General features: G+C 32.9%; 16 protein-coding genes and 1 long non-coding RNA gene across 27 annotated transcripts; 10 read left to right on the forward strand and 7 right to left on the reverse strand.

Annotated features, from left to right (window-relative positions):
- Window positions 1-949: 949 nt before the first annotated feature.
- Window positions 950-6,411, reverse strand: LOC133674806 (alpha,alpha-trehalose-phosphate synthase [UDP-forming] 5-like). 2 transcript variants are annotated; one of them, XM_062096066.1, is made up of 4 exons: window positions 6,143-6,411; window positions 3,272-5,313; window positions 2,070-2,343; window positions 950-1,512 (listed from the first exon to the last, which is right to left on the reverse strand). In XM_062096066.1, exons 2-4 carry the CDS (start codon window positions 5,257-5,259, stop codon window positions 1,186-1,188), a joined length of 2,589 nt encoding a protein of 862 aa, XP_061952050.1. In that variant the 5' UTR covers window positions 5,260-5,313; window positions 6,143-6,411; the 3' UTR covers window positions 950-1,185. The 2 variants fall into 2 exon arrangements, with proteins under 2 accessions (XP_061952050.1, XP_061952058.1); XM_062096074.1 differs by lacking the exon at window positions 6,143-6,411 and adding an exon at window positions 5,828-6,103.
- Window positions 6,412-13,484: 7,073 nt separating this feature from the next.
- LOC133690541 (uncharacterized) lies at window positions 13,485-13,977 on the forward strand. Its single transcript, XR_009841473.1, has 2 exons — window positions 13,485-13,635; window positions 13,705-13,977. It is a non-coding gene; the product is annotated as an uncharacterized LOC133690541 (long non-coding RNA).
- An 8,215-nt stretch (window positions 13,978-22,192) lies between these two features.
- Window positions 22,193-27,512, forward strand: LOC133676542 (uncharacterized). The gene is made up of 7 exons (XM_062098226.1): window positions 22,193-22,720; window positions 23,214-23,288; window positions 23,369-23,885; window positions 24,501-24,886; window positions 25,871-26,097; window positions 26,196-26,343; window positions 27,104-27,512. The coding sequence occupies exons 1-7, from the start codon at window positions 22,262-22,264 to the stop codon at window positions 27,230-27,232; spliced, it is 1,941 nt and encodes a 646-aa protein (XP_061954210.1). The 5' UTR covers window positions 22,193-22,261; the 3' UTR covers window positions 27,233-27,512.
- Window positions 27,513-34,505: 6,993 nt separating this feature from the next.
- LOC133694204 (pentatricopeptide repeat-containing protein At3g22470, mitochondrial-like) lies at window positions 34,506-37,678 on the forward strand. 2 transcript variants are annotated; one of them, XM_062115670.1, is made up of 2 exons: window positions 34,506-34,643; window positions 34,800-37,678. In XM_062115670.1, the coding sequence occupies exon 2, from the start codon at window positions 34,888-34,890 to the stop codon at window positions 37,171-37,173; it is 2,286 nt and encodes a 761-aa protein (XP_061971654.1). In that variant the 5' UTR covers window positions 34,506-34,643; window positions 34,800-34,887; the 3' UTR covers window positions 37,174-37,678. The 2 variants fall into 2 exon arrangements, with proteins under 2 accessions (XP_061971654.1, XP_061971661.1); XM_062115677.1 differs by lacking the exon at window positions 34,506-34,643 and having other exon boundaries at window positions 34,825-34,975; window positions 35,466-37,678.
- A 2,876-nt stretch (window positions 37,679-40,554) lies between these two features.
- LOC133698348 (pentatricopeptide repeat-containing protein At1g52620) lies at window positions 40,555-44,060 on the forward strand. 2 transcript variants are annotated; one of them, XM_062121248.1, is made up of 3 exons: window positions 40,555-43,475; window positions 43,598-43,713; window positions 43,856-44,060. In XM_062121248.1, exon 1 carries the CDS (start codon window positions 40,764-40,766, stop codon window positions 43,242-43,244), a length of 2,481 nt encoding a protein of 826 aa, XP_061977232.1. In that variant the 5' UTR covers window positions 40,555-40,763; the 3' UTR covers window positions 43,245-43,475; window positions 43,598-43,713; window positions 43,856-44,060. The 2 variants fall into 2 exon arrangements, with proteins under 2 accessions (XP_061977232.1, XP_061977223.1); XM_062121239.1 differs by having other exon boundaries at window positions 43,598-44,060.
- Window positions 44,061-47,505: 3,445 nt separating this feature from the next.
- On the reverse strand, window positions 47,506-50,534 carry LOC133698023 (uncharacterized). Of its 2 annotated transcripts, none has more exons than XM_062120886.1 (7): window positions 50,255-50,534; window positions 50,029-50,118; window positions 49,600-49,754; window positions 48,724-48,844; window positions 48,164-48,283; window positions 48,018-48,088; window positions 47,506-47,924 (listed from the first exon to the last, which is right to left on the reverse strand). In XM_062120886.1, the coding sequence occupies exons 1-7, from the start codon at window positions 50,360-50,362 to the stop codon at window positions 47,678-47,680; spliced, it is 912 nt and encodes a 303-aa protein (XP_061976870.1). In that variant the 5' UTR covers window positions 50,363-50,534; the 3' UTR covers window positions 47,506-47,677. The 2 variants fall into 2 exon arrangements, with proteins under 2 accessions (XP_061976870.1, XP_061976880.1); XM_062120896.1 differs by having other exon boundaries at window positions 49,600-49,743; window positions 50,255-50,284.
- A 1,700-nt stretch (window positions 50,535-52,234) lies between these two features.
- LOC133674853 (heat stress transcription factor A-1d-like) lies at window positions 52,235-57,127 on the forward strand. Its single transcript, XM_062096133.1, has 2 exons — window positions 52,235-52,778; window positions 55,722-57,127. The coding sequence occupies exons 1-2, from the start codon at window positions 52,494-52,496 to the stop codon at window positions 56,967-56,969; spliced, it is 1,533 nt and encodes a 510-aa protein (XP_061952117.1). The 5' UTR covers window positions 52,235-52,493; the 3' UTR covers window positions 56,970-57,127.
- A 1,946-nt stretch (window positions 57,128-59,073) lies between these two features.
- LOC133681105 (mitogen-activated protein kinase kinase 10) lies at window positions 59,074-60,441 on the forward strand. The gene has a single exon (XM_062104209.1). It carries the CDS (start codon window positions 59,117-59,119, stop codon window positions 60,113-60,115), a length of 999 nt encoding a protein of 332 aa, XP_061960193.1. The 5' UTR covers window positions 59,074-59,116; the 3' UTR covers window positions 60,116-60,441.
- Window positions 60,442-61,433: 992 nt separating this feature from the next.
- LOC133699201 (protein SAMBA) lies at window positions 61,434-64,613 on the reverse strand. 2 transcript variants are annotated; one of them, XM_062122367.1, is made up of 4 exons: window positions 64,291-64,613; window positions 63,097-63,207; window positions 61,883-61,992; window positions 61,434-61,722 (listed from the first exon to the last, which is right to left on the reverse strand). In XM_062122367.1, exons 1-3 carry the CDS (start codon window positions 64,439-64,441, stop codon window positions 61,931-61,933), a joined length of 324 nt encoding a protein of 107 aa, XP_061978351.1. In that variant the 5' UTR covers window positions 64,442-64,613; the 3' UTR covers window positions 61,434-61,722; window positions 61,883-61,930. The 2 variants fall into 2 exon arrangements, with proteins under 2 accessions (XP_061978351.1, XP_061978343.1); XM_062122359.1 differs by lacking the exon at window positions 61,434-61,722 and having other exon boundaries at window positions 61,837-61,992; window positions 64,291-64,612.
- Window positions 64,614-68,300: 3,687 nt separating this feature from the next.
- On the reverse strand, window positions 68,301-72,615 carry LOC133681158 (syntaxin-22-like). The gene is made up of 7 exons (XM_062104310.1): window positions 72,155-72,615; window positions 70,676-70,769; window positions 70,322-70,461; window positions 70,092-70,166; window positions 69,337-69,494; window positions 69,143-69,243; window positions 68,301-68,683 (listed from the first exon to the last, which is right to left on the reverse strand). The coding sequence occupies exons 1-7, from the start codon at window positions 72,343-72,345 to the stop codon at window positions 68,618-68,620; spliced, it is 825 nt and encodes a 274-aa protein (XP_061960294.1). The 5' UTR covers window positions 72,346-72,615; the 3' UTR covers window positions 68,301-68,617.
- A 6,341-nt stretch (window positions 72,616-78,956) lies between these two features.
- Window positions 78,957-82,747, forward strand: LOC133674861 (binding partner of ACD11 1). The gene is made up of 5 exons (XM_062096145.1): window positions 78,957-79,125; window positions 80,506-80,609; window positions 80,699-80,774; window positions 81,801-81,884; window positions 81,964-82,747. The coding sequence occupies exons 1-5, from the start codon at window positions 79,120-79,122 to the stop codon at window positions 82,534-82,536; spliced, it is 843 nt and encodes a 280-aa protein (XP_061952129.1). The 5' UTR covers window positions 78,957-79,119; the 3' UTR covers window positions 82,537-82,747.
- A 324-nt stretch (window positions 82,748-83,071) lies between these two features.
- LOC133674870 (uncharacterized) lies at window positions 83,072-85,909 on the reverse strand. Of its 3 annotated transcripts, XR_009835280.1 has the most exons (4): window positions 85,505-85,908; window positions 85,380-85,415; window positions 84,658-85,283; window positions 83,072-83,392 (listed from the first exon to the last, which is right to left on the reverse strand). XR_009835280.1 is itself a non-coding variant. In XM_062096162.1 (3 exons), the coding sequence occupies exons 1-3, from the start codon at window positions 85,800-85,802 to the stop codon at window positions 85,135-85,137; spliced, it is 477 nt and encodes a 158-aa protein (XP_061952146.1). In that variant the 5' UTR covers window positions 85,803-85,909; the 3' UTR covers window positions 83,072-85,134. The 3 variants fall into 3 exon arrangements, 2 of the variants coding, with proteins under 2 accessions (XP_061952146.1, XP_061952155.1); XM_062096162.1 differs by having other exon boundaries at window positions 83,072-85,277; window positions 85,505-85,909; XM_062096171.1 differs by lacking the exon at window positions 84,658-85,283 and having other exon boundaries at window positions 85,505-85,907.
- A 7,115-nt stretch (window positions 85,910-93,024) lies between these two features.
- Window positions 93,025-95,282, forward strand: LOC133689630 (uncharacterized). Its single transcript, XM_062109580.1, has 2 exons — window positions 93,025-93,157; window positions 94,486-95,282. The coding sequence occupies exons 1-2, from the start codon at window positions 93,027-93,029 to the stop codon at window positions 94,964-94,966; spliced, it is 612 nt and encodes a 203-aa protein (XP_061965564.1). The 5' UTR covers window positions 93,025-93,026; the 3' UTR covers window positions 94,967-95,282.
- Window positions 95,283-95,898: 616 nt separating this feature from the next.
- LOC133699452 (dolichol-phosphate mannose synthase subunit 2) lies at window positions 95,899-97,795 on the forward strand. 2 transcript variants are annotated; one of them, XM_062122695.1, is made up of 4 exons: window positions 95,938-96,014; window positions 96,359-96,435; window positions 97,154-97,267; window positions 97,352-97,795. In XM_062122695.1, the coding sequence occupies exons 3-4, from the start codon at window positions 97,178-97,180 to the stop codon at window positions 97,502-97,504; spliced, it is 243 nt and encodes an 80-aa protein (XP_061978679.1). In that variant the 5' UTR covers window positions 95,938-96,014; window positions 96,359-96,435; window positions 97,154-97,177; the 3' UTR covers window positions 97,505-97,795. The 2 variants fall into 2 exon arrangements, with proteins under 2 accessions (XP_061978675.1, XP_061978679.1); XM_062122691.1 differs by lacking the exon at window positions 96,359-96,435 and having other exon boundaries at window positions 95,899-96,014.
- Window positions 97,796-100,887: 3,092 nt separating this feature from the next.
- LOC133699823 (probable calcium-binding protein CML11) lies at window positions 100,888-103,041 on the reverse strand. The gene has a single exon (XM_062123304.1). The coding sequence runs from the start codon at window positions 101,579-101,581 to the stop codon at window positions 101,087-101,089; it is 495 nt and encodes a 164-aa protein (XP_061979288.1). The 5' UTR covers window positions 101,582-103,041; the 3' UTR covers window positions 100,888-101,086.
- A 3,463-nt stretch (window positions 103,042-106,504) lies between these two features.
- Window positions 106,505-109,012, reverse strand: LOC133680942 (plastid lipid-associated protein 3, chloroplastic-like). The gene is made up of 3 exons (XM_062103993.1): window positions 108,356-109,012; window positions 107,316-107,511; window positions 106,505-107,062 (listed from the first exon to the last, which is right to left on the reverse strand). Exons 1-3 carry the CDS (start codon window positions 108,955-108,957, stop codon window positions 106,751-106,753), a joined length of 1,110 nt encoding a protein of 369 aa, XP_061959977.1. The 5' UTR covers window positions 108,958-109,012; the 3' UTR covers window positions 106,505-106,750.
- A 16,395-nt stretch (window positions 109,013-125,407) lies between these two features.
- LOC133701076 (homeobox-leucine zipper protein HDG5-like) lies at window positions 125,408-131,453 on the forward strand. 3 transcript variants are annotated; one of them, XM_062124877.1, is made up of 12 exons: window positions 125,408-125,533; window positions 126,134-126,374; window positions 126,492-126,658; window positions 127,039-127,156; window positions 127,587-127,769; window positions 127,936-128,409; window positions 128,610-128,708; window positions 128,860-129,072; window positions 129,245-129,413; window positions 129,703-129,971; window positions 130,103-130,198; window positions 130,406-131,453. In XM_062124877.1, exons 2-12 carry the CDS (start codon window positions 126,231-126,233, stop codon window positions 130,889-130,891), a joined length of 2,418 nt encoding a protein of 805 aa, XP_061980861.1. In that variant the 5' UTR covers window positions 125,408-125,533; window positions 126,134-126,230; the 3' UTR covers window positions 130,892-131,453. The 3 variants fall into 3 exon arrangements, with proteins under 3 accessions (XP_061980861.1, XP_061980845.1, XP_061980853.1); XM_062124861.1 differs by having other exon boundaries at window positions 125,466-125,644; XM_062124869.1 differs by having other exon boundaries at window positions 125,466-125,627.
- The last annotated feature ends 9,905 nt before the right edge of the window (window positions 131,454-141,358 follow it).

Here is a 141,358-nt window from a genome sequence, read left to right on the forward strand (position 1 = left end):
TTAGAGTTGTTGATACCGATACATATTGTATTCTTTTCTTTGTGAAATAAAACAATTCTTTTCATAAACTGATATATGAGAGATACCTAAAACTAATATATAGATATTTGTTAGATGATATGTACACTGAAATGACCACATGTGAACTCTATATGTCATATGACACTGAATTTTATAAATCCTCTTATCAAGTCATTATTCTAGTAAAAGCATTATTTTCTCGTAGAGCGATATAATATTTGATATATTTATATAAGCTTGTGACATGAACTCTGTTTGGCCTTGCAGTTGAACTATGCTTTTGAATTGATTTTAGTTTTAAATAATTTTATTTTGAATAATTTTATTTTGATGTGCTGAAATTAAAAATAAATTTTTTAAAATAAAAAATATATATTATTTTAATATATTTTTAAATAAAAAATAATTTAAATTATTTTCACTTGCTGACATTCAACATCTTGCTGTCAAGTGACGTGACATGAGCACTGCTAAAGCAATTATAAATGATAATCCTTGCTGTCAAATGACATGACTTGAGCACTACTAAGATTGGATGCTAACCCATATTGAAATGTAATTAATACAATTACACAGTTACATAACAACTGAAACTGACACAGTGAACTATGGAGAGTCTCTTTTTTTACAACTGAAGACCTGTTTTTAGTCAAAGCATGACTTCATTGCAAAGTTGGAGAAGGGGATTTTCCCATTAATGGAGGCAGGAGTGCCTCTGCACTCATTCAGAAATAGTTTCATACCAGGAGTTCTGGTGATGGTTAAAATTCGGCAGAACTTACTTTTCAACAGAAAACTGACTCGTCAATTTTATGGTCGCATGTAGAAAATTGTATGCAAATTGTGCAGGCTCGTGCTTAAGCATGATCAGGGATGGTCTAGCATTTTGATAATCGACCATGAGATGAGAGAATCACATAACCGGCACTAAAACAAATGAGCTATACGTTTAGCATAATCTATCTACTCGCGATAAAAATCACAATTACTGTGCAACGAAAGTTGGAAAAGCTATCCATGTAATGGACAGACACAAGATCTAGACCTCCAAACATCGTTCTGAACACCACGTAAATGCCTCAAAGGGGTCGAGGAAATCCTCAAGCATAGAACATTTTCAATATATACTTAGACAAGACACAGTACAAGGAGATAAAGGGATGATTACTCTCTGTCAATAATCACCTGCTGAGAGGATTGGGGGGCACTTCTGGCATCCTGCTCCAAAGCACTGGCAAGGCCTTGTAGCATTCTCAAAATCTCAGAAGTGTCTTCCAAGTAGTACTTGGCCTTGCTGGGCTTTCGGCCAACAGTGCATGCAAACACTTCAGCAACTGGGGAAAGAGAGGGGCCAGATCTTGCACTCAATATCACCTCAAACATGTCCTCATCAGACTGGTCATCCCCAACGCAGAGAACAAAGTCAGGAAGCTTTCCCTTCAGTTTCATTGTATCTAGGAGGCGTTCGGCCACAAGACCTTTTCTAACACCCTGTCAAGTGGGTAACAAACATGAGATACAATAGCAAAGCTGAAACGTATGTTTTGTTCGCACTGCATTTTAGAAGATCTTCTCTAAAAAAGGAAATAAAAGAATGAATATACAAAATTTCCATAGCTAATAGGCATTTATGGAGAATAACTGGTCAAATACTTCAGGATCCATGAGAAAATTAATCAAAGAACTGCGGATGATACATTTTTCTGCAACACTAATTTTCATAACAAGCCTGTTTGAAACAATTAATTGTCCATGGTCCAGAAAAAATAGAGGTAGTTCATTGTTTTTCCATTACAAGAAATGACTGTTCTCAGGATTCGAGCATGCTCTTTTTATGGAAGCATGGTTGAACAAGTTGCCTAACAATCTGTAATTAAAAAGATTTGAAGATAGCATGGTATATTTGTGAGTTAAAGAGGGTACAGCACCCAAATCTGCAGTTGGTTTCTAGGCACCAAGGAACATACATTTTTTTTTCTAATTAAAAAGCAAATATCAATAGAATGTAACAATCACAAGGATAGATACAGGAACGGAGCAGCACTAACCTGGGGTTTAACTTCTACAGTGTGTTGACCGCTCTTGACAGTAACTGGCTCATTGACAAGAACACTTTCCAGGTGATCTAGAAGCTCCTTAGCCTGGCATGAACCAAAATCTGGATCTGCGTACTGGTAATTCCAAGCAAGTGAACTCTCTTTCGTCTCAATGGCAGAACCATCAGTTGTTTCAGTGTATAGTTTCATTACTGGCTCAGCAATACGTTTCCAATCAAAATCTGGTACAGATACACATGTTTCCCATTCTGCATCATGATTGGTCCTGTAGCCAAAAGCTGAGCTCAAATCGGAGAGTGAAGAAAGAACCGGGCTTCTTTTGCATGGATTATTCTAAATTAGAATAATCATAGTAGATACCTCAAATGTACATTGTTGACCTAAAGACAGAATAATTCAAAGGAGAGCAGGGAGCTTTCAAAATGTGGCAAGATTTTGTAAATGCCAACATTAGTTGCCCTTGCTCTGTCTGTTACTCAATTGAGATAGCCCGTCCATGGCTAAACTCACAGGTAATTAAATTTTGTTTTCTTTTTGGTTCGTGATAAATCCACGGTGCAGCAAAGGGGATGTGCCTAATCACCCCTCAAAAAATTAAACATGCACGTCTGTTGAATACTTCGGTCAATATACATTATCTTCCAGTCAAACAGTCACAAATACCTCATTCCTAGGTCGTGATAGATGTTTCTAACAGTCTATCACAATCTAAGAATTGTCGTCACTAACAGAAGCTCACTTATGATAGCAAGGACGGCTAGAGTGGTATAGATACCTACGCCGAATAATATAACATGCATGTCATCTTTTGTATCTCATGCATTATCCTTGGATTAAAACGTCCTATATGAGGGTTTCTAGAATGTGGATAAGTTGTAAATAAACATTACATTTTAGCCATGCTGAAATTCACAGCACAACAACAGTGCTGTTACTTTCAGCAATGTCAAAAGCCATCAAGCTGTTGTTCCATAACGATGGATATAGCACAGAACATTGAGATATCACCCCTCTCACCAAAACAAGGACTACCACTGGTTGAACATGTGGAAAATGTAAGCCACAGTGTCCATTTTTTCTCCTTTACATAACCAAACATCACTAAAAGAACCAAGGGTCCAAGTCAAAAATCACAATTTTAAGTGGGGAGATCAAGATCAAATTGAAATGGAGTTAGAAAAGGCAATTTGTACCTCACGAAATAACCATGTTCTGCAGCAATGCCAAGCTTTTCACAGGAAGAAAACCATTCGGTAAGAGTCTCCCTGTCTCTCCCACTAACAAGGAAAACAACATTCTTAGGGTCTGTACACAAGCTGTTCAAGACTCCAACAGTCTCCATATTTGGAGTCCTAGTTGAACTTGGCAGCGTCATAGTACCATCATAATCCAAAAGAATCACTCGGTTATTGGTCCTCTTATAAGCAGAAACAATATGTTCAACTGAAATTTTTCTGAAATTTGGATCCAAAGCAATGACTCGAAAACCCAAACCAAAACCAAATCCCCAGCACCTCCTCTTCACATGATCCCTACATGCCCTTTCAAGATCCTGCAAGAAACTATGTGCCCAATATGCAACATCATGCGTACTCACATACCTATGGTGCTTCTCATGTCGCATCTGTTTTTCTGGCTCAGGGACTACCAGGGCAGAATTCATAGCTTCAGCCACAGCATCAATATTCCATGGATTTACTCGGATTGCACCACTCAGTGATGGGGAGCATCCAATAAACTCCGAAAGAACCAGCATGCTCTTTCTTGGGGCTGATGGATCCCGTCCTAATGTCTCATCCAGCTTCTCATTTCCTTGTCGACATATGATATATTCATAGGGTATCAGATTCATCCCATCCCTCACTGCTGTAACAAGACAACACTCTGCAATTGCATAATAAGCAATGCGCTCATAAAACTGAAGTGGCCTGTCAATCAAAACCACTGGAGTATATCCTGGACTTCCAAATGTCTCATTGATCCTCCTCACTGCAGCTTTAGTTTCAGACTGGACCTCCTGTACTTCCCTTCCTCGGCCTCTTGCTGGGTTTGCAATTTGAACCAAAACAACTTCACCCCTCTTATTAGGATGTTGTGTGAGTAACTGTTCCATTGCCAAAAGTTTCAAGCTGATTCCTTTAAAGATGTCCATGTCATCAACCCCTAGCATTACAGCTTGACCCCTAAACTGGTCATGTAGCTCTGCAACCTTAGATTCTGTCTCGGGAAGATTGAGCACGGATTGGAGCTGACCAATATGAATCCCAACAGGGAGAATCTTGATGCTGACTGTCCGACCAAAATACTCAAGCCCTATGTAACCTCGCTTGGATTGATAAGAAAGACCGAGCATTCTACTGCAACAAGAGAGGAAATGCCTTGCATAATCAAATGTATGAAAACCAATAAGGTCAGAGTTCAGAAGTGCTCTCAGAAGTTCATCCCTTACAGGAAGTGTTCTATATATTTCAGATGATGGGAATGGACTATGAAGGAAGAACCCAAGCTTCACCCTATTAAATATCTTCCTCAAAAATGTTGGCAAAACCATCAAATGGTAGTCATGAACCCACACATAATCATCCTCAGGGCTAATCACTTCCTTTACTTTGTCTGCAAATATTTTGTTCACAGAAACATAAGCCTGCCAAAGGGACCTATCAAACCGGCCACCAAGATCCGGTGATAAAGGGAGCATGTAGTGAAATAAAGGCCATAGATGTTGTTTACAGAATCCATGATAAAATTTAGTAAAAAGGTCAGGAGGGATAAATGCCGGGACACATTTAAAAGTTTCAAGCAATGTCTGGGCTACATCGTCTTGCTCACTAGGTTCAATCTCTTCTTTAAGAGAACCTACATAGATAACTTCAACACCTTCTCCAAGACCATCTTTGAGTTGTAAGAGAAGTGAGTCCTCATCCCAGCTAAAGCACCACCCTCCACTGCTATCTGGACTTCGATGTGCCCGAAGGGGAAGCTGGTTCCCCACAATAATCATCCGTCCTAGAGAGACAGAAGAGGGGGCATCAGAGCCAACATTGTTTTCACCATCTAGATCAGTCAGTATTCCAGCAACAGTTGCCACTCGAGGAAACCTCTTCCTCTCACGACCAAAACTTGGAATTGGAGCATCACCAGAAGCAAGATCTAAGAGGTTGGAATATGACCTTGAAACCATTGCGAGGACAGATAAAGTAGTGTTGTTCTTCTCAAAGTTATGCAGAAACAAACTCTACAAAAATAAAATAAAAATAATCTATTAACGAAACAGAATCAGCACTAAAACTGCAATATATATAAAAAAAAATTGAAATATAATGCATAGCAATTATTTCAGAAATGTAATCTTTTGCCTTCTTTAGAATTCCTTACTGAAGCATGTTCTACTTAAGGAATTAAACATCTAAGAGATTATATACCCATTACAATCCCAAAATATTCTCCACCAGAATAAGAAATTAAGACTCGCTCTTATTATTGTTTTTGTTGCCCTCTTAAAGACAGATTCCATGCTTTGCCAAAATAAAAAATAAAAATCCAACAAAATGAAGATATACATACTTATATGCACAGGGAAACATATCAAAAATTAAAAAAAAAAAACAAAACTCAACATTGATTGATCAAACTCAGAAAAGACAAAAAAAAAACATCCGAAAACATGAAGAGAAGTTGGATTTACTACAAACATAGGTACCCATATGTTAAAATCTGATAAAATTAACACCCAGTATTAACACAATTACCTCTAATCTCCAATACCAAAAATATCCATCCAAAAATATCCATCAAAATGAAGACAACAAGACTGATCAAATTATATGAACACTCCGAATGCATAAACCAAACCATCAATTGAAGAGCACAACTTCCAAGGGAGTTGGAGATGACCTCTTTGAGCCCATAAAGAGAACATGCATCAAAACTCAAAAACATGCAAACGGGTATGTGAGTAAATGTAACAGAAAGTAGCTGGTAATGGCATGCAACATGAAAGAGCAAAAACGCAAGAAAAGACAGTAACTTTAGTGACAGAGAAGAAGAAGATTAAAAGAACTTACCTTTCAAGCTTCAGATACACTAATAGCAACCAAAAAGATTCTTCTCCTCTCCCTCTATATGTTGCGAGAGAAAGTATGGCATTAACAGACCTTATTTGGCCTTGCTTTTGCAGTTTCCACTGAAAGATTTTTGTTTTGAGATTTTTTTTTCCCCTTCAGATATGAGACTACAATTGGGATGATGTCTCTATAAAAAGCATTTGATTCTCTCAAAATTATTTCCTCTCACTCATTATGTGAGTACTGATGAGTGATAACACGAGGAACAGAGAACAGTGGACTCCAACTTATTGGTTTTCTTAACCATGGTTGGTTTTTCAGTTAATTATTTAATTTAATTAATAATTATTATGTTATTAAGAGCTTAAACCCCTAAGCTTGTGTCTAGCTAACCTAACTCGTTACCTTCATCTCAGGTCACGCCAACTTGAGATGCAACATGCCGCGTGTTAGTCACTCGCTGATGTATCCATTTTACCAATGTTAGGAAATGTAGTGGCAGTATTGATGTTATTGTATTATTTAGCACAAGATTTACGCACATATTCATTATGTAAATGAAACTCCCACTTAAAAAATATAAATTATTTTATTTTCAAAATATTTTTAAAATTTTACATTGTTTTATAAATCTCTCTTTCTGTCGATGAGATATATATGTTTTGGGATGGGAGTGCGAGACACGCACTATGTGTTGAAGTAGGTAATGCAATAATTTGTTTTTATTATTATTGTTATTGATACAGTTGCTCGTGTCGTACTCTGCGTTTCATTCTGTACGTTGCTGCTGTCACCACACAGGATCACCATTTGTACTGTCCCAGATATTTATTACAACCTTTTACCGTAGGAAGCAAGTCGGTATTGCATTTTTATTTTTATTTATTAATATAAATATTCAAACCAGCTTACTTAATTTTGATTAATCTTATGAGTTTTTAATCGCTTATGAACAATTTTTTTTTAAAAAAAAGACTCAGATTCCCTTTATGACAATAATATAGAGCTATAGAATAGATCATGGACCGTAAAAAGACCAGAAAACAGAAGGGAGTGAGAAGGCGGCTAAGGGTTTTTGATAGAAGAAAGGTTTGCTCATGTATGGCCTTAACCAAAAAAAAAGAAGATGTTTATTGAAATTAAATAACTTGATTTTCTTATTAAACAAAGATTAAAATAATAAGATCAGATAGATTAAATCATGATGAGTTGATAAAAATTAATTTATCTAGGTTAAAAAATTATTTTATAATTAAACTAATTACAGGTACGAGCCAAGTATGATTAAAATCCAAAGCTAACATTGTTTATAACCTCTTTCCTCTCAAAGATTTACGATCCTAGAGGTCTAATTTCAACTTTTCAAGTCCCACTGTATAAGATACAGAAACTCATGTAATTTCCCAACATGGAACATGGAATTGAGGTAATTTTTTTTATTTTTTTTTATTTTTTTATTTTTATAACCCGGGGTGTTCGGGTCAGTTTGCGTGCACCACGACTATTCCCCGAGTCTACTGAACATCCTGCAAGCCCAGTAGACAGGTAAGGCACCGCGGGGGTGACAGCCATGCACAAAGAGGATCAAACTCGGGACGTTAGGCAAGGCAAACTTCACCTGTTAACCACTGAACTAGACCCGGAATTGAGATAATTTGAGTTTATAAGAGTTTGTTTTTTTTATATTAGTTTATAAAAGTTTATTAACTCAGGAATTCTTTGATGTAAATTTTCTATTTACCTGCAATTAATTTTTAAATGCGTTGATGTTTCAAAGTTGAAAAATAAATTTTTAATAAATTCTCAAGTCAAATTGTAAATGGACCCATATTTAAATTTGGTCTATCTATTTTTCAACGGCTGCAGATTGCGTAGTCGAAAGGTGGGTGCCTCCTGCTAGGAACTAGCTATTGAATCCTCATCAAGTGTCAGTAAATGGGTCATCAGCACTTCATGATTTGTAACCGATACCTTTTTTTTTCCCCGGTTAGGAGGTTCCACTTGGTACTTCTCCTCCATTGTGGAGGTTTCACTTCTTTCCTTGCCCCTCCTGAGGAGGCTCCGGCACATACATAAGAATTATCAGATATACATAAAAAGGTCACTAAACTAATTTGCTGAAATTGTTGACTGAGAGAATTATATTATGGTTCGTTGTTTAAAAAAATTATATTATGGCTGTAAAATATCAATATAACAGATTAACAGTACAAAACTCATAATAATTAAGCTGTAAAAAAAGAATCCCATTGTACTGTACCGATGGACCGGCCTGAGGCATTGTAAATAATATATTACAGTGGAACCGTACAAGCGGAACACAAAAGGTGTAGCAACGGAAATGCAACTCAAAAGTGTCCCACAAAAATGATTTGCCCAACCCGTAAAAAACCTGCAATATGTTGTATCATCATCATCTCCCATTTTTACATTTCTAAAACGCCGGAATCATTCAATTAAAAAAAAACAAAGGGCTCTTTTAATGGTTAATTAGGTTTTATTTTTGGTTTTTTAGTTTTAAATCTTGAAATTAGTATCTAAAAAGCTATCAAAAATTATTTGAATGCAGTTAAACATACAATGATGTACTTTTAAAATTATGTAGATAGAGATTTAATCTCGGTTAATATATAAACTCACCTAAAAATACCAACCTCGTAGAATAAAAAAGTCAGGTTAGATATGATGGTCAGTGGAGGCTTACATAGTTGTTAACTTCAGGGCTCATGAGATTAGTCGAGGTGCGCGCAAGCTGGCCCAAACACTCATGTTAATAAAAAAAATTTCAAATTAAAAAACAATAGATACTAGCTTTACTTATTGAATTAAATAAATAAAATACTTTCTAGTACTTATGTGAGGAGGAAAAAAAAATAGAAAGCAAAAAATAGCTAATTATTCTAGTGCTTTTTATTTCATGCAACTATTGATTCTCTCTGTTCTTCTTTTTCTTCTTCTTTTTCCTATCCTGTATTGAAGAAAATTAATTAATAAGATACTACATAGGAAGGCTAAATCATTGAGGTCACGCTATTGAGATACTATTCATCAAAATAGTTTTTTTAAAAAAAATTATTATTTAATATTAGGTTATTTTGAGAATTATATTTTATAATGTTTTTTTATTTTTTTTATATTTATACTGGTCTCACGGGTTTAATTTTTTTTTCTCGATTTTAACCTTCAAATTTGTTGTTTTTTAGACAGTTTTTTCTAATCAATTATTTTTCAATTTAATCTTTAACATTAAGTTGGTTGGAAATTAAACTTCATATTTTTTTTTATTTTCTTTTGTAGGAGGTTATCCTAATCTTATTATGACTTGGGTCGCGAATTTAAGACTTATTAGTGTGACAAGTAATGTTATTTTTCCGCAATGGTTTTTTTCCCTACGTCCGGTTATTTCTTATGTAATGTGTTAGCAAGTGATGCTTAATAACTTATACTCTTAAAAAAAAGAGTTATTATTTTTTATGAGTTATTGGAGGGTGAAATTTAAAACAAAAAAAGATTGAGTCAACTTGGATCAACTTGTCAAACCTGCAACCCGGGTCATGAGATTGGAATAACATCATAGAAAGCTAATAAAAAAAATCATGAAGCCTAATTAAAAAATATTCAATTAATAAGGACCTAAATAATAAACAAAGTCAATTTGGGTTAACTTGTTAAACCTGCGACTCTGGTAATGAGATTAGGACAACCCTCATAGAAAAAAATAAAAATAAATTACAAAGTCCAATTTCCAAACATCTTAATGTTGAATGATGAAATTAGAAAAAAATCAATTAAAAAAATAGCTTAAAAAAACAACTCAAGTCAACCCTTGGTTAACTTGTTAAACTCATGACCTGTGTTATAATATCGGGATAAATTAATAGAAAAATTAAAAAAATGAAGCCCCACCTCTAATATATCTAATGTTGAAGGTTGAAATCGAGGAGCAAAAGAAGTTAAATCCATGATACCAGTACATAACTTAATAAAAAGAAAATTAAAAAAACATTATAAAGCACAATTCCTAAAACAATCTAATCTTAAAGGATAAAATTGAAAAAAAAAACTAGATAAATAAAAAGATTGGGTTGTTGAAAAGTAAAATTAAAAAAACAAAAAAAAAGTAAAAAACACAAAATACTGTTATGATTAATAGTTCTTCTGAGTGTGGCTATATCACTTTAATCACATCATTTTAGTAATTTTTTTTTTTAAAGAAGAAGAAGAATGGGCTCACATTCTAAGGCAAAAAGAAAAGGAAAGAAAGAACGAGGCATCAGAGACATATTAAAACTTCGATCAACATAACAAGATCAAAAAGATCTTGATAAGATAAATTCAACAAGACTAAAAAAAGCCATCATCGAATCTAGAGGTAAGCCACATATGCTGCCCAAAGGCAACAAGCGTGCTTCACATGCCAAACATTTTTCTTCTTCTTCTCCATTTCAGTCCCTCATTCTAGTGCAATTCTCCAATTCAGTATCCTAAATTATTTGACCAAAGAACATGCTAAAAAAGAAGGGAAAAAGAAAGGAATAAGGGAGAAAATACTAAGCTCGCGTGCTTTGTAACCATATTTATCAATATAGTAACTACTCAAACATTGGCCCACATCTCAAGATAGAATTGTGACCTTTGATAAATTTGATATGATGTTAGACTAACTAATGCTTACATATGAGTTGTTAATATAGCGCTACCTTTCCTAGCAATAGTTATTTCTCACCCACAAGTTATCTTAAAGGATATATTTACTAACCTTTCCATTAATGACACAACAAGACACAACAATCAATAACAAACATTAACATTTCAACCAATGACACAGCGAGGCACAACAACAAATTACTCAACTTTTCAGGTTATCAACAAAGAAAAACAATTATTTTTCATCATTACTCCACTCTTCACGAGGTAAGCTGATATGAATGAGGTTTGTAAATACTTCGAATCACCATATATAAAGGGATTGAAACCATTAAAGAAATTCACAATAGCTTATCCAACAATACCAAATAATCACACACTCCCTATCTTCTTCTTCTTCTCTCTCTCTCTCTCTCTCTCTCTCTCTCTCTCTCTCTCTCTCTCTCTCTCTCTCTCTCTCTCTACTAACTTAAGTATGTGAGGGTCTTCTATTTTGATAAGGAACTAGTTATATAGGAAAAACCAAGCCTAAAAATAAATGCTCATGTTTAAGCCCAGTCATCTCAACCTCAAAAGAAGTCTTGGAAAGCCCAATCCAGTCTTAAGTTCTTATAATTTCATCAATAATATATATATATATATATATATATATATATAATCATCATCATCATTATCATCATTATATAATATAAGAAAAAAATATCATTTTTTACTGTTCATTACATTGCATTTGTCTAAAATCATTGTGAGCGGCGTTGTTTTGCAAAATCAATCACCTATTCAATGTCAAGAAATTATTTGATACAACAATGAGTACTTAAAAGCATATCAAAACAAATTATCAACAAAAAATCTTAATCACAACAATATAGAATGATAAAAAAACAATAACTAAAGAAAATATAAAAGATGAAGGATTAGACTTGAAAGCACATTTTGTTTTAAAAAAGAAGGGTTGCTCTTTTGTATGTTTTTCAATCTTGCTCCCTTGGTTTTAAATTTTTGCAAAACAACAAAATCATTTTTTTTTAAATCAAGCAGTAATTTGATGTTAGAATTTATTTTTTTAATATTATAATAACCATATAAAAGAAATTAAAATAAATTATCAACTCAAAATACCAACAAAAATGCAATCCAATTATTAAATTGACAATAAAAAAAATCAATAATTGAAAGGAAAAAAAAATCTAAAATATTATAGGTTACTATTGTAATTCAACATAATAAGCTTAGGTGAACGGTGATTTCCCACACTCTTTAGTTTTTGTTTTCTTAATTCTTTTTTTTATTAACGTGGGTGTCTGTACTATAGTTATTAAACCCGGCCCGAGGGTTGACCAGGCCAAGGGGTCGAGTCCTGGGTTGCATGGGTCAACCCGGGTCAACTCGGATTAACCCGGAAAAATTAACAAAAAATTAAAGTTTTAATATTTCATATGAAAAAATCCATGTAAATATAGATTATACATATTATGAAGTTTAAAAGAATATTTTAAAAAGTTTTTTATCCCACATAAAAAGATATTATGTTAAGCTTTTAAGTTAAAGTACTTAAACTAAAAAAGTTTTTTATCCCACATTGAAAAAATATAATTTTTTCCTTGGAAACATAGAGTATATATACTAATGGGTTTCAAATTCCACATTGAAAAAACATAACTTTTTTCATGGGAACATAGAGTATATATATGAAAGGGCTTCAAATCCCACATTGAAAAGATATTATGTTATCCTTTGAAGTTGAAGTATTTAAACCAAAAGGTTTTTTTTATCTCACGTTGAAAAAACAGGGTTTTTTTATGGGAACATAGAGTATATATATGAAAGGACTTCAAATCCCATATTGAAAAGATACTATGTTATCCTTTTAAGTTGAAGTATTTAAACCGAAAGGTTTTTTATTCCACATTGAAAAAACATGACTTTTTTCTTGGGAACATAGAGTATATATACTAATGGGTTTCAAATCTCACATTAGAAAAAAAAAGAAAAAACAAAATCAGGTCTCGTCCGGGTTCGCCCGGGTCTCTCAGGTTTGGCCGGGCTGCTGCCACAACCGGTCTTTTATTAAACCCGAACGGGTCCAGTCACCAGGTCGACCCGCTGGGTCGGGCCGGGTTTAATAACAATGGTCTGTACCAGCTTGCGCACACTTCAACTAATCTCACGGGCCCTAAAGTTGACGATCATGTACGTCTCCAGTAGCCCTGAGGGGACTCAAACTCATGATCATTGGGGAGCAAACTCAATACCTGACCAGTTGAGCTACCCCTTGAGGTTTTTTTATTAACATGGGTGTCTGGGTCAGCTTGTGCGCATCTCGACTAACCCACAGGCCCTAAAGTTAACAATCATGTTAGTCTCTAGTGGCCCTGAGATTTGTAAGACTCGAACTAATTACCTCTAAACAGTAAATTTAAAGTCTGATCAATTAAGTTATATCCCTATGCTTTTTTTTCCCCTTAATTAGTAATCTTAATGGTGATAGCTAGCGTAAGAAAGCATTAAGGGAAATGGGCGGATGTAATGATGACTACTGTAACTAAAGGTGTCTCTACAATCACATTCTTGTCTTGTTATTTTACAATGTGTTTAATTACCGAACCTATCATGATTTCTATCTTGTAATATAAGTGATTAAGTTAGTGACACGTTTTCGTTTTCGTGCTAATTAAGCTGGCAAAATGAGAAAAAAGGCAGTTGATAACAACTGGAAACGCAAACCTTTTTTTCTTTTTTCACTGATTTATCACTTCCTAGTTCCCGTTTCCCACCGGGATGATAATTCTATCTGCCTCAATGAAGGTCTAGCTCTGTTATCTGGATGAAGGCTCGCATGAAAGGTAATTTTGTCTTTATAAAATTTGTATAGTTTTTCTTTCCAAACATTATCTAAATTAACTATCATAAAGGTCAGGAGGAGTTCGCCGAGGAGAAATACCAGAAATCTATATGCAAAAACATGCACTATCATCCCTAATTTCTCATGCTCAAACGCCTCCTTCTAGCTCCAATAATCGTTAAATAAGACGCACAATACCTTCGTTCCTTGTGCATTTCATGCTCTTTTTATTCTATCAAAATTAGACAGCAAAACAAATCTTCTGATCGTGATCTGAGGGAATATCTGATTGTAATTTAAACCAATTAATTAACGGTGTTTTTCCACCATGATTCTTTCTCAAGATTAGTGGGTGTTCCTTAGCGCTTGCTCTTGTTACTCGTGAGTCTACTTCACTTGTCTTGTATCGGTGATGGCAGCTGGATTCTTTTCTCTGTAGATCATGGCGGTCTCCTTTTCTGGTAAAGACAAATTAAGGTGTGAACTTGTCAACAAACTCAAGGACTCAGCTCCCTCGATCGACTCATTCTATGAACCAAAAAACCCTAGTTGATGTCAGCTCGCCCACATCAATTAAAAGAAAAAAAAGAACAACTCAAAACGCGCCAGCAATCGAATGATATTCTTACCCTTGTTATCTCCAAGTATATCTTCAAATATGCATGTGTCACGTCATATACCTTTAAATATATAAAAGTAATTATAAAAATAAAATTTAACTGATTAAATTCTAGATTTATTTTCTAAAAATCATTAATTTAAGTCTTAAAAATCTTAGAACTACTGAAGGTTTACATAGTTGTTAACTTTAGAGCACGTAGAATTAGTCGAAGTACATATAAGCTGATCCGGACACCTATATATATATATATATATATATATATATATATATATAAAAGTGAAAAATCATTTAATGTTTCTCAATATGAATATGTTCACACTCATTATATATAGAGATCATTAATTCAAGTCTTATAAATTTTAGCACTATTGGAGGTTTACATGGTCGTTAACTTCAAAGCCCGTGGAATTAGTCGAGGTACGTGCAAGCTGGTCCGGACACCTATATATATATATATATATATATATATATATATATATATATGAAAGTGAAAAATCATTTAATGTTTCTCAATATCAATATGTTCACACTCATTGTATATAGAGATCATTAATTCGAGTTCCACAAATCTTAGTACTATTGGAAGTTTTCATGGTCGTTAACTTCAAAACTCGTGAAATTAATCGAGATACGTGCAAGTTGGTCCGGACATATATATATATATATATATATATATATATATATATGTTCACACTCATTATATGTTATGAAAAGCAAAGGATCGTTAACTGATTGTGTTTTATTAATTAAATTCAAATTTTGGTGGCTAATGATTACATTGGAGACTCGTGAACCACTAACCATGATTAGAATATGAGGTGAATAATTTTTATTTTTTAAAATATTTTTTATTTAGAAATATATTAAAAAATTATTTTTAAAAAAAATTATTTTTAATATTAACATATTAAAATAATTTAAAAACACTAAAAATAAATTAATTTCAAAAAATAAAAATACTTGAAAAAAAATCATTTATTACAAATTGAAAAATAAAAGTTTGGATGCCGTTCTTCTGTCAACTTGCCTCCATTCTAGCATGATAGCTGAACATCGAGAGGCCCATTGCTTGATGATCCATTCCGAAGGAACACCGAAACTCGTACACTTGGACTCCAAACATCATGCACGAACCCCGCGTCACCAAATAGCTAGAATGCTAAGACTGCACCCTTCATTTAATTTCTTTCTTTGCAGGAATATTTCTCTCTTTTTGTTTAATTCACTGCTGCTGCTGCTGCTAATCATCGACCGTGATCTTTGTGGAAGGAAAAAATGCCTTGATGTACAATTATACTGGACTTGATCAAATCATTGCTTGACGTCACTCCTTCAGAGGAAAAAAGAAGAACAATCGCTGGAAAGTGATGCCCAACTTCTAACATGAAGAAGGCTCGAAAATGCGTAATAATGTGACTCCCTTTTGATATTTTACTACGACTTGTGATGATTTCATTCTTTGTTACGGTCTTGGCTGCCATTACACTCTACTCATGGTTTTGTTATCTCCAGGTTCTATCTGTTTCACGCCTCTTTTCTCTACTGCACTCTTGGCTGTTGCGGGGCTTCTGCTCCTTTTGTTAGCCTCTTTTTCTAGCTCTTTTTTTTTTTTTTTTTTGGTTTTTGCCATCAATCTAGTCGTTTTTATAAGGGAAAAAAATCTTACACGTTAATTATTCAATTAATGTTTTCTGAAGTTGGAAATAACTCCCCTACTTCATTAACTTTATATTCATATTTTGGTTCTTTTTATGCCTGTTTCAGCTAAGAGAATTTTGAGTTTTAAAGTTAGATATTAAATTTAATGTTAACAATGTAAACATAAACTCTAAACACCGTTGTTGTTCTACAAGTTCTAGACTTGTAATAATTTTTTAAAATTTTTATTTTTTTTTGAATTTGCAGAAAGCAAATTAAAAACCTGTAAAATAATCAAATAACCTAAATGCTATAAATGTAAATGATAAATTAACCACTCAGGGTTAAGAAGGTTATATTCATTAGATAATTCTTCAATTAATTACAGACACGCACCATAACTTTTTGACAGAAAAATATGAACTAATATATATTTTTTATACTTTCTAGTTTTTTGATAATAAAAATTGCAAATCTACAATTGAAACTGCAAGCCTACTAATTATCACTTATAAACTATCAATATATAAATTATATGCCTACTAATTATCACATACAAGATTAGATATTAGTAGGTTTTGAAAATCCTGAAAACTTAGATCAATTGCAACTATTAATGTTGATTTTTGTTGGGTTGTTCTTCTTGTTGTGTTCCTCCATCCTTAATTTATACATGAAATATTATAGATAAACGTCTATTAACTACTCCCTCTCTCCGTTACTCCATATTTGAGGATGCATGAGTAAAATTGCCCAACTTACAATATTTTTCTTAGAGTTTTTGAATATTAACATATCTTATTATCCTTTCTCTATATGCTGTATAATTAATTATATCAAAACCATTTTCATGAAACCTCGGAGGAGTAATTGAAGTTTATCTAGGTAAGTATGATCCTCTTTTTTTTTGTCATTTGTTCAATTAAAATCATTAATTTTTTTTGTTATCATTTCCCTAATCCTAGCTGAAATGGCGATGCAGAATGAAATAATTAGCATAGTACAGAATTTATATGTTTAAAATTATAAACATATAAAGTATATATAACTAATGATAAACACTTTTTCAATACAAAAATAAAAATAAAATACTAACATACATATAAAACATATATTCAAACTTATAATTGATATAAAATCAAAATATAAATATGCATATCAATAATAAAAATCAAAATGCTTAAACTAAAACAAAAAAAAATACTTATTTATTGAAATACTTTAAAGTAATGAATTTTTTATTCTTATCATTAATGGATTCTTTATCCTTAAAAATTTATTGTTTATCAATTGTGTAATAGGATATTTGCAATATACATCCCAAAATTTTAATAATATCACCTTAGTTTATAATCACTTATAAACAAGATTCTTGAATAAAAAATTATATAAATCAAATATTTTTTAATAGGGTGAACCTAAATTTTAGATTTGAAAGAAAAATCAAATAAAAAAACGTTAAAAATAAGGTGAGGAAAAGTGTGTGAAATCATAAAAATACAAAGCTAGTTTGAGTTTTAAGATTTAAATGATTTTTATAATTAAAAAAATAATATCAATTAATAAAAATAGCTATCTATTAATTTATTTTAAACAAAATTCTAAGAAGCTGGTTTGATTGTTAAAGAGAGTGTTTCTCGTTTATTCTTTAGTATTCAAACCTCAAGCCATGACGAAAATAAATTTGTTAGAGAACACTCTCCAGAGACAAGTTGAAGGCAAACGCAGACATTTTTATTATTATTAATATGAATATAGATAAAATAATGACAAAAGAAAAACAAGTACGGTGGCCACGCGCATCAACCATGTGGCGCGTGTGAAGTAAAGAAGGAAGAGTGTATATCTTGATAACGAGAAGTAAAGAGTTGGTGGTTGGTTGAAACCTAGACAAATATTTGACCGTAGCTGACCCTTCACCTCAGCTTGTTTAATTTGATTTGTATATTGCCTATTCGACAGTTGGACGACGTCACGTTCGTATCTCGTATTCTACGGTAATGTTCTCAAAACGGTGTGTTTCTCAGTGCAGACTGGAGGTCGTCCTCTCCTGCACACTTGCCACTAGCAGCGAGTTTTTATTTGTTTTTTGAGTTTCCAATGATTGCCCTTTTCTTTCTTCTGAATCCCGACAGGTGACCGGGGACGATGAATCTACTTGTCAAGCTGGCTACAGCCAATCACCATCATAATCATGACCCGACTGCGACCCGGCAGATCCAATCCCTTCCTTTAATTTATTGAAACTCTCTCATAGTGAATTTACCATTATCGTCTTTACTGTAAAGTAAGGCTAAGTCATCCAACAATATAAATTTATTATTAGATTTGCGAAAGTTATTGTAAATAGCTCTAGACTATGCAACATATATGGGTTGGAGAAATAGCGGTTTGGGCTGGTTTCCTTCCTTGGCAAAGGCCCGGGGAGAAAGCATAGTCTAGTTATTATATTTGCGAAAGTCAGAATCAATCCATGGATTAGGATCGACCCATAAACTATATCCCAAATTAAAAATATTAAAATAGGAATAACACTTAATATTATTAGAAAATATATATCTTATTTGTAAAGTAGAAACATGTGCAATTTCAATGTGAAAAATATCGATAATTATTTACTTATTTTTTAAATATTAAATAAATTAATAGATGTAACATTGGATTGACTTTGTTGAAAACACTCCCTTTTTTTTTTAATTTAACATAGGTTTTCGGCCCAGCTTACGCGTACCTGCTTTAAAGTTAACGATCATGTAAATCTCTAATGACCATCATATAAACAACCACAGAGCTCGAACCTGAAACTACAAAAAAAACAAATTTCTTGATGCCAATCTCTTACCCCTTCCTATCTTTTAATCGATGAAAGGATCTATTTCTGAAATTTAAGAAAAGGGGAGCACCTAAAGCCAGCGAAGCATGAGAGAAGGCTATGGCAGCCAATTACAAGAAACCAAGTGGCGTGAAGGCAGAAACAGGGTATTCTGGCCAATTGTGATCGAACTAGAAAATCAAACCAGGCCACGAAGGCCTTTGGTGTACCACACCAATATCCACCCTACAGGCTACAGCACATGGAAAGCCTCCTTACCACCAGCCCATCCACAAGACTCCATTGATGAGGCAAAAGCTATCCGTACCATTAACCCACCGGTCCCACTCACATCCTTCCATTCTAAATTTTACAATTTAAAATTTTCAACCTCCAATTTTCAATTTTACATGGTCCTCCTATTTATTTATTTTTTCCTCTTTTGCATAGTCTTCCATAATATTTTTAGTCCATACTCTCTATTAGTCCTTTGTTCTTTCTTTCTTCTCAATTCACTCCCTAAACTCTTTTTTCTTTTATATATATTATCACCATAAAAATAAAAGTAATATTAAATAGAATAATTGGAGGTTGAAAATGGGTTGTGACAAAAGTTTTGAAAATTTTATTTACTCAATCTTTCTTATAAATAAATCTTTACTAGAATTTCTTTTAGTCATAAAACTTTTTGTTAATTACAATTTAGTCTCTAACTGGAAACATATTTTCAATTACATCCCTAGATATAAAATTGATCAAAATTAGTTAAATAATTTAAATATATTGATGGATATGATAAGAATTAAGTGGGCTTAAGTGGAAACGGGTACCATTTAAAAATAAAATAGATCATATGGTAAAACATAAACCATATCTTTTTTACTCGATCGATACCTATCCATTCAAACCATAACATTGAAGGCAAATATCACACCAGAAATCTTCTTAAAAGCGACTTGTTATCTAACTAGAGTTAATTAAGAATTGAATTTTTTATTTTATTTTGATTTTATTTTTATAAGATTATTTTGATTTTATAATCCGGGTAATGTGTTTGATAGGTTAGGTCAAGTTACTTTTTAGTTCTTTTTTAATTGAATTTTTTTCAATTTTATCCTTTAATATTGAGTTGATTGGGAATTAAGTTTCATAATTTATTTTGATTTGTTTTTTATGGGGTTATCATAATCTCATAACTCAAATAACAGATTTTACATATTAACTCGGGTTAACTCAAGTCAATCCAATATATTGTTATCTTAATATTTTTTTTAAAATATCTTCTTGAAATTTTTTTGAGTCAAATTATGTTTTTACAGGCTATTTAGATTGTTTTTAGATTTGTCAAATCAATCAAATTATATCAGATCAACTATCATACTATTTTATTTTGTTTTCATTGAAAAAAATATTAACAACATTCAAAAAAAGAATTATATTAATTTTTTTTAACTCTAACTGTAGCCTTGATTAACGACCTAAAATCCATTAAGATTGTGTTTGTTTTTCACCTGCTTTTATGTTTGTGGTGAAACAAACGCAACAAGGTGTTTGGTAACAAACCAAGTTGTGTTTTGTACTGTAGGACCTATTAAAAAATTGAATTTGAAATGCAGTTTTTGTGAAGCAGTTTTTATATTTTTTTAACTGAGTTTCGTAAAATCTTGTTGTTTTTGCGTTTCAAAAGTGTTTTTTAAAAAAATTAAATTTTATTTTATTTTTTTCTTTGCTTTAAATTGATATATTTTTTGTGTTTTTAGATCATTTTGATTTGCTGATATCAAAAATAATTTTTTAAAATAAAAAAATATTATTTTGATGCATTTTCAAGTAAAAAACACTTTAAAAAATAACCGTAGCTACACTTTCACTAAATATTATATACATATTTTTTAATACACGTAAATTTTAATTATAATTTTTACTAAATATGTATCTAATTCAACTAACCGCGCAGCTAACTATGTTTTTTTTAAAATTTACTTTTTTTAAGTCATAGAACACACTTTAAATATGATAGTAGGGGGTTTGCCCAAGCTACGCCGTGAAACGATCGTAAGCTGCATTTGTTTGATTATTGAATTGGGAAAAGGGAGAGATGCTTCATGGAAAAAAGCGCCAGAGAAAACAATGCGTGCATAGATTTGATATACTTGAGCGTTTTAACCTGCAAGGGGGAAAAGGTCAAAAGACAATTTGTACAAGTATATGATAAAAGTTCAACTCCTCATACAAGGTTTTCTCCCAGGAGACTCCTAACATTATAAGCAACACAGCTATAGATTTCATATTCAGTAAAGAGGGGGGCTTGTTTGTCAATAGCGCATGCTCTACCGCCAAAGCAGAAGCTGGAGCCATGTTTCGCCAACTGGGAATGCAGGGGCAGATCATAAAGCTTGGGAAAGAAAGCATCACGTCGATCATTTGGTCCATGTGGAGGATTTCTTTGATTGTTCTTCGATTTTCATTCACCTGCTCCTTGATTGATGATGGTGGGATTGTATCAATCTGGATTCTGGAAAGGCTGGAGATAGATGCCGTACTAAAATATCTAAGTAGTTTAGGAATAAAATTTATATTTTGAATGGTCAATTAATCTCTTAGATCTAACTCTTTTCTTATCCAAGAAAAAAAATCTAAAGAATTCATGATTCTGAATTTATTTAAAAAAGAGCCATCGTGTTTGACCTGGTTTTGCCTCCACACTGCTTTCGTTTTTTCCAACTTTTTTGGACTCCATTTTTTTATTATTTTTGTTTTGCCTAAAAGCACTTGTGGAAATGGTCGAGGGATAGGAATCTCTGGTCCTGGAGGAGAAATTGTTCTTCTTGCGGTGAGTTTCTATTCATTATAATTTTCTTTTTATTTTTCGTATTTGAAGGTGGATGCAAATGAATGGATGTTGAGTTCTGGGATTGATATGGCTTTACTAATTATTATTTTTTACTGTACTATCACTGTAATTCTCCTCGCAAGTCACTCGGAAGAACATGTTCATGGTTAATAACTTATCTACTATTCTCAATTGTAATGTAAGAACCGACGAGGATGCGCTTTTTTTTAAAAAATAAATTAATATGAATATTCCGATAAGATTATATGTATAATTTAACTAATTTTAGAAGCTCGAAAGTTAATAATTATTTAACTTTCTAGTAGCTTTAAAAAACTTAAATTTATGGTTGAAATAAATTTAAAATTTATCTAATTAAATTACCGTTTAGGTTAAATTTCAATGTAACACAGGATATATTTTAGTCGGTCTAAAAATTATGTTTTTCTTTGATAATTTGATGCATAACTTAATTAAAAGAAATCCTATATATATTAGATTGTTTGAAATAATTTTTAATTTGTTCTTTATTAAAATTTATTTTTAATATTTTTAATAATATTTTATTAAATAAAAAATATTTTTAAAAAACAACTATTTCTCAACTACCAACCACCGTATAACAAGCCTATAAAATATCAATCAGGTCATAAAAATTTAAAAAATCTTCTTTTATTCCCAATCCCTGAAATTTTCAGTCCCTCTCCCTGTAAAAATTGGCCATGAGAAGAGGTAAGCGCCGTATCGGGGAGTCCTGGAATGTTAAACGACTTCACGATCATTCCCAACATCAACAAAAACAACAACAAGAAGAAGAATCTAATCTTGAATCACCATCTGTAACATCAGCTTCTTCACAACAACAGTATATCAAGAAATCCGAGCACAAACCCTCAAATTCTCAAGTAGTTTCTTTGAATTCTCCCAAATCTGACCCACCCTCTTCAAGTACTGAAGTGGGTGCTTCTAGTTTTGCTGAGACAGTGAATGAAAATATGGAAAAACACCTTCATGAAACAAAGAAAGAGGAGATTGAAGAGAAAAATGAAGAGAGTGAACCGGACAATGGAAATGGGGTTGATGGCGTTGTGACTAGATTGGAAGAATTCTTTTTGGGTGTGGAGGAGCCAGAATTATCTGAGGAGCAGCTAAGGATCAATGATCAGCTACAGGAGGATGAGGTAATTTGAAAAACTTTGGGGTTTATTGACTTCTTTTTTTTTTAATGAATATTTTGTTGAACTTTATTTTGCAACATATATACAAATGGGCGTAAAATTGTATATTTCCAATGTTTTAATTTGTTTTGTGAAACTTGATATGCACAGTTTTTTCCGGTAGACTGGGATTTGCGTAGGAATGTCAACAGTGTTCGAAGCTTGTTGTTTAACAACTTATCGTACCTCCATTAGCATTTTGCCATTGGACGGTTTACAATTACAGAACTTTGTTACCATTGAACTGCAAAGCATCAAACCAACCACCGAGTTTGAAAACATATCTTTCTCGAAGGAAATAAAAAAATCAAAATTTGTCTGGAAATGTAAAGAAAATCGAGGTCTTTAAAGTTGCCCGTAATTTTTTTCCCTGGTTAACTGAAGCCTGAAAGTAAGAAACCTTTACCACACCTTTTTCAGCCCTTTCTCATCTTTCACTCTTATCCATTTTTTTCAGTTGCTTGCTATGGAGTCGATTTATGGAGACAATACCTTCATTCTTGAGAGACAGAGAGGTCTAAGATCTTTTCAGGTTACTTCAGTACCTTACAATTTGAAAGCTTCTTGTCATGTTGTACACTAATCATCCAACACCTGTATGTTATTCCGCAGATTCATATTCACATTGAAGTTCCTGCTGGATTTACTGTAACTGCAAAGCTATATTCACTTGGTGATTGTAATGGGAAAAGTGGTGGTTCTGATGAGTTTTCTTACTCATTCGAAGTTCAATATCTTCCACCAATAGTGTTGACCTGCCTATTACCTAAATCATACCCAAGCCACCTACCTCCTTATTTTACCATCTCGGTTCAGTGGTTGGATTCTACTAGTATTTCCCATCTCTGCTCAATGTTGGACTCAATATGGACGGAACAACCAGGGCTGGAGGTTATATATCAATGGGCTGATTGGCTACAGAATTATTCCCTTTCTTTTCTTGGTATTGATAAAGATATCATTCTTGGACCTTGTGTCACTAAACATAAAAAAGACAGGCGTGCGATTTCGGGAAGTGTATCCCTGGAGGTTGATGTTCCTTCACTGAGAAGTTACAATGCTGAGCAATGCCATGAGAACTTCTGCAAAAACTTGCATGAATGTTGTATCTGTTGTGATGAGTATGCAGGCAATTTTCAATCTTTTCCTAAATTTACTTTATCTGGTCTTAATTATATAAACAGCAAATCGTTTGGTGTACTAATATGGCTGACCTATGCTCTGTTTATGACTGTTTTAGGTTTTGGGGGATTGAAATATATATTTGAACTCCATCAGTCCATTTTTTTTTTAAAGAAGACTTTTGACTTTGCTTATAGGTTATCGTAATGCATAGTTGTCCCTTTTGGTCCAGTTGTTTGCTGTAATCTTTCTAGATGATGTTGCTCTAGTTAAGCTTCAAACGTGTGCTTATGGCTGTCATTTGAAATTTGATAATGCATAGTATTTCATGTACAATAATGTCAGACATTGGGAGACCTTCCACTTACAACTTTCTGTGGCGTTTGTTTGCTGTATGAAGACAAGGTCATGGTTGTTAGTAGTCTTGTCCTTTAACTTCACACTCCCTTTTTCGATTCGCTGCTGAGTTGGTTGTTGATAAATATCAACTTTTACTCTGAACTGATTTCCTTTTCTTACCTTTTTCAATGTACTATTTCTGAATACTATTAGAAAGAACCTCTTATCTGTTTTTGTATGTTCTTATATGGAAATTAACCTTCTTTTTTATTTATCTTACAAGGCAGCGATTTCATCAGGCTACCATGCCAGCATTTCTTCTGCCCAAAATGCATGAAGAGGTATTCTGACATTCATGTTGCAGAAGGTACTGTGAACAAGCTTCAATGTCCAGATGCAAAGTGTGGGGTTATGGTGCCGCCTGGTTTATTGAAACGGTTACTCGGTGATGAAGAATATGAACGATGGGAGTCCTTGATGTTGCAGAAAACACTGGAGTCCATGTCTGATGTTTCCTATTGCCCAAGATGTGAAACACCCTGCATAGAAGATGAAGAACAGCATGCACAATGCTCGAAGTGCTTATATAGCTTTTGCACACTTTGCAGGGAGAGACGCCATTTAGGCGAAGTTTGTATGACACCAGAAATGAAGCTTCAAGTCTTGGAGGTAAAGTTTGTGTTCTCATCTCTGGTATTTAGTTTCAGAGTCACCTCTGTTAACAAGAAGGATAAACAATCGCAAATATTTTAATAGGGCATCCTACCAGAAGAAATGTAAACAAACTCAAAACAAGGGTGTTCTCTTGTCTTGTTGAGAAAACCCATACTTAAAGCTCCTGAGATATTAGTGATTGACAATATCTTTTCTCCATATGTAATTTCAGTTCTTAATCATTTTATAGAATGGGGAGGAAACCAATAAGAAAAGCGGAGATAGAAGGAAAGTTTCTCAGTACTCGTTAGTCTGTTGATCATTGGAAATATAATCCTTAGAATAATTAGGAATGGGATCAGGTTCCCTTATATTACACTGAGAACTCTAGCAAAAACCCTAGAATGTTGAGAATTGGAATCCCTAAATATGGAAACCAAATTTCAAATCATATGGGAAATTGAATAAGATCCCAATATCTATTTTAATAGGAAAGAACTAAAATTCTGATTGATCAAATAAAATTAAATAATGAAATGATAATCCAGAAATCTTGCTTGGTTATGCACACCTTCTTCTGTTTTTATTATAACTACTATGATGTTGCTCATGGTATCAGAACGAATTTCTACCAAAAAATGCTTCTATAACTTTCATGTTAGCCTGCGTTTCAGATTTTCACAACTTGGATTTCATTTTCTCTTGATCTTTTGTGGTGCTTTGGAAAAATATCTTGATCTTTTGTGGTGCTTTGGAAAAATAAGTCATACGTGGTAGGATGTTTTCCTTGCCAGTTGTGAAAGAATAATGATGTTATAACAAATAATTGTTAAGAATTCAACACAAATACAAACATCAGCATTGATAGCAATTTAATGGAACCTTTTTTTCATTTATTTTATGTGTATATTCGTGTTGCATTCGTTAAATTTTTTTCGATATACCAATCATTACTTATCATGAAATATGTCTTTAATGACCTTTAATTTTGCCCTACAGGAACGTCAAAACTCATCTCACCTCAAAGATGGACAAAAGCATAAAGAGCGCGAGATGATAAATGAACTTCTTAGTGTCAAGGAAATACTTCGTGATGCTAAGCAATGCCCATCTTGTAAGATGGCAATCTCAAGAACTGAAGGTTGTAACAAGATGGTGTGCAAAAACTGTGGGCAGTTCTTCTGCTATCTTTGTAACAAAGGGATTGATGGATATGACCATTTTAAGTGAGTGATTCATTGAAAAAGTTAAATACTATATTTGGTGTGTTTGTCATGATCTTGCATTTGTCAGATTTATACAATAACTTTTGCAATTATTGAAGGGATGGACAGTGTGAACTCTTCCCACAAGAAGAGATTCAACAATGGGAGGAGAGGATGAATCCCCGCCGGGTTGTGGCTGAGGTTCATGCTGAACTTTTTCCGGATCATGTTAATACATGTCCCAATTGTGGTCAATTCAATGTGAAGGTTAGTGATGATTGGTCTTTCTGTGGATCAGAATCAGATGTTCAATGCATTTAAATATTCTGAAGTGCTAAATTCTGTTTGGATCTCTCATTCTTTTTTTATCTGACCTGATACCAGGTGCTTTCGTGTCTTGTGGGCCATGTGTCCTATTCAAAGTGCAACACTGAACCATAATTATTAAGCCCTAAACTTTCAAAAGTATTCTAGTTCCATCCTTTTTATTGTTTTTTTGCTATTGCACTTTTATTATTAGTATTTTTTTTTTAAAAAAAAGTTTAGACCTGAAACTAGAAAGGATAACTGAATCCCACTCGATTCAAGACATGCATGGGCCGATCATTTACAAATGAAAACTTTGCAATTGACAGTCTTCATTTTTCTTTATTGCAAGTATAGTCTTTGGGACACAAATGAAAGCTGATCAATGTAATTTGTGGTATTAAAAGTAATATTTTTCAAGAATGACAAAATAAAATGCTATTCTTATGGGCCATGTTTGACATCAATTTCAAGCCATGTCGAACAAAGACTTCTGTACACTACACAGTGTTAGTGGTGGTAAAATCTGTTAAACCTTCAATGAGCTTGGTTTCATTTCTTTGCTTATAAACATTTAGGAGATAATTAATGGATTGATTCCTCTGGAACCCTATGATCAAATCTACTCTCTTGTTTTCCCTTTGCTATGAAATACTAAAAAACATTGAGCATCAGCTGCCTGATAGGTTTGTCATTTTCTTCTCTTTTGACATGGTTACAGGTTGGCAATAATAACCACATTCTTTGCTGGTCATGCCAAATGCACTATTGCTACTTGTGCAGAAAGATTGTGAGGCGCGGTACTCAGCATTTTGGACCAAAAGGTTGCAAGCAGCACACAGTGGGATAGCTGTCAGTACAGCTCTAAACCAGCCCAGTTGAAAAAGAATATTAGAGATTCAGTAACAATAGCAGAGAGGATTTGGTTATATTCCTGTGGATTGCGATGGTATGTAATTAGGATCCCCCCCCCCCTAGTTAGAGCTACCAGGTTGAACAATGATGTCAGTTTTAAATGCTGGTTTCACGTCCGAGAGATTTCGGGCAGGCAAAGCCCTCCCAAATTTGTGTTTTCTGAGTACATTTTTGTTTTCGCTGTGGTTGGTTGTTACATCATTCAGTTTCCTGCACTCAGGGTGTTGGCTGCAAGGAGTTGTGCGAGTAAAATGAAGCTGTTAGCATGCGTGATAATGGGGAAGGAAAAGACTATAAGCGCAAAGGTGTAATGGATGGAAGTTGAATCCTAAAGCATGCTGGAAACAGAGAGAAAGTTGTAGCTGAACTATAAATAGAGTTAATTAGTCTAAGCTATTCATTTAACACAATGAAAATGTAAAAAAGAGTACGCATATATCTCTTTGAAAGCCATCAATAATTTTGTGAGCGATTTAGGGGGCGAGTGGGGGGAGAAATGGCAAACAACCATAGCAACAGGAAAACTAAATACTCCCAATTTACAGGAAGTGCAAATTAGGAAGCCAAGTAAAGTTAACATTTAACAAAGAGGGGGGAAACATGGAGAAATACATCAAAACTTTCATATGTAGTAGTGGCAAAATACAGAAGCAAGCATAGCTAATAGTATTGAAATTGCACATGTAAATGATAAGGGGGCGGGGAGAGGTGCGGTCGAGGAAATTGGCCAAATCTAGTAGGTGCCAAAGTTTAGCGCAACGTAAGATCACCAAGCATAATTCAGTCAGCTCAAACGCAGAGGGTATTTAAAAGTACAGTTTGTTCAGTTGCTAAGAAAGCTAAAGAAAAGAAGTAACAGTTGTAAGCATAATAGCAAAGGGAAGCACATGACAACACCTTTTCCTTTCCTTAATTGAATTGATCACACCAAATTTTTGCAAAGAAGGGTCGAGGACAAAATAGAAAGATGAAACGCGTTAGAAAAAGCTGTAAATGGTGGGCCAATTGAAGAGCAATTGTATAAATTGAATGAGAGTAATGCATGAGTGGGAAAACGATTGGATCCAAAAATGAAAACATGTTGAACTGATACAAAAGAATGCTCCTACAAGTATCTGGTCTTGGCAGCTTGTTTACACAAAGAGTGAGTGACATGAGCCATGCATTATCAAAATAATAAGAAAATGCATCAAGATATTCAAGGGCAGCCTAGAACAATGAAATGTCAGTGTCCAAACAATTTGTTAGCAGCTGATAAATGCGTGAAAATATACGTAAGGTCCCAGCAGAGTAGAGCTGGATCTGGACAGATTGAATCATTTTTTGAAGAATCTTAAGATAACAAATGAATTGACCCGTAAGAACTGGAAAAAAGCAGGTGTTTGTTGGCAAATGAACAAAAGAACTGGAAAAAAATATGGTGCGTGAAAGAACAATGGAAACAAAAACTAATGCAAGGTGGGAAGTCCTTGAAGAAAATGCAAATTTAAGGCTCGATTGTGATGTATAACTGATAACTATAACATGAAACACTTTGCAACCTTTCCCATTGTTCATTGCGAGAGACGGCCCCTCTCCTGCATCATTGTCTTCTCTTATGAGCCTCCATTTTTTTTCATCTAGCGATTCGGTACTTCCTCCTCTCCTCTTTCTTTTATCCTTTTGATATAAAAAAAGGGCATGGATTGTATTTTTCAGGAGCAAGCCTCTCTCACCTGAGCCAAGAAGAAGAAAAAGCTAGGAAAATATGTTCTTAGACATGCCCATATAAGAGGAGGCCAAAGTTAGTCCCTTATATTGCTTTGGTGGTCAAATTAATCCTTATTATTTGTTATATGACCTAACATTACGGGACACTAGCATTCTAACTTCACATATTCTTAATTAATAACATATATCTATGAATATGATATAAATTAAACTTATAGCTATAAACTTAAATTGATTTTGATAGGAATTATAATATAAATTATATATATTAATAAAAAAATAAAATAAAAGGTAAAAATATTGGGTTGAGTGAACTTTGTGCTCGCTCTAATATTCGATTTAAGTAAAATTGGGTAGATGTTTTCTAAATCCACTTTGAATCTGTTTACTTTGATTTTGGACAAAACAAGTAAAATCTCAATCTAGGTATACCAAGTGATATTAGATACTCATGAAATTATCATCTTTACTTATGTTATTCACTACCACCATCACATAACCACTTCAAGCATTACTACCAAAATAAATCAAAATATTTAAAATAATTATATCTATAGAAATAGCAAATAATTGCATACTTGTTTAAAGCTAGCTATATATCCATGACACAGTTGGCAATATAGATAGGCAAGCACTATCTACTCCTAGTTATAGATAAGAATTTGCTCAAAATCCTCCATGAATGGTAAAAACATGACTAGTACTGCATTTTCAATTATACTTGTGAATAGCACGCTATTAAATATGTGCATGAGATAAGTTCTAGCATACTCACATAACTATGAGATCATTTAGAGGTGAGCTCAAGAAAATCTCTTCTAGCCACTTATCTTAATGTAATCTCCCTTAACAACAATATTGTGATGTATTTGTCATAATAAATGCTAACATATCATGCCACTCTTATATAATTCTCTGTTAGTTATAGAAGCATTATCTAACAACAACCCAAGTAATAAGGCAACATCATAAAGTGTATGTATCATTTTATCTATACTTAGATAAAACACGTGAGTCTTACTCATTTATCATTTTAGCAACGCACTAAGCAATCCATAATTAAGCTTGATGTGTTAAAGGTAATTGATCCTATAAACATTGGCATGAACAATGAATGAAAGAATACGAGGATGCAAAAACATCAGTTTATACAAGAGAGATGCCCTAAAATATAATGAAATTACATATATATTAGGATGTTATAAGTATGGTTGAATATAGCACTCACAAATAAACTTACATATCTAACTCTTATATCTATAGATCGATGTTAGTCCTATAAGTATATATCAACTACCAATACAACCTAGAACAAAACTAATCTCTTCATAGTTTCTTAATTACGAGGGCATCTGATAGAACTTGTAGTGCCATCTCTCATATGCACCATGTCTTAACACGTACCTATATGGTATATTTGTCAAATAACAAGTTGTTAATATTTCAATATAAAACAATAACCAATAACATCATTGCAAAGTAATGATAATGATAATAATAATAATAATAATAATAATGCTTGCATACGTTGTCCACTTAGGTTAATTTTTCTATTATGCTCTCTCTCACCACATATGCTACATTTATTTTTTGTATGTTCCCCTCTTACATTCACCTCAATATAAAAATAAATATATATTTTTTGACACCTACTACATCTTCATCTCATTAGATATGTTTCTACCCTATTTCTGGTATATTTACGTCACAGTAGTTAGTTAGGTAATTGATGAAATTGAAGATCATATGCATTTTGATACATGTCAACACTATAAAAAGGTCAACAATTATACAACTTCAAATCAATATGCAGTACAACAAGTAAAGAGGTGAAAACACGATCAATGGATTTTTCATTTACCATATATTAAACAATCTTTTTGTATGTTAATTATTCATTGAATCTTTTATCTCTCTTTGACCACTAGGTTGAGGGAGGGTAATAACTTGAAAATATTTTATTTCATAGTTAAATTGAGTTGTCATATGTGTTCTTAATAAATTTAAAGTTGTTGCAATTTTATAAAGTACTTGTAGAGGCTATAATATACTATGAGATATGAAACCTTGAGTCTTAAATCTTCAATGAACAAAATATTTATTTAATCTATAAAAATTCAACTAGATTAAAAAAGTAATGTGCAATGAACGTCCTCCCTTCAAGATATTATTAAAAACTTCTAATAAATTTATAGACATTTGCTATAATAATAAGCATCATCATACGAAAACGCCTACTTTTCTTTAGTTCAATTTCTTTCCATTATTTTATTCATCTATCCTTCTTAATTAAAGTAGTATATTAGTTATCAAATTTCTTCTTTGATGGACACAACACATCAAATTCAAAGTTTTTTTTTCAAACTTGAATATTTGAACCTGGTGTTGAAGTTATTTATAAAATGACATGAACAATAATGATGAAATCCGACTAGTTCATGGTATATCTCTACCATGTTATTCTTAATTGCAACATGTGTGTGTGTGTGTGTGTGTATTATGTCCAACACCAATATTTATATAATAAACTTCTCGTATAGGTGAGTGAGATTTCTTAGTGGATGACGATTCCTCCACCCCTCAATTGTAACTCTAAATGACCATAAAACCCTTTAAAATTTTGTTATGTTATCATATACCCATTATGATTCTACTGGATAATTATACTGTGATTTTATTGTTAGAGTGTTGATAACAATCTAGGCAGTGTTTAAAAGGATTCTTGTGTAAACCAAATAATCACTCGAGTACCTTTTATTTAGCTACCTATGCATTACAATATGAGATATTAAACCTATATTGTTTACTTATTCATTGCTTGAATAGTCACAATGTTTATAATTATGTTATCACTTATAATTGACAAAACTATAGTATCAATAAATTATGAATCAAGCTAACAATGATCTTCCTTAATTGATGAATTAGTCCATCCATATGGACCTATCAACTTTGAAAACTTAAACAAATCATAATTCTTATGAAATCCTCATGTAAGTACCACTAACATTCTAGTGCATTTGTATATTATAATTGCATATATGTTGTGGTTGAATGTTGCACCTTATATTCTAATAAATTTGTTACGTGCCATTATAATATTACATTAATTAATTTATACTTAGCTCAGAAGTTTTGTCTAACCTCTAACTCAATACTTACACTTAAATTCATATGACTTATAGCTTAGTCATTGCATACTATTTTATCAGCCCTACTAGTATTCTTAAATTAAAAAATGAGAGATCTTATGAATTATAGTTGGCTTAATAGCTCACCAAACTCATCTTCTTTATGTGGATCAACTAAGCATTACCCTTATCTTCCTCATCATTTGATTCAAATTCATTATTAGCATATATATGGTTAAACATAATTGGATATTCAATTTCCATAATTTCAGGTATCAATGTTAGGTTTATTGTACCACTAATATCCTAAATAGACCTACAAACTATAATGTTTGTGTAGCCATTTGGGTATAACTTGGGATCCAAGTATACTCGATACTAGAAAAGTATTCTTATGTTAGGTCTATTATTCAAGTAAAGCTCTAAGTATCTTAATTCATATTTGATTATCAAACCAACCATAGACTTCAAACTGACATCACAAGAAATGGGTATAACAACATAATAAATTGGACATTTCTTAACTTACATTCTTCAAGTAATATCAACTTTAATTTCATTAAAATTTCATCCTTTATATATGACTTGTTTTAGTTTGGCTAGTGAAATGTCTAATTAATAAAAAAAACTAAAATAGAAAAGGATTTTTCTGTACCCCCCTTATAAAACACAATTCACTATAATAGTGTTTTTATTTTTTTTCTCTGTTTTTTATTTTTATTTTTGCATCTATATTTTTTTTCAATTTCATCTTTCAATGTTAAGTTTATTGGAGATTGTGTTTCATGATTTTTTTTAATTTATTTTTATTTTTGCATCTATGTTTTTTTTTTTAATTTCAATTTCATCCTTCAATGTTAAGTTTATTGGAAATTGTGTTTTATGGTTTTTTTTTTAATTTATTTTTTATAAGACAATCTCAGTCTCAAAACTAAAAAATAAGGAGATTTTATGGAACCCCTTCCTCATAAAATACTATTCATTGAAATAATGTTTTTTTCTTTTTTCTCTCTTTTTTTTTTCAATTTATTCTTATCTTTTAATTTTAATTTCATCCTTCAACATTAGGTTTATTACATATTATGCTTATAATTGCTTTTCAATTTATTTTTTTATAAGGTTGTCTCAGTCTCAAAACTAAAAGATGAATGGTTTTTATTGTACCCCACTTCATAAAATACTATTAGTTGAAATAATATTTTTCTTTTTTCTCTTTTTTTTTCAATCTATGTTTTTTTTTATTTCAATTACATCCTTTAACATTAGGTATATTGAGGATTGTATTTTATAATTTCTTTTTAATTTACTTTTTATAAGATCATCACAGTCTCATGACTTGGACCACGAGTTTAACAATTTAACTCAGTTGACTCGAGTTTTTTTTTCTAATTAACTTATTTTTTCAATTCCATCATTTAACATTATATTGATTAGGAATTAGGCTTTGTGATTTATTTTGATTTGTTTTCTATGAGGTTATCATTATCTCATGACTCGGGTCACAAGTTTGACAAGTTAACAAAAAATAAAAAAGAAGGAGATTTTACTTTGCCTCTTACAAAACACTATTTACTATAATAGTGCTCTCTCTCTCTCTCTCTCTCTCCCCGCGCTATTTACTATTTAATTCTCTCCAATTAGCAAAGAATTATATAATTTGATAAAATTCAACAATTCTTATAATTTCTCTCAAAATTTATCAACTCACTCAAATTCTCACCAAAATTTATCAATAGCAAAAAATTACATAATTCACATAAAACCCTAAAATAAAAAAAAACTACAATATTTAATAAAATCATCAATTCTCACAAATATCAACCAATTCTCCTAAAATTTATTAATTCTCACAATTTCTCAACAAAATTTAACAATTACAAAAATTACATAATTCACTTTAAAATATACTATAAAAAACTATAAAATTTCATAAAATTAATCAATTAACACAACTTCTCACTTATTATTCTAAATTTTTTTATCAATATTAACCGGTTCTCACTAAAATATATTAATTTAATAAAATTCATCGATTATCTCTAGTTCTCTTAAAACTCACAATTCTCATCAATCATATAAAATTTAATTGATTTAATTTATATCAATTGATCTAGATTCAACTAAATCTCAATATGAAAAAACTAAACACTAACATAATCATCAAATCACACCAAATTTCATAAATTTGAAAGTGTTAATTTAAAATTGTTAAAGGAGAGTTGGTGGAAGTAGCTGTGATGGAGCGGGGTGATGCCTATTTTGTTTTCAGGGCTTTTTTATGGGCTTACTCACATGAGTAAGCCCATAAATAAAGCCCCGATAAGCTGCTGTCTAGGCTTCAAGTCAGAGCTCCGTGCAGTGCCCACCACTCTCATCAGAGGCGGTGCGAAGAACTTCAGCGGACAAAAACTCCCTCCTGTCTTACTTTAGAAAAAAAAAAAAAACCATCAAAGATAACTTCACATTTGTCTCTCTCTCAAAAGGATGGCCCTTTCAAAATTGGAGGTATTTTTCTCATCTATTCACTGTAATTTTAAAATACCAAGTTCCTTTCTTTACTTTGCCATATACAAGCTGCTATTGCCTTTTCTTTTCAAATCTTCTTTGCTCTTTTTTTTTTTTTTAATTCTTTACATCTAAGGTTGTTTTTTTCAAGTGCAGCTTATTGGTTATTCAAAAGTTTCATCATTATTAGCTAAAAAAGCGATGCTCTCGGATAATTCTCAATGGCGGCACAGCCTTTTGTATTATGCAACTCCTAGTGCTTAATTTGCAAAGTCTCATTCTGGGTTTAATGGGTATTGGTCGTTATTCAAGAACATGCTTATTGAAACCAGGTTTGCTTCGAAGCCTTCTTACTTGGCGCAGAGGTTGTCTTTATGTACATTTTTCAGATTTATCTGCTTTGCAATTGGAAGACAATGTGTCTCATTATAGTTCTATGAGTGAAACGGATAGCGACGTTGATAAATTTATGGTACCAAGAATAAAATTTAAGAATCCAAAGAGGTGTGAATTGTCTCGACTTGTTGTGGAGCTTTTAAAGACTTTGAATTGGGAGGTTGCTAGGCAAGTGAAATTCTCAAAATCCGTGAACGTCTATGGATTTTTTTATTCAATTAATGCATTTAGAACCATTGTTCATGTGTTTGCATTGGCGGGCCTGCAGAGGGAAGCACAATATTTGCTCACAGATATTGTTTTTTATTATAAGGAAGAAAATCTTAATGTTTCAGGGTTGTTCTCCACATTCTTGGATTCACCAGAGTGTGTGGGAAGATCGGCTACTGTATTTAGTTTACTTATAAAGGTTTTTGCATCGAATAGGATGCTTGCAGATGCGAAAGATGTTTTTATGCAGGCTAAGAAAATTGGTGTTGAGTTGAATATTTCTTCGTGCAATTTCTTGCTCAAGTGTTTAGCGGAAGGAGATAAACTGGAAGCTGTTAGAAGTTTGTTTGATGATTTGAAGAATTCTGGGCCATCACCAAATGTTTACACCTACACAATTATGATAAATTTTTACTGTAAAGAACGTCATGGGCAGAATATAGATATGGAACAAGCATCTCTGATCCTGGAAGAAATGGAGAAAAAAGGGGAAAACCCAACAGTTGTAACTTATGGTGTATATATCCATGGTCTCTGTAGAGTTGGTTCAATTGAGGATGCTTGGAACAAGATTCAGGATTTGAGAAGTAGCAACCAGCCTCTCAACATTTATTGTTACAATGCTCTCATTCAGGGGTTTTGCCAAAAAGGCAGACCAGATGAAGCCTTAAAACTTCTGGAAGAAATGAAGGATGAGGGAATATCGCCAGACATTTATAGCTACAGCATTTTAGTCAATGCCTTTTGCACGGAAGGAGATATTGAATCAGGTATGAATTTAATACAAGAAATGGAGCATTGTAATAAGAAGCCACCCCTTGTTTGTTGCACCTCAGTCCTTATGGGTCTTCGTACTAGAGGACTGGTGAACGATTGTCTCAATTTTTTCCATGAGCTCAGTGCTAAAGGGTACAAGCATGACCTGATATCATACAGCACCTTAATCCATGGATTCTTAAAGGGGCATAATATGAAATCTGCGAACAATCTTGTGCACGAGATGAGAAAGAATGGCTTGGTTCCTGATTATATCATCTATATTAGCCTGATTCGTGAATACTGCAGAAAGGGGTGTTTAAAGGAAGCGCTAAAAAATTTCTATACAATGCTACAGGATGGTCTCCAGCCAGATATTATCACTTGCAATCATATCGTTGATCAATATTGCAGCAGAGGGCAGTTTGAAGAAGCTTTGATATATATAAACCAAATGAAAGATCAAAATATTCTTCCCAACTCATACACATATAGTGTAATCATAAACTGGCTGTGCAAGTATCGGGCAGTGGAAAAGGCATGGGAAGTTCTTCCTGTAATGTTTAAGGACAACATTTTCCCTTCTGTTATTCATTACACTACCATTATGGATGGATATGCTAAACAGTTTAAAAATCCGATGAAGGCCTGGAAGTTGTATCGAAAAATGCCAAAACTTGGGTGCAAACCAGACAATGTGACACGTACAGTTCTTGTTGACATGTTTTCCAAGAGAGGCAAAATGTCTAAAGCACTTAATCTGTTTAAGGAGATGGCTGAAGAGGGTTTGAGCCGAGATGAGTTTGCTTTCACAGCTATTATAGATGGGTACTGTAGAGTTGGAAATGTGAAAAGGGCTTGGTCACTGTATAAGAAAATGAAGAGAAACAATGTCACACCCAATGTGAAGACATATACTTGTCTAGTTGATGGATTTTGCAAGTTAAAACGCTTGGATATGGCTACTATGCTGATTGATGATATGAAGAGAAATAGTGTCACACCCGATGTGAAGACATATACTGCTTTAATCGCTGGGTATCAAAGAATTGAAAATATAGATAGAGCTTATGAGGTGTTCGATGAGATGAAGAAGAAGGGTACCTTGCCAGATCACATTGCCTATCTTACACTTGGACTGGGTGCTGATGTGGTTACAGAAGATTAGGTGATGGAGGAGATATGTGGCAAGGACCAGATTGTAGGTTGTTGAGTATCAAATATCTATCATATGAGCACAGTGCCTTGTATTTAACTGATATCTGGTTATCTCTCTTCCCATTTAGATTACAGCGTTTCAAATAGATCTGAATCTTTTTGAGGTGTTGCTTTCATGAAGATCAACCCACGGTCATTGTATGGAGAGATGAGATAGGCGCCTTGTTTAGGTGGGTGGACGTTCACCAGTTATTAGCAATCTGCAAAAGCATGCTGGTAAATATTGTAGTTTAGGAGTATATATCATATTAAGATGCTGGTATTTTCTGGATTGTAAAATTATCACAAAAATGAGAATGGCTGTCTCACTCCTTGAAATGTGTAAGCATGCAAGCAACCTGCGAGGATGCTTGAATGATTGCTATCACAATGTTTGTTCATTTTCATTCATGTGCACCTGCTTGCATGTATTTCCTGTAATGTTTTTGCAAATGGAGAATTGAGTTTACTTACCAGATGATAAGGCCCTCAAGAAAGAAGTGTTTAAAGAGGGCCAGTCTTAGATTTGTGGTTCACCCTGTAGTACCAAGATGTACAGGGATCTAAAAGAGTATTGTTGGGGCTCAACATGAAAAAGAAATTTGCAAAGTTTGTGGCCAAGTATAGAATATGTCATCATGTAAAGATGGAATACCAAAAACCAATTGGAAAGTTGCAACCATTTCTGATTTCATAATGGAAATAGAAAGATATCACTGTGGATTTTGTTTTCAAACTACCTAGGAGAAAGAAGGGAAATGATATCATATAGTCATAGTAGATCAATTGGCTAAGTTTGCTTTGCTTCTGCCAAAAAAAAAGGACCCAGTGAACAAGCTTGCGAGGATGTATGTAAATAAGGTTATAAGGATACATGAGGTACCAATATCAATTATATCAAATTGAGATATAAAGTTTACATCTTGATTATGGTCAAGTATTTAGGGTGCTCTGGGAATAAAATTGAATCCAAACACTATTTTTCATCCTCTAACGGATGGTCCATTAAAAAGGATCATATAAAACTTCGAGGATTTACTAAGATCATGTATACTATAATTTAAGAAAATTAGAAGGACCACTTGCCATAAATGGAATTCACTAATAGTAATAGTTATTAGGTTAAAGTGATAATGACTTCTTTTGAAGCACTATATAGAAAGAAATATTATACTCTAATATATTGAGAGGAAGTTGATGATAGGAATTTGATTGGGTCTGAGTTGGTACAAATTATCATTGTTAAGGTGAAGATAATTAAAAAAAAATAAAAATAGCCTAACACAGATAGAAAACTTATGCAGATAATAAAAGAAGATCCTAGAAGTTTGATATGGGAGATCAAGTGTTTTTGAATGCTGTACCTTGTAAAAATATCATTCGGTTTGAAATGAAAGGAAAACTAGTACCAAGATATATAGGGCTTTTTAAGATCATCAAGAAGATATGACCAATTACCTATAAGTTGGAATTGCCTCCACACGTAACCAAGATCCATGATATATTCCATGTCTCTTTATTTTGGAAGGCTATGGTTAATCCCTTTGGGTTGCTTCCATAAGTGTCGGTAGACATCTAGGAAGATTTGACATTGTATGTGAAACCAATGAAAACTCTTGATCGAAGTGAGAAGGAGTTATGAAATAAAAAGGTTTCTTTGACGAGAATATTATGGAGAAACTCTTAAATCAAAGAAGAGATTGGGGAAAGGAATCAGAAATGAAATCCAAACTTGTTTCCAAACTTAGGTATAATTTAAATCTTGAGGATGAAATCTTTATAAGAAGAAAAGAATGTAAACCTTTGGCCTAAAAATCAATTTATAAGTGTTAAATAAGATAATGTATAATTTAAAAATTATAAATTAGGAGAAAAATTATTACGAATTAGGATGGACATCCCCGATAAATTAACTTAAATTTTGGATGAGATAAAATAATAAATAGGTACGTGAAATGTCAACTCAATGACAAATCATGGAAATTCTTCAATCGGGTAAAACAACAACAACAAAGTGGAATTATAAATAAAATAATTTATGACCTTATGCACAAAAAACATTGATCGATGGTACTATGTACAATCACATTATCCTGACTGAAAGTGGTGAAAACTCTGAGGAAAATCTTATAATTATTATGGATGAGAGTCTCTAATAAATTAGTTTAAAAATTATAATGATTTAAGTAAATAAAATAGTATAGAAAATTTAGATTTTTGCGTAGAATAATCGATTGTCTAATTTTAAAGGTGAGACACTTTCCATGATTAACCTTTCATCATCAACTCCTTTTGATTTTGATGCTTTAGAGAGAGTATGGAAAGTAAAACATGTTTTTTTAGACATATTTAAAAGTGTTTGGTTACATAACATTTATACATGTTATTAGAGATAAAAGGTTTAAGTTTGATAGCAACTGGGATATGAAGATGATGAACTTGGCTATAGGTTATAAGATCTTAAAGAAAAGAAATAAATGTGTGGAAGTCATTTTAAATTTGATCTCAAATGTGTTAATTAACTATGATTTAAAACAAATTTTCTAACACTGTACGCAACTTCTAAAAGGGTTGACCCGGGCCCAAGAGATAATAAGCATGACAAGTTTAGCTAATTTATTTGTGTGGCTAAACACACACTTAGGCTTGATATTTTTTTATTATTATCTTTCTATTCCATATTAGTTCAAGTAAAGCTATCTACTATAATTTACATTGTAGTTGAATTGTTTGGAGTCAATGCAAAGCTCTTCTTTAAATCCGTTGAGTTGTTAATGATTCATTGAGAAAGAAAGGAATAATCATAAGAGAGGTCATGTTTCACTACTAGTCTATTTCAAATGCTCGAGACGTCATGTTTTAAGTTATTTTATGTTTGTCTCAACTAAAAGAAATTTAAATTAATCATGAAGTTGTTTCTAATCTGAGAAAAATTATTAAATTTTTTGGTGATTTTGCAAATTATTGCATACTAGTTACAAACCTATAATTACAAGCATATTGTTACAACCAGGATTACTAAATTTATCAACCTCTAAGGTTACCAAACTACTTAATAAACATGTTTTAAAGATCTTGTAAACTTAGTTGACTTGCAAAATTATTATTGTTATTGATTCTATTTGTTGATATGTTCTTATCTAATATCCTTTTTTAGATAAAGAATTTGAAGGTAACCGACAAACTACTATTTCAATATATGACATTTTTAATTTTAAAGATCTTGCAATATATAAGCTAGTTTTTGCATTCTAATTATTTACGTTGATCAATTTCTTGTTTTAAAAATCTTGCAGCATGTATATTTTCTTTATATATAAATGTGGAGTTTTATCGAGTATAATTCATAATCAAGTCCGGCGTGTTTTCGTGTCCCAACTTATATTTTCTTGTATAATTTTGTGTATAATAAGTAGCATGAGCCGTACAGTAGAAAATTTCCATGTACACATTCAAAGAGACCAGTATGCGTGAGTAAATCCCTTACAAGAACAAAGACCAGAGGATTTGAAACCAAAAATCCCTTATAAAATTATCTTCTCCCTTTCGACTCTTTCTCTCATGTCTAAAATTAACACGCTTCTTTCTCGCATCAAACCCCTCCATCACCCAAAACCCATTTCTCCTTCTCCCTTTCCCTTCCCTCCGCACATTAAAATTCTTGTCAAAGACATCATCCAAATCCTCAGTACCCATCCACACTGGGAAAAATCTCTCGAAACCCGTTTTGCAGGCTGCGAAACTCCAGTTTCGGGGATTGCCCACTTTGTGTTTGATCGAATTCGCGACCCAGGATTGGGTCTGAAGCTCTTCGAATGGGCCTCGAAACGATCGAATGTTAACGATTTGCTTGATGGGTTTTCTTGTTCTACACTTTTGAAGCTTTTGGCGAGGTGTAGAGTGTTTGTGGAGGTTGATAATTTGTTAGAGACTATGAAGTATAAAGATTTGGCTCCCACCCGCGAAGCATTGAGTTTTGTTATTGGCGCGTATGTGGATTCTGGGTTGGTTAATAGAGCTCTTGAGCTGTACCATATTGCTTATGATATTCATAATTACCTGCCTGATGTTATTGCTTGCAATGCGTTGCTCAATGCCCTTATTCAACAGAAAAAAGTTGAGATTGCCCGTAAAGTGTACGAAGAAATGGTTAAAAGGGATGGATGTTGGGATAACTATAGTGTTTGTATAATGGTGAGGGGGTTGTGTAAAGAAAGGAAGGTTGAGGAGGGTAGAAAGTTGATTAATGATAGGTGGGGAAAGGGGTGCATTCCGAATATTGTATTCTATAATACTCTCGTTGATGGGTATTGGAAGAGAGGTGATGTTGAAAGAGCTAATGGCCTTTTCAGGGAGTTGAAAATGAAGGGGTTTTTACCTACAACTGAAACTTATGGGATTATGATTAATGGGCTCTGTAAAAAATGCAATTTCAAGGCAGTTGATAGGCTTTTGGTGGAAATGAAGGAGAGAGGTGTGGATGTGAATGTTCAAGTTTATAACAGCATCGTTGATGCTCAAATTAAGCATGGTTGTAAGATTGAAGTGGGGAAGACTTTAAGATGGATTACTGAGAATGGCTGTGAGCCTGATATCACAACCTATAATACTTTGATTAGTGGTTCATGTAGGGATGGGAAAGTTCATGAAGCTGAAGAACTTCTAGAACATGCAATAAAGAGGGGGTTGTCGCCCAATAAACTTAGTTATACTCCTCTTATACATGTCTATTGCAAACAAGGGAAATGTGTTAGGGCCTTTGATTTATTCATTGGGATGACAGAGAAAGGGCATCCACTGGATTTGGTTGCTTATGGAGCTCTTGTTCATGGCCTGGTTGCCGCCGGGGAGGTTGATGTTGCATTGACAGTTCGAGATAAAATGGTGGAGAGAGGAGTGTTACCTGATGCAAATGTTTACAATGTTTTAATGAATGGACTCTGCAAGAAGGGGAGGCTTTCTGCTGCCAAGCTCTTGCTTGTGGAGATGCTTCACCAAAATTTATCCCTCGATGCATTTGTTAGTGCCACTCTGGTTGATGGATTTATAAGACATGGCAAACTCGATGAGGCCAAAAAGCTCTTTGAGCTCACAATTGCAAAGGGTATGGATCCTGGTGTTGTGGGCTACAATGCCATGATTAAGGGTTATTGCAAATTTGGAATGATGAATGATGCACTGACGTGTGTCCAAAGAATGAAAGATGGGGATCATTCGCCTGATGAGTTCACTTATTCAACAATCATAGATGGGTATGTAAAGCAGAACGACTTGCATAATGCACTGAAGTTGTTTGGACAGATGGTGAGACAAAAATGCAAGCCAAATGTGGTAACTTACACCTCTCTAATTAATGGATTTTGTCGCACTGGAGACTCCAGCAGGGCTGAAAAGACATTTGAAGAGATGCGATCTTCTGGATTGAAGCCTAATGTTGTTACATACACTATTCTTATTGGGTGCTTCTGTAAAGAGGGAAAAATTTCAAAAGCTTGCTCCTTTTTTGAACTTATGTTGCTGAACAGGTGCATTCCTAATGATGTTACTTTCAACTATCTGATAAATGGCCTAACGAACAATGTGGCAACTGCAATTTCTAACAAAGCAAATGAGTCTCTAGAGATTAAAGCTTCTCTGATGATGGATTTTTTTGGAACGATGATTTCAGATGGATGGGAGCAGAGGGTTGCTGCTTATAATTCTGTGCTCATTTGCCTTTGCCATCATAAAATGGTTAATGCTGCTTTGCAGCTTCGTGATAAAATGACAGGTAAGGGGATCTTACCAGATCCTGTTTCATTCGCTGCCCTGGTATATGGTCTTTGCTTGGAAGGGAGATCGAAGGAGTGGAAGAATACCATCTCCTGTAAATTGAATGAATGGGAACTCCAGATTGCTGTTAAGTACTCACAGAAATTGAACCAGTTTCTACCCAAAGGACTAACTTCTGAGGCTTCGAAGGTCTTCCACACGTTGCTTGAGAGTGTCAAGCTCCATATCCAAGAAAATAATTTAATTGTCTCAGCAAGAAACAGGAGCTGATGAAAATCAATTTGAAAACTTGGCGTTGGTTTTTTATTTAAAGTCGGTCCGAAGTTAAATGAATCGATGGGGCTTGCATCCAGCTGTTGTGACACCTCAGGATACTCATTAGTTGCTCGGTGAAGGTCTGCTGAAAAAATCCTTGTGTGTCATGCTGGGATCTGATCTGATAAAACCTATTGCGAGAAATAGTCGCCATGAGAGTCATTTCAGTTGCAAGCATAATTTCTGGTAATTAACTTCTACCCCCGGTCATGGATCTTTGCCTGCTTTACACACACACGTGCATTTAATTGTTCATGATTGAATGGAATATTAAGGTTATGGGCCATATTCGGTGCTTTTGTGTGCAGTTTGATCTCATCCAGACTAATGCATATACTTGTATATTATCTGCAATTTACGTTTAACAAAGAATTAATGCAACCACAAGAAAAATACAGCAGCAGCCACAACTTTCCTTTTCGAGGTATGCACCAGAATAACATCTCGGACATCTTGTTATCTGATCTCCATTGCTTTCTTAATACTTCTTCATCTTCTTCTTTTTATTTGCTTTTATATTTTTTAATCTAATGAAAGTATGCATGATTTGGTCGTTTCCACTTCAGCTGAGAGAGAGAAGAAAAGGTTCCTCTGTTTGAGGAGGCTCTCCATCAATTTTTATAATGGTAAGGTAATTTTGATATTTGAAGTTAGCTCAAACTAGGTGTAATTCTATTAATCTGTGAGCCAAATGGAAAGAACAAATGTAATCTAATCATCAAGCATCAATTGATAAGCATTCTACTAATTAAAGCTTGTACGTTTCTGAAATTTATTGGTCTTTGAATGAAAAGCTTATACCCTAAAATATATGGGTCTAATGGCAATGTTTTGTTGAATTCAAAGGTCATATTATAATGATAAATGAATTTTGGATCAAAGTGAATATATTTCCATTTTTTTTAGAAAATTAAAAACTCTCTGACTTCCTAAAATGTTAAAATTACTTGTGAAAGCAATTGAATTTTTATTAGCCAGTTGAGAAAATACCAAAATATGATTTTTATAGGTGAATTTTGATCAAAGATCAAAGTTTGACCCATTGACCTACTAATGGGATCAAACAAATGGATGATATTTGTCTAAAAGTCTCCAAGGGGTGTAGCGTGGTGGCAAAGGGCTTGAGATCTGCACAGCAGGTCTCGAGTTCGAGTCAGAGTGTGCACCTCTTGTAAGAGTCTGGGACAGCCGTGGTTTTACTCACTCACCTGGGCCCACAAAGTGCGCTTTCCGGGGGTGGGGTTTCCTCGAATCCAAAAAACAAAAAAAAAAAGATATTTGTCTAAAATATGATAATTAAAGAATAAAATTGACCAAATTAATAATATAGGTGTTAACATGCCACAATCTCAATAGGTTAGGGACAAAAATTGCCATCAAATCAAAATATATAGTTGTTATTAACATGATGTAACACGAGATATGCGTAAACATGCACAGTTTAGTTTTTGTTGCGTATCTTAAAACTTAGGTTAGGGTTATTATCCATGTGCCCAAAGAAAGGTTGGTCTTTTGAAGTATTTCTAATAATAGCATATTTGGAATTGTGGTAGCGGTTATAGTTTAAAGTGTTTTTCATTTAAAAATATATTAAAATAATATATTTTTTTATTTTAAAAAAATTATTTTTGAGATTAGTATATCAAAACGATTTGAAAACATAAAAAAATAATTTTTAGCAAAAAAAAATAAAATTTAAAAGAACACGGTTTCAACCATGCTTCCAAACAAGCTCTAAGTTTTCCTGAAGTTAAGATGGAAACTGAACAAAGAGATGGCATTGCGGACAAAATAAAGGTTAGGGATCTCAATCAAAAAAAGGTTTAGACTGAAAGTTCGTAGTAATTTTTAATCTATTAGTTATTTCATAATCTATTATTGACATTATGAAGTTCATGGGGAGGATGGTTGGGTTTTTTCTGGTCTTGGTAAGCTTAACTAAAATGTGGTTCGGTTATGTTTCAAGTATTTTTTTTTTTTTTGTATTTGTTTTGATTAGAAGAATTTTGAATTTTAAAGTTAGATGTTAAACTTAATGTTGACGATATGACCTTCAAATTTAAACCTTTAACTATTCCTATAATTTCAGACTTGTAATAATATCTCTTAAATATGAATTTAAGATTTTACAATCTTTCTTTTTATATTCAGAAAGCAAGTCTAAACTTAAGGAGTAATCAAATAACTTAAATGCTTTGAATGCAAGAGATAACTTAATAGTTTAGGATCAAATAACTTATATTTATTAGATGATTTTTCAATTGATTACAAATTACAACCATGCACGAGAATTTCTTAATAAAAGAATATGAACTGATATATTTTTAGTATTTTCTAGGTTTTTTAGTAATGAAAACTACAAATTTACTGAATTATAGTGGAAACTACAAGCTTACTTATTTACAAGCCTATTGGTTATCACCTATTAATTATCAACTTACAAGCTATTTGCGTATACTAATTAACTCTTTTTGGGATTACAAGCTTACTAATAAACAAGTTTTTCAATTACAAAGCAATTATTATTATTATTATTATTATTATTATTATTATTATTTTGGTAACCCGGGGTGTCCGGACCAGCTTACGCGCACCACAACTAATTTTCAGACCCGCTGAACACCCTGCAAGCCCAGTAGGCATGTAAAACACCGCGGGGGTGATAGGCGTGCACGCTAGGGCTCGAACCCAGGTGACAGAGACAAGGAAACCTTGCCTCTGCCGCTGGGTTAGAAGCCCTGGTGCAGCAATTATTATTATTGATTTGATGAGTTGTTGTTGTTGTTTTCTTGTTTTTATCCTTGAGTTGTATTGAAAAAAAAAAGAAGTTACGGATAGTTGCTTGTTAACTATCCATTTTCTCTATTATTTTCTTTTTTCAAAAATCCATTACTAAAATTGCTTGTCTCCATTACTTTACATATTTAAATTATTCAATTTTTTTTACAAATCTAGATCTTATCAAATCTTATCTACAGTTGAGTATTTCTTTCTTTTCTTCTGATTTAAATTTTGTCACCCCGCAATCTTTATATATAACACTTACCTGGTCCAATCCACAACCACGTCAATCTTTTTCTTTTTTTTTTTAGCCTAAATTTTATTTTAATATAAAACACTTACCAAGTTTAATCCATTACCAAGTTTATCTTTCTTATCATTTGACCCAAACTACTTCATAACCTCTCTGATTAATTTAGTGTGTAACACTTATTCCCTCTCAAACAACCCCATAAATGACTTATTTGCTTGTCAAATTAGAAGTTAATGGGCAGTAGGATCAATTTATTATTAATTAATATTCCTGAGATGATTTTGAATTTCAATCCATGTTCATTAATTTTTTCTGATAACTTGAACCTTCTTTTCTTCTCTTTTTAGTCACTTTGTTAAAATTTCTTTTATTTTATGTTTTTTTGTCTCTGACCTTCTATTTGCTACAGTCTTCAATTGTTCATTCTCTTACACCTTCTCTAATCAAGGAATCAAGATGGTGTTGTTGAAATTTATAGCTTCCAAGAACTAGGATGTATAAATAGTGGGAGAATCCTTACTTTCCTGGGATAAGAGATCTGGAATACATGTTAAAATGCAATGTTGTTTTAAGGCATATGTCGATGTTCTTTCCTTCTCAATTATGGGATCAACAGACAATAACGCTGCTTAAAAGAGATTTATGAGCGACACACGATTTGCAATGAGAATTAAAGCCAGATTTTATAAATAAAGACCTAGCACATTTCGGTGTTACCTTTATCCATTGTAATTCTCTATCAATCTTGGACAACTAATTAATGGTATAAAATATTAGCTAGCACCAATATTAATCCTTGTTGAGGGGAAATTCTACATTTTTAATGCGACAATTAAATTCTACCTTGAAGAGGCATGGATTTGTCATACAAGTAATCAGGCACTTGGTCCTGTTGCTCTAATCCTTGGTGGTAATGGGACAAAAGGGATTACTGAAATTTCCTGATTAAATAGTAAAAGGGGAAAAAATCAGGAAGAGCTTGCTTTTAATTTCCTCTTCTTCCACTTCATTATTCCTTTTTTAGAAACACTTCCACACAGTTCCTACTGTAAAAGAAAAATTAGGCGAGGTGTTACTTTGCTGTTGAATTTTCATGGTAGTCATCATCGGTTGTTTCAGTTCAAACCTCCATAGGGCGGCATCACCCCAAGATCATTCGTTTGGATTTGGGCAGGGCAATACTGGGGACAAAGTTTAGTTTTAACTAATTTTTATGAGTATTTCTTGAACGATAAAGCTCAGGATGTGACCTTTCAATCTTCTTACGTTAAAGAAACAGGCCATTGTTACTGGCTTTATTGCAGCTATTCTGCAGTAAGTGAAGTATATAAAGGACATATTGAACAACAGCCAATCAATCATTTACGGTGTCTTCATCTTCCTCTGGCTTCACAAAGAACTCAATATAAGCAATTCGACTGGGTTGCTGATAGCCAGCAGAATCAATGTGTTGGTGTGAAGTAGATGGTCTTGCAACAGAAACCAGATGCTGAACTTTCAACATTCCACCTCTTCCAATGGTCAACTTGCTTCCTCTGTTGTCTTTAGTAACACTACTGGGTATGTTAGAAGTTGTGGCTCGAAGGAACTTGTATTTATACCTGTCCACATGTTTGTGAAAAAACAGGATGAATGATTTAATTGTACAAGAATGTTACCTCTGGTATAATAAATTAAAAACAATTGAATAATACCGGTAAGAGACTTGGTGATCACAGTGAAATGCAATTAGCAGGTCAGTGTTTGCATAATACATGAAGTCTATCTGCAAGAGTGAAAGGTTTTAGACTTCTGGTCTCAATTAAATCCTTACAACTACTTGCCCGTACATGAAATAAACCTGTAAGTCTCCATGTCCTTCTCCTCTGAAGGTAACAGAAGGGGGTACTGGTTTAAGTATGATCTGGATGCAAGATCCTGGCCATTCAAGATCATCAATAGCTTCCTTCAGCGCTGCAGACTGGGTTGCGAATACCATAATTTTCAGACAATTAATCACAACTAGTTATGAAATACAAGAAGCTATCAAGTAAAGAAAAATGCATGATTCAAACAAATTTTCTCACATCTTTCTGTATTCCATGACACATGCATGCATTTCTGGCTTGAGAATAGGATATCTTTGAAGGACCACATATTACAGGCATATTCATAACTGATATAGTTGAACAAACTTGATTGAAATATTAAGTTGACATCAAAGCAGGAAGGTTCCGAGAGCCAGTTGTACAGTAAAAGCTACATTTGCATTATCAGGGGCATTCTGTGGAACTGATATTCATAAAGGCCAACAGCCATGCCAGAAATATATGCACATTACTAACTCCTGCGGGACTCGATCATAAATGAGAGACCAAAACAGTGCCCCGCTTTATTATAATTGCATATGCAAGAGCATACCTTGACAGTGAAGCTAAGCGGTGTGCTTCCTGCAGGTTCAAAGTTGTAGTCCCATGAAATTGTCTCTGGGATTCTAGTCCTGATTTCCGCATAAATGCAGTCATCTAGTGAATCAGCAGACCTGAGATAGATAGAGGTATAGGTTAAAGCAGGATCTAGACAGATTCTAAATCCAGATATAGAAATTACTTCTATTACAAAGCTATCACTCAGGAAAACAGCAGCTTATGATAACAATCACAAAATAAACAGGAGGACCTGTTGAGTTTTAGGTATTTTAAATTCAGAGTGTAAAAAACGCTTCTGCCTAATAAAATATGATTGCTTTTGATAACTGGAGTTCTTTTTAACCATGAAAAAATTGTGAAAGACGGATCGTAGGTTTCATGGGATCACAATCTATTACTTTTCAATTTCCATCACCTCATTTCATCTGGAATATCCAAATAATCGGTGCTTCAATTAAATGTTAAGGTTTTTGTTCAAAAAGTAATTCATAATTTGTTTGGTTGTTAAAAAGCAAATGAAAACAATAATCAAGACAAGCTCCCAAATCTAGAAACTTTAACATTCAGAAACTTAAATCCTCTTCCAATCCCCAAATTTCTCCGCAACAACAAATTATTAGCCAGCGTTAGACATCAAGTTCATTCAATCAAACATTCTAATCAAAGTCAGATCGAACTATGCCAGATAATCAACAGTAGAATCACTAAAGTACTAGTTTATTTCCTTTGAACCCCGTGTGAAAATCTATAATAGAAAAAATTCAAGCAACTGATTAGTAAACTTTAGACCTCAAATCCACATATACAAAAATTTAATTATCTAATTCTCATTTTTAACGAATTGCAACAAGCAAGAACATGAACATACTTGATTAGGAGCTGCATATCTGGTCCAGGGTATCGAATTTCAATAGTGCTGGAATGCCCAGGAACCGAAAATGTGTTCAAGCAATCGACAAAAAGCCCCAAGCTCAATCCAAATCGAGGCCGCCCTTGAGCAGTGTATTCATATCTAATAAAAAGCTACAAATGGATATCAAGATTTCAATATTATAGCCCATTAACCCAAAAAAATACCCTGACTCTCTATTTAATATTAAAAAAGAAGAAGAAGAAGAAGAAACAAATACTACAAAAGAATTAGCAGGGCGTAAGTAGCCTAGAGCGTGTTTGGGCCCTGCTATCATGCTCCTTTGGTGGATTGCCACTTTCTTCTTTTTGTTGATTTTTTTTCTAGGCAAACAAACAGGGGATTGAGGAGATTTTCTTTCATATTTAGCAAGTTAGAAATAATCACCTCTTTTTGAAGATAAACTTTGGCTTGAAGACAGCCGGTTTCTTCGACAATCAAAACGATGCCGTGTTCCGATAATTCAACAACTGCGTCCTGATATTTCATGACAGTATAATAAATTGAAAAACAATGAATCAGATTGAAACGTGGTGTGGTGCTGGTTAAAACTTAAAACCCTAGAGTTGTAAGAAAATGAAATCAAAAGCGAAGGAGAAATGTGGTGGTAGACCTGATGACGTTTCCATCGGACGGTGGAGAGGGCATCGACAATGCCTTGGACGTTGTCGAGTTGGCACACCAGATCGGATGTATCTGCCTCAATCGCCGAGGAGCTCATGTTTTTCTTGTTTTCCCGCCAGTTAGAAAAGTGTTTTCGAAGACCTTTTTTCAGCTCGCCTCATCTTTTACGAGACCATGGACTGCTAGCAAACGCCTGAAGTGAAGACTAGCAGGGAGTGGCGACTGGAGAGTGGAGACCATCCCACACACTACGGACTTCCAGCTTGGCCCATTCATAATAGGCTTCTAGCTCATTCCTTTTCGATACTTGATACTTTGAATTAAAAAAAAAAAAGGACAAATCAATTTTCTTTTCTTTTCTTATAGTCATTAAAAAAATATATAGAAGTTATATTCATTATACTTGGATTTAAATTCAACTATAAATGTGTCTCTCTTTTCGTGATATGAAAGGTCTATTTCAAAAGTTTCTCTTTGTGTATTTATCTTCTATATTTTTCAACCTAATATAAGAGATTGACTACTTCTAAAATTAAAAGGGTTTTGAACTATTAAAAAGAAAATATTTTCGAGATATTATTAAAAAATATAAAAATGTCACTTTCTTAAAAAAAAGGAAAAATAAAGATACATTAGCCTATTAACCTATTAAAGTTGAATATTAAATTTAAAATCTAATTAAAATCTTTTTCTTTAAAACCCGTTTGTTTTTTCATTTAAAAAGTGTTTTTAAAAAAAATCAAATTTTTATTTTATTTTATTTTGCTTCTAATTAATTTTTTTTATGTTTTCATATTGTTTTAATGTGATAATATAAAAAAAATAAAAATATATATATATTATTTTGATATATTACTGAGTAAAAATCATTTTGAAAAATAACTATTATTATGTTCTTAAACATCTCTTGCTTTTTTTTAATAATAATAAATAAAAACATAATCAATACGTGTGTGAATATATGTTAAAGAATAATAATTTTTTTAAAATTAAATACACAAACATAGAAACTTAGAGATAATCTATATGGAGATATTTTTCCATCAATGAATTCACCTTAAAGCTCTCTTAGCAAAAGAATTTAGGCCATATTTGTTTTCCAGAAAATAGTTTCCGGAAAACAACTTTTTTGTATTTGTTTGTTATTATAAAAGTTGGTCAACGAAAAACACTTTCCAATCAAAGAAAAATTTAGGTTAATTTATAGGAAAGTGTTTTTTTAGAAAATTTGGGTGGAAAACACTTTCCGAAAGTTATGAAAAATTTAGAAATGTTATATTATTTGCTGATTATATTAAATTTGGTCCTTAGACTTTTGATTGCTATATATATTTTGTTTCGAATATTTATTTTTCAATTTTATCTCTTAAAATTTATTTTTTATATTAACTTTGATCCTCATTTTTATAATTATTATTTACTTTTTCCTTATCATTTTTTTATTGAAATTTTTTATCTATCAAATTTGGTCATCATTTTTTTGTTACTTATTTTATTTGAAATAATTTATGAAATTTTAATTATTATTATTTTAATTTCTTCATCTTTCATTTTTATTTTATTTTTTAGACTTGATTTCTATTATTTTGATTATTATTTATTTTATTTGAAATAATTTATGAAATTATATTTTTTTTCAATTTCATCCTCATTCAAATTTTTAATTTGTAATATTTTTTTCTCGTTATTTTAATAAACTTGAAAAAATAAAACATTAATAAGTTATTTTCTAACTCATTTTCCATGACATAACCAAATATTGAAAAATATTTCTAAATTATTTTCTATTATACTACCAAACATCAAAAATTAATTCACTTTTATAAAATTTATTTTTAAAAAATTTATTTTTTAAAAATAATTATTTTCTAGTAAAGGTTTTAATTTATATTTGTTGAAAAATAAAATTGAAAAAAAAAAAAGCAGGAGTAAACCAGTAATTTCAACTGCAATCATCAGTCATCACCTCCAAAAAAAGGAAGGGGCAAAAGGGCAACCGGCTCGTGACTGTTTCCGCCCGTCGCGTGGACTCTTTAATAAAATCCCACCCCACAGATCATTTCCTTGACCGGACTACAATAACCACGTGTCTCATCCTTACCTCTCCTCATCTCCCGCTTCTCTTTCCTCTCCTTCAATCCAGGGTTTATGTTCTCACCAATGTCTGCCCTTCCAAAACCCTAAGAAATTCTCCAACTTACCAGTCAGCAAGCATTCACGTTAGTCTGATGGATGGAATAAACACCACTGCAAGCAGTGGCGACGCCTCTACTAGCGGCGGTGGAGCACAAGCGACGCCGGTGCCGATGGCGTCCCCGTCAAATTCTCCGCCGCCATTTCTGAGTAAGACTTACGACATGGTAGACGACCCGGAGACCGACGCCGTGGTGTCTTGGAGTTCGACGAATAATAGTTTTGTGGTTTGGAATCCGCCGGAGTTCGCTCGCGATCTTTTGCCGAAGTATTTTAAGCACAATAACTTCTCCAGCTTTGTTAGGCAACTTAATACATACGTATGGATTTCGCTTTCTTTATTTCTCTCTCTATATATTTTTGGATTTTTCTTCATTTCTATTTCATTTTGCTTTCTAATCTGTTGACGTATTTTCTTTTAGGTATTTTTTTTTGAGCAAGTTTGATTTGTGATTCTGTTATTCTTTTCAGTTGATTGCTTGCTGATATCTGGTAGTCAGTGGAGTTGTTTGATTTGCTTGTAGTTAGGATGGTAAAAGGCAGTCATGGCTTAGTTTCTGTTCAGTGTAGACCACAATTTACTACGTGGAGTAGAGTTTGTATTCTTGCAAGAATTGAATTGAACTCATTTGTTACAAAAACGTTGGGGAAGGATAGGGGCGTGTGTGTGGTATGTTCTATGAGCTTGTTGTGCTCTCAGGGATATTTCTTTCAGGACACTGTATTGTTGTTGAATGTAAATGGTGATGATCCATGTTTATTTGTTATGAACTAGGGAACCATTTTCATCTACAGAAAAGCGCTTGTGGGTTAGATTTTCATTACAATAGTGAATTCGATGCTTGATCATTGAAGATGTCAAGGGATGGAAGAAGGGATGCTCCTTACAAATAGTTTGAAGCTTAAGTAGGAATTTTGAGGAATGAATCTGTGTTAGTGTTCGCTGGTGAATGTGGTTGATTTGCCTGTTTAAGTTATTTGCAACAGATTTTGATGTTACATAGATAAGTGAAATAATTGGCATGGGGTTTGCAAACTTGCAAAATGTAATCATTCTTCTTCAGCATGAGAAAATTGGTGACAGGGAAAGCTGTGATTTGATTGTGGTGAAAATCTCATTTAACTAGTGACCCACTCGATTTTTTAAGTTGTTCTGCTCTCCCTTCTTTGAAACACTTGTGCTACTTGTATTGAACAATTTTCTGCAACTGCATAGCCTTGGCAAGTAGTTGCATGCATGAGCATCAGAAGGAAGAAGACTGATATCTGTTCTGTCATTTGGGACATCAGTCATCAGTGCATATGGTTTTGGTTTTTTATGATGATACTTTTTTGGGGTAATTAGGTATATCTTTTAATTTTTTAGGATATATTTTAAAGTTTGGAAATGAAATAATTGGGCTATAAAAGAACCATAAGCGCTGAGATTAAAGAAAGAAAGAAAGATAATGTAGGTTTCTGTCTCTTTCTTTTTGGATTTTTTTTTTAGAGGGATAGGAATTTATTTCTATAATCTACTTTGGGTAGGGAATTTGGAATTAATTTATTATGATTAGTGGTGAATGACTTCAAGTGAAAGTAAAGGGCTAGGCTATACTAACACACTTGTGAAAATAACGAAAATATTATAAATCCTCCTATTGGTTGCTAAGAAATCCAGGGGAGAGAAAAAATTATTACAGGTACTTATTTTATTTACAAGTCCAAAAAATTATTACAAGCACTTTATGTTTTTGTGCACCATGAAAAACTCTTCAATCAAGTCAGAAGAGATGAAGAATGGATGTGTTCAAGTTTAAAGTTTTAATTGGTTGTCTCCCTGCATTCTCAGCAACCAAATGGAGCAGAAACTGAACAAGAAAATAGAAGTGTGCCTTATGTTGACCATACAGGATAAAAAGGTTATCAATGCCTCTTCGCTTTTAATTTTATTTCCATTTCTAAGTGAAACCAAGCTGAGGTCAAAATAAATTTTTCCAAGCTATCTAGTCAAGGTGTCAATATTATCTCTTGCTGCATGTGGAAGCTCAGCAAGAGCTTATCCTTTCAACTTTGATATTACATCAAGGAAATTCTGGCAAAATTTTCCATGCTGTCTAGAAAAGGTGTCAGTATTATCTCATGCTGCATGTGGAAGCTCAGCAAGAGCTTATCCTTTCAATTTCAATATTGTGTCAAGGCAATTCTGGCACTTATTTTAAATCAAGAGGAAATGCAGTTTCCTCTCTCAGAATACAGGGGGGCATTGTACTCCCTACAATAGTTGGAATGCCTTTACCACGAGCAAGTAGTCATGAAATGGCATGATGCCTGTTAGCCATGTGTGACAATCTATTGAGTTAAGTGTGTTTGATTTCATTTATAATTATAAGTAATGGCTAGTGTCCTTTGCTATTATTACTGTTAGCTTGGGGCTATGATCAGCTTCTCAATAGAGGAGAGGTTCCTCAACCTTGTTTGAACTCTTTTTCTCATGTGCAACATCATTTCCCAGTTATTGTCTGTCTAATCATGGATGGGAAAGCTAAGAAAATGATGCTCTCTTAATAAATGAAGCCCTGATGCTGTTAATGGTTTGAATTTGTAGCTCTGCTCTTAGGTTGAGGGCACATTTAATAACCAGTTACAATAACTAGAGAAACATTCTGGTTGGTTTGATGTTTGATTATGTTATGAACTAATAAAGTATCACTTTGACTTTACCAAGCAAGCCTGGTACTGCTTGCTTGTTGTCTATGACTCTACACTGTGATTTCCTTGTTGAACTCCAGGAAACATTGCAAGGAGATTTTGCACATGATCTATTGGAAGCAACCTTCTTTTTGAAATATTTTTATCCCACCTCTTGTTGCCACTTTATCTCTCTCAAACCTCTGGCACTAGCGATTTTTTGATTTTCTACCCTTGGCAAGCCAAGAAGTGATCAACAGTACTGGACGTCAAGGAAAACTTCTATGCTCATTTACCTATAGTAAGCAGCCAAATCTAATATGAAACTGCTTTCCTTGAAGTTAGATTCCTTGCATTATGTACAAAAAGCTAATAGGAGTGCTCCTCTTATGCTACAACAAGGGTTCCAAAACTACCTATTGATTTTAGCTAAAGGAGAACTAATCCTTGCTTGTTATCCTCTTGTAATATTTACTGTTTGTAACACCAAGCCTAAGCTATTTTTGTTCCCCACCAGATATTACCAGACAGGGCAGTGCTGATGTGATTTGCATGTTTTTGTTTTGTACACTGTTGTCTCTATTTTCAAACAGGGTTTTCGAAAGGTGGATCCGGACCGTTGGGAATTCGCCAATGAAGGATTTTTGAGGGGTCAGAAGCACTTGCTTAGGACTATCAGTCGGCGAAAACCTGCCCATGGACACACTAATCAACAGCCACAACAAACTCGTGGACAGAACTCAACTGTTGGTGCTTGTGTTGAGGTTGGAAAATTTGGGCTTGAGGAAGAGGTAGAGAGGCTTAAGAGGGACAAGAATGTTCTTATGCAAGAACTTGTTAAGTTGAGGCAGCAGCAACAGTCCACAGATAGCCAGTTGCAAACCATGGTGCAGCGACTTCAAGGGATGGAGCAGCGTCAGCAACAGATGATGTCATTCCTGGCAAAGGCTATGCAGAGCCCGGGCTTCCTGGCTCAGTTTGTACAGCAGCAAAATGAAAGCAACAGGCGCATAACAGAAGCCAACAAAAAAAGAAGGCTCAAGCAGGAGGGTGTTTCTGAGAATGAGGGTTCTAGTGCTCCTGATGGACAGATTGTGAAGTATCAGCCTCAGATGAACGAGGCAGCCAAAGCAATGCTCAGGCAGGTCATGAAAATGGATGCTCCTTCTAGGTTGGAATCTTATGACAACAATCTTGATGGCTTCCTGATTGGCAATGGTTCACCATCATCTAGTGCAAAAGACAGCAGAAGCTCTTCAAGCCGCATGTCAGGAGTGACTCTTCAAGAGGTCCCAGCAGCTTCAGGGATTTCCGGGCATGGCCCCATGGCTGCCATATCTGAAATACAGTCTTCCCCACACATTGCTAGCTCAGAAAAGGCTACAGCTTCTCAGTTTCCGGAAAGTATACTGGTTGGAGGACAAGGAGCACCCTCCATACCTATTCCACAGGCAGATATAATCATGCCCCAGGTTTCACAAAAGCCAGAAATGGTGCCAGAAATTATTGCTGATATTCCTGGTGAAGATTACATGGAACCAGAGACAAGCAGTGATGTGTTCCTAGATCCAGCTTCACTTGGAATTAATGATACAATACTCATAGATATTGACAACATCTCCCCTGATCCTGATATCGATGCTTTGCTTGATAATTCTAGCTTCTGGGATGACCTTCTTGTGCAGAGTCCAGTGCCTGATGATATTGAATCAAGTTCTGTGGAGGGTAAAGCCAATGGAAATGATGTACATCAAATTATAAACGGGTGGGACAAAGCTCAGCATATGGATCAGCTGACAGAACAAATGGGACTTCTCTCATCAGATCGCAAGCAGCTTTAACCTCGCACGCCAAATGTACCTTTCTTTCAAACCGTAATAGTTAAACACCTAGATAAACTTTTAACCTTGATAATCAGATGGTCCTACTCCTTTGGCCATTGGAACAACAAATCGATGCTTTTGGTTCCTGTTCCAGCAATAGTTTTTATTTTTGCACATGTGGAGACCTAAAGTTCTTTCTTTTTTCTTTATTTTTTTAATTTTTTTTTTTAATTTGAACGTTTCCCCTCTACATCTTGTGAGAGGTTTTAGACCTCAAGGCTCAAGAAACAATATGCTATCCTTAAGTCCATACTTTTGGTTTTCCATCTTTTGTACCTGTCAAATCCTATTCGTGAATGTAGCCTTTGTTTCAAAGCAATTCACTTCCGTGGTTTTTTTCTTTTTCTACCTTTCGTTCTTGTGGACCACTTGCTACTTTACCCTAATGGAAAAATGCACATATTAATCAGTGCTACCTTAAGGTTACTTAGAGGTGTTGGTCTGGGGCATTTTAGAGAAATCTTGATGAGGGTGTATACTGGTCGGCAACATCTAAAAGTAGGAGGGAATGGCATGACTGCTGTCAGAACTCGGATCGAAGCAATAATTCAATTCGGTGCACTCTTCGATGGGATTTTAGTGCAACTCCTGGAATAGGGCGCTGATTGTTAAAAACAGATTGTGGGGTGTTTCGACTCTCTGAAAGGCAGTAAGCTGATTATTGGTGAGAGTTTGGTAAATCCGCGCAATCGAGAAGGTTGACCAGTCCTCACTTGTTTGGAACTGAAGTTGTTTTTTTATAGCAACGGGGAAGATCGATGAGATAATTGTCTTCTGTAACATGATCCAAGTATACATTTGCACAGGCTGCTTTTGGTTAAGGATGAAAGGTTAATTGTTGAGCAGAATACCAATTTAATTGTTCTTGTATTTATGGAGGAGGAAGGCAAGGTGAGGATATATATATAAACCAACTCGAAGCCAATCTGGATAATTTTCATGTACTGGAGGTTTGGATTGCCTTGGAAAACGTAACGGGTCACCTTCTGTTCATGTGGTGATATTATTACTCAGTGGCACTGCTCTTTTCCCGTTGCCTGGTCAAAGTGGGATCTGGTCTTTGGTTTGGTACGTTGCATGATAAAGTAAATTGTTTGCGGTTTTGGTAGGTCTAATTTGATGAAGAGTCCTCGGTATCCTATTCCTGTTCGAGTTTATACTTATCAAGAACTAAAATCATCACTGGCCTTTGTTGATCTATAGTGCGTGGCGTTGCATCACTGACATTGGTCTAATCTTGGACCTAAAGTGTACTCTGCTTGTAGTATCATGGCCAAGAATAAAGATGCCCGTGGCGAAAATATATAGAGCTTAACATAGCATAGGCACAACGAACCCAACCAGAACACGTGTTTCTTCTACTGTATTTGAGGATAATCGGACGCTGCATGGCCTTACCTTTACTTCGAACTCCGAGGATCCCCATGGCTGATGATCATGTGGCATCCTGCCGTGCCGGCACAATCCCTTATTTTAGGAGTTGTTGATCTCGTTTTAAATCAGAACAGCATTTATTTAATATTGATCAATGGAATAAAATCTGTTCTTTTTATATATATTTATTTTTATGTTAGAAAATTTATACATTTCCATGACACATGGGCTGCACCTTGCCTTCCTTCCTTGCTTTCTTTCTAAATCTTTGGACGTAATTGCAACCCCGTACGTACGTAAACCATGGATGATGAGTGTGTTTATATATATATATATATATATATATATATATATATATATATATATATATATATATATATATAATTTATAGTCACAAGTTTCACGATAACTACGAAAATGGGTGATTAGTTGCTTCAGTGTAAAAATTGACAGTTAAAGAAAGAACAGATGGCAGTGTAGGAAGAAACTCGACGCAAGTACCTCGCCAGAGATTAGCGGTGACGTCACAGAAAAAACCTCACCTGTCCGTGAATGTTGGGATTGCTACAGCCACTTGTTATCCCCCTGAAGCCAAGCATGCACGTGTGTGCCCCCAAAAGCTCTCCAGTCGCATGTGTATATAACGGCTAGGCTAAGGTTTTGCCTTACCTATCCACAATGTTGCTTAGTATCTGAGCATAGAGAAGAGAGAAGAAGCAAGAGGTGTGAAAATGACTGTGGTGAGAGAGAGAAGGCACCAACAACCACTAAGGCTATCCCTACCACCACCCATACCTGCAGCTGACTTCCGGAATCAGATCCATTCGCCATCATTATCATTGACCATTAGTCCAGATTCTCCAAGCATAGAGAAGCTCTCAGACCTAGAAAAACTGGCGGTTCTTGGCCATGGCAATAGTGGCACGGTCTATAAAGTACGGCACAAACGCAGCTCCTCCATATTTGCATTGAAAACCCTCCGTTTCGACCGAAACTCCACCATAATTCGCCAACAAGCAGGAAGGGAGGCAGAGATCCTTAGACGCGTGGATTCACCTTACGTTGTCCAGTGCCATGCGGTTTTTGATAGTGAGAATGACTTGTACTTTGCAATGGAGCACATGGAAAGAGGATCACTGCATGATGTTCTGCTTGTACACAGAATATTGCCTGAGGATGTTATATCTGGTGTGGCACGGTGCATTCTGAATGGGTTACAGTATCTCCATGAGAAGCAGATAGTACATGGGGACATAAAACCCTCAAATCTACTGATAAATGCTGAAGGAGTGGTTAAGATTGCAGATTTTGGAGTGAGTAGGGTAGTGGTGGGAAAACATGATTCATATGAGACTTATATGGGAACATGTGCTTACATGAGTCCTGAGAGAATTGATCCTGAGAGATGGGATGGAAATGGAGATCACGGATTCGCAGGAGATGTTTGGTCGCTTGGGGTGGTAGTTTTGGAGTGCCTAGTGGGTCATTATCCATTGATTGGTTGCGGAGAGAAACTAGACTGGGCAGCATTGGTGTGTGCTATATGCTTTGGGGAGGGATTGCAAATGCCAAAGAGTGCATCCAGCAGGATTCAAAGCTTTGTTAGGAGGTGTCTAGAGAAGGACTGGAAGAAGAGAGGGACTGTGGGTGAGCTTCTTGATCATCCTTTTGTGACCCAGATCAGTTTTGAATCTAGACATGGGGTAGGTGATTTTGTTTTGCGTGATTGAGATTCATTTTTCCTTTTCTGTTCTCTCCATATCTTATGTTATTTCAGTACCTTTTGGTCTGGATATAAGCTGTGAAAGAATTTCGTTTTGATAACAAAATGGAAAACCTTCGAGCCAATGGCAGTGATGATGTGAACCAGGAGGAAATGCGTGCGTGCTATGAAGAAGATGCTGGTTTTGCACAGGAGCTGTTTTCTAAATATGGAGTTTCAGATTTATTTGACATTGATAGATATATAAACGATAAAAGGTTTTCCAAAGGATTTTTCTTTCACAAAATTAATAATAAAGCTGAGACTACTAACAGACTACCTATCTTCTGTCAAGTTCTACCAGTTCATCTGTTTAGATTTTCTCTGCTCTTTTTGCAAGAGTAAGAAAATTCTCGGGTCATCCCATGGTCCCCAAGGATTCTTTTCAGGGATTAATTAAGTTAAATGTCCAAACTATCCATGTAATTATTTAGATTAGGGTCCAATTTCCTTAAAATAAAAAATTTTACAGGCTAGTAGTAATTTGTGTGCCTGAGAAAAAGTAGATAGGAGTAATGCTCGTGTCTAAAATGCCACCAAATTTATTTATTTTTAATTAATATAAATATTAAGTCAGTTTATTTATGTACATCTCAATTAATTTTACAGGATTAAAAATTAATGATAAAAAAATACCACCAAATTTAATCACACTAGTGATTGCATAATTTATATCGATACTGATTAAGAGTTATCATTTGGAATTGGAAGGGTTTGAGAGACTCTAAATGACTCCTAATGATTCTTGAAGAGCTCCAGCAGTAATTTCAATTCATGAGATGAGACCACCAACTTGGGTCTCGGCTTGGTGAGGGGATCTTGTTTTGTTTCGAGTCTTTTGACCAACTAGCTCTCTGCTTGCACCGTAGGGAACGTATACTTGAGTTACTTTTAGGAAATCTTAATCTTGTTTGATATTGCGGAATAATTATATTTTTAATTTTTTTTTATATTTTTATATTTTTAAATTGTTTTAATATATTGATGCATTTCAAAATAAAACCAAAAACCTCTGCTACATTTTCATACACCATCAACCACGTTATTAAAAACAAGAAACATGATTATTTCTTTATCTTTGATTTTTAAGTATATGCTGACTCAATTTCAATCCCTGTTCAAAATCACGAGCTGCAAGATTTGAAGCTTCACGTAACAAAATCTGCTTGTTCAACTCTTTTTTCTCCCGACGGCTGAGGCAGTGGAAATTTTGAGTTATTGCCTTCGAGTTTGTTACATTATGTTTCTTGAATTGTTTATTTGGACCATGTTATGGTACATATTCGTCTTCTGAAAACCCTTTTCCACCTCAACTCCAAGGTTTATGTTTTAGAAGCATCATAGAGTTGGTTGCAAGATTGGTTCAACCAAGAAAAACAACTTCAGAGCGAAAGGCCTAAAATTTACAGTCAAAGGGAACAAGACTGTTGATGTGCTCTAAGCTAAATCAGGTGTATGGCCCCGTCACTGCGGACAAAGCAAAGAAATTCCTAGCAGGCCAACAGGACTGTCATGGCATTGGTTCTTTTCGTCTTGGAATTGATCAACTTATAATTGTTTCTCTCTTCTCAAATCCTGTTGCAATTTAGTGCATTGGTTTGTTAGTGATGAACTTATTTGTAGTGTGGGCAACAGATTTATTTGGAAGCATTTCAGAACACAGACCAACAACACATGAATCGCCAAGTCTAGAATAAAATAACAGATATTTGCCATCAAATTAATAGAAATATACCAACAGTCAATTGATGCAAAAGATGCAGGCTGTCTGAAGAATTACAAATCATTTCGGCAAGGCCAAGTTCTTTTTCTTTGTTATTTCCAACTTCTTGCTTAGAAATCCACCTGCATGATCCATAAAAAAAGACAAATAGCGAATCCTTAAATAACAATGAACAAAGACTAAAATTAAGAAGGTTTCAATGTAGAAATCACAGGGAGTTCAACCTGCTGTTCACAAACAAAGCGGGATTCAAAGGCCTGTACCAGGCCTAAGACTCATGGTTTACTTTCATGTACATGTTTCAATAGGATCCCACGGAAAATAATAAGAAAACAAAACACAAAGTAACAAGGATAGTTATATGGAGAGATACTGATGCAGATCAGATACTCCTCAATATCTGTTCCATAATTTTCTAACACGTTTAAGAAATGAATTACAGCTCCAGAAGTAGGTTCAATATTTCTTTTATGCTCCTGGGCAAATGTCAAAGCACTTGGCTGGCAACGATATAAGGGATAGCCAGGAGAATATAAGTGGCAGTAACAACAAAGGCTGGTTTTTTATCCAGCATCCATCGTGTATAAATGATCCCCTTTTGTTTTGATAAAAAAAATTGGGGAATCGGCTACTGTGATTTAATAATTTAATCTTACCAAAAGTTTACAGACACACCCACAAACAATTTATCTGTGTATTGTTGTCCAGAAGCAAGAAGATGCCCTGTTGGCCAACCAGTCACAAAGACAAAGTATGATATTTGCGTTTGTCTACAAATCATAGGAGCTACATTTGGAGCTTTTTGACAAACTCTTTCTCCCTCATGACTATTATTTTCCTTTTCTATCTAAAGTTTAATTGGGAGATAAAGGCATTAAAATCCATTTTACGCATCATGAGCTTTTCTGATAATGGGATGTGAAAATCCAACACATAACCCATTGCTACCATTATCCCACCTATTAAAGTTATCTGCCAATCTTTCAAGCATGTTTTAGATGAACCCTAGAAAGATGGCAGTGGCATGTGACCAGAGATCCACCACAATGAAGCAGCTGGTATCACTGGCACTTGCAAAATTCCACTGAAGTGATGCTGTTCTAAAATAAAGACACTGCTGGCAAATAAATCACTGAAGGCCAGTGTTATCAATGGCTCAAATTTACCCAGCACAGGTTGGAGAAAGAGTATGAAAGTAAAGGTAACTGGTGGGTTGAAAGACTAACCTGGTCTTGATATAAGGTTAATACGAGAACGAGGCCCTTCAAACTTCCAGTTATCTTCATCCAAGGATTTAACCTCCTTGTTAAGTGCAGCCATCAGATCAGTTTTTAGTGCTGCAACAGAAGAACAAGACTTCTATGAACAATAAAAACTCCACTCAGTTGCTATCAGCTTATAGTGATTAAAATTGTTGGTGTTTCACTAATTGGATTTGGGGCCTTCCGGTTTTCTTTCAGAGGTCACTTCTAGAGACATAACAGAGCCTTCCTGTTTTCTTTCAAAGAGACAGAACAGAGGAAAGCATTAAAGTTCCGAAATATATTTCTTTCTTGTCTTGTTTTATAACCAAAATGGGTGAAGTAAGAACAAAGGAGAAAAGGTAAGCCCTTGAATTTCATATATCCAAGTAAGATAAAACTTGAGAGGGCGACTAACAACTAAAGTATCTATAGAAACGAGGAAAATTAACAGACAGGCTAATTAAAATGGATCGATTCAGCTGGATGAAAGAACTCAAATTAAAGATACAAACTTTGTCTTTTGACGGTAAATAAATTATATCCTCCACTAGACCAATACTAATGGAATCGCTTGGCTTAGTCCTATTTTTTAAAAGATAAAAAATCAAGATGCGAGCGTAAACTTATTCTGTCAATGAGTTCGATTTGTTCCTTAAAAAGTAAATACATATATAAGAGCCAACATTTCATGATGAGCAGCATACACTTAAGAATTCTTTGCCCCGCATAGATTCATTCCCCTTATTTTCTTAGTAACACGACAACGAGTTCATGAATAAGCCCAAAATCTCCGTACCATGTATATTAAACCCTAGAGAAAAGAAAGAGAAAATCCATGAATTATGCAGATGAGGACCCATATAAGACTGGTTCTGATTGCTAGAATCAAATAATCACAAAAATAGCTACATGTCCATAACCCAACACAGGGAATGCAGAAATATTAATGCCGCGATAAAAAAGCAATGAATTTCCATAAGAATAACCCAGAACCCACACAAATTATTCAGCTTTTAAATAGCCCAGATGGACAAAAAAAAAAATCTTCCCTGCAAAAATGCCTAAGCCCACGACCAAAAAATTCGAAATTCGCGTGGATCATGCAATATTATAACACCCCAGATGGACAAATTTCATATTTCAAGATTGAAATTGAAGAGGGAGAACAAAACAAACCAAGCATCGCCTCATCTTTGCGGTCTTGGATGGAAATTAAATCAGAAGGGAAATGAAAATCATCCAAAGCAGCATTGCTAACACTTCCTCCTCCACCTCCAATAATTGCTGTTGTTGATACTGATGAATTTGTTGGTGATGTACTGTTCATTCTCTTTTCTCTGTGTTTTCTTTGCTAAAAAGATGGTCACTTTACTGAGCGGGAAAGATTTAGGAGCGGAGGGAGGAGAGGTGTGAAGAAAGTAGAAGCAGTGAACTTTATTACACATTATTCATTATACATTGTACATTATTTTATTCAGAAAAGCAATTAGATTAGGCCTTTTTTCGTGTTCATTAGACTACAAAATAGGATTTGATTTTATCAATTTTAGAAAATTAAAACAACAAGAACTAACATTAACCCAGCCAAATAAATGTAGCCCTCCTTTGACTTTGGTGTGGAAAATTACAGTTGAACCCTAAAGTTTTAATTTTTCCCTTTTTGCTCCTTTTCTTCGTGTTTTATTTTTTAATATCAAACTTTATTTATTTTATATTTTAATCTCTAAATTTTGAAAAAAGGCGAAGAGTTGCCAACAAAATAAAAAAGAAGGTAGAAAATTTAGTTAGCCATAGAAAGAGATATCCTAGTGTTATTGGGTTTCTCTTTACAAAGGGGTATTATTAAAGTGTTTTTTAAACTTTCATCTTGCAAAAAGCATGTGTGCTAGACAATAAAAAATTATGTATTTTCTTACTTAATGGTATATTGAGCTTATAAATTGATTTATTATGATTCTTAGGGTTTTTATTATATATTTTTAGATAAAAAAATAGATTTTTGAGTCCAGAACAAATACAGCCCAACAAATTGAATTAATAAATAACTCGTCTGTTTGTTTTCTTTAAAAAAATTATATGTCCTTATATATATATATATATATATATACATAAACAAGAAGATTTGGCGTGGTGTCCCAGTATTTTAGGTCCAGACACTTGACTTCTTCAATTCTCTTTACATCTTTAACTCATATGCTTTATAAATAAAGTATTTAACATGATATTTAAACTATTATTTAATTTTAGCATAGTTTAAAAATATTTTTATGGGTTCTTATTAAAATGTTAAATTTGTCTTGATTATTATATATTTCATATGAAAAAAAAAGATTAAAAAAATTCATGAATATTGAATGAAAGTAATTTTGCTGTTTATGTTACATTATTTTTAACATTATTTTATCATATTAATTGAGTTTTTTTTCCTTCAATCAAAACAAAATATTAAGATGTTACTTTAATATTCTTTTATTAAAACCTGCTTTGATACAATGATGGTGTTTTTTTTTAATCTACCTAACAAAATAAAAGAAAAGGAATTTAAAAATTCTACGAGTAAAAATAAAAGAAAAAGAAACATGACTTCATTAAAAATAAAATAAAATAAAATAAAAAGATGTATTAATAAGGTAATGAAGTTTATATTAAAAAGTATATTTTTAATACTTATTTGAGATGAATAAAATTTTTAATAAACCCTTTTTTTAAGAGTCCCTAATTTTCATTCAAAATACATACTCATTGTTCTTAAAAATATTAAGGGTTTTTTACGGTTATATCATCAATTTTTTTATAAATAATTATATATTAACTTGATATGCAAAACTTTTAAAACAATTTTTTTGTTAATATTGAATGAAAATAAAATATATATCTTCTCAATCTTTTTACTGTACTTAAATCTTTAAATGATTTTCTTGAATTTATTTTTCTAGTGTTTCTCAAATGATCAATTCTTAAATTTTTTAACTCCACTTAGTTTTTTCTTGAGACACGATGCTTTTAAAAAATTAAAAAAAAAAGAAATACAAGAATGGGAAAGTTACTTTTTTTAATTTAAAATCTTCTATTTTTTAATTTAAAATTAGTCACGGTACTCAGAGCAACTAAACTAGTTTATTCGAAACGAGAAGGTAACAGACTTCAGTTGTTTATGGGCTTTGTTGTGGCTTAAAAGAGGCTTGAGACAGGACAAAAAAAAATCCCATCTCAGACTACAAATATTTCGTTGAAAAACTGATTGATACAGTATTTCATTGCATGCTCGATATCCAGTAAGTGAAAGGAAATAGTGAAATGTTGAAGAGAGTAGAAAATTGCTGTCTCTCTCTCTCTATCTTGCAGCCCCTCGATGACAGTGGCTATTCAAAAGTGGGATTTGGTGAGCCTGATTTATTCCTGAGCTGCAGCATGGAAGGAAATGGGGAGAATGGGAGCTGCTTACTTATGCCTACCAATGACATGGTGGGACCTAGAACCGCGGATGTTGTGTGCAGAATACCTTCTGGAATAAGGGCGCCTAAACTAGTATCTGCTGTCACTTTTCTTGCAGCCTCTCTTTTAATTGTTCTCGCGTCCATCTTTTATTCTGATAGTAAACTGTGCAACAATTTGAAATAATCGTAGTTTTGTTGTAAATTCTTGCCATGATAGCATTTTCTGGAAAGATTTGTGGAGCAATTTTCCTTTCTCATGGTGCTATGACATCTGCATGCGATTCTGTTGTAACTCGGCATCATCATCCATTTTTATTTCTGCCAATTTTTTATCTGCTTTTTCATAATTCACTTCAACATTCGAAGTAATGGTGGCACTTAAAGATGCCTCAAATAACTGCAAAAAAACACCCCAGCACAGGAATAGGATTAATTCGGTCATGCATTGTTAGTTGATATATACCAGCAACTAAGAGATATCCAGGTTTTCAATCGGCAGGACCTTTAGCGCCTGCTGCAAAACTAATGCAAACTCGTTTCAGATGAAGCTCGCCAATGTTTCCGTCTTTTTCCATCGTTTTCTCGAGGACACGGGCCTTCACCCTGACAGGTCAGGGAAGACCCCCAAGAACAACTAGCAACCGTTGCCTTATCTTGCTCCCTAAGGCAGGTCTTTCTTATGATTCAAGTTCAAAAGGAGGTAATATCATTGTCAATCTCTACCTTCTAGCCTGGCCCGGTGGTTTTGGCTTGGCTCATTTGTACGCATCGCTCAAGGTTGCTTAACTAGCCTTCTTCTCCATTATTTTTTTTATCCTTTTTTTTCTGAAGTTGACAAGCGCAACCCTTCCAGCTGAAATAGAATAGACAAGCTTCGAGAGGACTCCTTTGTCCATTGAGAGGACAACAAATGATATGCGAGAATTATCGCCAAGAATCACTTCTTCTTGAACTTTCTGAGGCCACTTGACGTTTCAATAACGCACCATGTCATCATCAAACTCGGACCTCTTCCATGCCAGTTCATTTCAAAGACCTCTTCCATGACAACGGATCCAACAAGTTGACATTGCATAAATTCTGATAACATTTTCTATAAAACCAAAATTTCTAGCAACACCGTCAGTTTAAAAAACAATTAATAAGATGACGGTGACTACAGAAAATCCGAGAACTACAAGCATTAAACAATTTTCACCTCAGACAATTTATGGACCAATGAACATCTCCAAGAGCAGGGTTTTTTAAAATAAAAAAATGATAGAGCTTGGCAAAAGTTTTAGGGGAGAGATTAACTTGAACAAAAATCAATCCAACACTGTTTATTGTTGTTTAGTTAAAACTAAAATGCATGTTTTATGTAAATTAATTAACTAGAACAAAAATCAATCCAATATTTTATGAAAATTTAATGGCCAAAAAATAAAATTCAAGATTTAATGGTAAAAAAAGAAGAATATAATATTGCAGGAAAAAAAATGAAAGAAGAAAAGAAAAAAAAACACACCTATACTCTATTTTCAACGCATTGAATCTTTAATCTTATTTCTTAACCATTGAATTTTATAAAATTTTAAAGACTTTTACACATCTTAATTAATTTAAATGAAGCACGGATTTTGAAACATCAACTATTCTATTTTCCCAAAACCTTTTGTCAAACCGTGTTAGAATGATAACCCTATTGTCAAAATAAGCAAGCTAGTGAAGATGCATGTGAAGAATTACGGGAAGATAATTCGAGAATGATTAAAAACAAAAGAATAAATGTTTAGTTTATTAATATTTCTATAAAACCTGAAACAATTACACAAACTGTCACACACCCTTGTAAACCCAAGGCAGCAGAACATAGAAACAAACAGACACTCCACCCAGACAGAATGGCCTAAAATGATCATGTGCAGACATCATACGATATACACCACCTCTGACTAGCAGTGGGACACTCCAGTCAGTCGCCATGTCTTGTAAAAGAACAAAAAGGAATTAGCATAGAGAATAGTATCTTGTTGCCAAGCAGCTCTTGAAATAGTTCCAAGGATTGTATCAAGAAAACTTTTGGATTATGCAGCAAGTACTACGATCACAATGAGAATCACAATCCCGAATATCACCATGAGCAAGCAGGCCTGCATTCAAGATGCGGGGGTTAATTGTTAATATAATTACATTAAATTGAGGGGAATCCACATCTAGAATGAAAATCCCCAACTTGAAGCAAGGGCAATATACCATTTATTTCATCAAAATTTGATGGAATATTTTGCATAAAACAAACAGCTCATATTCTTAAATTATGAAAAAGAAAATGCATTTATCAACTTGAAAATGTAGATGACATTTAGATAGCAAACCTCTTCTGGATTAGCAGTGTCCAATCAATTAAACAAGAAACATAAAGAGAAAAGGTCAGTACAAAAAAAAAGAAAAAACAAATAGGGATCCACACAAGGCATGTCAGCACTCTGTAATTTACTTCGGTCACAAAAACAAACAGCACCACCACCACCACCACCACCAGCAACAGTATTGATGATAAATTGATAATAATCAAAATGGGAATAAATAAATGAGGCGCCATAAATTACCAGAGAAGAATTTGATTTTTGAGTCTTTGCAGCTTTCACAAGTTGGGATTTTCCCTGTGCTGTTGCAGCCTGGGAATTTTCAATATGGGAGCCAATATCATCTGTAGCATACCCAGAAAAAGGAAAGTTTAATAATGATAACGAGTCAAAATATATGAAGCAAGTTCTTTGTTCGCAGACAATATATAACTTACCAATCATAGTTCCTTGTTCATGGACAAGGACAGCAAGATCTTTAAAAATCTCATTCACCTCACCAATTTGCTGCTGAATTTCATGTATTCCCTGTTCTCTCTCCTCGATAACAGCCTCATTGAAGGCAATCTCATTGTCCAATAGTAGGACCTCCTGTCTGAATCAAAATTCAATTCAAAGCTCAGAATTCTTTTCTTTCAAGTCAATTAAAAGCCAAGTACACAGCAAGTTAAGCAACATGCTTATTCAATAAAAAGAAAGGGATGATCCTACTTTTAATAGTCTATCCTGGGCTACCTCTGAATTGTAATCAGAGGCAACTCTGGTATACAGTTTTTCTGGAGAGTACATGATAAGGCTGTGAAGTTACAAACTAATTTCTCATCTCAAGGATGAAGCATGGAGGCCACCATTAATCAATCCTATTGCAAACTTCCAGATGACAAGACTTCTATACACATTTCTGTACTAAAAAACCTCTCCATGCACAATATCCCTTCGGTCCTACAGATTTTAGAATCAATGATAAAAATAAAAAGTGTATGCAGCTAAAGGTGACCTGACAGTTTTTGAAAAAACTACAAATGTTTGCTGGTTCTAAAATATAAACTTGTTTAAAAAATACCCCGGCATTTTCAACACCATGAACAAGGAATGGTGATAGAAAAGATACATGGCTTGATAAATTCTCTCAAACTTGGGACAAAAAAAATGAAAAGGTTATTAGTAGCCTATGTTCGTGAGAGTATCTCACCTTCTTGACTCCACAAGGAGAGCACGTTGTTCTGGACTTTTATCTAAACTTACATCTATTTCACTGGCTGTGTAGCTGCACAGAGCACGAACAAACACAAAATGTTAGAAGAATATACAAACATCGCAAATCTATTTCATTTTATCAAAACAAAAGGTTCATTTTAGCAAAGAAAAAACAAGAATCTCAAATCTCACATAATAACTATTAAGGTCTCCTAAAATAATCACCTGGAAGGAAGCACTGCTTGGGGAACAAAAGGAGTATATGCCGTTTCCCTCTCAGCCGCAAGCCGCTGAGCCTTCTGAAATTCTTTCAAAACTGCTTGAAAATCTTTTGCTAATTTAGCATCAGCAATCTTTTTGCTTTGCTGCAATTACAACAAGAAAAAAAAAGGGGAAATCTAAATGTTAACTGTCTAGTACATTAAGGTTGAGAAGCATTTCCGAACAGATGAGAAAGGTGAGCAATTAAGGGGATGGAATTGCAAGGGTTCTATGGGATCTTGAGGAATTTCTGAATCTGAGGGGTCTCTGGAAAATTACTCATTAATATATATGGTAAAGAACAAGAAGCAAACATACACTGACTCCAGCATAATGATCTGTTTCACTAGCTTGTTTAAGTCTGGCTGAAGTATCCTTCACCAATTGCCCAATATGTAGCCTTGTTTTATGCCTGTTGTGCAAGAAAAATCAGTACAACAGCAAATCAAAGTGGAGGTTCATTACACAGGTATTTGGTTGATAGAATTCAATAAAATACAGAAGGGGAGAGACTAGCAGCTAGGCATTGAAAAGATGCTGCCGGTGAGGATTTCAAATTACAACACATTCTGAATTCTGCCATTTTCTTTGAACAATTTATTATTATGGAAGTCTCACATGCACTTTAATGTTCTGAGCAAGAGAGAACAAACCCTACCATTGAAAATTTTAAAAAACAGCCCAAACGAGATTGATACAATTATGTCCTAACTAAAATTTATGGGAAAAGTTCTTACGATATAATGTTGAACATTCTTTTCCAAAGAGTCATGAGAGTAGTCTCAAACATGGCTGCAAAGACATTAATTACTGACAGAGTCCAGGTGTCCAACTCAGGCATACCCTATGTTCTTTCTAAACTCTTAACTATTTTTTTGTTGCTGGAAATTTTGCTTCATCTCTCCTTGGGGCGCAAAGAAGGCCAAATACTGACATATTTAAGAGCTGAAACTTCAATTAGGCTTCAGCGTGATGATTAATGTGCAAAACTAGGCTAGCCAACCAGTAAGAGTCAAGATGGAGGGACCACTTTTTTCAGCATGAGCATACGTTGGTAGATAGTCCCGAACATTTTTAGCAGCAATTATTTATTGGTTGTAGATGGATTCTTGAAAACCAAAAAAGGTTCCACAAAAGTACCAGTATAGAGATTTTTTAGTATTGCTAGCAACTAAGCACAGCCAAGGACATTGCAACAGAGCCATCTGGGCCATTCATGTGAGATACATGCAATTAGCCCAGCACATTCACACACATGCATCTCTCATGCGTGGCCTAGATTGGGCAAACGCAACAACCACGATTGTGCTTGGCATCGTTTCTCAAAACTTTTTGAATAATGCTAGAGATAACAACAATCAAGCAGAATGTTCTTCACCGGGTAATGTAGCAATTTATGATAAGCAATTCCTATACAATACCTTCCACATTACATGGCAATTAGAATGCCAGTAAAATTGTTAGAAAACGAACAAGGTAACTACCTTTCAGCGCAAAAATCGTCTTCTAATATATCATTAGAATCTCAATAGTTTTCTGATTCTATTTATTCTCATAAGTACACCAACAATTTTCTAGCTCCTGGAAAAATGCAACCAGACCTACAATTTCTTCATTTGAACTCCAAAAACGCAATAAAATCACTTCAAGAATACAACCCAGACAGAAAAATTACACATTTCCAAGATCTTAATAATTCAATTATCAATAATGAAGAAAAATCAAACATAACTCTGGATATTTAGTCAAAACGACAAACAAAGAAACTCAAAACGGCAAGGAAAAAAAAAAACTTACAGCTTCTCCCGGAGCTCAGGCGTGTCTTTAGGAGTCCCAAGGGTATTAACAAGACGCTGAAAAGTGGAAACGGCAGTGTTGATCTGGAAGATTCCAGAAGCAACCGCTTGCGTGGCATCTTGTTTGCCGTTGATCAGCTCTCTCCTTGAAGATGCCAAGGGTCGTCCCGCCTCCAGATCTTGAAAGCTCATTATTATTATTATTATATAATTCGATTCAATTTGATCGAAAATCCCTGACCACCCTTTCTCGAAAGATAAAAAGAGGGGTTTTTTTTTATTTTTCGAGAAAGGGAAGAGAAGCGGGTTGTTTGGGTACAGGAACAAGAATCTATTAAGGTTAATGGAAAGATGAGAAGCTTATAGCACGGCGTTTATTGAGAGAGAATTGTTTAGATGATCTTAGAGAGAGAGAAGGGAGAGGAAATGGAATGATGATGTGTGGGACGTTAGTTGCTGTTTTTTTTTTTGGGGTTTCGGGATTTGAATATTCGGTGCAGGCACGTTGATGTGGAATTGTGGACCCCTGAAGGAAAGGGAAGGCACGTGAGAAAAGAGTGTTTGGTAAGAGGAAAACAATTGCTTCGCGTGGGGATGGTGGCGATGTGGACATATGGTTGCGATTTCTTGCTCCTCCGTTTCTTAACGTGGTTTGAAGATGTTTTTAAAATTATTTTTTATTTGTAAAATATTTAATTAATAGTTTTTGTTTTTTTATGATTTTAAGATATTAATACTAAAAATTTTTAAAAAATATCATATAACACATTATTAAATACATACTTAATGTTTTGTTAATTTTAATTGGAGTTTTTAATTAGAGAAAGGATCAATGCCTGACCTTGTGAATTAAAGTGGCGTTCTGGGATGGAGAATGGCTATTGACTACTACTTCATTGAGGATTATTATCGTAGTATTTTGGTCGTGAACAAGGCCTGATCTCTGTTTGTTGTGGTTGCTTTTATACATGTGTGTGTGTAAAGCTAATTTATTTAATTGGTCTAGACTAGATAACATGAGTTCTTAAATTTATTATAAAAAAACATATTTATGACACTTAAATATTTTATTAAAAAAATAATACGGACTCATGATGTAGTGCAATCAACAATAAAATATATATTCTAATAGCAGAAGTTAGGATTTTTAATAATTACAAACAAGTGAGGATGGAAATGATATTCCATCAATGTTCACAAAAAATTTCTTGTAAAAAATATAAACAACAATACCTTTAATTCAAAAGAAATCAATGAAAAAAAATATACAATTTCTTGCCATAGCTGTCGATTAATGTTACAAGAATTAGTAATTAACTAGTTATGTAATTCATGCTCCATTGCGGGTCAGATAATTTTAATTTTTATAAAAAAATTATATTTGCAGGTTCTTTCAATACATTTCTATAATTTAAAAAATCTAAATGCAAATAAAAAAATTTATGTATACATGTAATTAAATAAATTGAAAACTATATGTGTGAATAAATAAATAAGTTATTAACAATACCTACAAATAAAACTTGAAAAATATTTCTTCAACTCATTTTTTTACTCAAAACACCTATAAAATACCGTAGAAATTGTGATAAACATATCTATGGCCTCAAAAAAATCACAACAGGAACCAAAATCAACCCGAATCCAAAAATCAACCCGAGCTCATATTCATTTTTTCACAAACTTGAAAGGTAAAAACACCTAATATAAACCCTCTCATCTAAAGAAACCATTTGACACAAATATCATATGTTATGGTGTCCTAAATTGGCGTCAACGACACTTTTCTCTATTTACCGCTAGAATTCGACAATCTCTCTCTCTTATCTCTCAACTAGAGACTAAAAAATAACAAAAATAAATTTTTGTACCAAAATTGAATTGAAAAAAATATTAAGGTTCTGAAATTATATAATTTGCATGATTTTTAAAGTTCAAGGATCAAACTGCATCTTTTACAAGACTTATGGCATGCCACTCATGTTTGATGTCTTTTCATTTCGATCTCTCTTCTTTCAATCCTGTCTTTTCATGAGAAATCAAAATCAATTAGTCTTCAATTGGGACTAAATCACTAGAAAAAAAAAATTTGAGAACTAAATAAAAAAAATAAAATTTTACACAGCTCATCTACAATAATGCGTGAGATGGTGAACAATGGAGTCTTGTACAATGAAAAACTCACGCCTTTTAAAGTAATACCTAGCTAGCTATTTGACCATCTCGGGCCGAATATATTTTTTTCAACAAAAAATTGAATATACATGCATTTGCAACATGTTTTGTTTATATAAATAAAATCAAAAAGTTTATGAACGCATCTAATTAAATAAATCGAGAACCATTCATGTCATTAAATGAAAAAAAAATCATTAACAATAACTACATACATATCTAGAAAAGTTGAAAGGTGGATATAAATTAAAATATTTGATCTTGCAACATTATCATTCACCGATTATGTTCAATAACCTTTTTTATTAAATTTAATTTTTCTATTTACTCAAATAATAGTACAAATAGATACACACATAAAATTGATTGAATAAAATAAAAAAAAATATCTAGCAAGATTGCACTTATTATAAATACTATCCAAGAATAAATATTTTTCATCTTTAAAAATAAAGTTCAATTATATAGAACATAAAAAAATACATTAATTATAATAATCTCTTAGAAAATTAAATATGCATAAAATAATTAAAAAAAACCATTATTTTAAAAAGCTAAATACAAAAAATAAAAAATTTGAGAGAAGGTCATTAATTTTAATACAAATTAAAATTTATTTTTAAAAAACATGATTTTTAAAAAAGTTAAAATTAAAAAAAAAGTCAAATGTTGTTGAGTCTGAGTTAGTTAGAAAGGACTTGAGTCAAGGCCCTATTGTTTTATAAAAAAAATCCGAACAATGCTTCATCTGCTGAGGCATATGATATGTCATCTAGTATTTTACATATTCCAGCCAACATGGTAGACAGAAAAACAAGGTCTGTTTTTTTTTTAATCTAAAAACTCATTTTCAACCTATTCTAACCCAAAACACCTAGAAAAGATCTTAAAAACCTTGAAAAAACTCATCAATGGCCTTAAAACATAAAAATATAACTATACAAAAAACCAAAAATCAATTCGAAACAAAAGGTTTTCTTGAGCTTAGATTTGGTTTTTAAGGTAATTTCAAGGTGAGAAAACACTTAACTTGAATTTCTTTCATCAAATGAAACCTTTTGACATCAAGATCAACCTTTTTTATAGCCAAACTTAGTGTTAGTATTGATTTTTTTTTCTACCATCAAAATCCAACGTCCTCTCCATATAATAAAAATAAATTTCTATACCAAAATTGAATTGAAAAACTACAGAGGGACGGACCATGAATAATTTGTAAAATTTAAGGACTAGAGTAAACATTTTGTAATAACTTTGAAAGCATCATCCATTTGTGATTTTTTTTTTATCATTTTGCTCCTTTGTCTTTTAATTTTTTTAGCTAACAAATTTGATTAAATTATCCTTTAATTATGCCATAAAAGATGCAATTGTGAAAAAAAAAATTGATTAATAATTCGATAATAAAATGCTAGGAGGTGAACAATAAACACGTGCATGGTATTTATACCCAAACGTTTTAAAAAATCTTTGTAATTAACACCATGATTTATTTCGATACCATTCAGCTTTAAGGTATGGATAAAATTGATAATCAAACAATGATTATTTAATTATATCAAGCCAATTACAAATGCATTTATTTTAAATTGTTGATTAAAATCATTGCTCTTAAAATTAATTTATTTCTAGATAGCATGGATCAAGTTAAGTTTATCAACTATGAAAGCAGCACGAATAAATTGCTAGAATATTGGCAATTAATTAAGATAATTTATTTGTTTCGATGTAAATAAAAATCATTACAGAATCATACGATCTACTTCACACTCGATTGCTCAACGTTCTACTTCTCCATTCTATAACCAAATCAAACAACTTCGAGATCCCCGCTATTACAATTTTATGCATTAGTTGTCCATTTAATTTTCGACTTCGAGGTTGAACAATTTTATATATATATACACACACACACACACACACTTTGATTTAATATTAATTTCATCAATATTAAATCAAAGTACAAATATATTATTATTCAAATCTAAACAACAATCAATCCATGTTGATAAAATATTCAAAACTACCAATTAGTATCAAACTCTTCCATAAAATTATAATATATTATCAATCATTTATTTATTCAAAGGAGAAAAATGGATAAATGACTTCATGTACCTAAATACTAGTTTCAAGAAACAAAATAATATAATCTAAACTAAAAATAAACACAAAGAAAGAAGTTGTTGCGACAACGACGACGACTAAACAGTTGTTTTATGGAACCCTATTTTTTAAAACTCAGAAAATGAAAGAGGAGAGGATTTTTTAAAAATAAAATAAAAGTAGGTAACAATACATATAGAAGGAGGACGGGGAAGTGTCTTTACATGGGTACTTGAAATTCTTTTTCCAATATTTAAAATGTTAAATTTAACACAATAATTATCGACCGATCTAAGAATTGATTAAATCAAAAGGTCGGATCCTGGATTTACGAGTTGACTTGAGTCAACCCAAATTAATTGAAAACATTAAAAAAAAATAAAAATTTTAATATTTCATATGAAAAAATTAAATAACAATCCATGTAAATATAAACTATACATGTTACAAATAATTGAATTTAAAAGTTTATTTCAAAAAGTTTTTTATACCATATTAAAAAAACATAATTTTTTTTTTGTGAACATAAAGTAGATATATTAAAAGGTTTCAAATCTCACATTGAAAAAATAAGATATTATTTTAATAATTATATAGTAAATTTTGAAAAGAGTTAATAACCAATTAAAAAATATAAAAAAGAAGGGTCTCTGACTAAAAAAACATGTTTGAAAAGAAAACATGTCTCAACCGAGTTTTGTCGGATTGCCCGGGTCACGGGTCAACCCGTCGAGTCAATCGGATTTGCCGGGTTTTTGCTCATCCCGGTCATTTGCCTTAGCTGGACCGATCAAGCCACCAGATCCCGAGTCGATCTGCTAGTTCGGTCCGAGTTTAATATCTATGTTCAACACTTCTTAGAAAATTTAGACAACTATATGTAGGTAGAGAATCAAGAATAATATTAAATTTAACATATAAAGAAATTTTTGACAGCTTATTTTAGAAGTGAATAGTGAAAAGCCAACATTTTTTTCACCTTGATACTCAATTTTTTCAAAGATTTTTTTTTAATTTCCAACTTAGTTTTTTTTTAATTTCATCATTCAACATTAATTTTAATAAGTGATGTATGTTATAATTTGTTTCGATTTATTTTTTATGAAGTTATCTCGATCTCATAACTTAGATCGCGAGTTTTACGGGTTAGACATGTTTACTCGGGTTATTTTTTTGTCATTTTTAATTAATTTTTTGTCAACTTTATCCTTTAACATTGAGTTAATTGAGAATTGAGCTTTATAATTATTATTTTATTTATTTTCTTTGGAGTTATCATGGTCTCATAATCTAGTTGTGAGTTATAGGTTAGCTAAGTTGACTCGTGATTTTTTTATGATTCTTTTTTTAATTGAATATTTTTTTTCAATTTCACAATTTAACAATGAGTGGATTGATATATATTTCGATGGAGTCATATCGGTTTTCTAATCTAGGTATGACAAGTTAACCCGAGTTGACTCGGTTATTTTTTATTTGTTTTTTTTTCAATTTAATCCTTTAACATTGAGTTGATTGAGAATTAAGATTTATTTTTTTAATTTGCTTTCTATATGGTTAAGATCTTATGACATGGATCGTAGGTTAGGCCGGTTGACTCATGTTTTATTTTTGTCATTTTTTAGTTTTTTTCAATTTCATCATTTAATATTGAATTGATTGAGAATTAGACTTCATAACTTGTTTCAGTTTGCTTTTATGAGGTTATTTTGGTCTCATGACCCGGAGCACGAGTTTGGTTGGTTGACTCGAGTGTTTTTTTGTTTTAATATATTTTTTTTAATCTCATTCTTCAACATTGAGTTGACTGAGAATTAAACTTTATAATTTATTTTAATATATTTTTTGTAGGGCTATCCCGGTCTCATGACCTAATTTTGAGAGATTAACCCTAGTTGATTTGGCTAATTTTTTTAGTTGAATATTATTTTTAATTTAATCTATCAATACTGGGTTAATTGAGAATTAAGTTGAATAAAAAAAATTTATTTGTTATTTACAAAGTTATCAGGGTTTCATAACTCAAATAACATATTTAAAAGATTGATCCAAGTCAATATAATATGTTGTCGTATCAATATTTTAAAAAAGATGTCACCTCAATTATTTTTATTCAAACTATACTTTTATCAGTATTTTAGGTTGTTTTTAAATTTACCAAGTCGACCATGCTATATTATATTAATCTTCATATAATTTATTATTTTTTTACTAAAAATAGGTTAACAATTATTGATTTTTTTTATATCAATTTTTTTTATACGAACCGCAACGAAAACAGTTATTTTCTACACATGCATCTTCTTGATGACAAAAAAAAATAAAGGTATAGTGCTTCAATTATCATACATCTATGTTGTTAATTGAAATTTCGAAACCAAATCAAAACATGTTCATTTGAACACTTATAAAATCACAAACTGCTCCCTCCAGCCAAGTAGTAGTGGGATGTTTTTTTATTTAAAAAAAAAGAAAAAGAAAAGAAAAAAGCCGCGGTTACTTACAACAGCAATGCTAATCAATCTCTCACGTGCCGCGACTGCCGGCATCTGTCCTTACACACGTGTGCCCTCCTCAACCTCCCCCTTCTTATAATCTCTCTCTCTCTACCCCTCTCCTCTCCTTACGAAACCGTCCTCTTTTAACAACTCCCGTCCTTCCCCTCTCTTTTCAACGCAGCTCGCCATGTCGGTCAGTAGCATCACGTCCTTGTATTTTTTTTTTGTTCTTAATTTATTCTGAATCGAGCAATTTCGACCTCTGATTGATTAATATGCATAGATCTATTTTCTGCTTTGCAATTTCTTTTTCGTGCAATCTTAAAGCTTTGTTGCTTGCTATAAATTATTTTTTTGGTTTATTTGTATGCGTTGTTTCTAAAGATATTTTTGTTTGTTTGGTTACTGAAATATTAGATTTTCATTATTAATTTCTTATCTCGATTGATACCGATATGATTTGCTGTTACTAAAATATATCTCTGTTCGGTGAGGATGAGTGTATTAGTGCGGGATAAATCTTTCGATGGCCTCAATGCTTGCGACGAGGAAGTTTAGTGGCATGGTTTGTATTACTAGATCATAGCGATCATAGGTTTATTTAATTTCTAGTTACGGATGTGGAGTCTAAGAAGGATTAGTAGTCCATTAGTTTCTCATAATTGGAGCTTTGATTGTGAAAATTGTGAGGTATCCTTCATTTCTGGCTCTCACAGTAACATGGAAATGAAATATTGGAGACTAAGCAAGATCCCACCAGTAATCGTTATTCTGATTGGTTTCTTCACTGTTTATATTAGATTGGGATGAAGTTCGTGATTGTTTCTAAAACCATGTCTATTCATGCAAAATAATGGTTAAGTTAAATTTTTGCAAGGGAATTTTTGTTAACTGAGGTTTAAGAATATTTGGATTATAATTTCTCCAACTTTATTTGAACATGTTAAGGTGTAGCTAGGGCTAGTGGACCATTAAGCTACCACAAACCAGAAGCAAAAAACTAGACCCTTGAACTAAATATTTTATGTGTGAAAGTGTGATTGCGAATGGAGATTAGCCACCAAGCATGCAAGAAGAACAAGAGGCTGGCCTGATTGCCACCACACATATTTTACCTTGCTAGATTTGGATTTTCAGTCAGTTTGATGCGCTTCATGTCTTTTGGTGCACTTTTCTTTGTCCGAAATTCTTTCACACAGTCTTTGCATTTTCTTTTCTCTATTTCATCCCTTTCCTTCTTTCTGGATTATTGATTTTTTTTAGGGTTTCATTGTAGAGAGTTTTTCTTATTCTTAGACCTGGCAGTGGAGCAGCAAAGCTTATTTTTTATTATTTTTTTACTAGGGCCTTAGGGGATAGTTGATACTGTGAGTCACTCCTCTTTGCAAATCTATATAATATCAGGGAGTAGGATTTCGTTTTAACCTTACAGGCCCTTGCTTTGATGTAATCTTCCATAGTCATTCTATTATTCAAGTCTGAGATTTCTAGTTTATGTGCTGTGCTTGCCATCCTTATTTGTCATTATGGCTCCACAGGGCACTGATTTTTTCATTACTTTTTTTTTTTGCAGGTAAAAACAGTAAAAGTCAGCAACGTTTCCTTAGGAGCATCTGAGCGAGACCTCAAAGAATTCTTTTCTTTTTCTGGTGATATTGAATATGTTGAAATGAAAAGGTATTGTGCTGTTCATTTCCATATTCTCTCCCCTACTCTTTCTTTCATTTTTCTTTGTTGTTTGAATACCATCTCTTATGCTTGTACAGTGATAATGAGCGATCTCAAATTGCATATGTTACCTTCAAAGATTCTCAAGGAGCAGACACTGCTGTTCTTCTCTCGGTAATTATATTTCAGTACCTGCATCACCACTAGATTAATGGGCCATTTCTTTTTATGTGCATTGATTTTGCCTCATGAGTTCAATTAATGTCCTTTTCCCCCTGAAGGGAAATGATCACGATACTGCATCCTCTTTTATTGAGAATATTTGCTTCTGAAGTCATAGGATTTTGTGTGTTCAGATCATGCTTGAAGCGTTGTTGTTTAACTTGCAATATTATGTCAGCAATGATCACAGGATGATCATCGCAAAACTGTCTTCCATTGGAAAAAAAGAACATTATTTGTTTTTCAGAGCCTAATCTCTGTGATCCAATGGCTTCTCATATTTCTTTTGATAAGCAAAGGAAATTTATTAAAAAGGTCCAAGAGGGCTGTCAGTTTACATAGAAGGAAAAATTTATATTCAAAATAATGAGTCTATAAACTATGCTGTGTTGGTTACATTTGTAAAAGCTTCATCTGCATTCCGTTAACTTGAAGTCCTAATAGAGAAGCCTCTTCCCTTGCCAATGCCATTTCTGTTCCTTTGCAACCAAAATATAAGTTAATGAGATAGTACCTTAGCCATCTTGTTTCCGTTATAAAACCTCCACCCCTAGCTTCTCCTTCCAGAACTTGTAATGACGAGAGTGGCACTCAGCACCATTCAATAGCATGTAAAGTGCTTTTAGGTCAAAATTAGTGTAGCAACAGGTGTTTGACAAGATCCATCCCTTACGATGATAGCACCGATTCACCAACATTGTTCCCCTCCTTCTATAGGTTATCAGTATTCAAAATCTTACTTCAAGCTGCCTCCCATTCAAAAGAACAATGTAGAGGGGACTTGGTCGTCCATATCACTAGTTTCTTTGGGAAATCAGTTACCTCCTTTGTAAATTGCTTTCTTAAAGCTCTGTAAGAAAACTTTTCACAGATAACTGAGCCATTTTCGAAGTTGATAGGGTTTTTCTGAATATACACGGTCTGCTTTTCTTAAGCAACATATTAGGTATTGTTCTAAACTGTTTTTTTTTATGTCAGGGAGCAACAATAGTTGACCTTTCTGTCACTGTGGCTTTGGATCCAGATTACCAGCTTCCACCTGCTGCTTTAGCAGAACTCTCTGTAAGAATGTTGTACTGAACTTCTGTTAGCTGTTAAACCCTAGCACTTTACTGAACTGGTTATACCCAACCATCTGCAGGCAACAGGAAATAAAGCTCCTGGTGATGAATCAGCTCTTCGGAAGGCAGAAGATGTAGTCAGTGGCATGCTTGCAAAGGGTTTCATCTTGGGCAAAGATGCAATCAACAAAGCAAAGGGTTTTGATGAGAAGCACCAGTTGACTTCGACAGCCTCAGCTAAAGTTGTTTCTTTCGACAAAAAGATAGGTCTCACTGAGAAGATTAGTGCTGGCACCACTGTTGTTGGTGACAAAGTCCGGGAAGTGGATCAGAAATTTCAGGTTTCTGAGAAAACCAAATCAGCATTTGCAGCTGCAGAGCAGAAAGTCAGTAGCGCAGGATCTGCCATAATGAGTAATAGGTACGTGTTTACTGGGGCTGCTTGGGTGACTGGTGCGTTCAATAAGGTTGCCAAGGCAGCTGGGGATGTTGGCCAGAAGGCAAAAGAAAAGGCAGGAATGGCTGAAGAGGAACAAAAGAGGAAAATGGTGGATGACTTTGCTCAGGTCCACCTTTCTGAGTCTCCCAAAGCATCCGGTGCAAGTGACCAGAAGCCGTCCAAGCCTCCACCTGCACAAGGTTTGATTCTTTGATTTACAGTTGTAAATTTTTCAACTAGAACGTTTGTATTTTATTATCTCTTGATTACTTGCTGGAGTTTTCTCAGTATGGAAAAAGCTGTGAATGTAGGACTGGTTGCTCCAATTAGTTGGATAAGATTGCATGCAATGTCTCGACTTCTTCCCCCAGAATGACAATGTACAAAATTTCGTTAAATCTTGTTGTTTCTGTTATTTTCTCTTACTGAGGGTTCTTGATTTCTAGTCATATACGAAATAAACTCACTTGATGCTATGCTAGAGGCATAGCAACTGGTACTCCTGGTCTTATGACTTCATTTGGAGGAATGTTGGGCATTTTCTTCCTTCTTCGCATACTTGTTCAGTAGGTGGATGCCAGCGTATGTTGTGCTAGGGAACAAAATTCTATTTCTCTACCTGCCATTCCATAATTCGGGATGCATGTCCATCCCTAGCCAGAAAGGTGTCTGCAGTGATGAACAGTACGTCTGAATGATCAGATCACGCAAGGAAATTGTCCAGCTCATCAGAAAAACCTTTCAATTCCTTCATGGGCAAAGATAGTAAGCCATTCATTGGATAGAGAGAGAATAAAAAGAAATTTAAAATCAAATATCAATCACAGGTGCCTCCTACATCGATGCTTCTTTCGAGGGCCTCATGCCATTCGTTGGGCACTGTTTATAAATCGTGGAGCGAAAGCTCCAGTTCAAGTTATTCCGTGTTATTTCGTCTAATTTCCAGTTCCTCTCTCTTTTCTCTGAATGGCTCTACTTTTGCAAGAATCTCTGCTATCTTTCTGCCTAGTTCGGCTACTACACTGTAACCACCTGTAGAAATTGGTCCTTGCCTCAAAACACGGTAGCACCTGATAGGCAAAAACAAGAATAAAGACATAAAATTACTGTATATTTTCTTGGAAAGAAGGAAACGAATGTCTCGCCCATCAATTTCCCAACGGGAAGGTTTCTTTGAACGTTGAGATTAATTCCTTGTCCTATCTTTTTAATTTGCAACGTAAGCAAGTGTAGCACTATACTTGATGATGCTAGATATTTGTTTTCTTGTATGGATAAATCAGATTTAAAAAAAATATTCGGATAGTTGTTTTTGGATTATCCAAGAGGCTATTTGGAATTGTGTTCCAACCGTTTATGAAAAATTAATTTTTTAAAAAATTAATTTTTTAATTTTTAAATTATCTTGATATACTAATGTCAAAAATAATTTTAAAAAATAAAAAAATATTAACTTAATGCATTTTCAAAATAAAAATATTTTAAAATACAACTATTACCACTCTCAAACACCTCAAAGTCAATTGGATCTCATTGTTATAACTTTCACATAATTTATAACAGTAAAATTGAAATATTAAAACAGTTAAGACAATAGTTTGTTTCTGAAAATATTTTTTTTTAAAAAAAAGTTTTATTAAAAGTAAATTCATCAAAAATAATTTATTTTTTAATATTTAATAGCGTCATAAAAAATAAATTGGAGAATATTTTTCAGTATTTGACTAAGTCGTAAAAAATAACTTATTAATATTTTATTTTAAAAAAAAATTAAAAAAAATTAAAAACAATTTTGACAAATAAAAAAGCTAAAGAAGAATAAAATAATATTTTAATATTTTATTTTTTTGAAATTTAAAAAAATTAAAAACAAATATGACAAATAAAAAAGCTAAAAAAGAATAAAATAATTTTATAAATTATTTCAAATAAAAAAAATAACAATCAAAATAATATAAATTAAATTTGATAAATAAAAAATTTCAATTAAAAAATAAGATAAAACAAAAAAAATCAAAATAAAATATATAGCAATCCAAAAACTAAAGATTAAATTTGATATAAATAAAAAATAACAAAATATTTTTAAATTTTTTATATCTCTATGTTTTTTTAAATTAAATACTTTTTACTGAAAATATTTATTATTAATGATAAACAAACATTTAAAAAATTTAAAAATAATTTTCAGAATACCAATTTAGTCGGCGAAAAAATGAAAAGGTAAGATCACCATGGCATCATGAAACAACCATGCAATTGGGGCTTAGGTTATCGAAGCGGTTTATTTAACAAAGATTAAAAGAAAAAGTCGCGGGCAACAGTGACTGAGTACCTGATAGCATCAGAGAGTACACGCCACCCTACTTTCCAGCTGGCTTTCCCAACCCCAATTCGAGGGAAGTACGTACTGCCATAACTGCCATAACGGTCCACTTCTCCAGCTGGACCCCAATCACCGCTTTAGGCGCACTCTAACATACTTCATCGCCTAACACTAACGTACGCACTCCTCATAGCATTGTATTCTTGTTTCTATCTATATTTCTACGAGAAAAATCTCTTGCTAGTCATGCTTTTCAATAAAAACGATGAAACAAGCGCTGTAAACAGAGGTCCTCTTCGCCGAACGTAAATAAATATCATTGTTCTTAAAAAAATATCACATGGAATTTAATTAAATGAATACGTGCGAGTGCGAGTGTGTGTGTGTGTAAAACGCACGTGTAAGCAAGCAGACATCGCACGTGCGATGCGCTGTGAGAGACGGGCAGCAGAGGTAATAAAAAGAGAAAGAGCCAAAAAAGGCGGCTTAGAAATGGACGAGTTTTCGGTGAAAGCGATATTTGAGGGAGGTGAGTTCGTCGGCAGCAATCTCTTGCAAGTTTCCGAAACTTCGAGTCGCCAAGACGTCGCCTCTTCGGACCTCACTTAATCCACCAATACTCTCACTCGCTGCTTCTACCATCACAACTCAGAAAATAAAAATAACAAAAATAAAATACCAAAATATTAAAAATAAAAGAGAGTAAGATTAATTCAGAAACTGCATTGTACCTATATGGTTAGAGAGTCCATTAAACTGAGCCAAATCTGCAACAAACAAACAGAGATTTTCTTTTTGAAAAAAAAAAACTAATTAAGAAAAATCTAGAGAGTTAATGTTTTTGATTCATTAGTACCTGATTGAGAAGGAGTATGGGAGACAAGGAAGAGGACAAGGAAACAAAAGAGGGTGAGGAAAGGAATAAGGTGAATGAGTTGCTCTGGTTTTGGAGGCGCAGATGAAAGTACGGATGAAGAAGAAAAGAATCGGCGTGGTTTTGTTGATTTGTGATCTAAGTCGTCAGCGTCGGGTGCGAGTGAAGTAGAAGGAGGCAGTTCTTTGAATACTGGTTTAGTGTCGTTTGATAAAAGAGTATCGGCTTCTCCATGGGGGTGGAGCTTGGTTACTGGTGAGCCTAGAGATTGTCTTTGCATTCTTCAGAGACAGAGACCGAATAGAGAGAAGGGTTGCTTTGCTTTTTATTGATTTGTTTAGCCAATACGCTTTGGGTTTTTAACAAGAGAGTTGTTTTGTGAGGTGTTGTTTACTTGCCGATTCTATGCCAATGATTTTCCTTTTTTATTAAAGATATTAGAAATTATATTTTTTTATTTATTATAAAAAATAATATATGGTTTCATATATAAAAAAGAAGTCATGCTATCTGTTTGATAAAATAAATGTTTTTTTAGTTTAATAATTTTATTTTTTATTGAGTTTTTTTATTTGAAATGTATAGTTTTATAATTTTTATTTTCCTAAAATGTATTGATAGATATTGTTTTCTAGTTTTTTTTATATAAAGGTTGTAATAATTTTTTTTATAAGAGAGTCTTTGATTAAATAAAAATAAAATATTTTGGATTTTTTTGTAATTATGCTATACATTATCTTTAAAAATCTTGATTTATAATAAACTTTATTATCTTTTAATTTTTGACAATGTCAAATATGGAATGAGATTTTTTTTTTTAATGAATAGGAGGATCAACGGTGGGTATTAAATTGTTACTGTTGTGCATGGGCTTTGCTTTTGTGTTTTTTTGTCAAGGGAAAAATGAATTAATTTTTTGGGTCAATTTATTATGCTTTTTAGGTTGAAGGTTGACAGGGCGGGGACTGGGTTATTAAAATAAAAAGTTCGTAGGCTATATGGGTCGGTTTCAAAGTTCATGTTAAAAAAAAATCTGCTTTTTAAATTATTTTTTATTTAAAAATGTATTAAATTAATATTTTTTAGGTATTTTCTTAATATTTTTTATGTCAATATAAAAAATAAAAAAATATTTTAATACATTGTCAATTAAAAAATACTTTTAAAAGCATCTTAGGGTTTTTTATTTTTATTTTTAATTGTGTTTTTATTTCTTCATATAAGAAATAAAATTCTAAAGAAACTAAAAATAAAGAATAATAGTATAACTTACAACCACACACACACGCACGCACGCTTTTATGGTCCTCGATTTATTTTCATTGTAGCCATTAGAATTTTGTGGCCAATATATTTGTGATGATATTTTATCTCGACTGTTTTGTTTTGCCTCTATAAAATATTTATGCCTGCTTATTTGCATACAACAGCAATCTTGTGCTTGAGGCGCTGGTGGAGGAGGACGTCTTCTTTGAACTATTTCCTTGTAGGAGGAGGCAACAATAAACTAAAAACAAAGAATAATAGCAGAACTCACAACTAGACACACACACGTGTCCCTACCGCCAACTACTCATGTATTATCCACTCATTTGTATTATCCACGAGTGTACTATGTTAAGTTCAGTGGATCCAGAAGTGTGACTCCGCGTATACGTCATCTAAATTTTACTAAAAAAAATAAAAAATACTTCACTGTCATCAAATTTTAGATTGAATTTAAATATACTTATTAATCATGTTTTTAAGAGATTTTTTAATAATATATTAATAAAATATAGCTAAATCATTGCAACCACGCACGAAAACACTATTAATTAGAACAATATTTTTTATAATTTTTTATTTTTTTTCTTTTTAATTTTATCATTTAATATTAGATTATTTTAAATATTATTCTACATAATTTTTTTTTAAGTTATATAACAATTTTATGAATTTTTTTTTTTTTAACTTTTAATGTTAAATTTATTGGGAGTGGAGTTTTATAAATTTTTTCGATTTGCTTTTTATAAATTTATCTTAATCCCGTTACTCAAGTTATTTATCAGGTTAATCTGCGTTGACTCAAGTTATTTCTTTTTTGTTTTTCTAGTTGATGGATTACATCCTTCAATATTAGGTTGGTTGGAAATTAAACTTTAAATTTTTTATTTTTATTTTTTTATGGGGTTATTTTGATCTCATAATCATGGTTACAAGTTTGACAGGTTGATCCAGATTAACTCTGTTCATCTTTTTTTTCTTTGTTAATTGAAATTTTTTTAATTGGGCTTCGTGTTTTTTTTCTTTCTATAGGATTGTCCTGATTTCATACCTCAGATCGCAGGTTTTGCAGGTTGACTTGTCTTTTTTTTTTGTCCCGTTTTGATTGATTTATTTCTCAAATACATCCTCCAACAACTCAATCTTTTTATCTATTTATTTATTTTTAATTTTATCATTTAATACTATGTTATTTAGAAATTGAACTTTGTAATTGTTTTTAAATTTTTTTTTATGAAGTTATCCCAGTCTCATGAATTTAGTTATTTCTTTTTTAATTTTACCCTTCCGTATTAGGACTATTGGAAATGGATCTTCACAGTTGTTTTCATTTAATTCTTATGAATTTTTCTTAATCTCATAATTTATGTCTCGTATTTAACAAGTTAGCTTAAATTGTTTTGAGTTGTTTCTATCTTCTTCTTTTTTAATTTTTTTTTCCATCGTTTAATGTTAGGCTGGTTAGAAATTGGACTTCGTATTTTTTTTTCTTTTTATAGGATTATTTCAATCTTATGATATGAATTATAAATTTGGCAAGTTAACCCGAGTTGACTAAAATAGTTTTTTTTTATCCTTATTTTAATTCAATATATATGTTTTTAATTTCATCATTCGATACTGAATTAATTAGGAATTGATCTTCATAATTTATTTTGATTTGATTTCTATAAAGTTATCATGATATGAGTCGCATGTTTGACAAGCTAATTATAATCGATCTAATATGTTGTCATCTTAATATTTTTTAAAAAATATCATTTAATATATTATTGTATAAATATGTAAAAAAGATATGCATCATATTTTAGATTCATAATTTTTTTTATTAAAAAACACATTAGTAATATTTATATATTTTTTAATGTTAAAACAATTAATCTGTCTCGCAGCACAACACGGTAAAATAATCTAGTTCATTCTAAAGTAAATACGTAGTTCACAGGTCTAAAGTAAATTATGTGTTTACTTCAACAATATAATATGTCGTGGAGCGTAATCAACGTTGAGTGCACAGAAGATCTAAAGAATCCTCTATTATAGTAATCAACAGTAATCTCAAAAACACATGTTAACAAGTATTGAAACATTGAATTTATTTTAGAAAAATATTGACAGGGTTTTGTTATAAGTTTAAATCCTTATAGATTAAAAAAATACTAGTAGGTAGTCTAATGGTAAGAATTTAGGATTAAAGAGTTTGCTTCCCTTGTGGTCTCAAGTTTGAGATTTATAGTTGCTAATATCATAACTACTGAAAACTTATATAGTCGTTAACTTCATGGTGCACAAGCTGACCTGAACACCCATGTTAATAAAAAAAATCTAAAATATTTAATTTTTATTTATTTATATCTCATTTGCCAAAAAACAAGTGAATAGAAACCCTATTAATATTGAATAGGAAAATAAAAATATAAAAATTATTCCCTTCATATAGAAAACCCTAATAATACTTAATGAAAATAAAATAAAATTATAATGTTAAAAATGAGTCGTATTACCAAACTTACATATCTATCATGCTATTTTGAATTAACTCAATCTTAAGTTTTTTTTTTATTTAATTACACACTTCCAAATGTTTTTTTTAGGGTATCATTATCCTTTTTTTTGTTCGTTCACTATAATTTTTTTATCGTTTAATTTAAATGAAACCAACTTATTAAATATGATCAGGATTATAACTCGAGTAATTTGTTTTTTTTAATTTAAAATATGCTTACAATACTTAAATATTGTTTTTTTATTGAGAATAATATTAACTAATACTCTAAAACGCGTGAGGAAAGTACTATAGCTTTCCCCACATGTTTTTTTTGTTTTTTTTGTGTTGTCTTTTTTTTTTCTCACTTTTTTCTCACATTTTTTTTTGAGTTTTACATCTTTCTTTTTTTTCCAAGATTGTCTTCTTTTTTTTTGTATTTTTTAAATTATCTTTGTCAATTGTTTGATTGAGAATTTAGTTTTGTTTTTCTTTAAAACATTATGGATTATTATAATATTTCCCTACATGTTTTCTTTTATGAATTTTCTTCCTCTTCCTCTTCTTCTTCTTCTTTTTTTTTCTTGAAATGGTCTTCGTCGATTTTATTTTTTTCATATTGAAGTAGTTAAGAATTTTACTTCATAATTTTTTTCTTTAAAACAAAGTGGATTGTTTTAATGTTTCCCCAAATGGTTTTTATTTTGCTACAATATTTTCTCATATGTTTTTTTTTCAAAATTATCTTTGTTGACTTTTTTTTTTAATATTGAGCTGGTTGAGAATTTAGCTTTAACTTTCCCTATATGTTTTTTTTTTAATTTTTTTTGCTTTTTTTTTTCCAAAATTGTCTTCTTCTTCTTCTTTTGTGTTTTTTTTTCAGAATTGTTTTTGTTGATTTTTTTTTAATATGAAGCTGGTTGAGAATTTCACTTTGTAATTTTTTTTCTTTAAAACACTGTGGATTGCTACAGTGTTTTTCCACATTGTTTTTTTTGATGATTTTTTTTCAGAATTATCTTTATCGATTTTATTTTTTTATATTGAGCTGGTTGATAATTTAGCTTCATAGTTTTTTTTTAAAACATCATGGATTGCTACAATATTCCCCCACGTGATTTTTTTTTGTTATGATTTTTTTTAAAAATGATCTTTATCGATTTTATTATTTTTAACATTGAGCTGATTGAGAATTACAGCTGTAAATTTTTTCATGAAACACAATAGATTGCTATATTGTTTCCCTGCATAGTTTTTTTTTTGTTTTTTTGTTATGATTTTTTCTAAAATTTTCTTTGTTGATTTTATTTTTTTAATATTAAGTTGGTTAATAGTTTAATTTTATAGTTTTTTTTAAAATATTATGAATTGCAACAATTTTTTTTATAAATTCACGACAATTCACAAATATACCACAAGCCAACAACATCGTAAGCATCTGCGAGTAGACCTGGTAAGCAGCGTGAGCCCATATCGATTTGAAGGACCATTTGAGAACTAAAAGCTATATTAAGATCTTTTTTATTTAGAATAAAATTGAATTAATATTGTGAACGACTATGGTGAAACTTGCATAAAGACAAAATAAATCAAAAGACAAAAGTAAGATTCAGTCGAATGGTTGAAAGTGAAAAATGTAACGAGACAATATTACGGTGTCGTGTCACTTTATCGTGATCAATATTAAAATGAGTTATTATTACTACAAAACTTAATGGATATTCCTACTCAAATTAACCAGCATTTGTATAATTGAATAACAGGCCAATGCTCCTCATATTTCATTTTTGTTGCTTAATCAAACCTTTTTTTTTTTTTTAAAAAAAGAAAACTGAAGCTTTAAAATTCGAGAAGTCTAAATTTCAAACCAAATAAGTCGAAGCACATTTGATTGCAAGAGAATCTGCATCCTGCAGCTGTTATAATTCATTCCTCTTGGCAGACTATAGCACACCTGATTTTTGCCCCGAAAGCTAAGATTGACGAGAGGTATTTTTTTCTTCGTATATTAGATCTTTAGATGTAGATTATATATCTACCGAAGGCCACTATCTTCATTCTTGAAATTATGATCACTATACTGGTATTCTAGTAGTCAAACTGGCTCGGGTTATGTTAGATATTTTTGTTTTATAAAAATAAAAATAATATTATTTTTAAAATAAACAGTAAAAATTAAAAAAAATCAATATATTTTAAATTTGTTTTTTCTGGGCTGATTAGATTATGAGTTAATTCAAGTTTTAGACCGGAATTATATAGATAAATTTTTTTTATATTTTTATTGAAACCTACTCCTGCTTAACATGTTATAGATTAATTGGTAGGTAAGGTAAGGTTTTAAAAGGGATAAAAGCTTAAAATGTAATTTCACAAGCTTTTACCATTAAACCCTTCCAAAAAAAAATCTCAGCAAGGCATTACATTGCATTAATTTGTGCACAAAATATTATTTTCGCTGGCGCATATGTATATTCATAATTATATATAAAATCATGAATATAATACCCTTAATTTATTTAATACATTTATATTTTCTATATTTTCAATATAACTTTTTAAATAATTTTTCCTATTTAACATCTTGTTCTCTTTTCCTAATATAAGTTTCCTATTTTTTTTCCTTTTCTTGTTATACTATGTTCTCAATATTTTTTTTTCAATTCAATATCTAATCTTGTGTTTTCTATATAACATATTCAATAAACATTTTCTATATAAAATAGAGATGATCATTTTTTGTTTGATTCGGTTTTTATAAAAAAAAGAGTAACCAAACAGATTAAAAAAAAATGAACCGAAACCGGTCAAACCGACCGGTTTCGAATTGGTTTTTTAGGATAAAAACCAGTTCAAACCAGTTTGACTTGGTTTTTTCCTGGTTTGGGTTCGGTTCGGTTTCAGGCTTATAAAACTGAAACCGAACCAAACCAGTCTGTTTTTTTTTTAAATTTTAATCAGTTAAATCAGTTTTTTTCATGATTCGGTTTTTTCGATTATTTTTTTTGGTTTTCTCGGTTTAATCGGTTTTTTGGTTTTTTTGCTCACCCCTAATATAATACATTTTCCCCCACAAATCACATGCACTTTTTTTCTTTTTTTACAAGTCTAAAAAATACCACCCATCAATATTGGTAGTCTCAATGTCACCATCAAATAATTCTTGGTATCAATTTTACTATTTAACTCTTAAAAATTCTAAATAAAGAACTTTTATCTATTTTCAAGGCTTTCCATTCATATTTTTATCCAAATTATTTATTTTTGCAAGAAATGATGTTATTTTGTTGGGAACTTAACGTTTTCTTATCAAGTATTTAAACAAAAGTCATTAATTGAAATATCAAAATAATTTACTGGTAAAATTGATATAAAAAATAACTTAGGTATGAAATTGATAATATTCTAATAGTTTAGTGATATATTTAATATTTGTCCTTTCTTTTCTTATCATATCTCTCAGAGAATGATGGGAATATCGATTATTTAAATTTTAGAGACTATAACAAACATTTTATGCTCTGTTTACCTTTTCGATTAGAAAATGTTTTTTGTGAAAATTCAAATTTTTTTGTTTTAAATATTTTTTTTATTTTTAAATCATTTTAATATATATCAAAAATAAATTTTAAAAAATAAAAAATATTATTTTATATATTTTTAAATAAAAAACACGTAGTGCAGTAACAAACAGGCTCATAGGCGGTGCACAAACAAAAGAAACAGAAGTTTCTTGAGAAACAGATACACAAGATGGTGCTATGGGAGATCACTTTGGGAAGTGCGTATTTTTTGGGTTTGAAACGGGCTTACAAATTGGCTTCAAGGATTCAACTTAGGGTTATCAGCCCCAAGTACCCTAGGATTCGTCAGTTTGTTCAGAGGTATGTGCTGTTGCTATTTTGTCGAAATGTTGTTTAATTGACTAGCTCTTTTGATGCATTTGATTCTTGTAAGTGAATGGCTCTGTTTTGATGACACATGTGATCTAATCAGTATTTGATCTATACATTTCTATAGAAATTGATTAGTGGAGTGCTTTTTCGTTGATCATTTTACTCTTTTTTTTGTGGGATTTTATAAAGATATATTCGAAGTAGCTGCACCTATGTTCTTAATGATCTTGCTCGTCTATGATTTGTTTGATAGAGACTAGGGAGTGCCTGGTTTAGACATAATTCAATTTCCCCATTACTTTTTAAGTCTCTAACCATTTCATACATAGTTCTTCGAGGAAATTGGGGTGGTTCGAATGAGGTTGTCATAATATCGACACAAGTACACAGGTATTGGCAGTATATCTCCTTAATCTTGTTGATTAGGATGCCAAATGGATTTGATTTGCTTAAAATGCAATGAAAACCTACACTGCAGTTTTTCCTCTGCTTCAGGAGCATGCATCAGATGCATTGAGTTCCATTTTAATCATTATTTTCTTTGTTCAGTGCCTAACCGTTGCTTCTGTAATTTCTCTCTGTAGTCTTCTGTATATAGTTGCGCAATGTGTATTGGCAGCATCTCCTTAGTGGGTCGCCTTCCCTTATGCTAGAGTTTTTTTCCACACATGCATGCACACTATAGAATGGGTTTGCTGAACTTGTTTCATTTTCTCTTTCAAACCATCATTTCCATATATCACTCTCTACTTCAAGGGTGTGAAGAAGTGAAAGCATGCTAAGGGGGTGTCTTTTCTAATTTGAATTCTGACATAATTGACTATACAATGTTTTATCCCAGAAGTTGATTATATGCCTTAAAGTCCTCGCAATTAGAAAATTACGGTATTTTAAGCAATCATTTTTGAGATAGAGGTTTGGAAAAACTTCTTCAATATTATACCATGGATTTTAATAACGCATATCAAACATTAACAGAGTGTATACTGTTTGATGCCCAGACAACTATTTGGACGTCTATTAAAGATTTGAATAGATGAAGTCAATGCAATTGAGACATATTTGGATGCCTTAAAGGCATGGAAGGTTCTTTCAGCGTGACTATACTGCTGCTAAACTTTCTATTTTGTTACCAGATTGGCGTAAATGCCATTTTGTACAGTTTGTGCATCTATTACTTGCTGGTGCTACTATCGCTGTTGTATGTTGTGTATCATTATGCTGCTAGTACGTGTATATCTCCATGCCTCTAGTTTGAAAATACTTCCAGGGCTTAAAAAAACCTCACATTTTCCTTTCTTTTCCCAACTTCATAGACGAACACGTGCTATTTTTGATGTTGCTCTGAAGGTTCATCTGGATGTACAGCAAAGAGACATGGAGGTTGGTCGAAATCTTGGTAACAGGATTCTGAGGTGGCTGTACCAAATGAAACCTTCCGCTCAGATTCATGGTCCCTCACCTGAGAAACTCACAAATGGTGCTAGCTCAAATATGAATGTTACAAACCAGGTAACCAGCACTTCCCACCTGAAAGCTTCAGGCATTGGCCGGACATCTAGATGCCAAGAATCTTATAAGCACCTTTTCACCTCAGCAAGGAGTACGCGGTCAAAACCATTTCCTTCCATTGCAATGATGATGCGACCATCAAGACCTGCTGGGATTTTTACACAGTACCGGCACTTGAGCATCCAGGGCCCTGAAATGTCAAGGCCAAACTACAATATTGGTGGTGGATGTGGGTTTCAGGGGGTTTTCCGGAAGGACATGATGCAGTATATACTACAAAACTAAACGTGGTAGGTATTTTTTATTTTGTGTTTCTTGTGGAGTCTGGCTTGATTCTGAGATGGAACTGTGCTAGAAGTTGGCCGAGGTGTAATTTGAGGGGACACAACGTAGTCATGCGGAAACTGATAGCCGAAACCATTTTTCCTATGATTCTTTTCCCCTTGTGGGTAATAAATTTCCGCTTTTATTTTCTGGTTGTTGTAAATGCTTTAGAGCTCCTTTTTTCTTAGAATTTGCATTAACTTGACCTCAGTGATATCCTGTTGAATGTTTTTTGCGTTGTACGGATGCTTAAACAATTATATATGATGCTGATGACTTATGAAATGATGCACATAACAATATTAACAAGTTTCTGAACCTATCAATCAATTATATATATAAAAAACAACTGCCATTTTTGTAGTGTTATTTTGTAAGAAATCAAATAACAACATCGAGTATTCTTTACTGCTGCGATTTTGTTTCGCATGGTACAGTCCCCGGTGAATTAGGCCCATGTGCTGTCGAACCACCAGCGAACCCCGCCATTTAGGGGCATCACTCTCTGAAGCCAGGCCCATACTGTGCCTGCTTCGAACAAACCCTGCTGTATGAAGCCAGGACCGATGTCAGCTACTCATCTGGCCAGCGATTAGCGTGACTTACCAAATCGTGCCCTGTCCTGAACTGGTTGCGGCCAGCATCACACTGTGCTGCTTCAAATGAGGCCCTGCTCCGTGAGGTCGCTCTACCAGCCAGGACCCAGTAGCAGAGTAGGCTGCCCTGAGATGCCAGCACTATCCCAAGCAATGTCAGGCTTGTGTGGACCTGAAAGAGCACCCTCCGGTTCAGTCCAGTTCCATCACTTTGGTGCCCCTACTTGGGTCAAGCCACCAAAAATGACAAGGCCATGGTGGTTAAAGCCCACTTCTTAACTGTGTATTGCTTGCATTAAAGCCCAAATACATAGCCAATAAATTTCCACCTGTTTTATATTTCTCCGGCTTTGGAAAGTAGAAACCGGCGCCTGCACTTTAGTAACCTCTCCTCGTTCGAAAGAAGAGAACAGGTGTCGTTTATGATCTTACTACTATCTTACTGTCTTTTTTTGTATTGAATTACTCGTATTTTTATTTATTTTTTATAAATTGGGATCTTACAGCTCTGTGATTTTGCTCTAATATGGTGGAAACAGTAATGAAAAAATCGATTGATTGGCTTCAATTTTAAGTTGGTGAATTCCCACTTGATTGATTGATTGAAATCATTTCTTGAATTTCATATGGGTGTTTGTATCTGGGTTGATTAGTCTAATGATTATGAGGATTGAGATGAGTTGCTGGGTTATAAGAATGTTCTTCTGGACCTTAAGCTCCGTAGTTTTATGACATTGTTGGTGTTTGTGTTTAGCAGACCTAGGCTTTGAACAATTGATTGTATCGGCTGTCTTAAAAGAGGCACTACGAATTGCTTTCATTTCTTTAAATGAGGTAAATGACCGGGCTTATTATTATTATTATCTCCGAAAATGAATTTGTAGGCTAGTACTCAGCTTTTATCATTGTGATTGCAATGATAGTTGGCAATTGAGTATGATTGTGTATGCTTGGTGTGGCAAGTCTAATCGCGATGCATGAGATGTGGATCGGGTAATAATTCAATTTTTTTGTTTAGTGTTCATTATCCTCCTGAGTTGTTTCTTATTTCCAACCTCCACATCGTTTACACAAGCAATGAGGTGAAAATGCTCAGGAAGCATGTTGTGGCTAAGAGCGGGAAGTCTTTCTGAAGTTAAATTGGAATTCTTTGGATTTAGCATTTTGGAATTTGATAATTCTACATTTATTGTGGATCTTGGAGCTTAAATTCAATCCAAAATTAATCTTGTGTAAGCCAAGTTCTTTATTGATGGTTTCATTACACACAATAAACCAGAAAGACATTGTTTTCCTCGTTTTTATGGGCACCTCTTTTCACATCCTTCACAGCCTGATTTGTAGAGTCAGTTTAGCTTGAGGAAGAAGTTCTCTTTCTTTCGCATTTCCTTCTCATATTTTTAGTTTTTGCTGCATCTCCTTTTATAAGGTTTTGTATGTAGTATTGTGCCACCTTTCTCTTGTTCTTTTTTTAATTATTTCTTGCTTGTCCAAAGATTTTTTTTTTCTTTCCCCTTTCTGGATGTTGAATTAGTATTTCATGTTCTTACAGGCACAAACAACTGCAAACACTAGCATGGAGTTGGCAGACAGAGCAGTAGGGTTTTTGTTATCTTTAACCAGTATATCTATCTTCACTTATTATACTTTCTGGGTTATCATTTTGGTGAGTTCAGTTTTTCATTGATTTGGATCCGCATATTCAATGAACTTGTCTTTAGTGTTTACTCTTAATCTTGTGGTTTTTCAGCCATTTGTAGACAGTGATCACTTTGTCCACCAGTATTTCCTTCCACAAGAATACGCCATACTTGTACCTGTATTTGCTGGCATGGGGCTTCTCTGCTTCTTATGCGTTTTTGTTGGATTTGTGATGCTTAAATCCAAAAAGAAGAAAGCATAATGCGACCACAATTACCATTTTGCATATTCTAATACGTTTTACACTCACAAACCTTACCTTCTCTCGTTGATAGATATGCAACCCAGAGTGTTTTTCTTGTGAGATTAGAGCAATTATAACATTATTGTGGCATTAGATTTCTTGCTTGCAATGACTGATTCTTCCTTGTTGACTATCATTGCATCGTTGACACATGAGCAGTTTAAGAATATGGCTCAATTATCAAGTTTCTTGTGACATGTAGAATATTAAGCCAGAACATCCAGTTCTGAACTGAGTTTGTTCATTTTACTCTCTCTCAGTTCTTTATTGCTTCGAGTCTATAAAGAGCATGCCTCCTATTTTTTATTTTTTTCTGGCCCATCCCCCTCACTCTCAGAGGATAACAAAAGGTTTTCTGGTTTATACAGTTCCTCATTAATTTGAGCCTCATGCATCCTTAAATTCGGAAATGACTCTGTTCTGTCTAACGATTGCTGCTCAATTAGTTCACAGCCTGATGGAGTAGTTCTAATTCCAGGGATTTCTCACATTTCTCCTCTAATATCAAAAGAAAATTTCAGGGATTTCCAATTAGTTGTGACTCACATTTCTCCTCTAATATCAGAAGAAAATTCAGTCGTACCATCATCAGGGTTCTTTGCTTGGTTATCAACCGATGTTATTGTTTACTTGCAGCCAAAATTTCACGAAATAAGATTTAAATTTGTTGTATTAAAAAGAATTAAAATAAAAAGTACCAAAATAAAAAACAAAAAACTAACTGGGTTTCTCAACTTTGCCCAAAAACTTCATTTTCTTCTAAAATTCTTTATTTGCTCATTTTTAGTCCTTTTAATTTTATAATTTTATATTTTAATTTTAATTTTTTTTAAAAAAAAGTTTGAGTCTCTAAATTTTGATAGAGAAGAGAGAAATTCATAAGGGAACGAGAAAAGTAAGAGAGTGGTTAATTGATTAAATTCCAACATCCAAAAATATGGAGCTTGGTTTCATTGGGTTTTTTTTTTTTTTTTTTACAAGAGAAGTATTATTATGGTCTTTTTGAATTTTTATCTTGTCAGTGCAAGTAGATTGAGGCCCGAGATTTTTTTATTTTTTTGATTTGGTTTAATTTTTTTATATATTTTTTCAATTTAAGGGTGTTGATATAAAAATAATTTTATTTAGATATTTTATAATGTGTTTCTAAGTTTTCAAGTGAAAAAATATTTAAAAAATGGGTTTTCAAAATTCAAAATCTTGACTTTTCAATCACTTTGATTGTAAGAATTTTTACCAATAGATGATATGTCATGTTTTTTTTTTATTTAGAAAAATATGACGCATGTTGTGTCGCTCTCACTATTAAAAAAAAAAAAAAAGAGACCAAACCCATGGACTTGCGAGTGTTTTTTTTTAATCCAGATGCTTCGTTCAAACATGAGCTTCTTTTTATTAATCCAGGTGCTCGGGATCAAACATCTAGACCTAACTCCTTATTTGCTTTTATATAGCTTTTTAGTTTGTTTTTAATTTTTTTAAAACTTTAATCAGATTAATTATGATTCAATATTTTAAAATATTATTCCATTAAATACATTTAATTTTGTCTTGATTTTCAAATAAGATTATAGAATTTTTGTGATATTAGCAATCAATTCATTAATTATTTTATATGAACCTATTAAATTTATGATCAAGAATATTCAATAGAAAGAAAATTTTATATTTTGTTATTATAAAATTTTTACAAGATTTTCTTAAATTAATTATTTTTTCTCCAATTTCATATAAAATATAGAGACATGATTTTCAATGTTTCTTTGTTAAAACTTTATTTTCATATTATTATAAGTTTCTTAATTTAAAAAACGATGTATGAGACTTGGTGTTGAGCAGGAGGCAATTTTTGGAACATCACCATAGAACTGAGTTAATTACACTTGTTTGTTCGATACTACGACCTCGACTGTACTGAGATAGGTAAACCGGAGGAGTTGGGAAAAACTCCTCTGATGTGGTTTTATACGATCATCACACTATTCTGGATAGAGTCAAAATAGGAGTTAGTGCGTCCTTGAAAATTGGAAATCTCCAGAAAAGATATTTGAAGTTCTCAGACAATCCAACATATGCAGAAGTAACTCAAGACACCTGCGAGCTCAAAGAAGAAGAAGAGGGGATGGTTTCAGCGCACCATTGATCACTATGCACACGTGAATGCTTGATCGAAGAGCTAACGGTCACAACATTCACAACTAGTGGGTTTGCGATAATAGATAATTTTGGATAATTAAGTGTGGATATGTTATAATTAGATGAGATTTGTTTTAGGTAAATTATGTTGATGGCATAATAAATATATAATATAGACTAATGGGATAAATTTAGGTTTAAAAGGAGATTTGGTTGTGCTAAACTAGAATAATAATTCAAAAATACCATAATTTTTTATTTGATTATTGGATCATGTTCATATTTTTACAAGAGTTTTTAAAGGCTATTTTTCTAAGAGTAGTTTGAAATCGCAATCCTGACAGTTGAAATTTTAAATTTTAAAAATCTTGTCATAGGACATTGGTTTTGATAATTTTTGTGATTTTTATTGTTATTTTTGGATTTTATATTTTTTTTCTTTATAATTTTAGATTTTTTTGTTTTTTAATTAAGATCGAGTTTTTAATTTATTTAATACCTTGTAAATCTCTTTAAAAAAAAAAGATTTAAAAATTGTTATTTAAGATAAAATAAAACATGCGGACTGGATTCATATCTGCACTCACTTCACTCATTAAAATTATTGTGTCTTTTCTTTGTTTGTTGCTAATTTCACAGAAGATCTCGAACCTAAAATTCCAAGCATGTCTCGAAGGAAAAAGAAGAGAAATATAAGATTAAAAATGCATACATTATTCTGACTCACCTGAAACACCAACAGGTTTTTGTAACAAACTCATAGCCCTGCATAATCCTCAATGCACTGAGGGTGCTGGAAAGAGGATAAATCTGCTCAAATTGTTTCCAACACTGATTAACTCGCATGGTACAATACGTAAATCGACATCTCACTCATTATCAACGTTTTCTAGCACAAATTCAGATTTTATAGCACAAGTTTGCTGAATGTAATGCAGTTCGAAAGCATCACGTCATCAGTGAAGTTGCAAAATGTCTTTTCATCCATTTAATCATCTTAAAAGAGTCGAAAAACTCCTTTTTGCGTGGTAAAGTGTCAACAATCACACTGCTGAGGAATTACGGTGGAGAAGAAAATATAAAGAACAGGGTGTCAAGAGTGTACCTTGTACCTACTGAGATGATAAATCCTACCAGGATAACAATTAACAAAGCAGTCTACCTCTTCAAAGTTATGCTAAGTAAATCCAGATTCACTCTGTTGGTTTGTTGAATTAAGATTAATTTTAATGGCGCTAGGCACATTTCAAGCAGAATCCCATATTCAAAGTGTAGACAACAATTCAGCATTCCATGCAGTTTCATACAAAACAGAAGATCATTTCCCAGAAAAGCTAGTGGCTTTTGAGAGTGATATGAACCAATCAAACAGAACAGAACATACCAGAAACAACACCAGTTGCTTCAAACCCAAGAATTATCAAAAGCAGCTGATGTGATTGCCTGCGAAAACTCCTCGAAACTTATTCTTCCATCCCCATCCGTGTCTGCCTCCTTGATCATCCCTGTCAACTCCTCTGCGGTAAGGGCATGCCCTAGTTTTGCCATCGAATGCGCCAACTCGGCTGCTGTAATAAACCCATTACCATCTCGATCAAACATCTTGAACAGATGCTTTAGCTGCTCCTCACTATATGGTGACTTCTCCGGAAGCAGCTCTGGTGCTACCAGAGCCACAAACTCTGAGAATTCAATTAAACCGTTGCTGTTTGTATCTGCCTTCTGAATTAAGGTTTCAAGCTGATCAGGACGAGGTTTTAGTCCTAAGGACCGCAAGAGTGAGCCTAACTCAAGCTGCGTTAAGCTTCCATCATTGTTTCTATCAAAAGAACGAAATATCTCACGTAGCTCGGCGATTTGCTCATCATCTAGCTTCACAGCTGGTTTCTTGTTGCTCATATTGTCAACAAAAAAAAAAAATCTCTCTTTTCTACTCACTTTCTTCACAGTTTGTATCTTTAATTCTTAGCAAATATGATCAACTCACTATCCAGCTATTTATTGGAATAGTAGTGTCCTAACACAAAAGGCTATATATAATACATTTGAACAAACAAGAAGACAAGGGGCAAATATTTGGCAACTAATGAATGTCCAAAAATTTGCAGTATGAGAAATTCTGTCTGGATAAAATAATTTTCACCTCTTCTCTTGATATGAGGGTTCGAGTCATACCTTTCTTTCTTTCATTTCCAAGATTGATTCACTTCTATCGTACTCCCATTGTATATCTATCAATTGTAAGCCCCCTTTTCTCTCTCTCAACAAATCTTGGAAATGGATGACTTCTTTTTCCGTGACCAATAAGAAGAGATTTGAGAGATCCAAGATTGCCTTGATGATCGTTCTTTCTTGCCTCGACTTTAGATGGATCCTCACCCAACCCAACGAAGGAAAAAGAAAATAATAATAAAAAAAAAACAAGAGGGGAATAAGGAGCCAAAAATTGAGAAACTTTGGTGATGCTTCTTTGTCTTAAAATGATGAACACGTAGTATATGTTGAGACGTTTCGTAATTTTTGTCAGTTGGTGAATAGTCAACTCCAACACCATAGACAAAGAAGCATTCCACGAATCAATAAATGGCGAATACAGATATTCCATGAACTTCGTTTTTATTCATTTATTTTGGTGTTTGCGAAGAAGAAATCCAAAGCGGCAAAAGAGGCAGCAATTCCGTGATTGGTGCAAGTCTTTTTTGCTGGTTTAGCTGCAGTGTCACATTCTCCTGGCTTTTGCCAGCCCTTTTTTTTTATTTTTCCTGACAATTAAATCAATGCTCTTCCCTTTGTTGGGCAATCCAAGCAAGTGGGGGAATTTGCATACAAGGGGGAATGGAAACAAATCAAATTTTGGCATTTGGCATTTTGCACCAATCAAAGATTTTGCCCATTTGAGCATTTACCAGAAAAGAAAAGAAAAACATTTTACTAAAGAAGAAATTGGATGCGGCGAGGATAAAGCGTGTAATGAGCGTGGGTATGCAGAAGGAATGTGGGGGCATGCACCGAGGACGGTGATGTCGGTTCGGACTTAAATTATTTGGTTTCGAGGACGACTCATTAATAGTATAATAATATTAATCTGTGGATTTTTTAAAGGACAAATGCAATAATCCAACCTAACTTGTCTGGGCAAGAAAATTTTAAATAACTAGACATGTTCGTCCTCAAGAAACAACAAGAGCATTGAAAAAAAAGAGAGGATGATGGACGACTATAAACAATAAATTCGTTCGTTCGATGTCATGGTTTAGTTATTTACTAGGCTCTGGTCGGCGCTTCGGTTTGGATAAATAATATATAATTACATTAAAAAATATAAATGTTTTTATTTGTATATGCTTGTGATGAAATATTTAAAATGATGATTAAAAACTTGATTAATAAATCAAAATAAATTAATCAACCACCATAAATATTAGTAAATAAATAAAAAATTAGTATGATTTATTCGACCAAACGAACAAACATCAAATTGATTATCTTATTTAAATGATGATATGGTTAAAAAATAAAACACCTTCATCAATTTAGGCTTGTCTAACCCTATATTAAATGTGAAAACAAAGAATTACAAAGGATTAAATTAAATGAAAAAATCAAGGGAATGATAAGTAAAAAAAACGACAAACTATATTGATTTGGGCTAACATATAAAATTTACAAACATCATAATAAACACGACTATAATATGTTAACCCAACTGGATAATTTGTCTTTCTTTTACATTTCTTTATTCTTTTCTTGGTTGAACATTCATTAGGTTTTAATTAACCACAACTTGGGTTAAATTTAGAAGTAAATAAAAGAATTATAAAAAAATTTAAACTTAAAGTTTAAAACTATATGATCATATTATATTATATTATATTGATCTCAATCAACTTTAAATAATAAATAAAATTTAGAGTTGAATTCAAAACATGATCCTAACTAGGTATAATTTTTTTTTTAAAAGTTGAAGTATGAAATTTGAAGGAAAAAACTTGGAATGCAGAATTAAAAAGAAAAAGAAAAAGGAAGAAATATTTGAAAAAAAATAATAATCGAGGTGCTTCATTTTTCATCATATTGTTTTTCAATTCTTTTAGCAGAGTGAATAACTAGCTTTATTTCCCATGCTTAGCTGCAAGTTAAATAAATAAATTAAAAAATTAACATAACAAATGCAACTCATATTTTTAACACTGACAAAAGAGAGTTGACTCTCATCCTTCTTCTTTTACTTGTTAACCAAACAACTAAAACAATAGCAAATCATCCATCCTCCGCCTATCCATTCTTCCTCGTAAATATAACCTAAAACTTTGAATCCGTAACTCTATTAAAAGATTAACACCCAACAGCCAGAGCATAGGTACTCGATAACCACACTGTCTGGTCAACGGTAACTTATGCATCCCCGCGTATAGGTGCCATCTTTCTTTTTCTTTTTTACTTTAAATAATTGTTTTTTATATTTTTATATTATTTTATATATTATTATTAAAAATAAATTTTAAAGATATTATTTTAATATATTTTTAAATAAAATATATTTTAAAAAACAACTATTATCATAAAAAAAAATCATTTACCTTCATTGCATGTAGAATAGTGATAAATAGATCCGAAAACGACTTATTTGGTCTCAAAAGTCAAATCCACCTTCCTGCAAAAATTAGAAAATTTTAATTTTCTAACGATGGAGTTAAATGCCAAATCACTTTTGCGTAACGCGATACTAATGAAAGAAACTCCTTGAAATTAGTATTACATTAGCTAGTTTACCTATGTTGTGCTGCGGGTAGATTTCAATTTAATTTCTAGTAAAGAAAAATATAAGTTATGAATTCATTCCACAATATCATAAAATTTCTTAATTTAGAAATCATTTACTTTATTTTATACGTTTTCTTTTATTTATCTTTCAAGTTAATTTTGGTGGCTAACCACGTATGATTTTCATTTTTCATCTATAATATAATTTAAGTGGAGAATATATTCAAAAATAAATTACAACAATCTATCTCTTTTAAATACTAGCTATTTGACTCGTGATTTGCCACAAGTTGTAATTTTTTTTAAAAAAACTTGGATACACAAGTTATTTTGATATATTTTCTTATATAAAAAAACATAAAGTGTAATCAAATAAATTGATAATTATCTATTTAAATAATAATAAAAAAGTTGTTAATAATAACTAAAAAAAATTAAAAAATAAATGTAAATCAAGATATTCGATCCCATAAAATAAGAGATTTACTTATTTATGTCTACGAAGTTTGTTTATTAAAATCAATAAAAATTAATAGAGATAAAAACACATGAAACTAATTGAATAATACAAAAGAAAAAAAAATTAGTGCGAGGCCGAACAAATTAGAAATATTATTTTAGAATAAATATTTTTTAATAAAATAAATCTCATTTGTATAAAATAAAATAAAAATTCATAAAAAATTAAATACAAAAAAAAATTAAAAAAAACTTTTGTTAAAAAAAAACATGCAAGACCGTGACATAAATTATGAGACTCGAATAAATCGATAGAAAAAAAATTAAAAATAACCATAAAATCATTTTAAAAATTAATGTAGAATGATAAAATCGTAAAAAAAAAATGAAAAAAATAGATGTCGAATCACATTAATTTTTCAAACTTGTGAGTCGGTGTCATTACATCATAAGAATCACAAATGAAAAAACCTTAAAGCTCAAATCCCCAACAAATCAAACACCAAAAGATAAAATCAAAAAAAAAAAATCAATCACAAAAAAAATGCACTTAAGAGATTGATAGTGGAAATTGAGATAAAAAATAAATTAAAGGGCATAAAAAAGATTTAAAATGAAGGGTTAAATTGAAAAGAAAAAAATTTTAACCAAAAAATAAATAAATCAAAAGAATAAGAGCTAAATTGCAAAAAAATAAAACAACATAGACTGTGGTGGAATAATTAAATTGAAAACCAAAACTTTTACAAGAAAACCAAGAAAAAAAATCAGAAACCAAAAAAATAAGAACTGAGTTGAAAAAATAATATATGACACATTGCATTTTAAAAACTAAATTGAAAACATAAATTTTTTATATAAAAGAAATAAGAATGAAAATATGAGATAAAAAAGAACCAAAACTTAAAAACCAAAAGATTTGAGGATAAATATGTACTTTCCCTATAAGAGAAGAAAGAAGAAGAAGAAGAAGAAAGAAAGAAATGACCACTGTTGACAAACCATGCCTATTTAACTTTGAAATATTTTATAACACATTGGATAAGCAAGAGAAAACAAATCCAAATAGATCCCAATTCATAAAACCATGCATCTAGAATTCATAAAACCATGCATCTAGAATTCATAAAACCATGCATCTGAAATATTTTATAAAGACTTAGCTCTGGAGACTTCAATCGATAGCGAAACTACACTAGAAAGATCTGTTCTAGGCATTGCATAATTTTAAAATATATAGTTGGCAACTGTTTATTTTTTTACCACCAAGAAAACAAGAGAGTTTTAGTGAAGCAAATAAATAAAATTTTGTTCACAGAACTGTAATAAAGATGCCTCATGTTGAACTCCTCAAACTTAAGTCAGCTAAATGAATGTGATGCTATTTGTGTTTTTCGAGTTAATAGGCATCTAGAATTCGTTTATCAGTACCAAAGTCCTATATTTGGCTCAGCAGACAACCATACACATGATAGGCAGCCGATTCATTTGAGTACTGCCTGCCCATTTTCATTTTCATCTTAATCTCTTAAAACTAGAGGATGTTCCCATACACCTCCTGCCTAATTACAACAGCTATTAGGCATTTTAATATCATCCTTTCTAATAATAATTTTACTTGTATTCCACTCAAAAGTAGAGATACTCGTTTAGAAAATGTGTAATCTTACAATTATATTGGATCGGGGGGTTTCAAAGTAATCTCTTTTTCTTGGCCTCCCAGAAACTACAATCTAAGCATCTTCTTCGTCATTTAAGCCATTCCCTTTCTACAAGGTCTAGTATAGAAGAGGACACTGTATATCGGCATTATATAGCACTTTGCAGAATGTACCTGGCTAATGGCTACAGTTCTAGAAGAGGACTTCCTTCTTTAGCAAGAACAAAAAGACCACCATCCCCTCTTGAGATACGGAGATCCTCATCAAGGTAGGTAATAAGAAGCCAGGAGCTAGCTTGGTTGCCTGGAATGGGTACCTTAAGTGGTGGCTGGCCAGAAATGGTTCTTCCAATATTTGCTGCTGCCTCCTGCAGAGGATTGAGAGATTGCTGGACAGGAGACAAATTGATCTTTTGCCCAAATAGTTCAACATTTTCTGGGAGATCTATGTTGGAATTTATTTCCGGAGGTTGCAGTGTACCTTCCTTAAATTCAACCTGAGCATATTGAAAGTAGAGGAGACTAGTAAGGTCTCGTTAAATCCTTATGCCAGAAAGTTGAAAGAGGGGAATTTCAGAAACCAACTCTTCACAGCAGGGGCCACAAAGCTTAAACTAAAACAGTATCTTTCGAATGCAATAATTTCTTATGCTTTCTTAAGAAGATACTCTATTACTGTATTTTTCTATTTTCTGTTCCATTTTTTTTAAACATCAAAAGCCACATTGTTTCAAAAGTTTTAAGAAGTACCTGTATTCTTGAAGGAGTCCGAACCTCAAAAGTTGCAGATGCGCTAAAAGAGAAAGTAGCAAAAGGGCTTGACAATGTAGTTTTGTTCACAATAGATAGATTGCTGGAATCAATTGTTTGAGATATGCTTTTCACTTTCAATAAAGGTGTAGCACCTGCTGCCAGAAGTGGCAACAGTTCAGAAAATGCAGTATACCTGTCAGTTATAAATCCAAATTAAATAACAGATTCATAATTAAAGACGGTGTAAATGACAAGAAAATATATGAATTTTGTCAATTCATCAGGATGCTTGCTACAATGTTTTCCTTCATGTAATTGAAATCACCAGCAAAAATTGCATTTACACAAACTCTCCGGAAGCATACAATAAAGCCACAGTTCCATCCAATTGTAATCCTCATACATTTCATTTTGTACATGCCAACATAAAGAGTGGCAAAGAAAGCAGCCTTATTTAATAATCTTTAGGACAAACAAAACACACATTTTATGTGGTGTACTTTCAACAAAAGATGATGCTTCCCATTGGTTCCATACAGATGGGCAAGCTGGTCTTATTGTGCAGCACACAAATCGATTAAGTCCGTGTAATTTTGTCAACAGAAAAAATGACTATTTGTTCTTTTCATTTCAAGCATCATAGCAATTTCAGAAACCAGCTTTCCATGTACGAGAATCCCAATTAACTTGTTTCCATCAGAAACTCTATTCTATAACTTCAATCAATCTCCAATGGACTGATTCAAAGTGCCCCTATTTAGAATCCCAAACTTGAATTATTGTCGATTCAATAAGCATTTGAGAACCATCAATAAGTCTGGTATTCAATTTCATCTTAATTTAGCTACCAAACCCTCAATCTCGACAATAACTAAAAAATACAAAGATTCCAAAGCCCAAAGTAGTCTCCTTTCCAGCTATAAATTTCATTTCTACTAAACAATTTATAAAAAACACGCACAAAAAAAAACATAACATACGATAAAAAAAAAACACTTCTAAGAATTGAATTAACTTCAATAAACTAACAAACTTACACCAAGACCCATTTTCCATCGAGCACACCAGTAGCATCCACAGGTGCCGAAGTCGGGTTTACAGCCTCCAACTGATTAACCAGCTCTAAAACTTCAGCCCGGATCTCCGGGGTGGCCCGGAACCCAAATTCCGTGCCGTAGACCGTATCTACCAAACACCTCTTCAAATCCTCAATCCTCCCATCCTTCTCCACGACCACCGCACTGCTGGTACTCGGTGCCGCTGCGGTGCCATTTCCAGCGGCAACAAATTGCTCCCCCCACTCGTCATCATTTCTCGGAGGATCCGAGTCCGCATCTTTCGGGTACTCGGGCTCGGGCTCTGCCTTCTCGCCCCACTCGTCAGTGATACTTGCTGGAGTTGGGTTTGGTTCCGGATCCGGGTCAGATGACGGAACAGAGGAGGAGGTGCGTGTGAGGTGGGTAGGGAATCTGGGTTGTTTAGTAATTTGGGGGTGGAAACGGAGAGTTTTAGAGGATTTGCAGGAGAAAGAGAGGGATGGTAGTTGTGGGGATTTGGAGAGAGGGAATGGGTTGTTGGGGTTTATGGAAGACGAAGGGGAGAGGAAGAGGGAGGAGTGTGAGGTGAAGAAGAGTGCCATTTTTATTTTTTTTGAATTTTTTTTTGTGTGATTTTGAACTTTGGTGGGATTTCTAGTCCCAAAGGATAATCAAAAATTTGTTTTTCTTTTGGCGTTTTCGGATTTGTATTTTGTAGTCTCATTATTAATTTATTATTGTTATGTATTTTCTTTTTAGGTTACGAAAGATCATCTAACGTTCAAGACGGAAATAAAACACGTTTTGAACTTTGAAGTCTAAAATAAAAAAAAAAGATATTTTTTTAATTAATTTTTTTTTATTAAAAATTAAGTTTTATAATATATTTTATTTTATTTTATATGAGATTTTATCAATTTCATGATTCAAATTATAAATTTAGTAAATTGACTTAAATTGATTTATTTTATTTTTTTTAATTTTATTATTTAATATTAAAGACTGGTTCAAATAGGTTTGGCTCGATTGTTTCGGTCTGACTCGGTTTTTTTGGTTTGGCTCGGTTTTTTTCTGTTTTTTTTCGGTTCAGGTTCGGTTCGGTTTTTTCGGTTCTAGGCTTAAAAAACCGAACCGAACCAATTAGTTTTTTCAAAATTTTAATCGGTTTAATCAATTTTTTTTCACGGTTCGGTTTTTTCAGTTAATTTTTTTTATTTTCTCAGTTTAATCAATTTTTCAGTTTTTTTGAACACTCCTAGATTTATCAACACTCTTTTGTTTACTGATCACTGTTGTTTTTCTTCTCCAGGTCTCTATAAAAGATGTGCTTTTAAGAGATAATAAATAAATGGTATTTGATTCGGAGAGGAAAATCTCCCATAAGAGTATCGTATTTTTAAACTTCTACAGTAGTTTGAAATTAATTCTCAATTATAATTAAATTTAATTATAGTGTTTAATTTAAATTTAATTCATAAATAAATTGAATTTTTATATTTTAAATTAATGAAAATCAATTCATTTTATTTTTTTATATTAATCTCATCACTTTTATTTTATTTCTTCAAATATTTTTAAATAAAAAAATAGGTAAACGAGTATTTTATTTTAGGGAAGTTGGTTTTAACGCTGGTTTTTTTCTTTCTAATATAGTAAATCATAGAGGCTGACATCTAATTTATTTTTATATAATTTCTAAAGATTCAATTCTATTTAAAAATCAATTTTTTATATTTAAAATAATCTAAATGTTCGATTTTTTGTCTTTGGAAAGCTGATCATATTCTATGTTCTAACTGTAAGAAGGACGAATTGGAATTTAAAGAATTGGAGGAGGATATATATATTACTCTCATTAATCAAGGCAAAATCCATTTGAGAGATGAGAGATTGGAGTATTTTTTGTTTTTATATTTTATAAGTGTTTTTTTAAAATAAAATTATTTATTATTTATTTTATTTAAAATTAATTTTATTCGGTGTTTTCGTATTATTATATTGTAATTTGTAATATTAAAAATAATATTTAAAAAACAATCATTGATATAATTTCAAACACCACACGGAATCACTCGGGTTTAACTTTTATAAAACTTGGGAAATGAGCTTTCACAGCAAGCTGCAATGGGTGGGGGGGTCCTTATGGTTATGGTGCCACGGGGGATCCAACGATAGATATTTTCATGTCTTGTGGCCTCCATTATCTTATGATTACTTGTCGGCAATATTCATATAAGATGAAATTTAGACCGGTGTGTGCGCGCGTGTAAAAAAAAAAAACTCCAAAAAAAAAATTATCTAATATATATATTAGTTAGGTGACTAGGATTAGATTGCGGATTCACCTTTTATTTTTATAAAAAACTAGGTTTTGATACCGGCAAGATCCAAGATTATTTTGAATCCTGCACTAGGTAAGATGTAAGTCTATTTTGAATCTTACACTGCCCATGCCATAAGGCTATATTGAATCCTATACAAGACAGGATTCAAGGCAATTTGGATCTTGCACCTGACTTCTGTAAACTAAATGATCGAAGGCTATTTTGGGTCCTCTATCTTAGGTTATGCACCCGATACGAAATCAAGATTATTTGGGGTCCTGCAACCTGCAAGACCCAAGGCTATTTTGGGTCCTGCAGCCTGGTCGACCCCAACACTCTAGCTTGACAGTCATAGCACCAGGTGTCGACAGCCTGAGCTAATTAATTATAATTAATTAATACTTTTAATTACAATAAATATTACAATATTTAGAATACAAATAATAAAATTTTATTATATTAATGATAATATTAAACTTGATTGATCAAAATTTATACAGTAATATTTTTTTTAATTTTTTTAACAATAATAATAATAATGATAATTGTTATTATATTTTTTTCAATTTTTTTCTATTCTTAATATTGATACTTTTAATTACAATAAAGATAATAATATTTATCATATTAATAATAATATCAAACTTGTCAGGCCAAAATTTCTATAGTAATAAACCAATAACAATAATTGTTATTATATTTTTTTTATTTATCTTCTTAGTAGGGTCTGCCGATCTAGCCGCGCGGGTCTCTAAACCCAAGGGCTATGAGAACAGACCTCGGCGGCTGGGTCTGCTCCCAGTGTGCACCGGGTAGTTGCAGCCTAGGGAGCGGGCAGGCGCACGTGGCCTGCCCAACACCCAGGCCTGGCAGCTCAAGCGCCACGTGTCTGCAACCCTAGGCGATGTGCCTCCAACCAGAAGCTTGGGGCCTGCAGCCTCACCATACCTCCACCAAACAGTGTAATCCACAGTGAAAACATTTATAATTTACAGTACTTGCATTACAGTGTAATCCATAGTAAAAAACACTAACAGTGTACAATAGCCTGCGCTACAATAAAATACTGATCTCTTTTAATTACAGTTAATATATACATAGGCTACAATCTCATATTTATTGGCCTTTGTCAGTTTTGAAAAGTCAATAAAAATTAATTTTGGTCAGCCTTTTTATATTATTTTTATGGGTTTAAAATTAAAAAAATCAAAAAAATTAAAGTTTATATTTTTTTACAAGTTTTTTTATCTAAAAAACACTAGCGAATATTTTGTTACACACACCTTTGAAAAGTCAAAAGGGCCATTTATTGGAATAGAAGGATCACTTAATATGTTAAAATAAATATTAATTGATTTGTATTTATTATAATATACTTTAAAACACGTGGGATTTTTATTGTATATTTGTCATTGTATGAATTAATTTGGTTCTCAAACTTTGTTTTTGGGTGATCAAATCCTATTTAAGGAGCAATTGATTTTAAACTCTTATGAAATGGTGGGATTGGAAGAGAGGGGGTCAAAATGAAAAATACGACAAACACAAGTGACATGTCATAAATTTTAAAAACATTCACTTTGATTCTCTAACTTAAACAACCACGTAAATTATACAATTTTGATCCCTCAAAATTGTTCCAAATCTATTTTGGTACAAAAGTTTGTTCCTGTTATATTTTGATCCCTAGTTGAGAGAGAAGAGAGAGAGAGAGAGGGTCGTCGAATTCCAGCAGTAGGGAGAGAAACTTGTTGATGGCATTGATTTAGACCACCAAAATGAGGGATTTCACTACCAAAATCTTTAGATCTACCGACAGAATTTTCCATCGATATTTGCACTACCATTCCGTTGGTAAAAAAATTACCGATGAAAAGTCTCCGTCGATGAATCTTTTACCGGTAATTTTTTATCCATCGGTAATAAAAAAATATTATTACCGATGGATTTACTGACGGAAAAAGCGAGCAAAAAAAAATATTTCATTTCATCGATAATTTCCTCGAAAAGAAACCATATGTAATTCCGTCGGTAATTATTTAAAAATATTATTTAAAAAATATATTTTACAAAACTATAAAATAATTAAATTAATATTAATCAACACTCTATAATACTTAAAATGCTTGGAAAAAAGAAGAAAATCAACTCAAAAAAATTTGCAACAAATAAATAACACAAAAAAATAAATTCAACTAAAAAAATTCATATGAAAATAAATCTAAAAATTCTATAAATAAATCAACTAAAATTTGATGTCATATGAAAAAAAAAATCTTACAACAACATTCATATAATTATTAAGAACAAAAACAATTAAAAATAAAATAAAAAACAAATATAGCAAAAAAAAACATGAAAAAAGAAGAAATTTTGTTTTTACCTTAATGTAGTTGCAAGTGAAGCTAAGAAGAGAAAAAAAAATTAGTAAAGTATACTAATTAAAAAAAACTGAGAAGAAAAAATAAGAAAGGAGAAGAAGACATACTTAAGCATGGAAGAGAAGAGAAGGAGTTAAGGATAGAAGAGAAGGAGAAGAAGAAGAAGAAGAAGACATACCTGAGCATGGAGGAGAAGAGAAGGAGTTGAGGAGAGAAAAGAAGAAAAAAAAGGAAGAAGAAAAAAGGAGACGGGTCTGTTGTGAAATTAGGGATTTTAGGCTTTTTATTGAGGTGTTTACTGATGGTTTTACTGACGGATAATTAAATATTAATATTTTTAATCATTCCGTTGATAATTCCGTTTGTAATATATAATTTAAATTTTGAATTTAATAAAAAAATTTCAGAAACTGTCAAATATCACTGACGACTTTTCAATCCGTCGGTGATTCCGTCTGTAATATTTAATTTAATTTAAATTTTTTAAAAAGCAGCCAAATAACACTTACGACTTTTCAATCCATCGGTGATTTTGTCTGTAAAGAATAGTAATTAACAGTGCAATTGAAAAGTGAATAGTTCCAAAGCTCTCTGTAAAATACCAACGAAATGTTCTGTCGGTGATTCCCTTTGTAATTAACATGATGAATAGTGTTGATAGTTTACCAATGATTTTTTAGACGGAATTACTGACGAAATTTATTCCTGTTGGTAAAAATGGCACGTCATCATTCGTTTTGCTTTGTTTGAATTATTATTTTTCCCACCGTAATTCTCTCGATAAATACCGAGGAAATATTTTTGTTGATAAAATCCGTTTGTATTTATCGATTTTCTAGTAGTGTTTTTGTGTCAAATTATTTCAATTGATGAGGAGAGTTCATATTAGGTGTTTCTGTACCTTAAAAGTTTGTAACAAAACATATATGAGCTTGAGCTGATTTTTGGTTTTGGGTCGAGTTCGTTTTTTAGGGCCATGAAGGTTTGTCATGGTTTCTAGGGTGTTTTAGGTCAAAAATGGGTTGCAAAACTGGTTTTTAGGTCAAAAGAGCATAGGTCCTGATTTTTCGACCACCATTATAGCCAAAATCTAGGCAAAACAGGCGGCGCGTCGTTTATTGCTGGCATTATTGCCATATCCAAGACGCTTGGGCTGACATGATTACCATTAAAAATATAACTTTAAAGAATGCAATTAAGAAATAAAGTGACATGATTGATTGAAAAACTAAAAAAATGGACAAAGCCTCCTCTTTTTATTTTGTTTGGAGGGCCTTTTTTAAATAACATTGATTTTTTTTGTCATGCGTTTAATTTTTGAAGAAGTTTTTCTGATTCATCTATGGTTTTGTTTTTATTTTTTATATAGATAAACTATGTTTTTTAAAATAAAAAATATTTATTTTCAGATGATACGCTACCAGAAAACTGGATAACACCAACGGAATTACCGACGGCATTATTCCATCGGTAAGTTTTACCGACGAAAATAATTCCGTCTCAAATTCTGTCGGACTTCTCCGACGTAAAATATCCGTCAGTGATTCCGCCGGTATATACCGACAGAATTATTCCGTCGGTGAGTCCGTCGGTAAACGCCAGTATATACTGCCTCTGCCGACACTCTCTCTTCCTCTGTTTCTCCTTCTTCTTCCACATCCCACCTCTCCCCTCCCAAACTACAGCCAACCACCCATCTCAACTCTCCCCTCTTCTCAACACAAGCTAGCACTCAAGTTTCTTATACTTTTGTACGTGGTCACAACATCGATTAATTCTTGTGGATTTTATCATTTTTTGTAAGTAAATCTATCATTTTTAGTTTTAACTTTTAAATGTGAATTTTATTGTTTTTTTAGTATATGTATTTTGTTAAAGAAACTTCTTGTATAATTTTGTAGTTGTTATAGTTTGTTTTAGAATATTTTATGAAATTATATTTGTTTGTAAATTATTGAAATTTTGTTTGAATTACACCGAATTATATTATAGCTTGTTTAACGGGTATGTTTTAATTGTTATCAATTGTACAACGAAGTTGTGATTTCTGTAAATTTATATATGTATAAATTTGTGTGTATGAACGTTGATAGTTGATAATTGATAATGAATATTTAACATAAGTGTTTTTTTAGTTTGTTGGATAATTGATAGTGAATATTTAACATAAGAAACCAATATTTTTTTTTATGTTTTATAGAGATTCAACAGAAGTCATGGATGATCGTTCATGGATGTATCGGGACTCACCCCAAGGATTGTGGAGGATGGATTATTGTAATGGTGTTCAGGGTTTTATTAATTTCGCAACATCTATTTCGAGGAATTTTACTGATGGCGGTATTAGGTGTCCATGTAGGAAGTGTAAAAATTTAAAATTTATGCATCAAGTTATTGTAACGATGCATCTTCTAACCGAAGGGTTCATGCAGGACTACCTGTGTTGGTATACACACGGAGAACTATTTGTTCCTAATGAGAGCATGGTTGAAAGGGTGGTCGGGTCAACTTCTAGTACTAGCAACATGCATAAAGTTGGAAATGAGAACAGTAATCGTTACAGGAATATGGTTATGGATGCAATGAGAATGAGTGAAGGTAATGCCAGTGAATTTCCAAACATAGAAGAAGAACTTAATGCAGATGCAACAAGGTTTTTTGATCTGTTGAAAGATTCTGACGAGCCATTATGGGATGGCTGCATGAACCACAGTAAATTATCGGTCGTAGCACAGGTGTTCACCATCAAATCAGATCACGGGTTGAGTGAGGCCGGTTATGATAAGATTATCGAATAGGTGAGAAGCATTTTACCTGAGGGGAACAAGCTGAAAGAGAACTTCTATGCTGCCAAGTTCATGATGAAACCCCTCGGTTTAGGATACTAGAAAATTGACATGTGCCCTAACTTCTGCATGTTATACTACCTTGAAAATGCTAAGCTGATCGAGTGCATGACATGTGGGCATTCCCGTTACAAACCCAGAACTGGAAGAGTAAAGACTCTCGTGGCATATAAAAAACTTAGATACTTCCCAATCACACCTAGACTGCAGAGGTTATTCATGTCACCAAGGACTGCTGAGCACATGACATGGCACCAATCACATCATGCGGTTGATAGAGTGATGGTGCATCCTTCTGACGGTGAAGCCTGGAAACACTTTAACAGTATGCATCCTCACTTTCAGCTGAATCAAGGAACGTACGTCTTGGGTTGTGTATAGACGGATTCAACCCATTCGGGTCATTTGCTGCTCCTTATTCTTGTTGGCCGGTCATACTGACGGTTTATAACTTGCCACCGGGGATGTGTATGAGGCCGGAGTTCATGTTTCTATCTATGGTCATACCAGGTCCGAGCAGTCCGGGTCGGAATATAGATGTTTGTCTTCGTCCGTTGATTGATGAGTTGACGCAATTGTGGTCCTCTGGAGCTTTGACTTATGACATCTCGAGGAAACATAATTTTGTTATGAGAGCAGCTTTGATGTGGACTATCAATGATTTCCCAGCTTATGGAATGGTTTCTGGTTGGAGCACTCATGGAAAGCTAGCATGTCCATATTATATGGAGAACAACAAGGCATTCACGCTAACAAACGAGGGTAAAGCTTCTTTTTTTGACTGTCACCGTCGCTTCTTGCCGCCGAATCACAGGTACAGAAGAACAAAAAGGATTTATTTGTTGGCAGAGTTGAAAAAGATGTTGCACCCCCGCGTCTTTCCGGTGAAGAATTGCTTGATGTTGTTTCAGAGTATGGTGACATTGTGTTTGGTCCCCAATCAGGGAAGCAGAAGTTTCCTGGTTTTGGTTTGACCCATAACTGGGTGAAGCGAAGTATATTTTGGGAGCTTCCTTATTGGAAGACCAATCTTCTCCGTCATAACCTTGACGTCATGCACATTGAAAAGAACGTGTTTGAGAATATTTTCAACACCGTCATGGACGTGAAGGGGAAGACAAATGACAACATCAAGGCTAGATTGGATGTAGCGTTGTTCTATAACCGTAAAAATATGGAGTTGGTTTGTGATGGGTCACGGGTCTCAAAACCAAGAGCAAGCTTCGTGTTAGAGAAAAACGCACAACTACTAGTCTACAAATGGCTTAAGAGTCTGCGTTTTCCCGATGGACATGCCTCGAACATATCAAGGTTGGTTAATACCGAGGAATGCAGATTATATGGAATGAAGAGTCATGACTGCCATGTGTTTATGCAAACACTCATCCCATTAGCTTTTCGTGATTTGTTGCCAAAGGAGATATGGGATGCACTAACGGAGATCAGTCATTTCTTCAGAGATATATGCTTCAGCAAGTTGAATGTTGATCACATTGAGAGGCTTGAAACGAATATCATGGAGACAATATGCAAACTTGAGATGATATTCCCTCCATCATTTTTTGACTCAATAGAGCATCTACCCGTACATTTACCGTTTAAGGTAAAATTTGGAGGACCGGTCCAGTACAGATGGATGTATCCATTCGAGAGGTTAAATATTACAGTTGCTATGTAATTCATAATTAAATGTTTTTTTTATTTATAATTTTTGATTCATTATATATATATGCAGGTACTTGTTCAATCTTAAAAAAAAGGTTAAGAACAAGGCGCATGTTGAGACGTCAATATGTGAGGTCTATATTGTTGAGGAGATCTCAACATTTATCTCATACTATTTCGAACCTCATTTGAGAACGAGGATCAACCGTGTTCCACGGCATGATGATGGTGGTGAAGTGCCTCCAAGTGGGAACTTGTCAATATTCATATAATTGCTGGACGACCCACACCTAAAAATGCTATGAGGGGAAGATATTTGTCTGAAATAGAGTTCAGACAAGCACACAATTATATCATATTTAACTGTGATGAGCTGAGACCTTTTATTAAGTAAGTAGATGTTCGACATAAACTTTGTCAAGAGTGTATTATTTATGTTTTGTGATACCATAAACTCATATAATTTGAAACAACCTTGCAGGCAACATCGACGATACTTACTGTCCAATGACTCACAGCTAACCGAATCCCAGATCTTTCAATTACAAGATGAACAATTTGCCACATGGTTTAGAACACATGTAAGTCCTATCACAAACTCATAATCTCTTGCAATGTAATTCACTGTATGTAAATATATATTACATAATATATGTTTATTGATTATTGTTGTATTTATTATACAAGGTTTATTAAATGGGAGTTAGTGCTACTATTTCATTGTCTTTACTAAGCCTGGGCCCTGAAAGAAAAGTCAAGTGCTATAACGGGTATTTTGTCAATGGATATATCTTTCATACTGAAGAATATGGGCATGGAAGAAAGACATACAACAGCGGTGTTTGTATTAAAGGATCGACTTCTAGTGAGTTTGAAGTTGACTACTATGGTAGATTGGAAGAGGTCATGAAACTGCAATATCATAGCGAGCAGAATAGAGTGTTTTTATTCAAATGCTATTGGTATGACACAACTGACAGAGGAATCAGAGTAGATCCTCACTATGGTCTCGTTGAAATCAACTCAAAAGCTAGACACCGCAACGTAAACAATGTCTTTGTTTTCGTAAAGCAATGCCAACAAGTTTATTACATATACACCCCTTCCTTTAGAAGGGACCGATCAAGAGTTGATTGGTTATCCGTTTTAAAAACAAAACCCAGAGGTCGTGTCGGGGTTGTTCAGGATGAGAACGAAGACACAAGTGTGATAGATAAAGTCTTTCAAGCTAGTGAGTTGGTTGAACCATACCGAGTTGCTCCTTCGATTGACTTAGAAGAAAATTTAAATTTTCAGGTTTTTGATGATAGTCTTGTTGATGTTGACGCAGAGGAGATGAATGTCGTTTTGAGCTCTACTAGTGCAGTACAGAATGTTGATAAAGAAGATGATAACCACATTGAAGAGCGTGATGAAGCGGATGATAACAATTCAATTGAGGACGAAGATGAAAATTCTGACTAAACATGTTGTAAAACCTTATTTTTATAACGTAATATTTTGGAACATGAAATATTTATTCTTTTTTAATTGTCAGCTCCTGTTATTGTGCTGTATGTGATCTAAGAGTGCAAGAGGATAGAAGAAAATTCAAGTAAAAGCCGCATAAATATTGACTGTTTTACCGACGGTAACACCGACGGAACAGTTCCCGTCGGTATTTCACAGAGAGTTGGAAAAAAATTACAGGCTTGTGCCATAATCTCCGACGGCATCACCGACGGACCTATGCCGTCGATATTTCACAGAGAGTTGGGAAAAAATTATGGGCTTGTGCCACAATTGTCGACGGCATCAGCGACGGATGTTACTGATGGAAATCACCGACGGAATGGTGACAAAAATCACACGTCCCAAAGCGCACGCTGTCAGAGGCGCGCTATTACCGACAAAATTTAACGGAATTACCGACGGATAAAAACAAAAGGCGGCAGTTTCGAAAATTTTGGTGCGCTTTTCAATTTATTTACCGACGAAATTACCGACAGAAATAAACACCACCAACAACAATTAATGTTCCGTCGGTCATTCCATCGAAAATATTGGCATATAAAACCCCCCCTCCCCCCTTTTTGGTTCATTTTTTCTCTTGGCTCTCATCTCTATTTCTTCTCCTCTCAAGTTTTAGTTTAAGTTTTGGAAGAGATTTGATTGTTTTGGTGGTAGTTTTCAACATATTAAAAGGTATGTCATGTTTTTCTTTATCTTTGTATTTTTTTTAATTTTAATTATCATTATTTTTTTGGTGTTTTTTATTTTGTGTATTTTTATATATAAAATCTAAAAATCAACACTATTAAGGTATGCATTTTTTATTCCAAAATTTATTTTGAATTAATGTATTGTTTTTTTAGTTTTGTGTATTGTTTGTTTTGTATTTAGGATGTTTTGTTTAGTGTGAATTGAAATATAGAATTAAATTTAATCATTTTAAGGTATTATTGTTTTTATCTGAATAATTGTTATTGTTGAATTTATGTTATAAATGTTTTAATTAGTTTAGATTAATTTTAGGATATTATTGTTTTTATTTGAATAATTGTTATTGTTGAATATATGTTATAAATGTTTTAATTAGTTTAGATTAATTTTAGGATATTATTGTTTTTATTTGAATAATTGTTATTGTTGAATATATGTTATAAATGTTTTAATTAGTTTAGATTAATTTTAGGATATTATTGTTTTTATTTGAATAATTGTTATTGTTGAATTTATGTTATAAATGTTTTAATTAGTTTAGATTAATTTTAGGATATTATTGTTTTTATTTGAATAATTGTTATTGTTGAATTTATGTTATAAATGTTTTAATTAGTTTAGATTAATTTTAGGATATTATTGTTTTTATTTGAATAATTGTTATTGTTGAATTTATGTTATAAATGTTTTAATTAGTTTAGATTAATTTTAGGATATTATTGTTTTTATTTATATAATTGTTATTGTTGAATTTATGTTATAAATGTGAATTGAAATATAGAATTAAATTTAATTAGTTTAGATTAATTTTAAGATATTATTGTTTTTATTTGAATACTTGTTATTGTTGAATTGGTATAGATATTAGGTTGTATATATGATGTTGATGGAGATTATATGGATTGTGGTTATTGTAAAGATTGCATGTTTGAAAATTGTGGGTAGTCTTCAATATAGGGGAGGTGCTGCCGAATTTTTATTAATGATTGAATTCCTAATGATATTAGGTTGTATATATGATGTTGATGGAGATTATATGGATTGTGGTTATTGTAAATATTGTAGGTTTGAAAACTGTGGGTAGTCTCTAGTATAAAGGAGATGCTGCTGAATTTTTTTTAAAATAATTAAAGTTAATTTATGTAATAATTCATATACATTTCTGTAGATGCGTCGAATGAAATCTACAGCACGTCGTCAGCAGACGGTTGCACATAGTTCTTCTAGCAGCGAGGATGACATCTCCTTAGGTGCTGATCACGGCGATGCATCTGCGCCACCGTGTAATGCTTCCTCTTCTACCGCAGTTTCACAGCGCAGGAGTGGCGTGCCCTCACAGCGGGGTCAATTCACCCGCAAGTACCAGGAACAATGGAAAGATGACCTCTCAATGTAAGTTTGTTTAGGTTTTAGTTTTTTTTAATACTTATAACATAATTTATGAACAAATAATTAATTTTTTTTATTTAATTTCAGGTTCACAAACATTGAGGCTGCCAGGACAATTACATTGGCGATGAAATTGTTGATGGAGATTCCATTGTTCCAATGGAGTCAGGTCTCCAGACATCCTGAGTGGAGACCTAATATCGATGCCTGGTTTCGGCGATTTCAAGTAGGTGTTAATTTTTAATTTTCAGTTTATTTTTAATAAATAATTTTTGTAATTTTATATCTTGTACTCTTTTAATTTTCAATGAATTATTTATATATACAGAATAAATTTGAGTGGGATAGTGCGGACAACAATGTTGTCTGAGTATGGGAGAATCACGCGGCAACTAGGTAAACTCGAAAATAATATTTATTTTTTATTTATAATTTTATGTTCTAAATTCTAATTAGTTACTATGGATGTAGGTTGCGTGATTTTTAGTACGATACTCAAAAAAAGGCGAAAAGATATGCGAGGGACAACGGTCTTGAAGGCTGGAATGAGGTGGCAGTTTGGCGGGAATTTAAACCGCCATTCATCTCGGGAGATATATGGGCGGCATATATTGAGCACGTGACGTCTGAGCGGTTCTCACGACGCTCACAATCCGGAGCCGTCAACCGGAACCGGGAAATTCATGGTTCGGTGACCACGCACACCGGCGGCTCCGTCCCGTTCAGCGCACATGCGAAGCAGATGGTAAGATTATTTTAAATGAAATATATCGTTAATTAATTTGTTGTTGCTTATAAATATATTTCACTTGCAATCTTTTTTTTCCTTACAGGCTACGTCTCTTGGACGTGAGCCGAGTCCAATGGAGCTATTTGTAGAGACGCACGTGTGGAGTCAAGACTGCCAAAAGGGGGTGCAGCAGTACGTGGACAACCGTGCTCAGCATTTTGTGGTATGTTCGATCAATCAAATTATTTTGTAAGTTATTATTTTCTTGAATTGAATATGATGATTTTTTTTTAAAAAAAATACAGGAGACCTATAATAGTTGGTTGAGAGAGAGATATGGGGACGATCCTTTGACCCAACCAGATTTCGATCCGGATTTGTGGATGGAGGTCGGATCGTCTGGTGGACCAGATAAAAATCGGGTCTACGGGCTCTCCAACACGACAGCTGATAAATTACGGTCGGCCCGTAGTGTCTCAACCGTTGGGAGCTCTCCATCAGTATCGAGCACCCAATCAGAGGAGTTTTTAGCCTTGAAACAACAATATGAACGCCTCTCGACGGATTATGCTCAGCTCCATCAAATGATCATGGAGATTAGATCAAAGATGGGTGATGATCTATGTGCTGCTTTTTTTTTGCCGTACGGTCCCGGCAACAATCAGCCTCCTTCTCCTCCTCCTTCTCCAGCTCCGTCGCTATTTTAATTAGTTTAATTTTTTTTTTAAAAAACATTAAATTTGTAATGAAGATTTCGATGAATATTATTTAACATTAATTTTACATTTTTAATGTCTAATGAAAATTTATTTGGTTATAAGTTTTTTAATTGTTAATAAATAATTTTTTAAAAAATATTTTAAATTTATACCGAGAGTATTGTAGTATCGTTTACAATATTTACGGCCGTGCCACAATTTCCGACGGACTCGCCGACGGCCATCACTGACGGACTTCACCGACGGAATAGTGTCGTCGGTATTACACAGAGAGTTGGAAAACAATTACGGGCCTGTGCCACAATCATCGACGGCATCACCGACGTCAATCACCGACGGAATAGTGCCGTCGGTATTTCACAGAGAGTTGGAAAAAAATTACGGGTCTGTGCCACAATTACCGACGGCATCACCGACGGAATTACCGTTGAATTTTACAGACGGAATATTTCGTCGGTAACTTTGTGGCGGGAATTTTTTTTTGGCGTGCTTATCCGTCGGACAGTCCGTCGGTAATTTTGTTTTTTTATTTCCGACAGAAATGGCGACGGAATCAGAATTACCGACGCTTATGACTTCGACGGATTTTTTTCGTCGGAAATACCGTCGGTAATAAATTCACCGACGGGTTGTGTTCCTAATACCGACGGAATTAATCCGTCGGTAAAACTATATAATGGCGTAGTGATATTTTTAATATGTGTAGTCTTACATGTTATTCTTTTTGTTAAGAAGCTTCCTCCCCGATGGTCCGGGCATTCACTCGCGTCTACAATTGTTGGGTCTTCATTCCTTCTTCCTTTCCTTGCTTCTTAACTACTCCAGTCTCTCTTAGCCCAGTCCTGAAACGGTAACTAGAGTTCTAGCATGAACTGGCTATCTTTCAAGACATGGTTGAAGAAAAGGCCAGCTACCCTGACTCCAATGACGCCTTATTCAATCAATTTAATGTCTTATTTTTCAAGATTAAATATCTTGATTTATATTTGTCTCTCAGTATTTCAAGTTTTGTTTTTAGATGTCATTAATGATTATTTTTTTTATTAGCGCATATGATTCTTGATTTATTTGATTACATGTGTGCAAAATTTAAAAACCTGTATATATATTATTTTATAAAAAATAAAAATATTTAATCTGTGACAGAGCCAGCATAAACAACTATGCTATTTATTATTACTACTATTTCAAGAAGTTGGTGATTTGCTTTTACTCATGTAGCAAATTGCAAAGATATTTCTGTATGAAGTAGCTTTGGAGATATCTTTATCTAAACTCAAAACCTCTTAAAAAAAAAGTATTAATACCAATTTGAGCTTCAATTCATTAACCAAGATCAATCCTTTAACAAGCATTAATGCAAGAAAGTTTTCAAAGGAAAACGACAATAATTTGTTGGGTTAATTATATTGAGTTTCTTATAGTTTAACTCTTTTTTTTTTAGCTTTATCTCTGTTTATTTGTAAATTACACTTATGTCCTGAAATTTATATATTCATAACACTTTATATATTTATTTTAACATGTAAAAAAAATCAACAAAAAAAATTCAATATATTTATAAAATTGCCATTATAATTTATTTAATGACTAAAAAACCCTTATAATATTAAAATTATAAAATTACCATAATTATTAGGTTGCCATTTTTGTTTTGGAATTTTATCAAACTTGCTGTGTGCACTATTTCTAGGCTTTATTTCATTTGGTTTTTGTTTATTTTTCTCTTGCAAACTCTCTGTTTTTTTTCTCCCTCCAACTCCTTGTCATTACTGTGAAATTTCAATTTTAAAATTTTATCACCCAATAACTTAATCAATAAATAACAAAAAAATATTATTCTATCTAACTACATAGAATTTAAAAAAGTTTTTAATTGAAAAAATGCCAATATCATTAGAAAATGAATGGCATGTGGCGGTTATAAAGGCATGGAATCATATTGATCGGGCATTCTAAACATTATCCACCTCAGATCCCATTTCCATGTAAAAATATAAAAAGATTATGTTTGAAAATGTGATTGTATTTCTATTTTTAAAAAGTTAATTTTTTTATATATATTTTGGATTGTTTTGATGTGCTAATTTTAAAAATAATTTTTAAAAAATAAAAAAATATCATTTTAATATATTTCAGTACAAAAAACATTTTAAAAAGTAACTATAACCACGTTCCAAGCAGCCTCAAAGCCCACATGAGAGAAAAATAAAATCATGATGCCATGGGATAAATTTCTTTAAAAAAAGGTCATTAAGGAGAAAATAAATCATACCGAAAGGAGAAAAAATCATAACCATGAAGTCATTTGAAGACAAGGGGGGGTTTAATTCTTGGACCAAAGCTAAAGGGTGGCCTGGTCCCTCCAAATCCTCTCCGTTAACTCAATAAACTCTCTGTTTTTAGTCTGTTCAGATTGGCTGTGGGGCATGTAGACTATCGTGGACCCACTTGGCTCACAGAATTGACGGCTATGATTTATTGACCCTTCCTTTGACTTTTCTACTAGCTTTCTATAGCTAGCCTTTGTCTCTCTCTGTGCATTGACTCTTTTAACCCAACCCAACACTCCATCCAATCTTAATTGCAGCCATAGCAAGTGGTAAGAAAAAAAGGCACAGAACGCCACAACGCGTTCGCGTGCAGTACACGAACCAATCAAAAGACAGACTCACTCACAAATGTGGCCAGTTCACATTGGGAGCGTGAGATGGGAAAAGGGAAAGGTTTGACTTAGGGATTTTAGCTTCGGGGAAAGCATCAGTATTGGCGTTTGATCGGTTTGTGTCAAACCCTAAAAGAGGAAATCCCAACATTAACCCTATATACGGTAAAACGAAAAAGCAGCCAATTTATGACAAAGAAACAGCGACAGAGGAAGAACAGCACAGGAAGTAAAGTAATAAGCAGACAAGTGAGAGGGTGAGGCTTTTGGAATCAAATGGGAAGAGATTTTCTTTCAAACTCTTCAATTCCCAAAATTCTAAAGATTACAGCAAACATATTGTTGTTGGTGGTATTAATTCTCACCATGTCAGTTTTTAACTCTTTTCCGTTTCATTTTGTTTGAAGCTTCCTCTTTCCTTTTTTGTTTTTTCTTGACAGCTTTCTTTGATCCTCAGTCTTCATGGCGGTTTCTGTAACTCATGGTTACAAGCCTTTGAATTTCATTTTTTCCACAACTTATTATTATTAGTTTCTTTTTTTTGTCTTCATCAAGTCAAAGGTATTATATACGTTGTTCAATTGGGTGTTAGAGAATCGTCGCGACATTCTCTTGCAATTCAAACCTTTTTCTTAGAAGATTTTAATTAAGCCTTCATATTTCAGCTTCTTTCTTTTAGCATTTATGTCTTTTCTGTGGGGTTCTCGTTGTTTTAATGGTGTTACGAAAGCCATAATTAGGTTCGATTGAGGTTCTTTTGCACACAAGGATTTATCTTTTTTGCTCGTTCATATTTTCATTTTTGGGTACACGCTGGTCTTTAATTCTTGATAAAGATTTTCCCCTTTTATGTACAGGCACGACCTAATTTATGTGAACAGACAAACAACACCATAACCTAGTTGGGAAAGAAAATCGGTCTCATCTCTTCATATTTCAAAGAACCAAGCAACAATGTTTGGTGATTGCCAAGTACTTATGTCAAACATGGGAGGGAATGTAGTCTCCTCCGATACCATCTATTCGTTGCCGATCGAAAACCCTAGCTTCAACTTCATGTCAAGCATGCCTTTCCACACTCTCTCCCCCATTATCTCTGTATGTCCAGACTCTTTGATCTCCATATTTCTTTTATTTATTTATTTTCTGTTTTTGTCTCTATTTTTTTCAATCAATGGAAAATTAGTTTCGCACAATGTGGTTTGTTTTGTTTAGAAAGAAGGAAACGGGCTAGTTATGCCAGGTAAGGAGGAAGTGGAAAGTGGGTCTGGCTGTGAAGAACTTGAAGAGAAGTCAGGGAATGAGGAAGAGAGCAGCGAGCAACCTCCAAAGAAGAAACGTTACCATAGGCACACTGCACGCCAGATCCAAGAAATGGAAGCGTATGTTACTAATTTTTGCACATCTCTCTCTCTAATTTTTCTCTTTCTTAAATCTATGAAAGAATATATTCCTCTCATAATTTATCTTTCTCGTGCATCAAAATTGCCATGCAGAAAAAACTCTTTACCTTGGATTATCTGTTTACAAAATCAATATTTTTCCAAAAAAAAAATAAAAATAGCACTCTCCCTTGATTTTCTATCTTGATGCAAAATCTTCTTGTTATTCTGTATAAACAACCCCGTTATACATCGAAGAATATTATTATATAAGCAAAATTGATTACTAACTTTCTCTCTCTAACCATTTCTATGAAATCTTATTCAAAAGTTCACCGTTTTTATCACACAATAAAAATAAAGGAAAGCTTGTTTTGCAGCATGTTTAAGGAATGCCCACACCCAGATGACAAACAAAGAATGAGACTCAGCCATGAACTTGGTCTAAAACCACGCCAAGTCAAGTTTTGGTTCCAAAACCGCCGTACCCAAATGAAGGTAAACATGGTTAATATTACCTCTCTCTTGGACGTCCTTTCACTTTCATGGAAACCCTTAAATGTCCCAACTCTTAATGAAGCCGTTGATTTTATTTCAAGAAGGCCCGCCGTCCATTACAACTTTTTTACCAAGCCATCGTTATGAGCAATGTAGCAAAAGGATCGCATTTATAACCTTGGGCGACTGGGTCATTGCTTCACATGCACTACCATATCTGGTTAGATATACAGTCTGTCTTCATTAATAACCCTCTGGAACATGTAATGAACCCTTACCTGCACATGTGCTTCCCAAAGAGTGCACAGCATTAATAATGCTATATGGGAGACATTTAGTGCTGCAGCGTCGAAGTAAGTCCACTAGGTTTCTTCGCGTCTAAGTACTAATGATGTTTGTGTAATTCTTTTTCCCTCACCGAATTTAATAGGCACAACAAGACCGATCGGATAATAATATACTCAGGGCAGAAAATGAGAGCTTGCAGCATGATAATTACAGGCTACAAGCGGAGTTACGAAATCTTATTTGTCCCGATTGTGGAGGTCAAGCCATGCTTGGAGAAATTCCCTTTGAGGATCTTCGACTTGAACATGCAAGACTTAGAGAAGAGGTGAAATTTTCAAATGTTGCTCTGAATATAATAATAACATGTCAATGACCTAATATTTAAACATTCACTTTTAGCTGGCCAATTACCAAATAATCATAATCAAATACATTGCAAATTCTAAACTTTGGCTGTTGATCAATGAATCTTAAATTACAATGTTGTTCAGTTGGAGCGCGTTTGTTGTATTGCTTCAAGATATGGCGGCCGGCCAATCCACTCAATGGTACCGGCTCCTGCTTTTGTCCCCCCTTCCTTGGATTTGGATATGAGCATATATTCAAGGCCGTTTCCGGAGTCTTTGGGCACTTGCATTGATATGATGCGTATGCCTATGTTGCCAGAACCATCTTCCTTTCCTGAGGCTGGTACAGTATTAATGGAGGAGGGAGAAGGTCTTGCAATGGGGCTTGCATTGTCGTCAATGGATGAACTTGTGAAGATGTGTAATGCAAATGAGCCTCTTTGGATCACAAACAATGAGAATGGAAAGGAAGTGCTTAATCTTGAAGAGCATGCGAGAATGTTTCCATGGCCTTCCAATCTCAAACAGAACCCTAGTGACATGAGGACTGAAGCTACTCGTGATTGTGCAGTGGTTATAATGAATAGCATTAACTTGGTTGATGCTTTCCTGGATGCTGTAAGTCCCTCAATTTCAGAAGAACTTCTTTATACTCATTACATGAGTGTCGAATCATTTTTCTTAATTAATTTGTAGCACCTATCGGTATATACTACAAAAGAATTTTTTAAATTCATTAACCATGTTATCATATATTAAAAAAAAAAAACTTTTGTAAAGGTAATTTAAGCTGATGTTGATTTTGTACAAATTGTTAGAATAAATGGATGGAGCTGTTTCCCTCCATTGTTGCTAGAGCAAAAACTGTTCAAGTTATAAAAACAGGCGTTTGCGGTGCAAGCGGTTCCCTTCACCTGGTATGTATGGATTTGATGCTACAATTTTTTAATTCCCACATTATCTAGTATTTATTATTGAACACTATAAGTACCAGAAATTTCTGTGATTTAGCTTATTTTCTGTTTTCTAGATAGCTTAATTATTTGTTACTTGTTATGATCTGAGCAGATGTATGCAGAATTGCAAGTTCTTTCCCCATTGGTGCCAACTCGAGAAACACATTTTCTTCGCTTTTGCCAACAAAATGTAGAGGAGGGCACTTGGGCTATTGTCGATTTTCCCCTCGATAGCTTCCACAACAACATCCGACTTTCCTTTCCCCTGTACAGGAGACGTCCGTCCGGCTGTGTAATTCAAGACTTGCCCAATGGGTACTCAAGGGTATGCACTAGCCTAAATTTTATGCTTTTATTGTTTATTTGTTTCTTGGTGGAGGGCCAGATGACAATCTTTGATAATTAAGCTCGATTCTCCATTAAGGCGATTTTCTGTCAACTTATGCCCTCGAAATTGACCAAAAGTTAATTTTTTACACTTGCACATCTCCATACAGTTGACATGGATAGAACATGCAGAGATAGAGGATAAGCCTGTCCATCAGATATTTAGCCAGTATATCTATAGTGGGATGGCATTTGGAGCACATCGCTGGTTAGCAGTCTTACAGAGACAATGCGAGAGAGTTGCAAGCCTCATGGCTAGAAATATCTCTGACCTAGGAGGTAAGAGGTTACAATTCTATATTTCTTCCACTACTTGAAATTAATTAAGTTCACTATATGTATATCAACTCAAGTATTAAGCTGCATTTAACCTTGTATTAATTATTTTAATATTAGTTATATAATTGTTATCGATTGTGGTATTTGATACCCCATACCAAAAAGAAAACATTATTTCTCCTTAGCTGCTTCCTAAATGCACGCTTTCATTTTATAGCCAAAATTAGTCCCAGTATCTGCTTAACTTCCATTAATTCTGAACACTTCTATTCCTGGTATATATTCACAGTAATACCCTCTCCTGAAGCACGGAAGAACATGATGAGACTGGCTCAAAGAATGATCAGAACTTTTAGCCTGAATATCAGCACTTCTAGTGGCCAATCATGGACAGCTTTACCCGATTCCCATGATGGCACTGTTAGAATTATTTCAAGGGAAATCACGGAGCCTGGCCAGCCTAATGGGGTCGTTCTCTCTGCAGTATCCACAACTTGGCTGCCCTATCCTCACTTCCTAGTCTTTGATCTGTTGAGGGATGAACATCGCAGATCTCAGGTTCTATTGGACGCCATAAAAAAAAACTCTTTTATATAGTTAATCTTTTACTCTCTGCACTTAAGATAAATTGTTTGTTTCTAATAATGGTCCTTGTAATAATTAATTAATATGTATATTATACTGTGTAGCTGGAAGTTCTTTCCAATGGGAATGCCTTGCATGAGGTTGCTCACATTGCCAACGGCTCTCATCCAGGAAACTGCATCTCTCTTCTTCGCATCAACGTAAGCCTTTTCTTCCCTGCATTTATAATCAATTTAATAATACATACATCATTATCAATTTCCCTCTTTTTTTGTTAGTTTTTTTATTACCAATAACATAAAAAGTAATAAAACTGCTGAATTAAACCTCTGTACTGAATTATATATATGCAGCAAGAACTTTATCTGTATTCCATTAAATAAATTTGTATACTTGCATGTATGTAGGTCGCCAGCAACTCATCACAGCATGTAGATCTCATGCTACAAGAGAGTTGCACTGATCAATCCGGCAGCCTTGTCGTGTTCACCACCGTGGACGTTGAGTCAATTCAGCTGGCAATGAGCGGCGAGGATCCATCCTGCATTCCTCTACTTCCACTAGGTTTTGTCATAGTCCCAGTAGAATCCAGCAGTAGCACTGTCAGTGAAGGCAATTCAATGCAATCTAATTCTGAGGATGGAAATGGAAATGGACATAACAACTCAGGCTGCCTACTGACTGTGGGTCTCCAAGCCCTTGCAAGCACTATTCCATCTGCAAAGCTCAATTTCTCCAGTGTCACTGCGATAAACAACCATTTGTGCAACACAGTGAACCAAATCACTGTTGCTCTTAGCAACACCACCACCACCACTAGCAGCTGCCTTGATAACGGCAATGCTGTAGGGTCTTGCAATGAGCCTACAGCTGCACCCAAACAACAAGTTTAGGGTTTTCGCCGTGCAAATTACCTTGAGTCTCCCCTCTTCGATCTCTCTCCCAGAGAAACCCCTTGTGCATTTTGGTGGTTACAACATTGGACATTTGACAAAGGACTAAGGGATCTTTTTTTGCTAATTCCTTTCTATTGGGTTTGTAGAGGGGAGATTTCAGGTAATTAGTAGGAAAGTAAAGGCTAGGATTGCAAATAAGTTACCATTACTGTAATGCTAGTAGAAGTAGTGGTAGTTCGGTAAACAAGAGACTGCGAAGCTAATTCGGTCAGTGGGGTAGATTTTCGGTAAATGGGAGATGAGAGGATGGTTGTGCCATAAATGGCAGAGATATTGGGCTGTGTAAAATAAAAAAAATAGAGGGATAATAGAGGGGAGTCAAGAGCGCACCAAGATGTGACCTTTGCTTCCTGGTAAGGCCTTTCTCAGTGTATTATTGTTATGAAGATGGGGCCTCACCAGTCAGCAAGGTTGGTGGTTCGGGTATTGACTCCTGCTTGCCGGTCTAAATTTTATGCTGTTTCGAATTTAATGCCACTGAATGAATTGTTTTTCTTCACTTTGTTCGCATTTCTCTATTCTATTTATTAGTTTTAAAACCCGCCCGGCTACCCTGGGCTGAAATTTAACCGAGTTTATAAAAATGAAAGGATGTTAATAATGAAGATGATATTTGATTTTTTAAAAAAAAAATATTTGATTTTTTAATATTTTAAAAGTTTGTTTGTGCTGAATTTTTTTAAGTTAAAGTCTTGAACTATTTAGAGATGTTTTAGATTTTAAAATTATATTTAAATAGTTGATATTGTGTTTGTATTGGATAATTTGAAGTTTGTTTATCTTGAATTGGAATTATATATATATAAAAGTTTGGGTAGTAGAAAGATTTAAATCCATGATACAACAGGCAGCATGGCGAAAATTACAGAAGTTTGGAGCTACAAAGAAAGATGTGAAATTGCAAGTTATTGGTGTCAACTTTATACATGTAAAATTGTGATTTGAAGTGAAACTGGTGTTTTTCTATATACATTGCCTTTTCTCTTTATAAGGCATCATAAAGGGAAGAAGCTGCTTCCAACACTTTGCCAAAGAGAGTAATAAACCAAGTTCCTACAATTTATTTATTTTTCCTAACCACAGAATCTGTAAATGTCGACCTCAAGATTATCGCTTAGATCTCTCTCTCTCTCTCTCTCTCTCTCTCGATAATTAGGATTAAAATCCTATTTCAAGCAATCGTGCACTTTGAGAGGAGATTTAATTAACTAAAAGTAGTCCCCTTTCAGGAATAATTCATGAGAACTCGATTCCTGCCCGTCAGGTGCAAGAAGAAATACTCCATCATTTCTTAGGCTCCAAGTGCATTCAGTGCATCTTAGCTTCACTGCATATGCCCAAAAGACTCCATGCTTTGATTCTCCAAGGTAGACATAACACCATTTTAACGGGAACATTATATCATGGAACTCAAACGACATGTATTCCCCTGGTTTCATTGTATGCAATTTTTTGTCGTGCTCTCCATCACCGCACATATACGGGATCTCATGATCGGCATCATTGGAAATGGTCACTGTTATTTTTTGAAAAAGTTTATCTACCAACGGTATAGATAGAGAAGATGAAGGTTCAAGGAAGGATGTAAGAAAAATGATGAAAATCGCACATTTTGCAATATTGCATTTGCATGCAGCAGTCATGATGGCCATATATACTAAACGGTGGTAGAGATGTTGCTTGTTGATCAAGGCATGCAATGGTAACAATTAGGGATTCCTAGTGTCTTTATATAAGCAAGTCGGTTAAAGAAAACGGATCAAACCTTAAACGCACCAGGTCATCAAATCAACCAAGTCGTTCGTCTGACGTTTTGCCTAGCTAGAACAAAACAAGTTGTAAACAACTTATTCCAAACGGATCAAAACAGTTTTCTGGCTATATAAAGTCGAAGTTAGTTCAAGAAACAGGGTTTAACGGTAAGTTGCTAGTCATTCGAAGTGCTGTCTTGTTTTTTTAGCTGTGCCCACTTCTTCGACAAGCCCTCCTTTAACTAATTTTGGAAAATCACAACATATATTTATGAAAATCCAGAGAACTGCCAATGTATTCGGCATGATACAGCTTTTACCAGGTCTCCAATTCCTTAAACATCTCTGTGTGCTGTAACGACAGGTTCTTAACCTCAAAAGGGTAGCCTGGTAGTTTAGAAATCCACTCCCTCCCTCCTTCAACTTGTTGAATTCAAATCTTAGGACTAATATTTGAGAGAATTTATTTTTTAAAATATACTTAGGTCGATTGGAAAGGTGCCAGAAATACTTGGTCTTGATTGATAGATAAATTAATCAAAAAACACTGCTAACCTTCAAACCACAGCGCACACAATAAAGAATCGATCACGCATCAAAACTAAATCTAGCTGTATGTAGGAGGGTTTGCGTGTATCCTCCGAAAAGATGGGCAAGAATTCTAGTTTTAGTTTTAGAAATGATTAGATATGCTTGAGCTCTATAATGCATGATAAGGCTAGGTTCCAAGATCTGCCCACCTCCTAACCCACACCCTTTCCACTTCGACGCAAGTTTATATGATTTAATTTATCTGTAAATGTTAAAATTAAGATAAGAAAACCATCAAGGAAAACCCATCACAACTGTCCCGAACCAAAGGCCCATTTCTTGATAAGCTAATGAGTCCACTTTCTTGTTTTTGCTTCTCAGGGGACAAATGAATCGTCCTATTTTTCATGCCACTAGATGCATTAAACAGCTGAAATGTGTGTTTGTTTTTGCTGTGGTTTTGTATTTTTTAAAAATTAAAATTTTTAACTTCAAATTATTTTTTATATTTTTTTATTGTTTTGATATACTAATATTAAAAAATAAAAAATATATATATTATTTTGATACATTTTAAAATAAAATATATTTTAAAGAATAGTTTCTGATTATCACATATATCAAGTTATTTTTTGCGTTATCACCTTGTTTTGTAAACCTATCTAAATTCTAAACGTGTTGGGTGTAGTTCTCGCTGACTGCAGCAATATTTTAAAGATTGTTGATCATGAAAATATTTTTTTTCGAAATTGTGAAAACACAACAAATATTTATTTCCAGATCTAATTTTAAAAATTCCTTGTCTCCAACGATGATCAAGTCCTTGGATGTTTTTTTTAAAATAGGAAAGCTCTAAAAAAAACTTTAAAAAATATACATTTTAATGAATTGCATTATTAGAATTTTTTTTTAATAACAGCACAATTCAAAATAATTATCAAGGAAAGTGAAATAATTGTTGATGAATTTTACTAGTAAATGTAATAGAGATTGTGTTTCAAAATATTTTTTGTTTTAAAATATATTAGATAAATTTTTTTATTTTTTAAATTTATTTTTAATATTAGTATATCAAAACAATTCGAAAATATTAAAAAGTAATCTAAAACAAAAACAAAAAAAATAAAAATACATTTCAATTACACTCCTAAAAATTGTCAAATGGATTACATATAACAAGAGAAGAAAGAAAAAGAAAATTCAAAAAAGATTTTGAAGACATATTTAAATTTTAATTACAACATCATCAATACCATTAAAAAAATCTCAACAAGATAAATTCATCAATATTAAAAAAAGTCATCAATAATAAATGAAATAAATCACACTTGTTGTCAAATACAAATAAGCCACCCGCTACTTTTAAAAAGCAAGTGCAACATGCTCTAGTTATTATTGGTGATCTTTTTGGTGTTGGTAGATTATTCTCATTGAGATCTTTTTAATAGTATCGATAATGACATAATCAAAGCTTCAGTGTGTTTTTGGTGTTTTTTTATTTTTTATTTCTTTCTATTCTCTTTTTATATCCGGTTCATTTCAATTTTTTTTTGAAATGTTATGATTTTAAATAGTGACAAGTTTGAATATTATGTTTACATATCATAACATGTGGAAACTATGCTATCTTATTAATTTTTTTAAAACTGTTTTATTTTACTATTTTTTTAAAAAAAAACATGTTAATAAATGAAAATAAGAATTTTATTTGGACTCGTTCAATCCATGAAGATAAAAGAGTTCCAAGGTCTATTCCTAATATCATCACTATCCAAATATATACACTACTAATCAAGAAATGAAAAATTAAACATTTTTTTTCTTCAAAAACCAACTATATGTGAGCTTTAGATAACAACCAAAGAAATTTATTATATATTACCTAATACATCTAAAAAACATTTAAAAAACATATGGTGCTTCACTGTTCTTATTAAAAGTGAAGCACCTTTAATTTTTTTTTTTAATTTTTAAACTTTTTTTCTTCCGGTTAAACCTTTTTACAACCTAATTTGATGAAATTCGGCCTTTTCTCTTCTTCTTTTTTTTTATTCACGCAACAGCCTTTTTTTTCTTCTTTTTTTTTAATTTCATTTTTTTTCTAAATTTTATTATTATATTTTTTTTTAACAATCATCCGAGTTGCCTTTGAACTAGTCAAATCAACTAAATCACGTTAGAGTAAATTTAATAAGGTTTAATTTTAAACCAAGGTTAGACAAGAAACTGGGTGGATAGGGTTTTTTTCATTCAATTTCATTATTTTTTCCCTAAATTTCATCCCCTGACTAGTTTAACAGTCGCCTAGATTGTATTTGGATCGATCAAGTTAATTAGATTATATTGGAGCAACTCTCACGCGATTTAATTTTAAACCTAGACTAAACAAAGAGTCAGATTGAGAGGTTTTTTTCTTTCAATTTCATCATTTTTTTTTCTAAATTTCACCTTCAAACTTTTTTTTATCAATTGATCATGTTGTCTTTAGACCAATCAAGTTGACGGAGTTACATTAGGACAACTTCCACATAATATAATTTTAAACATGAGTTAGATAAGAAGTTGGATTGAGATTTTTTTCTATTATTTTTTTTCAATTTCATCCTCAATATTATTTTTATCAGTCAGTCGAGTTACCTTTGAACCAATCATGTCGATTGGATCATGTCAAACTAATTTTCAAATAATTTAATTTTAAACTTAAATTAGATAAAAAATCAAATAAAAAGATTTCAAGATTGACTCATTATATCGAGTTTAATAATAATGTCAAATAATTCTCAATAACTTAAATATTTTTATTATTATATTTTAAAAAAATAATTCAACATGCAGTGAAATACATGCGTATAAACTTAGGATTGAGTAATTAGTTTTTTAATCGGATAGACTCGTGTAGTTCTCTTTGATGTATAGTAAAAAAATACAAATAATAAAACTCCACTAAAACGATTAAATAAATAATATAATTATATTGGTCAAACCTACTGTCCTGATTAAAGAAACATTATCCTTGATGAAAGAAATATATTGGGCTGCATGTCAATCTTTCACACATGAGACGCCAAATGGTTCAGTTATGTCAAACGTTGATTTTTTTAAAAAAATATTTTTTTTTGTCAACTTCATCTTACAATATTAAATTAATTTAAAATTAAATTTTTTAAATTATTTTATTTTTTTAAATAATTTTATATCTTGAGTTGTAAGTTTTGCTAATTAACCTAAATTAACCCAAATTAATATAATATATTACCATTTTAATATTTTAAAAAATATTATTTAGTATATTATCGTCTTAATATATATATAAAATATTATTTGATGTACGGCAAGTTTTGAATTCATAGTTAAAATATTTTATAAAATATATCTTCCGATAGCTATACAACAGATATAAAATGAAATAGAATAAAAAAAATTATATAAAATGCTTTATCTTCTTTTTTGACTAAATGATTGAAATTAATAATTTTTTAATTGCCTTGAGTTTTTCAATTTTTTTATTGATTAAAAAATAATTAATGATATTTACTTTGATTATTTCTTAACACGCTTCCCTCAAACTTATGATAATGTGATTTTCATGAGTTTGACATATAATAACACCACTTCAATTGTTATTTTATTGATTAATAACTAGGCTGATCTTATTGTATGCTTACAATCATAAAAACATCAAAGGGCACAATCGTGAATCAAATCCCAAGTCAAACTCTCACGTTTGCTACTTGGATTTAACAATAAACAAGGAGAAAATACTCCAAATTGAAAAGAAATACCATACAAAACAGAATAATATTTTTAATAAAAATAACAATGAGAGTATTTGAACTATTTAAATAATAAAAGTTTAAAGAAAAACAAATCAATAAATTAAGAGTTGATATATTATTGAAAAAACTAGTAAATAAAATATCTGATAAATAATGAAGAGGAGTAATAACAAAATATTTTAAAATGGTTAGGCGGATGGCATAAAGCCACCAGTAAAAAAAAAACTTAATATTTAGAGCAATATATGATAAACTTACTTTGATATCATGTCAAATAATCATCTTAACAAAAAAACTTAAAATTTTAAGTAAGTTCCCAAAATATAATTTAAATTATTTTTTAACACATTATCTCAAGTGAAAGTTTTTTAGGTTTGAAACTTACACAAGCTCACTATTACGTTGTGCTTAATTTTATTATTTAAAATAGAAGTGATAAGATTCAAACTTATGACCGTTTGGTCAATAAAACTATGATACCATGTAAAAATTTAAAATAAAAGATAATGTTATTATTTGACAATTTGATTGTATGTATTATATTCAATTTTTATAGAGTTTATATAGCCATACAACAAGACATATAAAGAAATAAAATAAAATAAATTATACAAAATGCTTGATCATTTCATTTGGTTAAACAATTGAAATAATTTCCTGATTAACTCAAATTATTCAATTCTTTGATTTCTTTCTTTTTTTTATTGATAATAAAATAATAAAAATATTTATATTTATCATTTCTTTAATAAAAGGAGACAAATTTCAATAGAGGGGTTGATGTCAAGGATGGTGCATTATTTACGCCATATTGTTTAAAAATAGATTTGTGTGTGTGTATAACTTCGTGGATGTCACTTCAATTTGTGGTTACGGAGACAAATTTCAATTCATTTAATTTTTTTATTCAATTATTATATAACTAGTATGAAAAAATATAAATATTTATTTAGCATAAAATTTATGTTTTTTTATGAGACTTGTAATATAATTTTATCATAATTATCAATATTTAGTCTTCAATCATATATAAAATATTGTTGCGAGTTTGAAAGGTTAACTCAAGTTAACCTAATTATTTAAATTGTATTTAAATCCATGTATTTGATTAAAGTTTTTTGTTATTTAAAGTTTTTTTTATCATATTTTTTATTTAAAAATATTTTGGTCTAACCCACCGCACAAATGGGAGCAATTACCTATACCAGCATTGTAGGGACTCGGAATGTATATAACATAAAGTATAAAATGCGAAAAGGAAGAGGAGTTCGCCAATAAGAAGGGCATTGGAAATTAAGTTTAGACGCACTAACAAAAGGGCAGGAGAGGCTGATGTGTGGAGGGGAATTATCTACTTCATGATCCAAAAAACATAATAGTATGAACGTAAGGAAATAGAATAAACAAAAGTACAACCGCCCAAGTGATAAAATGAGGAATCTTCATGTTCTTTTGGAACCTTGAATGGTCCCACAGACCCATGGATTGGCCTTCCCTTTTGTGCCTTATCAACAAAACAAGAGAGGGCCGGAAAGAGAGAGAGAGAGAGAGATGTGTAAACCCTAACAAGATTAAAAAAATAATAAAAATAAAAAAGAGTACTTGAAACTTTCCAGACGCGGCACAGAATTGTACGCTGCTGGCTGTTAAATGTGAGAACCTCGGGGAGGTTTTTGAATTCACAACGAGGAAAGCGGAAAAGTTGGCCTTCGCTATTCCTTTTTGTAGTGCTACGAAGTAATTCCCTTTCTACTGCCATGAACAAACAAATAAGCAGTATAGGTTTTACCTCATAAGCTATATATGGAAAAGAATAATGATTGACCAGGGTAAAGACCCAGAATCTTGAGGATATGTTTTAAAATTATCTCAGTTTTTTAAAAGTTTTAGTAAATAATACCAGGTAAAATAATATATTTTTATCTTATTGTTGTTTTGAAGAGCGGAAAAGTAAAACTTCAATTATCTAACTTAATCAATTAATTAGTTGAATTTAATTGTATTAACCGATCGACCGTTTCATATAAAAACCATGATTTTATAAATTTATTTTCAAATATGTTTTATATGTTAAAATATATATTTTTTTCCAACTTGTAAACTCAAAAATAGACTCCAATTAAAATCTCAAAAACTTATTGGTCACTAGTAGTTGTTATCTGTTTTTCAATGTTAATGATTTAGTCAAACTTGCGATAACACGTGATTTTGAGCAGTCAAATGTGGGTTTGTTATAACTAAATGAGGATTTATCAAAAACAGATTATGTGGAAAGTTTAGCAGATGCATTTATGGATTAATAGGACATGTCTAGGTCTAAAAGGAAATATGATCGCGCCATACCAAAATAACAATTTAAAATGGTCATAACTTTTGATCCGGTTGTTGGATCACACTTAAATTTTTACAGGAGATTCTGGAGATTGTTTTTTCTATAGTAGCCACCACGTTGCTATGTAGACCACCAAAACTTTAGATATTAGAAATCTTGCAAAGGCCTCATAGTTTTGGCAATTTTAAGATTTTTTTATTATTTTTGAAACCAATCCACTGATTATACCAGGTAATTGGAGTTTTATCTTATAATGTTTAAGAATAACAACATTAAAAAATATTATAATTTTAAAATACAACAAAATAAAACTATATTATTTCATCAAAATCTTCTACCCCTATATTAATCCGCCTGTCGTTTTAATCTTGTGCGCTAATCGCTCAATCTGTCCACATCTTGAAGTGGAATGGTCATGTGCCATAGAACAAGTTCAATGTTCAAATACCTGGTCAGATGAGTTTAATTTGGTTGCTGCGACTTTTTTCTCATTTCTTGGCTCTATCGATATGGCCACTTGACCTTCTCGTGTAAAATTTGATTACTTCTTTCGCGAGTGACTTGGTCATATTTAGCTGTGTGAACTTTTCTCCTCATGTGTCGGCTATTTTTGTTTGGGGTCTTTTCTAGTCATTTTCCCTCCATGTTTGTAAGCTTTGATACGTCTCCACCCGCACAATTCAGACCAGCTAGCTTGAAAATTTTGATCATGCTTTGTGAGAGTGAAGTTTGCGGGATAAGCCATGGAGTTTGCCTGTGCCTCTTGGGGCCACATTGTCAAATCAGCTGCATATCCCCATTTAAACTTTGTGCGAAGGAAAATAAAATGATTAAAATAAAGAGAGATGGTAATTCAGTTTCGAGAATCATATGCTCATAACATGTGTTGATACTGACATATTATATAGTTAAGTATTCAAGAAATACACAGAAAATATCACAGAAGGCCAAAATTGATCCATTTCACAGGAGTTTGTTTATGTATCCCAACTGTACATTAATGAAAATACAGAATAATATATCCTTGAAAACATCGAGAAAGGAGAAGCTGTGAAGCATCTCCGTGCACGTATATCGTAGCTGTGCGTATTCAATTGCTGGAAAAATGGCACATATAAGTTTGTGATGGAGATCCAGGCCATGTGCAAACACATGCTGTTACAAACATCACAAGCCCACTTGCACATACATTAATAAAATATTTACTTCAACCTGCTATGCATACAAGGTAAGCCTGCCCTCCCATGACGTGAAGATGTATAAAAAAAATATTTGTTTTTGTGTTTTAAAAATATTTTTTATTTTAAATTAATTTTTTTATGTTTTTGGAGTAATTTATTAAATTCAAAGGTAATCCTATCACCTTAAAAAGCTGCTATTAAATAATTAATTCCTAGAAATTATATTTTAAGACCACCCCAAGTTCCATTTCTACATGGCTAGATATGAGTGTTAGCACATGGACTTCCTCAACAATCATAATTGAAGCAGATTGTTTAGCGTACAGATAGGTTATAGGCTTCAATAATATGTGACCATTTTTGCTAGTAAAAAGAGTTGACTTTTTCGTGGTATACTATGATCCTAGCATCAAATTCCTTGAGCTTATTTATAGGCAATAATGGGGATTTTGTTAGTGTGAACGTGCTTGGTACCTTTATTTGGCTTTATTGTCCCATGCCCATGCCTTTGACATGCATGAATAGTTTGTTTTGTAGCTACTTCGTGATTTTTTAAGAGATTTTTTTATTTAAAATTATTTTTTTAAAGTTTTTGAATTGTTTTAATTGTTGATATCTATTTTTTAAAAAATATTGTTTTAATATATTTTCAAAGAAAAATCACTTTAAAAAATAACCAAATCCAAAATCGTCCCCGTAGAAATTGCGAATGTATACATCCATAATAATTATTGATCCAAAGGCAGCAAAAACAGATATAATTTATCATGTTGGTGATATACTGCATGGAAACATTACCATTGCTTTGAAGCATTCCCTCCGCTGCATAAATA

The sequence above is a fragment of the Populus nigra genome, chromosome 1, assembly GCF_951802175.1.
Source record: "Populus nigra chromosome 1, ddPopNigr1.1, whole genome shotgun sequence".
In the NCBI taxonomy this organism is placed as follows: Eukaryota; Viridiplantae; Streptophyta; class Magnoliopsida; order Malpighiales; family Salicaceae; genus Populus; species Populus nigra.

Bases quoted from the DNA above. Each gene is read 5' to 3' on its own strand.
- LOC133699823 (XM_062123304.1), bottom strand. From the start codon at position 101,581: ATGAGCAACAAGAAACCAGCTGTGAAGCTAGATGATGAGCAAATCGCC.
- LOC133674853 (XM_062096133.1), top strand. From the start codon at position 52,494: ATGGATGGAATAAACACCACTGCAAGCAGTGGCGACGCCTCTACTAGC. The intron at 52,779-55,721 runs GTATGGATTTCG...ATTTTCAAACAG, and splicing joins TTAGGCAACTTAATACATAC to GGTTTTCGAAAGGTGGATCC.
- LOC133680942 (XM_062103993.1), bottom strand. From the start codon at position 108,957: ATGGCACTCTTCTTCACCTCACACTCCTCCCTCTTCCTCTCCCCTTCG. The intron at 107,512-108,355 runs GTAAGTTTGTTA...TATAACTGACAG, and splicing joins GATGGAAAATGGGTCTTGGT to GTATACTGCATTTTCTGAAC. The intron at 107,063-107,315 runs GTACTTCTTAAA...CAATATGCTCAG, and splicing joins GGACTCCTTCAAGAATACAG to GTTGAATTTAAGGAAGGTAC.
- LOC133689630 (XM_062109580.1), top strand. From the start codon at position 93,027: ATGGTGCTATGGGAGATCACTTTGGGAAGTGCGTATTTTTTGGGTTTG. The intron at 93,158-94,485 runs GTATGTGCTGTT...CCAACTTCATAG, and splicing joins ATTCGTCAGTTTGTTCAGAG to ACGAACACGTGCTATTTTTG.
- LOC133681105 (XM_062104209.1), top strand. From the start codon at position 59,117: ATGACTGTGGTGAGAGAGAGAAGGCACCAACAACCACTAAGGCTATCC.
- LOC133698023 (XM_062120886.1), bottom strand. From the start codon at position 50,362: ATGAGCTCCTCGGCGATTGAGGCAGATACATCCGATCTGGTGTGCCAA. The intron at 49,755-50,028 runs GTGATTATTTCT...ATCCATTTGTAG, and splicing joins AAGTTTATCTTCAAAAAGAG to CTTTTTATTAGATATGAATA. The intron at 48,845-49,599 runs GTATGTTCATGT...TATCTATCTCAG, and splicing joins GATATGCAGCTCCTAATCAA to GTCTGCTGATTCACTAGATG.
- LOC133674861 (XM_062096145.1), top strand. The intron at 80,610-80,698 runs GTATTGTGCTGT...ATGCTTGTACAG, and splicing joins GAATATGTTGAAATGAAAAG to TGATAATGAGCGATCTCAAA. The intron at 80,775-81,800 runs GTAATTATATTT...TTTTTATGTCAG, and splicing joins ACACTGCTGTTCTTCTCTCG to GGAGCAACAATAGTTGACCT.
- LOC133699452 (XM_062122691.1), top strand. From the start codon at position 97,178: ATGGAGTTGGCAGACAGAGCAGTAGGGTTTTTGTTATCTTTAACCAGT. The intron at 97,268-97,351 runs GTGAGTTCAGTT...GTGGTTTTTCAG, and splicing joins CTTTCTGGGTTATCATTTTG to CCATTTGTAGACAGTGATCA.
- LOC133701076 (XM_062124877.1), top strand. From the start codon at position 126,231: ATGTTTGGTGATTGCCAAGTACTTATGTCAAACATGGGAGGGAATGTA. The intron at 126,659-127,038 runs GTATGTTACTAA...CTTGTTTTGCAG, and splicing joins CAGATCCAAGAAATGGAAGC to CATGTTTAAGGAATGCCCAC. The intron at 130,199-130,405 runs GTAAGCCTTTTC...GCATGTATGTAG, and splicing joins TCTCTCTTCTTCGCATCAAC to GTCGCCAGCAACTCATCACA.
- LOC133698348 (XM_062121239.1), top strand. From the start codon at position 40,764: ATGTCTAAAATTAACACGCTTCTTTCTCGCATCAAACCCCTCCATCAC.
- LOC133681158 (XM_062104310.1), bottom strand. From the start codon at position 72,345: ATGAGCTTTCAAGATCTGGAGGCGGGACGACCCTTGGCATCTTCAAGG. The intron at 70,770-72,154 runs GTAAGTTTTTTT...CTTGCACAACAG, and splicing joins CCTGAGCTCCGGGAGAAGCT to GCATAAAACAAGGCTACATA. The intron at 70,462-70,675 runs GTATGTTTGCTT...TTGTAATTGCAG, and splicing joins ATCATTATGCTGGAGTCAGT to CAAAGCAAAAAGATTGCTGA.
- LOC133699201 (XM_062122367.1), bottom strand. From the start codon at position 64,441: ATGAACAGTACATCACCAACAAATTCATCAGTATCAACAACAGCAATT. The intron at 63,208-64,290 runs GTTTGTTTTGTT...CTTCTGTTGCAG, and splicing joins CAAAGATGAGGCGATGCTTG to CACTAAAAACTGATCTGATG. The intron at 61,993-63,096 runs GTTAGTCTTTCA...TGGATCATGCAG, and splicing joins TAACCTTATATCAAGACCAG to GTGGATTTCTAAGCAAGAAG.
- LOC133676542 (XM_062098226.1), top strand. From the start codon at position 22,262: ATGAGAAGAGGTAAGCGCCGTATCGGGGAGTCCTGGAATGTTAAACGA. The intron at 24,887-25,870 runs GTAAAGTTTGTG...TTTGCCCTACAG, and splicing joins TGAAGCTTCAAGTCTTGGAG to GAACGTCAAAACTCATCTCA. The intron at 26,098-26,195 runs GTGAGTGATTCA...CAATTATTGAAG, and splicing joins GATGGATATGACCATTTTAA to GGATGGACAGTGTGAACTCT.
- LOC133674870 (XM_062096162.1), bottom strand. From the start codon at position 85,802: ATGCAAAGACAATCTCTAGGCTCACCAGTAACCAAGCTCCACCCCCAT. The intron at 85,416-85,504 runs GTACTAATGAAT...TGTTTGTTGCAG, and splicing joins CCATACTCCTTCTCAATCAG to ATTTGGCTCAGTTTAATGGA. The intron at 85,278-85,379 runs GTACAATGCAGT...TGGTAGAAGCAG, and splicing joins TGGACTCTCTAACCATATAG to CGAGTGAGAGTATTGGTGGA.
- LOC133674806 (XM_062096066.1), bottom strand. From the start codon at position 5,259: ATGGTTTCAAGGTCATATTCCAACCTCTTAGATCTTGCTTCTGGTGAT. The intron at 2,344-3,271 runs GTACAAATTGCC...TTTTGGCTACAG, and splicing joins GAACATGGTTATTTCGTGAG to GACCAATCATGATGCAGAAT. The intron at 1,513-2,069 runs GTTAGTGCTGCT...CCCACTTGACAG, and splicing joins CTGTAGAAGTTAAACCCCAG to GGTGTTAGAAAAGGTCTTGT.
- LOC133694204 (XM_062115670.1), top strand. From the start codon at position 34,888: ATGCAACTCCTAGTGCTTAATTTGCAAAGTCTCATTCTGGGTTTAATG.